Source organism: Mustela putorius, unplaced genomic scaffold (genome assembly GCF_011764305.1).
Source record: "Mustela putorius furo isolate JIRA1106 unplaced genomic scaffold, ASM1176430v1.1 tig00003834_pilon_pilon_pilon, whole genome shotgun sequence".
NCBI lineage: Eukaryota > Metazoa > Chordata > Mammalia > Carnivora > Mustelidae > Mustela > Mustela putorius.
Window position 1 is genome coordinate 54,831,619 of NW_025421987.1, and position 136,859 is coordinate 54,968,477.

General features: G+C 38.4%; 3 protein-coding genes and 1 pseudogene across 8 annotated transcripts; 3 read left to right on the plus strand and 1 right to left on the minus strand.

Annotated features, from left to right (window-relative positions):
- Positions 1 to 2,035: 2,035 nt before the first annotated feature.
- Positions 2,036 to 28,475, plus strand: LOC101675102 (annotated as a pseudogene).
- Positions 28,476 to 38,214: 9,739 nt separating this feature from the next.
- SERP1 (stress associated endoplasmic reticulum protein 1) lies at positions 38,215 to 40,657 on the minus strand. Its single transcript, XM_004755542.3, has 3 exons — positions 40,120 to 40,657; positions 39,746 to 39,821; positions 38,215 to 38,499 (listed from the first exon to the last, which is right to left on the minus strand). Exons 1-3 carry the CDS (start codon positions 40,201 to 40,203, stop codon positions 38,459 to 38,461), a joined length of 201 nt encoding a protein of 66 aa, XP_004755599.1. The 5' UTR covers positions 40,204 to 40,657; the 3' UTR covers positions 38,215 to 38,458.
- Positions 40,658 to 40,753: 96 nt separating this feature from the next.
- On the plus strand, positions 40,754 to 76,682 carry EIF2A (eukaryotic translation initiation factor 2A). Of its 6 annotated transcripts, XM_004755538.3 has the most exons (14): positions 40,754 to 40,903; positions 51,679 to 51,748; positions 53,575 to 53,649; positions 56,684 to 56,802; positions 58,427 to 58,526; positions 58,881 to 58,963; positions 60,330 to 60,403; positions 60,536 to 60,680; positions 60,856 to 60,972; positions 63,600 to 64,171; positions 67,751 to 67,864; positions 73,785 to 73,913; positions 74,912 to 74,977; positions 75,576 to 76,682. In XM_004755538.3, the coding sequence occupies exons 1-14, from the start codon at positions 40,876 to 40,878 to the stop codon at positions 75,639 to 75,641; spliced, it is 1,758 nt and encodes a 585-aa protein (XP_004755595.1). In that variant the 5' UTR covers positions 40,754 to 40,875; the 3' UTR covers positions 75,642 to 76,682. The 6 variants fall into 6 exon arrangements, with proteins under 6 accessions (XP_004755595.1, XP_044944448.1, XP_012913165.1 ...); XM_045088513.1 differs by lacking the exon at positions 67,751 to 67,864; XM_013057711.2 differs by lacking the exon at positions 53,575 to 53,649.
- Positions 76,683 to 90,970: 14,288 nt separating this feature from the next.
- Positions 90,971 to 115,837, plus strand: SELENOT (selenoprotein T). The gene is made up of 6 exons (XM_045088515.1): positions 90,971 to 91,207; positions 110,074 to 110,184; positions 110,800 to 110,926; positions 113,450 to 113,537; positions 114,446 to 114,599; positions 115,107 to 115,837. The coding sequence occupies exons 1-5, from the start codon at positions 91,071 to 91,073 to the stop codon at positions 114,568 to 114,570; spliced, it is 588 nt and encodes a 195-aa protein (XP_044944450.1). The 5' UTR covers positions 90,971 to 91,070; the 3' UTR covers positions 114,571 to 114,599; positions 115,107 to 115,837.
- Positions 115,838 to 136,859: the final 21,022 nt, after the last annotated feature.

The window sequence follows — 136,859 nt, forward strand, 5'->3', positions numbered from 1 at the left end:
TTTATTTTGCTTCTTTATAGGAACCAAGAATGGAGAAGGCTTAATTTTCCAACTTCTGGGATGACTTTCTATCAGAGCCTGATATTCTCCCAAACTACCTATATTCATCTAAAAATGTCCCTGGATGCATTGATAGTTTTTAATGGAGATTCAAAATTTGTGACTGAAAAACACACAGTATTGAAAGTCCTATAGACCATGAAGAAGACATTGTTTAGAGTATGAGAACTGAACCAAGAAGGCAACAGTCACCCTGTTCGACTGCAACTGGGAACGTGATGTGTCGGTAACACAAATTTTGAGATGGTCTACTTATGTCTATTAATGACAAGTATGGATTTGGGGGTTAAGTAGATTTTAGGAAGGAGGCTGTCAAGTTTTCAATTGAGACTTCCCAAAATTGACCTGTTGAAGCCCAAACTCCCAACATGATTGTATTTAGATAGGCCCTTAAGGAGGCAATTCAGATTAAATGAGATCATAAGGGTGGGGTCTTACCCCAAAAGGACAGGTATCCTTATAAAAAGAGAAGGAGACACCCTCTCTCTGTCTTTCAGGTTCGTGGAGAAAATCTCATGTAAAGGCATAATGAGAAATCAGTCATTGGCAAGCAAAGAAGAGAGGCTTTGCCAGAAATTGAATTTTCCAGCACTTTGATTTTGGACTTAAATCCTACAGAACTCTGAGAAAATAAATTCCTATTTAAGACCCCCATCTGTAGTATCTTGTTCTAGACCTAGCAGACCATACATAGGCAAATTTGAAAATACAGAATCCACCAGAACTGACTTTTTCTGAGGTTTGACTGTGTCTCTGAGAATTGACTGTATGTTTTTTTAATGTCAGCCTCCCTGCTTAATTGTAAGCTACATGAGGGCAGGAACTGTGGATCTGCCTGTTCACTACAATTTTTTTTTTAAGATTCTATTTATATATTTGACAGAGAGAGACAGTGAGAGAGGGAACACAAGCAGGGAGAGTGGGAGAGGGAGAAGCAGGCTTCCCACTGGGCAGGGAGCCTGATGCGGGGCTAGATCCCCTGAGCCTAAGGCAGATGCTTAATGGCTGAGCCACCCAGGTGCCCCTGTTCAATGCAATTTCTCAAAGCAGTGCCTTACCTATAATAAATACTTAATAAATAGGGGCACCTGGGTGGCTCAGTGGGTTAAAGCCTCTGCCTTCAGCACAGGTCATGATCCCAGGGTCCTGGGATGGAGTCCTGCATCGGGCGCTCTTCTCAGCAGGGAGCCTGCTTACCCCTCTCTCTGCCTACTGTGATCTCTGTCTCTGTCAAAATAAAATCATTTAAAAAATAAATAAATGAATACTTAATAAATATATCATGAACAAATAGATAAATGCAAGGTATGATATATAGTTTCATTTCCAGTATCTTTCCTTGCCCTCTCATTGTTCCTGTTCTTTTAATATACTATCATTATACTTTTCTTATGTTCTTCTTTTTTCACATATTATTATTGCAGAGAAATCAGAATGAGTCATACAAGTGATGGCCTCCTGTGTTCACTGTATTCCTGGCAGTGGCTGTGATCTAGCTGTCATCGCCTGTGTGTTAATGAACTTGGTTGCGGTTGTCACGTATTATCTTCTGTTAAGCTGTACACATTGTCCTATTGAATGCGTTAAGCTTTGTTGCTTTTTTAAAAGTCTTGAAAATGTTTACACTACAATTCTGTATGGAAAAAGTCATTGGATACAAAGGAAGGCCTGGCGGTGAAGGTGTGGGACCCAAGTTTGACGTCTGTAAAGCCAATATTTATTGTTGGAGGAGTTACTGCAGGCTCTCTCTTGTCTTGCGAAGCAACAAGCAAGTGCTGTCCGAGGCCTAAGAAAGGGATATGTCCATGAGCAGATCAAGAGGAGTTACATTCTGTTAAGGAGGTCCATGTAAAGATCCTTGTCACCTCGCTACCCAAAAATTGGTGGACAACCAGCAGCATCATTTATTTATTTGACAGAGATCACAGGTAGACAGAGACAGAATCTGCATTTTAACATGACTCCCAGGCGATTCATGTGCCCAGTCAAGTCTGAGAAGCATCGACATATTACATGCCAAGATTCGCACCTGAATGAATTTGGAGGTCTTGCCAAGTCCCTCGGACTAGATGAAAGAACTGTCAAAGTAATGAGAGGTTTGTGTGCCCAATTACTGCATAAGGACTCCAGCTGTGCCTCAGCTTAATTGGCAGCATTCTTTTTCTCTGCTAGTGATTCACAAAATAATGGTCCTTCCTACAATCAGTAGCATCTTGGATTTAAGGGAATACAGTAGTATTGGTTTAAGACCTTACTTTTGCTCTAAATTATCATGGTCACAGGTGTGGAGACCTAAGAGGCGCTAATTTGTCACAGTTTACAGTCACTCAAGCAGCAAACTCTCAAATCAATAATGTTTTTCTGTTTCAGCTCCTGGAAAAGCCCAGATTAAAGGATCAGCGGAGCAGAGAGAGAGAAAAAAAGAGACAAACAGCCCTTCTCTGGGAAGAAGCAAAGTAATAAGGCACATCTTCACAAATGATCATACTCCATGCTTGAAATGCTTCCATGCCTAAAGATTGATGGGGTATTTGAAAGAAATGGAGAAGAACCATGCACAAACACTCTTCATTTTGGGAGGTGAATCTTTTTAAAATTTTCAATTAGAAAATTTTATGATATTCCTCTTTCATTCTTCATTCTGGTTCACCGTTGGGGTGGTGGTAAGTAAAATGAACAGAGTTGGGGGAAATGCGATAACCGGCTTAATATATTAACAAGGATTGTTTTTCTTAATCATTTCTGAATGTTTACAGGTTCATACACAAGTAAATACAAAATGTATGTGCAAATATATTCATTTCAAGATACTCTACTTGATATCTTGGAGGTTAATTTAAACCCACGGGCTCTGAAACTGACTAGGAAGTTTCACAGCCCAGCACCAGCTCTTACTGTGTGACTTTGGGAAAGCTAGTTAACCTCTCTTTGATTCAGTCCTGAATCAGTCAATTTGAAAACAGAAAAAACTAAAAGCTGTTGTAAAGACAAATGAGCAAAGCATGTAGAATAGTGTCTTGCATATAATAAGTGGCCAATAAACTAGGAGATGTGGTTCTTTCTGATGTGAATATTTTTAGCCTTGAGCATTTATTCTCGGGGTATGGTCCCTAGACTAGCAGCATTAGCGTCACCCAGGGAATTTGTTAGATATGCAACTTCTCTGAGTCCAGCCCAGACCCACTCGATCAAAAGCTCTGGGAGTGGGGCCTGGCATTCCTTCGCTTCAACATGCCCTTCAGTTTGAGGCAGACTAACATTTGAGACGAGCCGCCATAGGGGACCAGCCCTTGAGGAGTGGTGATCTGATGGTTAGATTCCTCCCTCCTGAGCTTCCTGCTCTTCAGCTATTTGGGGTGATGGAGAGCTGGTGGAGACACCCAGCCCATGTACAGCCTTGTGCAGACCTACTCTGAAAGCTCGATGCAAACACTGCACTTAAATTAGAAGAAGCAAGGGACTGAAAAGCAGAGTATAGTCAAGATCAGGCTGCATGAAGAAGAGGAGCCTTCCAGCAGGAAGCCAAAGTCCCCAAAGGACTTAAAGCACAGCTAGGCAAGTATTAGGGTCCGTGATCAAAGGAGAGAGACTGATACAAAGCGAAGGTCAAGCAAAGCTTTATTTCACACCAGCACGGATAATCAAACCAACCAGTCGGGGCCACATCTCTTACAGAGAGCATGACCCCTCCCTGCCTCACAGACTAACTTTTATAGAGCAAAGGCCATGTGGTTGGGCCTGGCCACATGCAGGTGGCCAATGAGATTGTAACACACAGAGAAAGCTGCACAGTCATGCTAGGTCACACACGGGTGGCCAACTGAATTACGATTCACCCCCTAGTAGCTATTTGAACTAGCCTATCACCTTCGTCAGAATTGGCCCCCAAAAGGCGCATTCTTTAGGGAGATAGTGATCAGATGTCTCCACCTGGCCTGACTCATCCTTGCATTCGGGCTCTGTTATCTGGGACTGGTCAACCATATTTTACCGGTTTCCCGGACTTGCTTCTAAGTAAGTTCCTCGGTGAGGGGCGGGGGAAGGGTCAGTTTAAGTTTTACTGCATAAACAACAAAATCACTGTTTAACCAAGATGGAATCACTCTGGCTAAATAGGCCCTTACAGCGAGAAGAAGGAATGGTAAGATTGTTGTAATAATGTGTAATTACATGGCCGCTACCGCAGTGAATGATCAGGTATGAAGAAAATGAGCCAAGAGAAAAGACAAAATGGCCAGAGATGTCAAAGCAGCTAAATTGTGTAACACAACACTTCCCTAGCTCACGGTGAGACACTGAGCCCTACTGTGAATTCTGTGTAGTTATGCTTTGGGGACAGGTACCTTTAACATCTAGGTAACTGATGATAAAGATACTGACAAGGTCTGTGGCTTACTACTAAGGCTGCTGCACTGGTTACTTTCTGGGGCTGGGGGTGAATTCCTTCCTGGAGATTTGCACTTTGTTTCCCTGGTTATTCGACCGCAGTTGCTTGGGCATCGGCTGCCATTCTGTCGATGCCTGTGATTTTTAGTTGCTCCCCTTGGTGATGATGAAGGAAGGTCACTGGAAGGACTTTAAGGTAGCAAAGTATTGTTTACTGAACTTTAGATATAGCGGAGGAGTTGTTAGAGACTCAAAGGCATGTGTCCCAAAGCTAGTTTTTCGTTTTGGGGGGCCTTAGAGAAAATTTTGCTTTGTTTGTAGCATGTGGATTTCATGAAAGGGCATCAGGAAGGTCCTCTCCATCCCATTCTCTCCTCCCTCCCACCCCCCGGTGCTGCTAGGACAGGAATAATCCGATCTCTTCATCTCCTGTTAGATCTAGAAATTTCACCATCCTCTGCAAGGCATTGAACTGATTAAAATGTAAATCCTCACAGGATTTTTAAGATGCTTGCCTGGCCAAATTGATCCGACAACACTTTGCAAGCATGTGGTATTACATAAAATCTCAACTAGAAAGAAATAGTACCTCTAATAAGTGTCCCTATCTGATGCTGCTGTGTAACGCTCTATTCTGTTCTCCGACAAACGGTCCCAAATTAGCCAAGGGACTCATGTTTCGTTAGACAGTAAGCGCAGAAAAACTGGGGACTGTACAAGGTTGGTAACACAAATGACCAGAGGGTCACAAAGTCTAACCCTAGGTACTGGTGTGGAAAGACTTTCTTCTAACACTGTTTATCTGCTTAGAATAAATACAGAAATAACAGCAGTGGCCTGCCGTCCCTTCCTGCTCACTTTTCCTTCAAAGATATCTTGTCCCCAAACACAAAAATATTCCTTATAGCACAAATAAATCCCAACAGTCAATAGGTGGAAATTACTCAAGGGCCCGGCAATGGATAAAAGGGTGAACAGAATGTGGTTGAGAGCCACCATGGAGTATTATTCAGCCTTTGAAAGGAAGGAGATGGGGACACGCGCTACAGCAGGGAAGATCCTGGAGGACATGCACTAAGCAAAATAAGCCAGTCACAAAAAGATGAGCACCATATGATTCCACTTATATGAGGACTCTAACATGGTCAAGTCCATAGAAACAAAGTAGAATAGTGGTTGCCAAGGTCTGAGAAGGGGGGGGAATGGGGAGTAATTGCTTAATATAGAGTTTCAGTTTTATAAGACGAAAACATTCCAGAGATCTGTTTCACAGCAATGGGAATGTCCTCAACACTACTAAAGCAAAATGGCTCAGATGGTGAATTTATGAATTTATGTGTTCTTTATGTGTTCTTTACTACGATAAAAAGAAAACCAGGCTTCCCTTGGAAAAATGGCTAAAATGGCAAACTCTGTGTATTTTATCACAATGAAAAATAAAAACAAAAGGCAAAATATAATAGAAATAATCCAAAAGTTGTTAGAATAGAAATAATCCAAAGTGTTACATGAGAACTCTGTGCTTTTTCTTGATACCTGGATCCCAAGAGAGTCCTATTTGACAGTCGCTTCTATTTATTTTTTAAGGTTTTATTTATTTATTTGACAGAGAGAGACAGTGATAGAGGGAACACAGCAGGGGGAGTGGGAGAGGGAGAAGCAGGCACCCCACTGAGCAGGGAGCCTTATGTGGGGCTCGATCCCAGGATCCTGGGACCATAACCTGAGCCAAAGGCAGACACTTAACGACTAAGCCACTTAGGCTGCCCTTGACAGTGGCTTTTAATGAAATAATGAGAAAAAAATGGAAGCCAAGAAAGAATGGCTAACCTAAGTCCTCCCAAAATATAACCTAGGTGGTCTGCCTCAGCATGTGCTTTCATAAATGCTGAACTAAACAATGCTCCTGCAACGGAAAAAGACAAGTTTAAAAAGAAAAAACTCCTTTTTAATCTGGGGGACCCACTGTTGCCTGGAAGAGAGGGGACAACTGTGCCTCTGACCTTGAGTACAGCTACCATAGGGACGCATGTGCACGAATGCCCTGGGAGGGATGGTGAACAGCTGCTGCCTGTTTGATCTGAGACGAACTGGAAAGGGTGAGCTTGAATTTCATGGAGAGCTTTGGGGTGAATGTTTGCAAGAGACTTCTGTCTCCAGAATTAACCAGTGAAGGGTTCCAGAGAGAGGTGGTGGAATTCTCTGGAACAAGTTCTTCTGCAGTGTTCGTGCAATCCTGTACCAGGTCAAAAAAGAAAAAGTACTCATTAAGTCTCAAATTTTAACTCCAGAACTCTTTTGCTAACTAAGATGATTCACATCCTCAGGGACTTCAGCTGAGGTCAGCAAGAGTCACTACAGTTACCAATCCACTGGAGACCAGGGAAGAAGAGTTGAAATCAGGGTCATGGAACACAACTGCGGTGTGTGTACCTGTGTGACACACAGGAGTGGAGTCGGGCCCGAGACGAGGCTGGAGTAAAAGTGAGTTCATGTCCCAATTTTTGACTTAGTTTTTAGGTATATCCATGGTTCCAAATTTCCTACAATGAACACGTATTACCACTCTGCTGGGGGAGGGGGAAAAAGACCCCCTTCCCGATCTGCAGCAATTAAGCCAGCACAGATTAACCTGGCCCCTGTCAAAGGTGATGAAAAATCATAGACTGTTGTGGATTCCTTCCACTGTCAGAATTTTGATACCATGTGAAAGAAACGTAAAGCTAAATCTCTACTTCACACTACGCATGAAAATAAATTTCAGTTACATTATAGAACAAAACACATATAAAGAATACTGAGAAAAATATAGTAATATTTGTATAACTGTGGATGGGAAGAGTCTTTTTTAACACGGCATCGATGCCAAAAATCATAAGGAAATGACTGGCACATCTATTCTCATAAAAATGAAAAGCCACCAAGATAGACAGTGATTCTGAAAAAATAGTATTTAAAAATATGAAGACGTTACAGATAATGGGACAATGTCTTTATGAATAAAGAGGGCTGAAAACTAATTTAAAAACCAGATTTTTGTTTGAAAAAAAATTAAAAAGTAGAAGGACCTGAACAGAAAAAATCACACAATACAAATGACAAAACTATGAAAATTTGTCTGAACATCAGTACTAGTAAAAGCCAGAAAATTAAAATAACACTTTCACACCTTGCGTTGGTAGATGTTAAATCCTTTTCTTCCATCCTATGAATTGAATTCCCACCAAAGCCAAAATGGGAGCAGTGAATCAGGGCAATTCCTACATTTGTCACAAGTCTGGTTACCACTGCCCACAGCCATTGCCCACACAGGGAGACCACCTTGATGGCCAAGGTGAGGAAGTGGTTCTCTCAGCCAGTGGTTTAATGCAGCACCGTCCCAGAGAGCAGCTGGAATCCTCATATAATGTTGGTGGAAGTGTTTACTAATAACAGCACTTTCAAAAACTGTTTGACAGTGTCTATGAAAGCTAAACTTAAGCATACCCAATGATTCAGCATTTCCACTTCTTGGTATGTACACAACAGAAGTGCGTGCTTCATGTGTACCCAACACAAGTAATGTACAAGAATGTGCATAATTTCAACAGCCCTTCATAGATAGAAACACTCACACAAGGAAAGGAAGGGAAGTTCCTTGACCTGATTAAGGACATCTACAAAAAATTCACAGCTGTGTCCTTCACGGTGAAAAACTGAATGCTTTTCTCCTAAGACCAGGAAGGAAACAAAGATATCTATTCTCAAGACTTCCACTCAACACTTTATTGACTGGACCATTCTAGGCAGTGCAGATAAGCAAGAGAATGAAATAAAAGGCATAACGGTTGGAAAGAAGTAGAATTATCTCTCTTTGCGAATGACATGATCTTGTATGTGGAAAATCCTAGGAACTCTATTATTCTATTATTATTATTATTATTCTATTATTTTTGAAAGTGCTGTTATTAATAACTATAAGAAGTAATAAATGATTTCAAAGGGTACAGGATACAAAAATCAATATATAAAAGTTAATTATATTTCTATACAGTTGCAGTGAGCCAACAGAAAATGAAATGAACAATTTTATTTATAATAGCACCAAAGAGAATAAAATGTTTATGAATAAATTTAACAAAAATGCAAGACTTGTGCTCTGAAAGCTGCAAAACACTACAGAAAGAAATGAAAGAAAACCTAACTAAACCTACCTAATGACATCATGTTTTCATGGATCAGAAGACTTAATATTGTTAAGGATGTTTGGAGGATGGCAGCATCCTCCAGATTGAGCTACAGATTCAACCCAAAAATTTCAAAATACTAAGTGACTTCTTTGTACATATTAAAAAATTCATATGAATTGCAAGGGACCAACGACAGCCAAAACAGTCTTAAAAAAGAACAAAGTTGAACAACTCAAACTTCTAGATTTCAAACCTTACAATAAAGTGACAGTAATCAAGACAGCGTGGTCCTGATATAAAAGAGGCATGTTAGATCAAAGGAATTGAATTGGAATCTAGAAATAGACCAACACGATTACAGTCAATCGGTGTTGGACGAGAGTGCCAAAAAGACTGAGTAGGAAAAGAATAATTTTCAGTAAATGATGCCTCAGCATGTTGGTATCCACACACAAAAGAGTGAAGTCTGACCCCTACCTCACAACATCGATGTTATATAAATGTAACATAAATGTAAGAGCTGAAGCTGTAAAACTCTTCAAATGAAAGACAGGCATAAACCTTTGTGGCTGGTTTCTTAGCCATGACCCCAAAAGCATAAGTAGCAAAGGGGAAAAATAAACCAAGGGGACACCATTAAAATGAAAAACTTTGGTGCTTCAAAGGGCATTATCAAGAAAGCGAAAAGAAAAACCACAGGGCGGGACAAAACTTCATCAGATCATGTATCTGATAAGAGACTTCTATGAAGAACATACATGAAACTATTACAGCTCTACGATCAAAAGGCAAACCACGAAAAAAAAAAAAAAAAAAAAAAAAAGGCAAACCACGAATTTTTTTCAAGAGGCAAAGGCTCTGCGTGGACATTTGTCCAGGGAAGATACAGTGAGGACAAAGCAGCACACGAAGGGATGCTCTGTATCATCAGAAACCAGAGCATCAGAAACCAGAAGGTCCAACCATCAGCGGTCGGGGAGACATCGGCTGCACCAGGTTACCTCTCTGTGGAGGCCTTCGTACTGACCCACATTTCAAACACGAAGTTCCAGCTCGCAGACCCCAGACACAGACTCTCCGACTGTCACTCAAGGTGGGCCTGAGGGGTTCTCGACCTCCACCCCTCTCAGGGTGTTGGGCAATCTCCTCCAAGGGGCCCCTTCCAGCCCCAGGAAACCCAGAGACCTGTGCCTCTGGCCTCTCTCACCCTCCTTAACCCCCAGCTTCATTGCTTCTCTAGGCTTTTGCAAAAGAACAGAGGAACATCGGACTTGTGGTTGCTTCTGCATAGCCTGCAAGCATCCCTGAAGCCTCGGAGCCCTAAAGAGCGAAACTGAGAGCAAACACAACTTGAAAATTCCATAGGTTATCTTGCCATAGGTATTTCCATCCTCCCTTAAATAACCCACTATATCTTATTCACTAGACTTCAAGGTTATATATATATAACCTTGCATATATATATATGTGTGTGTGTGTGTGTATACATGTGTATATATATAGGCAAAATGTGAAAGATTGCACTCTAAGTCATAATTACAATAACAGTAAGCAAATGCATTTTTTTTTTCCTTGTGCTTTACTTTTGCTTTTTAAAATTATCCAGTTGGGTCCCTGGGTGGCTCAGTTGGTTGAGCGACTGCCTTCGGCTCAGGTCATGATTCTGGAGTCCCCAGATCAAGTCCTACATCAGGCTCCTTGCTCAGTTTAAAAAGTTTTTTAAAAATCCAATTATTATTATGGTCACATAGATCAAAACATAAATAATTTTTTAAAATACACAAGTAGAGACACCTGGGTGGCTCAGTCATTGGGCATCTGCCTTCGGCTCCGGTCGTGGTCCCAGGTCCTGGGATCTAGCCCCGTGTAAGTCTCCCTGCTCAGCGAGAGGCCTGGTTCTCTCTCTCCCACTCACCCTGCTTGTGTTCCCTCTCTCACTGTGTCTCTTTCTGTCAAATGAATAAATAAATCTTTAAAAAAATAAAATAAAATACACAAGTAACCCTATTCTGGTTTTTTAAAAAAAAGGGGGAGCGCCTGGGTGGCTCAGCAGGTGAAGTGTCTGCCTTCACCTCAGGTCATGATCCCAGGGTCCTGGGATCAAACTCCACATCAGGCTCCCTGTTCCTTGGGGAGCTTGCTTCTCCCCTCTGCCCCTCCGCCACTCCTCCCGCTCTCTCTCTCCCTCAAATGAATACATTTTTAAAAAATCTTTAAAAAAAAAGTTAATAATATCCATATTTATTTCCCATTTTAGTATGGATATATCAGTGTACATGTTATTTTACATCCTGCTCTTTGCACTTATTCATGATTTCCATGTTACCCTATAAATGGTATTACATTGATTTATAGGGTCTGCATGAAATGGATTAAAATCTGCACAGCTCTCTCAACCTCCTAATTCTATTCCTCAGAATTCTACTTCACACAAGTGTTTAAAGCAAACTGAACAGTCTTTCCTTCCTTGTAAATTTTCCATCGCTCCCCACATTTAAGAAAACAGGATGCTTCCGCCTCCCCCCACCCCCCTTAATCTCTTCTTGAATCGCCAACTGCCTCTGTCGAGGGCCTCTCTGGTAGGACACTGCAGTTGCCTCACAAAGGCATAAAATCAGTGAAAAGCAGTGCCAGCTGCTTGCCCGCTGCTACAGGAAGAGGTCATCTTTCCCGACTTTTATCCCACTGAACAAGGACTTTTCATCCCTCAAACTTCTTTAGAGTTCCCAGGGGCTGGGCAGGAAGGGCTCCCCCCCAAAAGTGCTCTCAGCCCTCGGGTAATCATACATGAGCCAAATCTGCTTAATCTTCCTTCTTAGAAACCAGAAGGTCCACCCCTGAAATCTAAAGGAAAATCCTGACTGTGATTTCATCTCCCAAACTCCTATTGTGGGTTTCGAAATATGCTCCATAGGAATGGTTCAGAGTAGTAGGTAGCTGGAGAATGGATTGTAATCCTAAAGTATTTGTACTCTGTGCATATTGTATAAATCAACAACTGCCCTCCCACTCTCTATCACCCACTCTTCCATAAATAAAGAACCTGATACATTAAGGTCCCAAGGGTGACTACAATCAAATGCTTATTTATGGCCCCTTCTATTTTTCTGAAACTCCGGGAGAACAGGAGGAAAGATTAAAGTTAATTCCTTTTCTTTCTTTATCCCTGACTCCCACTCCCAAGTCAGGCTCCATCAACTGAGCAAAAGATTGAAGAGAAAATACTCCATTTTTTATTATGAAGATAAGGAAATCATTATGAAGGTAAGGTGTTCTCTGCAAAATTACTTAAAAATCCAAGGCTGTGTTCACAAAATCTATTCATGACACTTGTTAAGAATAGTAAAGCAGACTTCTGGACCATTTCTGTAGGTGTAGGGAGCACTGGGATGAGGTTTTGCAGTGGGGGAGAGAGATCAGGCTCAACTCCAAATACAATAAGGAAAAGTGGGAATGTATAGCCAAGGATGGGGCAGGGGTCAGTGAATGGAAAATTACTCAGAGGAAACATCAGGGGATAGGGAGGACTCCGGCTAAGCTGACTTGACAGGATTCTTGCCGAAGGCAGGCAGAGAAATCAGACATCACCTAGGTGATGGTGGAGGCTGAGGCACCCAACCCCATTCCAAGGATAGGGGATTCTGGTCAAACTAACCTGGCAGGATTCTTGCTAAAATCGAACAAGGGAAAGGCAAACACAGCAGCCCAAAAGTCAGGTCCTACTTTAAAAGAGATGTTTGTTCTGTGGGTGCCCCAGGTTCTTGGTCACACATGCTCGAAGAGTGAAGGTAGACCAGGCAGAGTGGTGGGCAGCAAAGCAAGGTTTTTTGAGGGATACCGTAGTGACAGCACAAAGCTCCCGAAGAAGAAGGGAACTCAGGAGGGCAACAGGAGTTTCTAAATCTAGGAGCTTTTCTGGGCTTGTTGACAGGCTATTTTAATCTGATTAAACACCCCCCACCACTCCGCCTGTCATCCAGTTAGATATTTGTCATCTATCTATCCCATGGGAAAGGGTAGAGGACTCCTTCCAGGGTGGTGTAAAATCCTTTTAAGGGTGGTTTCCTCTTGGGGATGGGGTGGGGGACCTCTTCCCTGCCTACCTGCCTTCTATTACCCTTCATCAATAACACAAAGTAGATGGCTTAAACACCATTTATTTCCCATGGTTCTGGAGTCTGGAAAGTCCAAGATAAAGGTACCCTCATATTTGGTGTCTGAGGGGAGCTCACTTTCTGGTTCATAGATGGCTGTCTTCTCCATGTGTCCCCACGTGGGGGAAGAGGTGAGGGGACTCCCTGGGGCCTGTTTTATAAGGGCACTAATCCCATTCACAAGAGCTCTACCCTCCAGTCCTAATCACCTGCCAAAGGCCCCACTTCCTAATATCATGGGGGTAGGGGGGAATGTCCGGAATTTCAACATATGAATTGCAGAGGACACAACATTCAGTCCACAACCGCTGAGATTTGAAAGGAGACTGATTAAGGTTTGGTCATAGAAAGACCGGCAGTTGTAAGAATATTTGGGAAAGAGCAAAAAAGATTATTGGAATTCTTTGAGGCAAAACAAAGCCTTTTTAGAGCCCACTTTTGGCAGTTACTCAGATTCCAGCCTTGCTCTGCCCGCAGCAATGTTACAATTCTGTAAACTTGGGGATGGATGAGTGATTGCAAGGCAAAGTACGTGTTTTCTATACACATGCAAATATACTCAGGGGTGAGGGGTGTTTGGGATTGACTTCCCTCCCTTCCAGGAAAAAGCCAGCTTTCCTGTTCATTTGTAAATTCATTTCCACACATCTTCATTCCATACAGATTTGTGCTCCTTTGATTTCTCCTTCAAACTAGTTAACATCCTACCAACTCCTTCATTAACAATGAATTGAATAAATCTTTAATACAGCCTTGTTAAAAAATCATCCTGTAACAAGGTCGGGCCTCCCAGTTCCAATAAGAAGACTAGAAAACTCAATCCTTCCATTCAAAGAATTGCCAAATAAAACATAAAAATAATCCCCTCAAGAGAATAAATTCACAGGCTATAAGGCACCCAGTTCCACATGGGTTAAGGAGGTGGAGGTAAGTAAATTGAGACTTTTAAAGGTCTACACCCTCAGTGAAAGAGTGGATCAGAATGAAATGTGTCCACCAAGTCAGGAAGATGTCAAGGAAGTTTGTCTCTATTCTGGACTCAAAAAACACAGTCCCAGCTAAAGATGAGTTTACTGTAAAAAAAATTGTTAAAAAGCCATGAGAAATCATTCCACCACGAGTGACAGTCAGTGAACGCAAGTACCAGAAGTTGAGATAACCAAAAAGACAAACTGAAGCAGAAGAAAATAATCATCTCTGAAATTATTAAAACTATTTTTAAATAGTCAAAACTAAATAAAACAAGACCCTATTTTTAAAAAACAGGCAGACTGAGAAGAAAATTTGAGAAAGAATTAAATAGAAATATTAGAAGTGAAAAAAATTATTGAAATTAAGAAGAAATTCATACAACTGATGAGTGAAAAAACCCACTAAATAAAACTAAAGAGATAATGATCAGGTCAAAAGATAGATGTGAAAAAAATGAGCCAAAATACCACAGAAAGATAAAGAGAGATAATGATAAATACAGAGAGATAAAGAGAAGAGATTATGACCAAAAAATGAAGAGACATAGAAGACAGTGTGAGAAGGCTAAACATAGTTGGAATAGAAATTCTAGGAGAAAAGAATGAAAAGAGAGGAAGTTGACGAGAGAGATGGCAGAAAAATGTCTAGTCTTGGTAAAAGACATAAATCCCCAAACTCAAGGATCACTATGATCTAGAAATCAGGAAAAATAAAAATAGATCCACTGTCACAAACACCTTAGTGAAACGGAAAAACACCAAACACACAAAGTCTCTTGAGACTTGAGATCCCAGAGAGAAAATACCTGTAACTCACAAAGAAAGAGCAATAAACTGATGGCTGACTTTATGACAGCAATACTAGAATGGTTGGGAGATGAGAGAATATTATCCTCTCATTGCAGAAGGAGAGTAAGTGTCACTGTGGACATCAGTACCCAACTCATTCAAGAGAGAAGAAAAAAATTAAAACATTTTCATATAAACAAAAAGAGAATTTATCCCTCACTGTTAGTTACTGAAAGAATTACTGAAGGATGTACTTCAGGAAGAAGGAAAAGGAATTTGAAAGGAATGAGATGCAAGAAAGAATGGTGAGGGGCACCTGGGTGGCTCAGTGGGTTAAGCCTCTGCCTTCAGCTCAGGTCATGATCTCAGGGTCCTGGGATCGAGTCCTGCATCGGGCTCTCTGCTTAGAGGGAGCCTGCTTCCCCCTCTCTCTGCTTGCTTCTTTGCCTACTTGTGTTCTCTCTCTCTCTCTCTCTGTCAAGTAAATAAAGAAAAGGAAAAAAAAAAGGATGGTGAGCAAAGAAATTGATAAACATGGAGCAATGTAAAACATGCTCATAAAACATGCTGATAAACAAGGAGCATGTAAAAACATGCTCATAAAAAACAATAATGGCTAATTTGGGCAAAAAAAAAAAAATACCCCACTATAAAACAGTAGTTGTATAACTATTGTTCCATAAAATATGGAAGAGGGAGATGATTGAAATCAAAGCATTTGAGCTCTTCCTTCCAGAAGGAAGATTAATTACAGATGAATTTTAGACTTCCATCAAATATACCAGGTTTGGTTTTTAAAGGGTTCGCTGAGACAATAGAAAAGGAATGTTTAATTCTGAGAAAGGTGGAGTGGCATAAAAGGGAAATAATAAGGAACCCCTAACCGGATGCTCTCCCACACATTAACGCTCTCCCAAACGAGGCCCCCAGCCTCCCATGGATCTGTTCCTCACGCAGGAGGGACAGAGACAGAGACCCACACCTCCATTGCAGCTGTGCCCAAGAATAGAGGTGGAAAGAGGTGCAGAGATAAGAATGAGAATGAGCCTGAAATAAGAGAACTAATGTTCAAGGACAATGGGCCAGTATGCCCTATGACCTAAAGGTTGACCTATGACCTAAAGGTTGACCTATGACCTAAAGGTTGGGAAATGGGCAATTGGAAGCAATATGTTTGGACAGTCAGAAGAAATCAAGAAAGAAAGGTTAGGATAAGAACTTTGGACATTTTATCTGTGAGTTTACAAGACTCCTTGACAGCAAAGTTACATATTTCACGTTGTCCTGCTGATAAAGCTGGAGAGATGAACTTCCAGGACAAGCTACGGTCAAAGGCAGGTTATGTGTGTTCCCAGAGATGGTATCAAAATCTGTTTGATGATGGGGATGATGGTGAAGACGCTGAGCATATCCAAACTGAACTCAACATTTTACATTCTGATCTTTCTTAGGGTTAGAATTTGGACCATAGCCACGATCCTTGAAGAAGTCTTAAACATTGCTAGCGTGAGTGGTTTGTTCAACAGATGGATGTATTAAAGTATTCTGTTTCTTTAAAAATTGATGATACTAAATTACCTTCAGTCAGATGTGAAACCCACTTTGTTCTTTTATTGTAATGGCATTTATTTGGGACAAAACCCCACAACATCTGTTGCTTAGAAAAAAAAAGAAAAAGCATATTGCTAGTTTCCCTGCTGTGGTCACTTCACCTCGAGTATGTGGATGTTTTGAAGAAATTCTAAGCCACGTAATTATCATGGATTATGTGTAAACCTCTAGTTTTGACTACTCTGTGCACTGCTTGGAGTCCTTCTGAATCCTCTATTTACTTTGATGTCTTCTTGCGACTTTGTTAAGATTTAAAGGAGGTAGAAATCTGCATTTGATATCTCTTTCCTTAATAGTTTAGTAGATTGAGCTTTTTCTTTTTTCTACTAATTTTGATATCACACACATTCTTTGCAAGTCTTATGTTGCCATCATAAAGAAATCGACAAAAGCTCTTTCCAAAACCAGTTTTGAGAAATTGGGTTTAATTTGTTAGTTTTGTAGTTGCAGAAATTGAACACTAGGGAGCACCCAATCATCAAAAACATGTATTAAGGTGTGTGTGTGTGTGTGTGTGTGTGTGTGTGTGTGTGTGTGTGTGTTTTACTTGCCATGAATGAAAAATCTTAAAAAGAAGCTACCTTTCTAACCTTTTATTAAATATGAAGTTTTAAAACTCCTCCTTTGGAAATAATTCCAAAATTATAAAATATTGCAAAAATAAAAATAGTAGGGGTGCCTTGGTGGCTCAGTGGGTTAAAGCCTCTGCCTTGGGCTCAGGTCATGAACTCAGGGTCCTGGGATGGAGCCCCTGCATCCAGCTCTCTGCTCAGAAGGGAGCCTGCTTCCCCCGCCTCTCTCTCTCTCTCTCTCTGCCTGCCTCTCCGCCTACTTGTGATCTGTCAAATAAATAAATAAAATCTTTTTAAAAAAATTTTTTAAACATAGTATCCAAAACATAATTAGATCCTTCACCCTGATTTACCTATTGTTAACATTTTATACCACTCACTTTTGTTTCTTTTTAAAGAGATTTTTAAAAAATTTTAATTCCATTATAGTTAACATACTGTGTTATATTAATTTCAGGTATACTATATGAGTCAACAATCCTATTCATTGCCTGGTACTCTTCCTGATAAGTATACTCTATTTAATCTCCACCCCTATTTCATCCACCCCCCTGCCACTTCCCCTCTGGTAGCCTCTGTACTTGAGTCAGGTTTCTTGGTTTGTCTCTCTTTTTTTCCCCTTTCGCTTGTTTGTTTTGTTTCTTAAATTCTACATATGAGTTACATCAAGTGGTATTTGTCTTTCTCTGACTGACTTGTTTTGCTTAGCATTTTTATACTTTCTAGATCTATCCATGTTGTAAGTGGGAATATTCCATTGTATTCTGTATACCACATCTTCTTTATCCATTCATCTATCAATGGACACTTGAGCTGCTTCCATAATTTGGCTATTGTATATAAGGCTGCTAACAACATCGGGATACAGGTATTCCTTTGAATTAGTATTTTTGTATTCTTTAGAGAAATACTTAGTAGTGCAAATGTTGGACCATAAGGTAGTTCTATTTTTAACTTTTTGAGGAACTTCTGTACTGTTTCCCAGTGCTTTGGCTGCACCAGCTTGCATTCCCATGAACAGTGCAAGAGGGTTCCTTTCTCTCCACAACCTCACCAACATTTATTGTTTCTTGTATACCATTCACTTTTATCATTCCCTCTCTCCCTTTCTTTCTAATAAATCTATGTATGTATATATAGTTATTTTCCTGAACCATTTGCAGATGTTACATACAACATGAATCTTACCCATAAGTGTTTTAGTGTATATTTCCTAATAATGGCATTATTCAAAAGAGTCTCTTTTGATGGAATTTACAGAATATTTGTAGAGTATAAGAGATTAAAATAAAAATGTATTTTTTCCAAAAAGCCTCATACAGTGTAAGATACAGTTTTGTGTGCTTTATGTACACTTAAATTATGACTTAGAGAGGAAGATAATTTCAAACTAACTTCTACAAAATAAGTTTTTCTCAAATTTTTCCTAAGCTGGAAGAGGACGAAGAAACTACAACTTAATGAAAGGATGGTCTCCAATTTCTTTTCTAAGACTTTATTTATCTGTCAGAGAGAGAGGGAGAGAGAGAGAACAAGCAGGGGGGCAGCAGGCAGAGGGAGAAGCAGGCTCCCTGCTGAGCAAGGAGCTCGATGAAATGTAGGGACCCAATCCCAGGACCCTGACCTGAAGGCAGGCACTTAACTGACTGAGCCACCCAGGTATCCCTCCAACTTCTGAAATAAAAGAGCCACAGGTAAAAATTATAATGAAGAAAATGTCGTGCCGCTAAGGTATATTTCACCCTTAAAATGCCCCAGAAAGCTAAAGTCCCAATCAATCCAAAAGAAGGTAGAAATGGAAGTTAAAACTAAGCAAAATAAAATGATGAGGAGGAGGATGATAAGACAAGTTAAAACATAATCAAATCCAAGTATATGCTATTTAAACAAGACACAAAAAATAATGACACAGAAAGATTAAACATAAAGGGATAGAAAAATATACTGTACAAACAATATCCAAAAGAAAGGTGAATATATATATTTACACACAAAATAAAATAGATTAAGTCAAAAAGCATTATTAGGATGGATACTACATAATGACAAAAAAAAAAAAACCTATCCAAAAAGATATCCCTGAACTAAAATACACCTAACAGGGGCACCTGGGTGGCTCAGTCGGTTAAGCATCTGCCTTCGGCTCAGGTCATGATCCCACGGTCCCAGGACTGGGCCCTGCATTGGCCTCCATGATGCTCAGTGGGGAGCCTGCTTTTCTCTCTTAATCTACCTGCCACTTCCCCGGCTTGTGCTCTTTGTCTCTCTGTCAAATAAATGGATGAAATCTTTAAAAAATAAAATAAAAAACATCTGACATATGCTCAAAATATTTAGAGTAAATATGTATGGAAATATTAGAAATTAAACCCATAAACTTTTACCAAGAAGTTAAAAAATTAATAAAAATATATATTTAAACAACATAATTAACATTTTGACCAAAGGAACAACCATGGGACTGGCACCAAAAACTAGAGAAACATGTTGACGTCCTATATAGCACATTATAACAGGTAACCACATAGGGATACTGGCTAAAAATGTAAACTAGAATGGAAGGGAATTTGTTAATGTCTAACTGTATGTATTCTTTCACCCAAAGTTCTCACTTCTAAGAATTTATCTCAAAAACATATTTGCACATCTGAAGGCTGGGAAGATGGCCAAGTAGGAGGACCCTAAGCTCACCTCATCCCACGTATACAACTAGATAACACTTACATCCGCGTAAATAACCCAGAAAATGAGCTGAAGACTGACAGAACAGACTCTGCAACTAAAGGCAGAGAAAAGGCCACATCGAAGAAAGTAAGAAGGGTGAAGATGTGGTTTGGGAGCAAAAGGGACCAGGCCATTCATGGCTGAGAGAGAGCCAGGTCTCAGAGAAGAATGAAAAACAGACTATCACAACAGGGAGCCTGCACAGGGAAGACAAATCCCTATACCATCAGGCTTGGAAAGCAAGAAGGGCTGAAATTCACGAGTTCTTGCAACCAGCAGAACATAATGCCTGGAATTTTAAAAATTAGTGGATGACAGGAGAGCCTGAGAGCATGAGGAAGCCAAAAATTAGAGAAAACTAAGTCCCCCCACCTTAAAGAGATCGCTCCATGGCCAGCAGAAAAACAGCATAGAAGCAGCAATTTGAAAAACATATGTGGCAAATGAGACAGAGAATGATTTACTCATGTCAGAGCATGGCCCTGAGAAGCAGTCGTCACAGGAAGACTCCTCTGGGAACAAAGAAACTGGCAGGTGCCGTTTCCCTCCCTTCCCCTCAACATGAGGACAAGGCCACCTGTGGGAACCAGTGCAGTGTGGACACCTGCTGCCTAACTTGCTTACACCAAGCCCTGCCCCCTGCACTTTGGCAGAGCCACTTTTACCAGTCATGCCTTAGTCCCAGCACTACAGCAACCCCCACTCCCACTCTCAGAAGACAGGCACAAACCTCACCAGCACTGTGTCTTCAGACCTGCCTTTTGCAGGACCTCTGTTCTGGCAGCAATGGTGGCGGGTCTCATTTCACAGGCAGACTAGTGCATACCTTCTTAAAATGTGCCCCACCCAGCAGGGACCAAACACGGCCCACAACAGGCAAAGGCAGCTTCTGCAGATGACTGGACTAAAGGAAAAAGTGTCCAGGCCTGAAGAGCAGAGCTCACACAACAAACATGAGAGATGCTCCCTGAAGTGCCAGGTCCCACTGCACTACAGGACACCAAAGGACTTTTTCTTCATAAGACCATTACCTTAAAGAACAAGAGACATAGCTAACTTTACTAACACAGAGAGTAGAGAAAATGAGGAGACAGGAATATGACCCAAATAAAAGAACAGGACCAAGCCACAGCAAGACACATAAGTGAAACAGGTATAAGTAATATGCCCCATAGAGAATTTTTTTTAAATTTTATTTATTTATTTGACAGACAGAGATCACAAGTAGGCAGAGAGGCAGGCAGTGAGAGAGGAAGGGAAGCAGGCTCCCTGCTGAGCAGAGACCCCCAATGTGGGGCTCGATCCCAGGACCCTGGGATCATGACCTGAGCTGAAGGCAGAGGCTTTAACCCACTGAGCCACCCCCCATAGAGAATTTAAAGTAATGATCATAAAGGTACTCACAGGACTTGAGAAAAGAGTGGAGGACATCAGTGAGACCCTTGAAAAGAACCTTAAAAAGACCCTAAAAAAGAACCAGGGTCCCTGAGTGGTTCAGTGGGTTGGGCCTCTGCCTTCAGCTCAGGTTGTGATCTAACAGTCCTGGGATTAAGCCCCGTGTCGAGGTCTCTGCTCAGGGGGCAGCCTGCTTCCCCCTGTCTCTGCCTGCTTATGATCTCTCTCTTTCTGTGTCAAAAAAAAAAAAAAAAAAAAAAGATAAAAAAGAACCAGTCAATGATGAAGAACACAATAAGTCAAATTTAAAAATACACCTGAGGGAATAAATAGCAGGCTAAAGGAAGCAGAGGAATGAATTAATGACCACCTGGAAGACAGAGTGATGGAAAGTAGCCAAGCTGAGCAAATGAAAGAAAAAATAAATCATGCAAATTGAAAATAGTCTTAGGAAACTCAGTGACTCCATCAAATATAATAACACTCCCATTATGGGGGTCTCAAAAGAAGAGAAAGAGAGAAAAGAGGAAAGAAAATTTATTTGAAAAAATAATAGCTAAAAACTTCCCTAACCTGGGGAAGGAAACAGATATCCAGATCCAGGAGACAACAAAGAATCCCCCTGGAAAAATCAACCCAAGAAGATCCACATCAACACATAGTAATTAAAATGGCAAAAAGTAGCAATAAATTAAAAAATTTTAAAGCAACTAGAGAAAATAAGGTAGTTACATAGAAGGGGGAAACGCCATAACATTATCAGAGAATTATTCAGCAGAAACTTTACAAACTAGAAAAAAGTGCCTTGATCTATTCAAAGCACTGAAAGGGGAAAAAAAATCTATAGCCATCTGGCAAAGCTATCATTCTGAATATAAGGAGAGGTATGGAGTTTCTCAGACAAACAAAAACTAAAAGAGTTAATGACCACTAAACCAGCCCTATGAGAAATATTAAAGGGGACTCTTTGAGTAGAAAAGAGAGACTATAAGTGAAAGCGTGAAAAGAAAAATCAAAACAGCATTAAAAATAAGTATTTCATCAAAGTCAAGGAATTCATAAAATAAAAGAATGTAAAATATGACATCAGATACCTAAAACATGGGAGGGGAGAGGAGTAAAGAATGGATTCAAAGTTAAGTAACCATCTACTTACTATAGACTATTATATGCAGATGTTATATACAAACCTAATGGTAATCTCTGTTCAAAAAAACCAGGAACAGATATGCATAAAGAGAAGGGAATCCAAATATATCACTAAAGAAAGCCAGCAAACAAGAAACGAAAGCAAAAGAAGCAGAGAAAAACTACAAAACAACCACAAAACAAATTACAAAATGGCAATAAATACACATCTATTAACAATTACTTTGAATGAAATGGAACAAATGCTCCAACCAAAAGACATAGGATGAGAGAGTGGATTAATAAAATAAGACTCATCTATCTGCTGCCTCAAGAGACTCGCTTCAAACATCACGACACGTGCAGATTGAATGTGAGAGAATAGAAAAACATCCAGCATGCAAATGGATGTCAAAAGAAAGCCAGAGTAGCAATACTTATATGGTACAAAATAAACTTTAAAACAAAAACTGTAACAGAGACTAGGAAGGACACTATATAATATTATAGAGGACAATCCAAAAGAAGACATATGAATTATAATTACTTACACACCCAACATAGGAGCACCTAAATACATAAAGCAGCTAATAACAAATACAAAGGAACTAATTGATAGTGGCACAATAATAATTGGGGACTTTGACATGCTACGTACATCAGTGGACAGATCATCCAAATAGAAAATCAGCGGGAGTGGCTTTGAATGACACACTGGGTCAGATGGATTTAACAGATATATTCAGAACATTCCACCATAAAATAGCAGAGCATGTATTCTTTTCAACTGCACATGAGACAGTCTCCAGAACAGATTACATATTAGGCCACAAAACAAACCTCAACAAATTAAAAAAGATCAAAGTCATACTGTGCACCTTCTGACCACAACAGTATGGAACTAGAAATCAAGCACAAGAAAAAATCTAGAAAGAGGAAAAATACATGGAGGTTAAGTAACATGCTACTAAACTATGAGTAGATCAGCCAAGAAACCAAAGAAATAAAAAAAAAATACATGGAAACAAATAAAAATGAAAACACGTAATTTCAAAATCTTTGGGATGCAGCAAAAGTGGTTCTAGGAGGGAAGTTTATAACAACACAAGCCTGCCTCAAGAAGCAAGAAAAATCTCAAACAATCTAATTTTACACCTCAAGGAACTAGAGAAAGAGGAGCAACAAAACCCTAAACCAGCAGAAGGAAGGAAATAATAAAGATTAGAACAAAAATAAATGATAGAGAAACTAAGAAAACAAACAGATCAATGAAACAAAAAAAATTAACAAAATCGATAAACCTCTAGTCAGACTCATAAAAAAGGAGGGAGAGAGATAGAGAGACCCAAATAAGCAAAATCACAAATGAAATAAAAAAAAAATTACAGACATACAAACAATTGTAACAGAATATTATGAAAAATTATATGTCAACAAATTGGACAACCTAGTGGAAAATGGATAAATACCTGGACATATAACCTACCAAAAGTGAAGGAAGAAGAAATAGAAAATTTGAACAAACTGGTTACCAGCAATGAAATTGAATCAGTAATATAAAGAAACGCCTAACAAATAGAAGTCCAGGACCAGACAGCTTCACAGGCAAATTCCACAAAATTTAAAAAGAGTTAATACCTATTCTTCTCAAACTATTCCAAAAAATAGAGAAGGAAGGAAAGCTTCCAAATTCATTCTATGAGGCCAGTGTTCCCTGATACAAAAACCAGATAAAGAGACCACACACACACACACACACACACACGCACGCATGCACACACAAACACAAAAGGAGTACCACAGATCAATATCTCTGATGAACATAGAAGCAAAAATCCTCAACAAAACAGTAACAAATTGAATCCAGTAATACATTTTTTTAAAAATCATTCAGCACAATCAAGTGGGATTTTTTCCCCAGGATGCAATTGTGGTTCAATGTTCAGAAATCAATGTAATACATCACATCAATAAGAGAAAGAACAAAAATCAAATGATCTTTTCAATAGATGCAGAAAAAGCTCTTGACCAAGTACAACATCCATTCATGACAAAAGCTCTCAACAAAGCAGGTGTAGAGGGAATATGCCTCAATATAACAAAAAACGCCACAGCAATCATCATACTCAATGGGGAAAAACAGAGCTTTTCCCCTAAAGTCAGGAGCAAGACAAGGATGTCCACTTTCACTGCTTTTTTTCAACATAGCACTGGAAGTCCTAGCCTCAGCAGTCAGACAACAAAAAGAAATAAAGGCATCCAAATTGGAAAGGAAGTCTTAAAATTTAAACTATTTGCCAATGACATGATTACTATATAGAGAAAATCCTAAAGACTCCACAAAAAAAACTACTAAAACCAATAAAAGAATTCATTAAAGTCATAGGATACAAAATCAATGTACAAAAATCTGTTGCATTCCTATATGCTAATAATGAAGCATCAGAGAGTGAAACTAAGAAAGCAATCTCATTTACTATTGCGCCCAAAACAATTAACTATCCGGGAACAAACTTAACCAACATGAAAGACCTGTACTTTGGAAACTATAAAACACAGATGAAAGAAATTGAAGATGACACAAAGAAATGGAAAGACATTCCATGCTCATGGATTGGAAGAATAAACATTGTCATAGTGTCTTTGCTACCCGAAGCAACCTACAGATTTAAGGCAATCCCTACCAAAATACCAACAGCATTTTTCACACAACTAGAACAAACAATCCTGAAGTTTGTATGGAACCACAAATGACCCTGAATAGCCAAAGCATTCTTAAAAAAGAGAAACAAAACAACAGAACTGGTAGTACCACAATTCCAGACTTTGAGTATATTACAAAGCTGTAGTAATCAAAACAGTATGGTACTGGCACAAAAATAGACAGATATATGGGGCTCCTGGGAGGCTTAGTTGGTTAAGCGTCTGCCTTCAGCTCAGGTGATGATCCCAGAGTACTGGGATGGAGCCCCATGTCAGGCTCCTGCCCGGTGGGGAGCCTGCTTCTTCCTCTCCCTTTGCCTGCTTCTCCCCTACTTGTACGCTCTCTCTCTCTTTCTGTCAAATAAATAAATACAATCTTAAAAAAGAAGAAGAAGAAGAAGAAGACAACATAGATCAGTGGAACAGAAAGAAAATCCAGAAATAGGGATGCCTGGGTGGATCAGTCAGTTAAGCATCTGCTTTTGGTTCCAGTCATGATGCCAGGGTCCTGGGATCAAGTCCCACATTGGGCTCCTTGCTCAGTGGTGAGCCTGCTTCCTCCTCTGCCTGACTCTCCCCCTACTTGTTCTCTCTCTCTCTGACAAATAAATGAATAAAACCTTTAAAAAAAAAAGAAAACTCAGAGATTAACCCACAATTATATGGTCAACTGATCTTCAACAAAGGAGGAAAGAATATGTAAGGTGAAAAAGTCGCTTCAACAAATGGTGTTGGGAAACTAGACAGCCACATGCAGAAGAATGAAACTGGACCACTTTCTTACACCACACACAAAAATAAGCTCGAAATAGATTAAAGATGTAAATATCAGGACTGAAACCAAAAAAACTCCAACAGAGAGCACCGGCACTGATTTCTCTGATGGTGGCCAGAGCAACATTTTTCTAGATATGTCTCCTGAGTCAAGGGAAAGAACAGCAAAAATAAACATCAAAATAAAAAGCTTCTGAACAATGAAGGAAACAGTCAACAAAACTTAAAGGCAACCTACTGAATGGGAAAAGATACTTGCAAATAATATACCTAATAAAGGGTTAGTACCCAAAATATATAAAGAACTTATAAAAAATTCAACACCCCAAATATGAATGATCCAATTTAAAAATGGGCAGAAGCCATGAATAGACATTTCTCCAAAGAAGACATGGCCAACCAACACATGAGAAGATGCTTGACATCACTCATCATCAGGGAAATGCAAATCAAAAGTACAATCACCTCACACCTGTCAGAATGGCTGAAATCAAAGATGCAAGAAACAACAAGTTTTGGCGAGGATATGGAGGAAAAGGAATCCTGTTACAGTGCTGGTGGAAATGCAAACGGATACAGCAACTGTAGGAAACACTATGGAGGTTGCTCAAAAAGTTAAAAACTAGAACTACCCTATGATCCAGCATTTGCACTACTTTCCCCAGAGAATACAAAAATACTAATTCAAAGGAATAAATGCACCTTGTTGTTTTTAGTAGCATTATCTACAGTAACCAAATTATGGAAGCAGACCACGTATCCACTGACAGATAAATGGATAAAGAAGTTGTGGCATATAGATACAATGGACTATTACTCAGCCATAAAAAAGAATGAAATCTTCCCATTTGCAATGACATGTATAGAGCTAGTGAGCATGAGCAGGGGGGAGGGCAGAGGAAGAGAGAGAAGCAGACTCCCCACTGAGCAGACAGTCCTATGCTGAGCAGGGAGCCCAATGTGGGACTTGATCCCAGGACCTAGGATCATGACCTGAGCTAAAAGCAGATGTTTAACCCACTGAGCCACCCAGGTGCCCTCTATTAAGTATTCTTTATTTTTTTTTTAAGATTTTATTTATTTATTTGACCCAGAGAGAGATATTACAAGTAGGCAGAGAGGCAGGCAAAGAGAGAGGGGGAAGCAGGCTCTCTGCTGAGCAGAGAGTCTGATGCAGGGCTCGATCCCAGGACCCTGAGATCAAGACCTGAGCCGAAGGCAGAAGCTTAACCCACTGAACCACCCAGGCGCCACTATTAAGTATTCTTAATAAACCAAACTAAGCAAAGGATTTCCAAAAATATTTCACTAAAGAAGATATGTAATGGGCACCTGGGAGGCTCAGTGGCTAAAGCCTCTGCCTTCGGCTCAGGTCATGATCCCAGGGTCCTGGGATCAAGCCTCACATGGGACTCTGCTCAGCAGGGAGCCTGCCTCCTCTTCCTCTCTCTCTCTCTGCCTGCCTCTCTGCCTACTTGTGATCTGTCAAATAAATTTTTAAAAAAATCTTAAAAAAAAAAAAAGAAGATACGTACATAACCAATAAGCATATGAAAGCCATTAGCCATCCTGGAAATGAAAATCAAAGCCACAAATGAGATAACTCTTTATACCCATTAGGACGGCTAGAATAAAAAAGTTAATAACAGAGGATGTTGACATTCTTTAACAAAGGTTGACAAGGATGTAGAGAACTTAGAATCTTTATACACTGCTGGTATGTGAAGTGGTGCATCTACTTTGGAAAACACTCTAGTGGTGCTCAGAAAAGTTAAAACATAGAGTTACCATTTGACAAGCAATTCTACTGTTAGGTATATATCCAAGAGAAATGTAAACATATGTCCATGCAAACGTTTGTACACAAATGTCTATAGCAACATTATTCGTTAGAGTCAAAGGTGCAAAAAACCTAAAATCTCCATTAAATAGTGAGTGGATCCACAAAATTTGGCATATCCTTATACTGGAATATTGTTCAGCCTTAAAAAGGAATGAAGTGCTGATACATGCTACAACATGGGTGAGGCTAGTTACAAAATACCACATAGTCAACGATTCCATTTATATGAGAAGTCCATAAGAGGCAAATACAGAGACAAAAGAAATCAGTGGTTGCATTAGGCTATGGCGTGGGGGATGGCGGGGAATGTTGAGTGGTCAGAGCCCAGAAATACTAGATTTCCTTTTGAGGTTATGAAAATCTGACCGTGGTGATCATTGCACAACTCTGAACACGCTGAAAACGATTTAAGGGCACACTTTAAATGGGTGAATTGAATGATTTGCGAACTACATCTCCAAAAAGCTGCTTTTTAAAAAAACAAATCCTGAAAAGCAAAGTCAAATGGGACAAGTGAGCCTAATTGGATATCAAGGTAGTGGCACAATCCCACAGAGAAGTTTCAGACGATTTAGAAGCTAGTCATCGGCTGCCGTGAGCCGAGGCAGCCCGGGGAGGGCCCTTCTGCCTCGGCTCCGCGCCCAGGCTTCGCGGCCCCAGCAGTCAGCTCCCAGCGAGCGTGGCCCAGAGCGCAGGGAGGCGACCTCCAGCCGGGTCTGCGCTCTCTGCCCTCCAAGAAAATCTTGCCGTGAGTGGGTAAGACCCCCAGTAAACATCCAAGCCTTCGGCCCGTTCACTCTTACTTCCCCGAAGACGAATCACTGTTGGAACAAAAGCCAAGACGATGAGGGCAAGAAACACAAGAATGGCTCCAACAACTTTGGGCAAACCAGAACTCGACATTTCTTAAGGAAAAAGACGAATTTATTCACTCAAGACTAACGGCGAAAGGACCGGAACTGAGAGTTGGATCTGGTCATAAAGCAACACGACACGCAGAAGAAATGGCTGACGTTTACAAGGGATTTCTAAGTAAAAATCTTCTGAAGCACGTGTATTATAACCGAGACTGATACAAGCGTAACTTTGCCATCACCTTCTTCATGGGGAAAGGGGCCCCGGGGAGAGCTTGGGACAAGCTTAGACCACAACCAAAGAGGACCAGCTCCTGGGAGCCCACCCTGCCCTGCCCCACCACCGCGGACAGTTTTCCCGGAGAAGCGGCTACTTTGGGGATCCGTTTTACAAGGGCTCAAAAACCTGCAAGTGAACTGAGTCCCGTGCCTGCTTCATGGGGGCCCCTTGGCTTATGTCAGCACAAGGTAGACTGGCAGAACGGGCGTCCCGGTGGGCCCCAGACCTTGTGACTGTCCTGACTGTGGATTCCAAGCTGGCCTCCGGTCATGGACATGATGTTAAATAAAACCCAAGCACTGTGAAACGTACATACATACATAATACAGACATACCTACAAATAAAGGCTAATAATTTGGCTCTATATCCTTCATGAAATACTGCCTAAGGACAAAAAGGACTTCAAAGATAAATAAATATATTTTTATAAACTGCTTTCAATAGCCATATTGTTAATAAAATTGCTATATTTTGAAATTATAGTGTATTCAGTAGGATAAAGTGACTAAGCAATCACATTATTGTTGTTAGGAACCAAGATTTTCAATTTAAGGAAAAAAAAAGAATGCAAATATAAAATTCAAGAAACTAGTGAAAACCTGTCATCTTAAGTTTGAATTGGAAATACCAATATAAATCAAGATGTACTTTCCCTTAAAAATACCTATTTTTTAATTTTGTTCACTAATAGTCTTAGTAACAATGAGAACACAGTTGCAAAAAACTCCCCTAGGGTTTAGAATGTAATCTCTAATACCATATCCTGGTATCCTGGTAAAAAGAACCATAGATGACAGTTCCAAGTCTAGGGAAGGAAGTATCTCAGGTGAATTTGGGACACCCTGTTATGCCAGTCTCTTTTCTATGTATATTATCTACATTTGCTCATTTAATTCCTTTGTAAATGAAGAAATAGAATTGAAAAGATTTCCCAAGGTCACTAAGGAACAAAGAAAAAATAATAATAAATGCAAATGAGTCTAGAGACACACTTGAAAAGTTGCTCAAGGGCACCTGGGTGGCTCAGTGGGTTTAAGCCTTTGCTTTCAGCTCAGGTCAAGATCTCAGGGTCCTAGGATCAAGCCTCTGGCTGGGCTCTCTGCTCAGCAGGGAGCCTGCTTCCTCCTCTCTCTGTCTGCCTCTCTGCCTCCTTGTGATCTCTGTCTGTCAAATAAATAAATAAAATATTTTTTAAAAAAATTTAAAAAGAGGAAATAAAGTATAATTATCCACATTCATTGCAGCCCAGAGTGTAACAGTGAACACATAAAAACATCTCTCAGGAGTCTGGACACGTAAGTGTGGCTTATTCATAATAGGTAAACTCTATGTGGCAATTAAAATGAATGAATCAGATCCACTGGAGAAACCTCAAAATTATGCTGAGTAAAAAGTAAAATTGCATATAAAATGTACAGTTTGACACTACCTATGTAAATCTTAAAAGTTCACAAGAATATGTATTGTTTATGAATTTATATATGTGTAGTAAGGGTACAAAAATGCATAAGCATGGCCTACAGTGACTTCATAAGGCAAAGGGTATATTTGTTGTATCTTTAACATTTTATTTATACTTGAAAAAGAGATTTAAAGCAAATATGGCAAAATTTTAACAACTGTGGCATATTGATGATGACATGTAGACATCTCATGTTATTTTGTGTATATTGGAAATTTTTTACAATTATAATATTTAAAACTCCAAAGCATAACATTCTATATTAGGTGCAGTTTACTCATTAAAAAAAAAAAAAAGGAATGAGGGCTAAATTGCAGTGTGGTAGCTTGGACTAGATTCTAAAATAGAGAAAGGACATTAGTAGAAAAACTGGTAAAATCCAAACAGAGTCCTAATCTAGTTAATAGTATCGCTCCAGTGTTAATGTCTTAATTTCGACAAGTGTACCATGGTTACATAAGATATTTACATTAGGGGAAGCTGAGTGAAGTGTACAAAGGAACTTTCTGTACTATCTTTGCAACTTCTCTGTAAATCTAAGTTTTTGTTGTTGTTTAAATTCAATTAGCCAACATATAATACATCATTAGTAGTGATCCAAGGGGGCACATGCACCCGAATGTTTATAGCAGTAATGTCTACAATAGTCAAACTATGGAAAGAACCTAGATGTCCACCAACAGATGAATGGATAAAGAAGATATGGTATATATTATATATATACAATGGAATGCTACGCAGCCATTAAAAAACCCGAAATCTTGCTATTTGCAGCTATGTGGTTGGAACTAGAGGGTATTATGCTGAGCGAAATAAGTCAATCAGAGAAAGACAATTATCATATGATCTCTCGGATATGAAGAATTTTAGAGGCAGGGCAGGGGGTCATGGAGGGTAGGGAGGGAAAAATGAAACAAGATGGGACCGGGGAAGGAGACAAACCATAAGAGCCTCTTTTTTTTTTTTTAATTAAGATTTTTATTTATTCACTTGACAGAGAAAAAGAAATCACAAGTAGGCAGAGAGGCAGGCAGAGGGAGAGGGGGATATAGGCTCCCTGCTGAGCAGAGAGCCCCATGCGGGGCTCCATCTCAGGACCCCGAGATCATGACCTGAGCCAAAGGCAGAGGCTTAACCCACTGAGCCACCCAGGTGTCCCACCATAAGAGACTCTTAATCTCAGGAAACAAACTGAGGATTGCGGTGGTGGTGGAGGTGGGGAGGGGGGGCGGAGGGGAGAGGATGGTTGGATTATGGACACTGGGGAGAGTATGTGCTATGGTGAGTGCTGTGGGATGTGTCAGACTGATGATTCACAGACCTGTACCCCTCAGGCAAATAATACATTATATGTTAATTAAAAAATACGTCATTGGTTTCAGACATAGTGTTCAGTAATTCATCAGTTGTGTATAACACCCAGTGTTCGTCACATTATGTGTCCTCCTTAATGCCCATCACCAATGTTTATTTTTAAAATGAGCGAAGGTGGGATGCCTGGTGGCTCAGTCTCATTTGAGACCCATGTATCCCCCGGTTTCTCTTCAGCTTTCCAAATGTAATATGTCTTCTTATTCCAATCCTGATTAGCTGGATAGGATTCACAGTCCCGTAAGTTTTGAAAAGCCATTCAGAAGGCAGAAGATTGGGAAAGGGAGATTTAGTTCAAGATATATGAATAGCAAGTGACCGTAAGAAGTAGGTGACTTCTATCAAGTCCAATACAGAGGCTAATGATACTTTCTGTTTTCAACAAGGAAGGCCCCTCAGCCTATGGGAGATATCTTGTTTTTGCAGTTTGTAAAATTAGTGGATCTTATTATGTAGATCATTTTAGCTTTTCAAAGTGCTTTTACCATCAAGTTTTCACAACAGTTGTATCAAATAGGAGGGTAAGTGCTTTCTTTTCTGTAGCCAAAGAGAACAACACCCAAGGAAGTTAGGTATCCATTTCAGAACCAGAACTCTGAGACTTCTTCAGCACTTCTCAAAGTTTAATTTGTATATGAGTTACCTAAGGGTCCTGTGAAAATGAAAATTCTGGTACAGTGGGCTTTGGGTGAGGCCCAAGATTCTATATTCCTAACAGACTTCCAGGTTACTGTGGGTCTGTTGGCCCCACTCTGAATAATAGATAAGACCATTGACATAGGCTGGTTATTAAACTCCATTGGTCCACTTTCCCTGCGGGTACTTGTCAGTACAGATGGGCTTTAACATAATGTTTAGAAAAGAAAGGGATCTTGGGGCGCCTGGGTGGCTCAGTGGGTTAACGCCTCTGCCTTCAGCTCGGGTCATGATCGCAGGGTTCTGGGATCGAGTCCCGCATGGGGCTCTCTGCTCAGCAGGGAGCCTGCTTCCTCCTCTCTCTCTCTCTGCCTGCTTCTCTGCCTACTTGTGATCTCTCTCTGTCAAATAAATAAAATCTAGAAAAAAAGAAAAGAAAGGGATCGGCTTTGGAAAGCATTCTTTTTTTTTTAAAGATTTTATTTTGTTTGTTTGACAGAGAGAAAGTGCACAAGCAGGGCGAGTGGCAGGCAGAGAGAGAGGGAGAAGCAGTCTCCCCACTTTGCAAGGAGCCCCATGCAGGACTCGATCCCGAGACACTGGGATCATGACCTGACCAAAGGCAGACACTTAACCGACTGAGCCACCCAAGCGTCTCTCAAGGTTTTATTTTTAAGTAATGTCTACACCCAAGTGTGGCTCGAACCCACAACCCTGTGAATAAGTGGCATGCTCTACTGACTGAGCCAGCCAGGTGGCCCTTGAAAAGCATTCTGATGCTGTTCTCAATCAAGCAGAAATGAATGTTAGACCTTCCTTCTTCATGTAATCCATCTGTGGTTAACAGGAAGTTGTGCACCTGTAACCAAGGGTGGAACTAGGTGGAAATATGCTTGGATATTGCCAGTGTTTATCTTTATGATTTGGGCTTTGTTAGCTCTATCTCAATCCCAGACGCATTTGAACCTTGGCATCTACAGTTGTTCATTAATTGGTGGCTCAAGTGTCAGACAGAACACAAACTCATGAATCTTGGTGGTTCATCCTAGTCCCACGGTGCTCCCGGGTGTAGGAATTAAGTGATTTTCCACATGGCTGCATGGATGACGTTTTCCCAGGTGGGCCCTGAGAGTTTCCTTTGTCCAATGTCGGAGATCTAGTTTGGTAACCACATGACATGATAAAAGCTCACCAGTGTGGTGTGGTGTGGCCTTGCTGTAGGGAATTTCTTTGTGAAGAGAATAAGCTGTCCCTTTCAGGGACTGGATCTGGTTTGGGAAGAACAGAGCCATCTGGGTTTGTGGGCTGGTTTGGAGAAAGGTGCCCACTGTGACATCCTTGTCCCTTTCTGTGCTATAGGATGGGGCCTGGGACAGAGGGCGGCTAACAGCCCACAGGCACCTGCTCTGAACAGTGTTGTCACACTCTTTCCTTATAACTGGGCAGACTGGTGTGGTGAGGTGTCAGCTTTCTTTATAAAGCACATATTATAGTTTTCTCAATGACACTTATAATGAACGGTTCTCAAATATGCCTGAAGGACAAATACAACTGTTGATATATTTCCAAACATCAAGCCTATCCTAAGAGAGTTCATTTGAAGGGTAAACTTGGATTATGGTGCTGAGCCCAGCCATCAAGCAGAGGATGCCAAGATTGGAAGTAGTTTGGATGGCTTTTGTATCGGGGTGGATTATTTTACATGTTCTTAAAGATTATTCTAATATGATAGGGCATTTGGTGCTCTCTTTATCACTCATCTAAAATGTTGAGCTCCCCTCATGTGTGTAAAGTTCCATGCTAGCCTAAGGGCCCCTGGGTGGCTCAGTTGGTTACGCGCTGCCTTCAGCTCAGGTCATGATCTCAACGTCCTGGGATTGAGCCCCCTTATTAGGCTCCCTGCTCAGTGGGGAGACTGCTTCTCCCTCTCCTGCTCCTCCTTGCTTGTGCTAATACATAAATAAAATCTTAAAAAAAAAAGTTTCATACTAGCCTCAAGGGTGGTGGAAGTAGATGAAAAAATTACAAAAAATGTGGCATTCGTTCTTAAGGATTTCATGTTCTAGCTGGGAAACTGAGAACGCTAATAAACATGGCAACATAATAAATGCTAACTAGTCCAGAGTCATCAATCCCAAAGAGAGCGTTTCTAATTCCCATGACATAGGAAAACTTCACAGAGGTGATACTTAAGCTAGATATTGAAGGGAAAGTAGTATTGTAATGTAGGGAAAATAAGCAACAACACTTAGAGCACAGGTATTTGAAAAGTGAACTTTTGGGGCTAACTTGACTAAGGAGAGAAGCAGTGGAGACAAAGCTGAAAAGGTAGGTTGGGCCATGCTGTGAAGTTTCCTGAAAAAATCAGAGCTAAAGAGACATTTCATTCCAATGGCAGCAGGAAGCCACTGAAATTTAGTAGGTATTCAGATTTTACCTTCACAGAACTCTTAAGGGTTTCATGAGATTTTAACATGTTATCTTAAAAAAAAAAAAAAAAAGACATTCTAGAAGAATCAGAATTCTTTAGCACTCAACGGATTAAAAGAGCCAATTAGGTCACCACAAGACTATTTATCTAATCCTTGTTCTGTCAATGGTTCATTGGTAATGGGAAAGATCACTTCTCTAGGCCATAATTTCCCCAAGTGTAAAATAAAAGGGCTATTCAAGATAATTTCCAAAGTTCCTTCTCGGTCTAAAATCAGTTATTTTCATTTCCCTGGTTCAGACTTCCTCATAACGATGAAAAAAGAAAAACCTGTTACTAGTGCTTTTAATGACATTGAAATCATAGTTTTATTTAAATTTGCAAATTTGTTCTATCTGCATCCCAAAGTAGAAGTTCACACTGTGAAAAAAAGTCACACATGATTTATTCACTAAAATTTTGTAATAAGAAGAATCTATGTAGGATATATGACTCCATTTTCCTTCTTTCTTTTTTTTGGGGGGTGGGCTACCAGACTGATTTTTCAACATCACAGATGAAAACTTTTAAAACAAAATACAGTAAGATTATATAACCAAATACCCTTTAAAAATGTACTCTTGGATATGTTACAGTGAATAACATTACTGATTTGACCTATTTTTTGTGCTGTACAGGAAATATCAAATTTGTCACTTAAATTCATTTTCAAAAGACATTGCATCTATAAAAGGACAAGTTGTTTTTTTTTTTAAGTTTGCAACATGCAAAAATTTTTTTAAATTACTGGTTTTCCTAAAAGCAGAAGTAAAGAGCTCATGAAAACAGAAGTGTTGTGTGTGGACGTTCTGCAGTCATTCCTATGGTTTCTCTGGGATACAGCTGAGTCCGGAAATCTTGATTCTAGTTTCTGCTCTACCTCAACGAGCTCTGAGAGAGTGGACACCATTTATACCATTTATCTGATTTTACTTTTCTTTTGAAACACTAACCACAAATATAGTCTTCATTTTACGGTCTTTTCCCCCCTACTACAGGACTGAAAGATACTTGTGTGCTGGGACTCTGTATTCACAGCTCTAACTCTGTATCTGGCACATAGCTCAATTATTTACAGAATAAATGAATTTTTTCCCCCTGTAAACTGGGGCAGTTGGACTAAACTACCCATGTCCTTTCTATCTTTAGGATTCTGTACTACAGATGATTTTACTTTGAATTAACTGAGTCCAGACGGCTGAACATTCCCCTTCAGCTTGGCTTCGAGCCTTTACTGCTCATTATTGGTCTTTTCAAATTAGGAAATTTCTGTTCTAATCCAACCTGAAGCTAACACAGAACAAGTAGCTAGAGTGGGATGAAGTTTTGACAGGAAATGATTCTCTAAGGGAAGGGACAGAGAATTTGCTGTTGAACCCAACTCCTGCTTCTTCAAGTTCTGGTTTGCACCTCAAACAGTATGTTAAAAAACTAAAAAGGTATGTAAAGACAAATCAAACGTCAAAACAATTTCTAAGTGGAAAATCTGAGGCTCTAAAGTTTTAGATACTCTAAGAGCAATAAAATTTTGTTGATGATGAACCTCCCAAGAACACAATCCAGATCTCCATGATATTCCTCTGTGCCAGCAAAACCCCAGTAATCTCAGTGAGAAGAGCAATGGCCCAGCTGTTGAATTCAGATACACACTTTTTTGATGTTAAGTCAAAGCCCATTACAATACATCCTGTTACAATGAAAAGCTTTCCTTATTTTGGAAGCCCACTCAATTATTTTGAGTAACATTATATACAACCCAATGGATACAATGAAATCACTGACAACTCCTAGAAATGTTAAAGGTAAATGACAAAGAGTAATTGGATAATGTAGACAATCCCCCAATATTATCACACTGTGTTCAACACTGCGTGACATAAAATTCAACTGGGAAAGGGAGACCGAAGGAACTATGATTTTTCCTCGAATGAGACTTAGCTAATGAGATGAGGATAAACCCTAGGAAAGGAAGTATTTAATTCACTGTGCTTTTAATGTATTTCTTGCTACTTATTCCCAGTTATAAACTTTTAATCTGTGTCTCTGGGTACTTACTTAACTCAAATACAACATAATAGTAGGCATTCTTTAAAATCATTTTCTACTAACCATAACCATAAAAAGTACACTCCAATAAGAAATCTGTAAAATCATTTCCTTTTAGAAGGCATCAAATATTCAGGGAACTTTATTTTTAAAGGACAAATCAAATAAGACATAGCTTTCATTGACCCAAACATGCATAATCCATCCTTAATATAAAATGTACTCAATTAGGAAATTACACATGAAATACAAAGGGAATGCAACTTTACATATGTAAAATGATTGCTAGCTATAGCAAATTTAACAAATTAATAAAGACACGTACAATTTAAAAAAAAAAAAAAAACCACCCTAACATCTTAAAGCCAATTATCTATAGTAAACTAGGGGATATGGAATGGTTTCACTCAAAGCAAAGAATAAGGCACCTGCTATAAATTTAGAACAAAAACTTTAATTTTTAAAGTTATAATAAAATAGAATTAGTCAACCAAGACACTTGCTTCAAAGAGGGTAACAAGTCTAGGGTTGATTTCCTGGGTGAGAAAGGCAGGTTAATAATGCAGAAAAAAACCCTGCCGATCCAAGGTCAGCTGACTCCTTCCCTGTTCTTGAGTAAAGTTCCTAAACATTCTTACCTGCTCCTCTCCCTCATTCTCCCCCTGTATTTAGGGGTATCAGAAGCTCTCTCTGAGGTTCATACTGTGCATGACTAGGTAGATTTCCCTTCTGTTCCTCTTAAGAGTTTATTTTAAAAGAGATATCCTGAGACAATAACAAAGCAGATGAGCAGCTTTCTTTCCAATTCACTGATACATGCCTTTTTTTTTTTAAATCAAGTTATGACTACATATTTAAATTAGCCTAAACTTTAAATTTTCTGGTACCAGAAAACCCAAAACCTGCCTTCTCACCCTTACCATTAGTAAAAAGAAACTTTGATCATAACCTATAGAATTACAAAACAAAGGGAAGACTAAACACTGATCCTTATCAGTAAATCCATTTAATTCCAGATGGCACTTTAGTCTGATGTATCTAGTACCCTAACAAAATTTTAATCATAGATCTAGAAAATTATTTCCAAACTAAGTTTTTAGTTGATGTGCCTTTTTTGGTATTAAAAGTGCTATTCATGTGCTAAGATGTTTTATGGCACATTGGACTCATCAGTATGTCCCGATGAGACACCCAGTTTTAGTAGTATTTTTCCCTAAAATGTTGTCTAGCATAGTAGACCCTTTTGATATATTAAAATAATTTTGGTGAATTTAATGGTGACATACTTTCCCGACTTTACTCCACCACGGTAGCTTTTGGTGAAAATAAATTGACTAATTAAGTTACAAAATGCTCAATCAAGTTGTTTTCTTATGGCATTTCAGGTTAGTATAATTACTCATGCAAAATCCAAGGTAGTGTAACAGAAATAATATTGTTAAAATAGATGTTGTAGCTATAAGCATCTCCTTTTATATTAAGCATTTAGAAGCTTTTAAAAAATTTAGGTGCTAAAGGTTATGGGAAACTAGGCTAACTGTGTAGTTGTTCCATTATAAGCACTTTATTAGAGGACTGTTACATGACCCTATACGGGAGTGTGCTTTCAATTCAAGATACAGTAATAAAGTGCCTAGCTATATAAAAATTGTAACTCCAAATTTTAAATTAAGCTAATTGCATTTACACATTAGGGTTAACAAAATCTAGACCCTATCTACATAAATTTAATCTAATTATCTAAATTGGATACTGTTTTAATAACCACATTAAAAAAATTTACTCTTTACTGACTGAATAAGTAGGGTCCACTACTGTAGCTTAACAATCAAATTTTATTGCTTTATTCATGTGGTGCTTTTGCAAGGCACTGTGGTATGGACTAGAAAACTTGGAATGACCTGTGAAGAAACCTTGGAATGACAAATGAAGGATGATATGAAAAGTCATTCTGAGGCAGGATGCTTTACTGAATTGTTTTTAACCAGGGTATCAAACATCAGGAATGAGTTCAAGTTAAAATTCACAGGAGAATGGAAACATCTTAAGGTGAGTCACTTCACATGCCCATCCTGATACTTTGAATAATCTGGAAAATTGCTGTAAAGAGAAAGAGCAAATGTTTTAGTAAGCATGCTTTGAATAAAATAGGTCTGGCACGATAAATACTTATTAAGGTAGTTCACAAGAACCCAAGAGCACCTTTTCAATTACTTGTAAATGCTATGCAACTTCACTGAAATAAAAGAAATAAAGACAAGCCTATTCTAAACAACTGAATGTCAAATTATATTTTTAAATTTCAGCCTCTCTGAATTTTATGTCTTAATGTCCAAGAGATTTTGCAATACGCAATCATTTCAGAAAGAACTTCAAGCACCAAAGCAAACAGGTTTTCTAGCATAGAATTATTCTGATTTATCCCCAAAATATTAAGTGTCCTTCTAAGGCCTGGCCTGTAATATAATCATGTTTCCTCATTCTCACAAAGCTGAAATTTGATAATCCTTAGGTTATGTAAATTGCTTGGCTCTTAGCCATTTATCAAGAAAGCTTCTAACTAGTAAGTTTAGGAAGGAGGCAAAGCGAAATGTTTAAGAGAAACCTCAGTAACTTTAGAATATCAGAATGTAAAAAACAAAAATGTGTACTTCAATATCAACAACTTAATATGCAACAATTTGCATATTAATAAATGAAGATAAATGAAGAGAGGAAAAGATATTCTGTAATTTGTAGAGACAAGAATCTATTACTTTAACAGCAGGTTAACCTGATAATTTATTTTTCCTACCATATGTCAAACGTTTCTTTAATCTAAAAACATTTATTTCATATATTAAGTTGCCAGTCAGATCCGTTTTCTTTATACAGAATCAATTCTTTTCAAGAGCTTTCTTTACTTTATAAAAGATACCCAATTCTGACATTAGGACATTAGACTCTGGGACACATTAAACTAAGTTCAACGTCCATAACATACATCATGTTCCTAAGCTTTTTTGCAAATGTATCGATAATGAGGCTGCGAACATTCTGAATTCTCATTCCGTGAGGCTTTTTTGTTTTGGTCTAAATTTCTTCCAACTTGATCATTACTAACTAAGGACCTGACCTCTTTTTCTGATCTCCTGTGAGCACAAATCAACCTGTGAGAAGTTTCTGGAGCACCACCCTCTGTGCATATGTGGGGCAAGTAATTCGGTTCAGATGAAGGGAGACTTATGTGGGGCTCCCGGCAGGTAAATTGAGAACTACGCTGGTAGGAGTCACTACTTATGGGTCACCACGTCATCCCAAACCGTACATCCAAAGCCCTACCCAATGGTAGCCCCCAAACACTTACCAGAACCACAAACAACAAAAATGAAGAGAGCCAATAACCAGGGTCCTACAGACGCCTTCTCTTCGGGAGCATTTCTCTGTAAAAATGAAGATTCCCTTTTCAAATGCAAAACCCCGCTCCGACCCCGGGCTCCTGCAGCCTACACCTCGGTCCAGGTGGCCGGGTCCTCTCAATTCACAGGTTTCCCCTGCGTTCCCGAACCACCAAGCTCCGGCACCCACTTTCCCGAACCTCCCCCACCGCGCTCCAGCCTGCCCCCGCCAGCTCGCGGCCCCGGTCCCCTAGCCTCGGGTCTCGGGGAGAACTCGACGCGGCCCTACGACCCGGGCCTGAGCCTGGGCTGGCGGACCGAGGGGCGCCTGCCCGTTCCTTACCGAGGTCTTGGCTACGTTGCCGCGCTGGGTGATGTTCTTGCTGTGCTTCTCGTTGGCCATACGGATTCGCTGCTTGGCGACCATCTTCGCGGCCCCACCACCTGCCCCCGGCACCCCCTGGACGCGCACGCTCGCCTCCCCTTGGGCCGCCGCGACGCTCTGCTCCCGGTGCCTGCGCCGCCGGAGCTAGGAGGCTCTCAGGCGGGGCACTAGCTCCGGCCGCTGGGCCTGGGCTAAGAGAGCACGAGTGCCGAGCGCTAGCGGGGCGCGGGCCGCCGACTGACTGACGACGCCGGACTGGCCGGCCGAAGGCGGGCGCGCGAGACGACAGCGGGCCGCCGGAATATTCTTGCGCCGCCGCTCTGACCGCCGCCGGGAGCGTGGAGTGAAAGAGGAAGGAAATGCAACGCAACAACCGGGCAGTGCCGTCCGTAACCTCGAACTACTTCGGGTTCGGCTGCCAACGTCAGCACTGAAGGGGCTCCGCCCCGCGGAAGCGCGGGCTCCGCCTGCTGAAACAGAAAAGGGAATACGAAGCCTAGCCACCCGACGCTCTTAAAAGTGTTGCCCCGGAGCTGCGCGTGCGCTTTCGGGCTCCTTTCCGCTACTCTCTCCAACCGGAAGTGAATTGGCCCCGAGGCTTGTGATACCGGAAACAACTCTGCGCGGTTTCCACGCTTGAAGAGACGTGGTGGGGCCGGGTTTGGCCCTCGTGAACTCTGACCCAAGCGGGTGGATTTCTCTTTCCGGGACAAGATGGCGCCGTCCACGCCGCTTCTGACAGGTGAGTCCTGAACAAGTGAGGGACTGTTTTTCAGAGCACTTTATTTTTGTGTCTTTGCTCTTGGGGATAACCCGAGAAGCATTGGTGTCTGATGCACTTTTCCTTGTGGGTTGTGGAAGATCTCGAAGGCCTTTTGGGTTTCTTGGTGTAGCGTGGCAATCGGAAGTGAGGCCCCCACCTCTGGGCCCCAGCATTCCCCACCCGTTTGGCCCATCCATCATTCCTCCCTGTCGCTTCAAGTTTCACTGGAATTGGGGAAGGAAGATAAGATCAGAAAGTGCTGGTTGAATTTGTTACCCCGGGTCTGCCGCACTGATTTTATACGAACCCTCATCTGGTGACAGACCTTGTTGACAGTGAGAAATCATTCATCCCTTTAATAAGGAACAAACAAAAACATATGATTAAGGCCCTAGAATGAGCACACATATTAAATACATCTGAACTTAAGTAATACCAAATTCTGTGCTCCTTGCTTTAATTAGATTAGAATAGAGAATAGAATAGAGAGAATAGAGCCGTATTAGTGTAGATTTAAAGTGATGAAAGTGTGCTCTGGGATTGTAGCAGTGAGTATTATAGAAATGATCTGGTAACGTTTGATGTTGAAATGGTTATGAGCATTTTCGAATTTGAACATGAGAGGATTCCTGAAATTTTGAAGTGGAGTTAGAGTTTATAATTTTGGAAAAGATAATTAACTTAGTCTTGGACTGTGTCCGAGAAGACTGGACTACAGTAACGATTGGGATTCTCATATGACTATCAAATAAAGAGAAGGGTGTTGGGAAAGAAAAGAATAGAGGCTTTCTAAAAGTCGTGGACAGGTTATGTAGAAGGGAGAAAGTCATTTTAACAGAAAGGTTGTCTACTTTTTTTTTTTTTAAGATTTTATTTATTTATTTATTTGACAGAGCGATCATAAGTAGGCAGAGAGGCGGGCAAGAGAGAAGGGGAAAGCAGGCTTTCTGCTGAGCAGAGAGCCTGATGCAGGGCTCAATCCCAGGACCCTGAGATCATGACCTGAGCTGAAGGCAGAAGCTTAACCCACTGAGCCACCCAGGCGCCCCAAGGTTGTCTACTTTTGAGGAAGGGGATTATGTCCCCTTGTGCCTTGAAAGGAACCTTTAAAAACTTGACCTTTTTCCCATTCTTCATTTTAAGATCTTTATTATTAAGCACCACGTCCACTCATATCAGTCTGGTTACCGCAGTTCCTTCATCAGATATTTATCAAATGCTGACTATAATTTATTAGATGATTATGCCAGGCAGATACTGTTTTAAAAGGCATAATTACATAATTAAATGAATTTTTTCCTCTGGCTTCATAAAGATAATTTGTATGTTCAGATTTTTGGAATACTAAATGCTTATTTGAACTCTAATAGAAAAATAGTACATTAAAATTATCTATAAATTTTTCTCCTTTAAAAATCCTTACAGGGTCTTCTTGATGCTTACAAGGTAAATTCCAGTTTAGCATAGAATGTGGAACCCTTCATAATCCTTGAAAAGCTCTTTACATCTGGCTTGTGCTCCATCAGTATTGAACTGCTTATAAAACCCTTGAGAAATAACTTCTTCAGTCTAGGATTATCCTGTTCCTCTTGATTTGACTTACTTTTCATCTTTAAAACACATTTCAAACATCATTGCCTTTTGAAGTTTTTTTCCACTCTTCCCAGATGATCAGTCAGTCCTAGGCTATTTTTGTACTTCATATATACTTGAATTTTTTTTTTCCACATAGGTTAATTATCTGGTTGTTTAGATGCTTTTCTGCCCTGCTAGACTGTGAACTCCTTGGTAGTGGGGGCAGAGTTTTACTCCTCCCTGACTTCTCGTGCCAGGTACAGTGCATGGTAAACAATAGACACTCTAAATGTTTGATGGAGGAATAAGTTAATGAAGGATCATCACTTCATTTACAGTCAAATTAACTAAGAATGACAATTTTCTTATAATGCTTAAAATCAAGGACTTTGTAAGAGTTTAAAGGTCAACTAGTCTTTCTGTTTCTCATATTCTCATATTCATGGAGGCCCAGAGAGATTGTTATTCCAAGTTGGCAGAATCAGGATTATATTTAGTCATTCAATTCCATGGTCCATTTTTCTTCTACTTAAACACACATATTAATTTTGTAAACATTGTTAGCATAGATATTTCAGCCAATAATAGATTCTTTTACTTCTAACATCTTTTTTTAAATTTAGACTCATGGAATTTTAGAGTTTAAAATAATTTGGACATTGTTAAGTAAATTTTGGTAGATATAACTTTTAATTGGAAATGATAAAAAGCCAAAGCACACCTGTGTGGCTCAATCCATTGGGCGTCGGACTGGATTAATCCATGAGATTAAGCCTCTCTTGAGTTGGGCTCTGCGCTCTGTGGGTGATCTGCTTACAATGTTTTCCATTTCTCTCTCCCTTTGCCCCTCCTCCTGCTTGCATGTGTGCACTCTAAATAAATAAATAAATGTTTAAAACAAAATTCATTCTCAGGCTAATGCTCTCCATGTTTACATTCAACCAGCTCAGCAGCCCCAAAGGAAAGCATGTTTTTTGCCAATCTCAATGCTGTCTGTTAGGCTTGACTTGGCCTGGATCTTGCTTATCTTTGAATCATTCAGTTGTTAATCGAATCACCAGGACCAAATTATATTCTCATGCTTGGACAGTTTTCCCTGGAAAATTAGAGTCTTCTAGAAGGTGGATTCTGGATGCCAGGCATGTAAAACAGTGGTCCTTATGTGAAACCCATATTTCTAATCAGCTTACCTGGTTGAGGCCACTGAGTTAATTTATTCAAAATGGAGTCATTGGGGCGCCTGCTTGGCTCAGTGGGTTAAAGCATCTGCCTTCGGCTCGGGCCATGATCCCGGGGTCCTGGGACCAAGCCCCATATCGGGCTCTCTGCTCAGCAGGGAGTCTGCTTCCCTTCCTCTCTCTCTGCCTACCTCTCTGCCTACTTATGATTTCTGTCTGTCAAATAAATAAATAAAATTAAATTTAAAAAACAAAAACAGAAGGGATGCCTGGGTGGCTCAATGGATTAAGCCGCTGCTTTCGGCTCAGGTCATGATCTCAGGGTCCTGGGATCGAGTTCCCGCATCAGGCTCTCTGCTCAGCAGGGAGTCTGCTTCCTCCTCTCTCTCTCTCTCTGCCTGCCTCTCTGCCTACTTGTGATCTCTCTCTGTCAAATAAATAAATAAAATCTTAAAAACAAAAACAAAAACAAAAAAACAGAAAAAACCAAAATGAAGTCATTGTCCTACATTGATAGGTACTGCAGTAGATACAAGGATTGGAAAAAGTATCCCATTATAATGATCACCATATCCCTGGCATAGAACCCTTGTTTGTTGAAACCTAGTAGTTTTCTCATATTAATTGAGGCCTAGAGTAATAAGTGGTACATGAGTATCCAGAAAGGCTACTAATTTTTAAAAAGATTATTTAAATACAATATTTAATATTCTTGATTTTAAACAGTTTTTCTGTGTGAAACTCTGGCATTTATTTTTTGCTTTACTGAAAAGAGCTGTTCACGTTCTAGGTTTTTCTTTCTAATAGAGCATGTTTCCAGATCCCCTTTGATTGCAGGGGGAGATCATTAAAAACAGATCATAGCAACTCTCAGTACACTATATTAAACTATCTCTACAGTCTATTCAATGTTTTGCATTTAGTCATTTCTAATTAAAATGAATTCCTCGGGGTGCCTGGGTGGCTCAGTGGGTTAAGCCTCTTTCTTCGGCTCAGGGCATGATCTCAGGGTCCTGGGATCGAGTCCAGCGTCAGTCTCTCTGCTCGGTGGGGAGCCTGCTTCTCCTCGCTCTCTGCCTACTTGTGATCTCTCTCTGTCAAATAAATAAATAAAAATCTTTAAAAAATAAAAAATAAGAATAAATAAAATGAATTCCTCATTAAAAGTAATGTAGAAAAATTGTTTTCATTACTGAAAAGAACTTTATATTCATATTTATATTTTTGCTTTTGTTAACTTGTAATACAATTTATGTTCTGTTATGAATATGATTTTGTGTCTTCTAATACACTGCATATCCTTTTATTCTTGTATAAGTTACTAAAACTGATTAAATCCAGTAAAGTGGTTCTAAAATGTCTTACAGCACTTTATGTTATTTTATTTAAGCATTTTAGTTATGCTTCTGTGTAGGGAGGTGTTAAATAAAATATTTGCTTTAATAGTGATTGTAGGGGTGTCTGGGTGGTTCAGTGTGTTAAAGCCTCTGCCTTTGGCTCAGGTCATGATCTCGGGGTCCTGGGATCGAGCCCCGCATCGGGCTCTCTGCTTGGCAGGGAGCCTGCTTCCCTCCTCTCTCTCTGCCTGACTCTCTGCCTACTTGTGATCTCTGACTGTCAAATAAATAAAATCTTTAAAAAAAAAAAAAAAAAGAAAAAAGATAGTGATTGTATGTATGAACAAGACTGTAGTGACCCAATATGATTTTTATGATGAATTCAATTGATAATTAATCCCCCTAAAATAGACATATCTGTTATAAGATATAACCACTAGTATCACCAGTTTTTTAAAGTAGCTCTGGTTTGTACTTTTGTCTCATGGACTTTATCTTAGTACAAAAATCTTGATCTATTCAATTTTTAATTTTATTTATTATTTTCTTTTTTTTTTTTAAGAGTTTATTTATTTATTTGACAGAGATCACAAGTAGGCAGAGAGAGGTGGGGGAAGCAGGCTCCCCACTGAGCAGAGAGCCCGACACTGGACTCCATCCTAGGACCCTGAGATCATGACCAAAGGCAGAGGCTTTAACCCACTGAGCCACCCAGGTGCCCCCAATTTTTATTTTAATGAAACACTTTTATTTGGTATTCCCAAGCAAATCCATTCTTGAGAAATGTTGAATAACTTTTTTCCAGGGGTATCTGGATGGCTCATTCGGTTAAGCATCTGCCTTCCGCTCAGGTCATGATTTCAAGGTCCTGTGATGAAGCCTCACCTTGGGCTCCCTGCTCATCGGGCGGTCTCCTTTTCCCTTTCACTCTCCCTCTGTGTGTCTCTCGAACAAACAAAATCTTAAAAAAAAAAAAAAAAGGAAGAAAAACTTTTTTCCAGACTTTTGATTGGCTTAATTTCTTGCCATATTTTGAAAAAGCATTATAAAAAATGGTGGTCTTTTACAAAGCCTTATATTTTGGTATAATTTAAGACTTATAAAAAGTCACAAAAACAATAAAGGGAGTTCTTAGTGTACCTTTCACCTAGCTTTCTCCAGTGATAATGTATAACCATAGTACATTATTAAAACTAGGAAATTGGTGCTTGTACAGGAGTATTTACTAAACTATAATCCTTATTTGGATTTCACCAGTTTGTGTGTATATATGGTACTAAGAAATTTTATCACATATGTAGATTCATGTAACCACTACTGTCATAATATAGAACTGCTCCATCATTGCAAAGAAGATGCTACCCTGGGGATCCTGGATGTCTCATCCATTTGAGCATCCAACTCTTGATTTTGGCTTAGATGATGATCTCAGGGTGGTGAGGTCAAGTCCCATGTCAGGCTCTGCCCTGGGTGTGGAGCCTACATAAGATTGTCTTTCTGTGCAACCCCTACTCCTTACCCCTCACTGTATGTGCGCTCTCTCTAAAAAAAGAAGAAAAAGATGCTACCCTTTTATAGTCATACTCTTCTTTCCACTCTGACCATGGGCAGCCACTGATCTATCCTCAGTGATTTTGTCATTCCAAGAATGTTATATAAATGGAATCAGAACATACAACTTTTTGGATTTTTGTTTTAAAACTATTTATTTAGAATGTGAACATGTGCATGTTGAAAAGAAGTTGATCAATTTCACTCAAGATTTTGCTTCTCCAGAAGCATACTAAAACCAGGAACTGAAAACCACATGAGACTGAATGCTTCTTGAGTGACACTCAAGAGTGACACTTTCTTACACGGACTTCTCTGTCCAGTGTTGCCTTTTAAGATTTTGAGTTAACAATCTGTATGAAAGAGGGTGGGTTAAGTAGTTTTTGTTTCTCACTGCTACTCTGTCTCAGTCCATTCAGGCTCCAGTAACAAAAATACCATAGAGTGGGTGGCTTAAACAACATTTATTTCCCATACTTCTATTAGTCTGGGAAAGTCTACTTCAAGGTACTGGAAGATTTGATTGTTTGGTGAGAATCTGTTTACTGATTCAAAGAGAGCCATTGTCTGCTGTGTCCTCATAGGGCTAGGAGGGGCGGTGGATCCGGGAATCTCTTTTATATGGGTGCTAATCCTATTCCTGGGGGCTCTGCTGTGGGACTCTAATCACCTCCCAGAGGCCTATCTCCAGATACTACCACCTCGGAGATTAAGTTTCAACATTTGAATGATTGGGTGGTAAACGGTCTGTAGTAGATCCTTTGGAGTTTTCCACCTGTCTTAGTTTGGTATGAAGATATGAAATATACAAAATATGTGTTAATCATTTATATCAGCAGAAAGGCTTCTGGTCAGCTCTAGGCTATTAGTAGTTAAATATTTGGGGGAGTCAGGTTATTGACGCATTTTGAGTTACACCAGATCCAGCATTCCTAACCCCTCTGTTGTTCAGGGGTCAACTGCATAATGTACAAAAACTTTGAATTTCACCCCAACTATAACATTGTGGTTGCTGATAACAGAAAAATGAACAAATATGGAGGACCAAGTCACTAGTTCCAAGTTCATGAGAACACAAGAGGCTGAGATGAGATCGATAAAGCTTGTTTTTTCTGTTTTACCAGCCACTTCAGGCATTATGTTCTCAGGGTCAGCAGAACATAAAACAGAACATGGTTTGATTGCATCATCTTGTGGCACATTTTCTCATTACACTGCAACTTCAATGGGACTTCACTGACCATATGCTGTTTTATTTTCCTAGGCCTATATGTAAATTCTGTAAGAAAGCCCTTAGTGTGTTAAACCACAATAGCAGCTTGTGGGAGGGACCTCATTAGGCCCACAGTTATATGTAGCCTAGTATTAAAGTGTAATCTGGAAACTAAACTCTCTAGTTTGGTAAATTAACTTTTTATTAAACCCTGAGATAAGTGTTAAAGCTGTTATTATAGTATTAAGAAAAGAATGGCCTGGGGCGCCTGGGTGGCTCAGTTGGTTAAAGAAAAGAATGGCCTCTTCTAAATGCTGATGAGTTGTACCTGGTTACAACAAATGATTCCGTGATGAGAAATAGCACTGTTTTGCCTGTTTAGTAAAAGAATTTTGATGCTGGAGAATTATAGTTCATAGTTTTAAAATCTCAGTGTTTCATTCAAGGCATAGCAATAGACTGAGCTCCTTTGAAATTATTGCCTTGAATGCAGTTATGGATTCATTTTTTTAAATCCCTCATGCCTAGCACACAGAGCTGTGAAGGGACCAGATCATATAGAGCCCTGTCTTGTAAGCTGTGTAGTGTTACAAGTTTAGATCTTGATACACGCAGAACACTTCGCTAGGCTTCACTCTATTCAAGGCCAAATGACCTGTAACAGTTTGACCTTTCAGTCTAGTGCTTGCATGTGAGGAAACATGGTATGGACTTGTGTACTTGTAGATATCTAACAAGCAACTCATCGTTTAGTTGTGTGTTTATTTATCTTGGTCCCTCCACTAGAGTGGAAGCTCCATGAGGGCATAGTTTTTTTTTGTCTTATTCATCAGTGGTTCTTTTCCTTAATAACTTCCTGACTTTGAATTACTTACTTTGGGACTATAAGTTATATTACTTTCAATATCTGAAAATTGAACTAGTTAATTCTCAGGTAGAAAATCAGTGTAATGATGGGGCTCCTGGGTGGCTCAGTTGGTTACGTCTCTATCTTTGGATCAGGTCATGGTCCCAGGGTCCTGGAATCAAGCCCTGAATCATCAGGCTTCCTGCTCCATGGGGAGCTTGGTTCTCCCTCTCTTCTCCCCAGTGCTCTCTCTCGCCCTCTCTGTCTCTGTCAAATAAATAAATCTTTAAAGAAAAAAAAAAAAAGAAAATCAGTGTTATGAGAACTGTACCTTGAGAAGGAAAATGGAGCCAAGAGTGGCCCTGTTTACCAACTGTGCTGCTTTCTCACTAAAAGGAAGAGTGGAAGATTTGTGAACAGCTGGCAGAAAAAGAAGCAGATAGAATTACAACCATGAACCTTAGTATAAGTGTTTCTTCTATTCAGTGCTTAACTGTTGCTGCTAGCAAGAATTTTAGCTGACAAAATAGTTAACTCATCACCAGGTTCTGCCAGTCTTATCTCTTAAGTATTGAACACACACTCACCATTTCCACTGTACCCCACCAGTCCAATATCCATACTCTCCTATGGGACCACTGCAGAACTGTCTTGAATAGTCTTATCCAGTCTTTCTTCCAGTTTTATTCTCTATGCCGGACCAGATTGACCTTTTCAAAATGCAAAACTGGTTCTTGAAATTCACCTAGGGGCGCCTGGGTGGCTCATTGGGTTAAGCCTCTGCCTTTGGCTTGGGTCATGATCTCAGGGTCTGGGGCTTGAGCCCCGCATTGGGCTCTCTGCACAGCGGGGAGCCTGCTTCCCCCCCACTCTCTCTGCCTGCCTCTCTGCCTACTTGTGATCTCTTTCTCTCTCTCTCTCTCCCTCTCTCTGTTGAATAAATAAATAAAATCTTTTAAAAAAATGTTTACCTAAAACCCTTTAGAAGTTTCCCACCTTAGGCCACAGACCAATGTTGCCTAACTTAGGTCACAAGAGATCGTGCTTGGTCTGAGCCCTGTTTTCTTCTCCAGCTCAGTTACTTCCATAAAGGCCTTTAGTTGCTTCTGATGCTCTATCATCTCTTTTTTTTTTTTTTTAAAGATTTTATTTATTTATTTGACAGAGAGATACCACAAGCAGATGGAGAGGCAGGCAGAGAGAGAGAGAGAGAGGGAAGCAGGCTCCCTGCTGAGCAGAGAGCCGATATAGGACTCCATCCCAGGACCCTGAGATCATGAGCTGAGCCGAAGGCAGCGGCTTAACCCACTGAGCCACCCAGGCGCCCTCTATCATCTCTTTTGCCATGGATTTTTTGCACTTGTTGCTGTTCTCTTTGCTTGTTAACTACTATCCATCCTCCAGAACTCAGCACACAAATCCTGTACTCCATGACACTTTCCCCAACCTTTCATTTTTAGATCAAAACTCCCTGTTATTCACTGGATTAGCTCCATAAATCTTTACTTTATAGCACTAAGCACACTTACAGAATTCCATGTATTTGACTGATTATGTGATTAATGAGGTTAGGGACAAGGCTGATTTTTCCTCCCTGTTGTATCATCAGTACTCTACATAAGGTTTGGGAGGTAGTTTTTATTTTTGCTCAGGAAGCATTTTTCAAATGAACAAATCAATTTCTTTGATTCATCTTTAGAAGCTTCTAAGTCAGCCATTTAAAAATACATAATTAATCTGCGACACCTGGGTGTTTCAGTCGTTAAGCGTCTGCCTTCAGCTCAAGCCATGATTCCAGGGTTCTGGGTCCCTGCATTGGGCCCCCTGCTCAGGGAAGAGCCTGCTTCTCCCTCTCCCTCTGCCTGCTGCTCCCTCTGCTTATGCTCACTGTCTCTCTCTGTCAAATAAGTAAATAATCTTTAAAAATATATATATATATATAATTCTGTCGATGTTTTTGCTTAATCTTGAATTCTGTTCTGACTTTAGTTTTTAGGATTTTACCATTATTGGAAACAAAGTAAATGTGTTTCATCCCACTTGTTCTCTTAGTTTGAGAAATTGTAAATATATTAATAATACCTTACTTTTTAAAGAACTTTGAATATATTCTGTATCTTTATGGTTTTGTTTTTGTTTTGTTTTTAAATAACGCACACAGCTACCCTGCTTTCTCTTCTATATCCTCTTCTTCCAGGTTGCAGACTGCCAACTTTTTATTATATCCTTACATCGCAGAAAGAGAGCTAGCTAGCTCTCTGGAGCTCTTCTTAGAAGGGCACTAATCTGATTTATGAGGTCTCTACCCTCATGAATTGGATTACTTCCAAAAGGCCCCAGTTCCAAATGCTATCACATTGGGATAAGTGTTTCAACATGAGAATTTGTGGGGGGACATAAACATTCATTCCATTGCAGTACCTATTGATTTCCCAGCAGTTGCAGGATTTCATGCAATAGGGTTAAGAAAAATGTACCTATTTATTTATTTATTGAAAAAGGTACCATTGGGTGCCTGGGGGGCTCATTGGGTTAAGCCGCTGCCTTCGGCTCAGGTCATGATCTCGGGGTCCTGGGATCGAGTCCCGCATCGGGCTCTCTGCTCAACAGGGAGCCTGCTTCCCTCTTTTTCTCTCTGCCTGCCTCTCTGTCTACTTGTGATCTCTGTCTGTCAAATAAACAAATAAAATCTTTAAAGAAAAGAAAAAGGTACCCTTTTAATGCTAACATTCTATAGTTCTAGGAAATGTTTAATAATTTCATTGATACTTTGATAGCTTTTTTTTTTTTTTTTTTTTTAAGATTTTATTTAAGAGAGTGAGAGAGCACATGAGCAGGGTTTAGGGGAAAGGGAGGGAGAAGTAGGCTCTCCACAGAGCAGCGAGCCTAACTCAGACTCTATCCCAGGACCCCAGTACCTGAACTGAAGGCAGATGCTTCAGTTGACTGAGCCACCCAGGTGCCCCTGAAAGCTTTTTGTTTTTTAAAATATTTGTGATTACTGGGTATTTATTAACAAACTGATGATGGTTTTTTCCATTTTGTTTCTTTAGTCCGAGGATCAGAAGGACTGTACATGTTAAATGGACCACCACATTTTACAGAAAGCACTGTGTTTCCAAGGTATGGTTTATATTGTTGACTAAGGTTGTAGGGAACTATATGATACATGCTAAATTATTTTTTTGCTGTTTCATTCTGAACAAGAAAGAAAGAACAGATAGGCTGGTTTCTTGGGGTATGTTATGTAATATCAACAGAAGATGGAAAGAATGCATAATCTTTATCGAGAAAAATTATCAATCTTTAGATGTGAAAATAATAATTCAGCATGTTTAAAAGAAAAAGTGTAGACATTAGTATATTTGAGTTCAAGCCTTTAGTTTCGAAGAATCTTATCTTGGGGGATGAAGAAAAACTTGCAAATGTGATGACCAAACCACTGGCTATAGTCTTCATGAAGTCAGAGAATGGAAAAGGTATAGGAAAGGAAGGAAATAGAAAATACATATATATATAACTAGGTAGATACAGATATATTTTTTCCTAGAAAAAAACAATGAATGGGTAAACAGAAAATTATAATGAAAATACTAAGTTTAAGTTGGTGGCATAACCATATGATGACATGCAAAATTCTGAAATGCATTCAGTTGTTTTCTTGGTAACAGAAAATTGATACGCCATTCTAAATCCATTGTATGATATAAATAAATAAATATATAACATATTAAAAATCATTAGAAACCAAGTTTTTTTTTTTCAGCATGAGAATGAGAGGATAGACTTGCATATATCAATATGGACTCGTGATTTTTTTTCTTTCCATTGCTCAAAGTGTCCCATCTTAAGGTTAGTGTGACCCCCCCGCCAAAGTTGATTCCTGTGACCTTAGTCGAGATTGTAGATGAGTGGCTCTCAAATTTGGCTGCACACTAGAATGGCATGGGGAGCTTTTAAAAACCTGTATATCCAAGGACTGGGTAATAAATGAAATAAGTTGCAGCACAGGTGGAAGATGGAGGGACTTCTTGTTCATAGTTGTTTATGTGAGAAGAGGGACAAAAAATAATGTTTTAGTAACCACAAACCGAGATAAGCTACCATTATTATGTGATTACAGATACCATCTTCAGATGAATTAGTAATGTAAAGATAGTATCCAGTTTAAGGGGGATGTCCTGGTCAGTTCTCAATGCTTGTTATTTAATAATTCAAATGCTTGTTAGCTGATGAAATTCTGGTTTTATGTGACTACACATATGGACATTCTGCATGTGCCCACATACACATTTCTGTTTGTATGTTCCTTATTGCTGGGAGATGTACTCCTAGTAGCCATCTCCAGTTGAGAGATACAGTATGTAGAGTTTTGATCATTGGATAGAATATTGCCAAGAAGTCTGGTTTCCTAGGTCTGTTCTTATAGAGAATCTTGCATCCACAGTTTAACGTGAAGATCCTCTTATTGTTGTTACACTTCTTGTCTCTGTACATCAGAAATTGATGGAAGATCTTTGTCCTTCAAATCCAGGGGCACTCATTGGTTTCTTGAGGGTATTCTATCCATAGTTAGGTTGTTGTGCAGGCGATCTGGGCATTCTTTACAAAGTCTCCATTTTGAAATCCTTCAGCCCTCACAAGCTGACAGCTGGTGACTTCTATGTTCACTTACATTTTTGAGTTTTCACACAAATTAGTTATTCACCCAAAAGGGCTTTCTTTTCTTCTTAAGATTGATCTGTTGATGTAACATCAGTTTCCACCTTACTTTACAGTGGTTGTTGGCACTGCATTTTAAGAGATAAGGCATTTGGTAGACTAAGGCATTTTGGAATTACTTCTTAAATTTGTGTAAGTTCATTATCATTAAATTAGTAAGATTGTAAATTTTTAATCATTTTTTTGAAAAATAATGCTTATTAAACTTTTTTTCTTGTCATTTTCAGGGAATCTGGGAAAAATTGCAAAGTCTATACTTTTAGTAAGGATGGCACCTTGTTTGCCTGGGGCAACGGAGAAAAGTTAGTGTTCCTTTATATATTTTTATCAGTATAAAACATAAGTGGCAAAAAAAAAAAACCATAAGTGGCATTATTTGAATAACAGTGTTTTGATGTCATTAGTAAATTCCTTCTTTTAATGTCATGATGTAGTTAGATATTATCTCCAGTGTAGCTCCCCTAGAACTCTAAAGTTATTAACTTCTATTTATATGCTATCACTTGACTTACCATAGTTTCTTAGGATTAAAAAGTAATATATTAAAAGAGGCAATTAATTTAATGCTGGAGAAGCTGAGTTGTTTTAAATAGTGCTCTATGTTATTGGTAAGGGTTTCTTCAGTTCTGCATTAACACTTAGAGAATAACTTGTTTGTTTACCTTAGACTTAGATACTTATATCTTTGCTTTTAAATTAGTAACAACAGTTATTTCTTTGAGTTTTATTATATATAAAAGTATGTCATTTAAGAATTTTATAAATTATTCAAAAGTACATTAGTGTAGTTTCTGTTTCATAAAATAATCAGATTACAAAATCGGTTTTGCAAAAAAAAGTATTCTGATTAAATACTCATAATTTCACGAAGAAAATCACACACAATTTTTCCATAGTCACTATAGCATTTCAGTTCAAAGAACCAGGAAAATGCCTAAGTATTTGTTGCTTGATTTAAAGTTATTCTTGTTGTTGTTTTTAACCAGATGTAATACCTTAGGTTTTTTACAAGGTAGAAAATGTATTCATTAAAATGAAAAGTACATTTTAAATGTTGTTTGTTACACAGTGATGATGGATTCTAAAGTCAGATTGGATTAAACACCTGATTTTTAAAAATTAATGCTAAAAAGATTGTGTTGAATTAGATGATTCACTTTGGATGACTATGAGTAGCTGGCAGAATTAGTTTTTGTAATTAAAAATGTTAATCACCTTATTTTTTTAAGTTATTGAAGCCAACCAGTAAACTACTACTCATAAATTAGTAAGAATATAATAATATTGGGGGTGCCTGGGTGGGTCAGTCAGTTGAGTGTTTTCCTCTTGATTTTGGCTCAGGTCATGATCTCAGAGTTCTGGAATTGAGCCCCATGTTGGGGTCCGCATGTTAAACAGAGTCTGCTTGGTCCTCTCCCTCTGCTCCTCCCCCCACACCCCAACTCATTCTTTGTCTCTCTTAAATGAATGAATACAATCGTAAAAAAAAAAAAAAGAATATGATCATATTGGGTCTTATCCACAATGTTAATAGAGTCTTAATCTCAGTCTCAAAGAATGTACTCTCAAATTTTCTTATTTTTGGTGTGACCTTTTGTCAGTATTTGAGTTTTATTTTATTTTGTTTCATTCTTAAGATTTTCTTATTTATTTGTCAGAGAGAGAGAGAACACAAGCAGGGAGAGCAGCACGTGGAGGGAGAATCAGACTCCCGGCTGAGCAGGGAGCCAGATGCCGAACTCGATTCCAGGACCCTGGGATCATGACCTGAGCTGAAGGCAGATGTTTAACCGACTGAGCCACCAGGCATCCCTTATTTTTTAAGATGTATATTTTAAGGGTAATTTTGAAAAACAATTAAAATCTATATTTTAGTTTATACTGTAATAAGCTAATAGAAATTTACTAATGAGACATAATATACTTCCTTTCATTGTCTATTATCTTTTTGAGGTATCCCTTACTCTACTAGCTTAGGGTTGTTTGAGTAAGTCTGTTTTCACCTTCACAGTTCTTTATTTTATGTATTTCATATCCCCAATTGGCTTTCTATTGTATTCAGCTCTCAGACCTTTTAATAATGTGCCCATTTGTTGTGTCCATCTTTTTAATAGATACTTTCTATCCCTGGTTCTAGCATTTATTTCCTTCAATTTCTGCAACCACAACAACATATAATGTTTCTGGGCACAAGAGAAACAGATGTAGTGTATTGATTGTGGTCTTTGCTGAGGTCATAGTTAATTAATCAGAAACTATAACTGATTTTTCCTTAAATATGTGGGGTTTTTAGTGTAAATAAATACTCTGTTAAACTAAGAATAACTATTAAAGGCTATCAACAACAACAAAAAAACAAAAGTTTCATGTAATTCTAAAATATATAATTTATAGTAACTTGTAAAAAATCCTGTGTATTTGTGTGTGTGTGTGTTTAAACAATATGCAGTAATTATTCATTCTTAACAACTTCGCTTATCCTAAACCAGTGGCTCAAACTCGAGTAGAACAAAGTAACTTTAAGCAATTTTCTAAAGTAAGATGGAGTATCTTTTTTTTTTTTTACCTATAAGAATACATAAGATAAGTCGAGCCAAACTGGTTTTAAAACTCGACTTTGGCATTTATCAATAGTATGATCTTGGACAAATCATCAAATCATTTATTTTTCTAAGCCTCGCTTTTACCATTTGTAAAATAGAGACAATGATACCTATTTTTTAAGTCTCTTGTGAGGATTAAATGAGAAAATGTATATAAAGTGGTTAGACCAAAACATGGTTCATAGAAAGCATCCAAAAAGTGGAACGGCTTTTATTATATAATTATTATAATTTTTATCATTATCATATCACCATAATTCTTAGTCTTATTTTTTGGAGATTACTTCTGAGATTTTAATAGACATCAAAAGTCTCCTTGATGATTTCACAGCCGCTACAACTTCCATTTAGTCAAATTAAAAAATATACTCTCAGTTTAGCACTTCTGTTTTCCCTTGTTTTGATACACGTCAGCTTATCTGTATCTCTGTGTCCACTTAAAGGCCTATTTTCTTTTCAGCTAAAAATGGAATCATCTGTTATATCCTTCTGCTAAGTCTGTGTTTCCCAATACCAACCTTATATAGGGGCATTTTGGTAAAATATACACTTGGTTTTTGTTGTTGTTTTTAAGGTGTTCTTTAGATATTTTCTAGAATTAACTGAAAATTGATTTTTATGAAAATGACCACTTTATAGCAATTTGTATTTGAAAAGAGGCATGAATGTTTTGGATCTTGCTGGCTATTTTAAAACAGTATTTCATTGCTGAAGTACTTTCTTTTGAAACCAGAATAAATGTTATCAATGTCACTAACAAGGGACTCCTGCACTCCTTCAACCTCCCAAAGGCAGTTTGCCTTGAGTTCTCACCAAAAAACACTGTCCTGGCAACGTGGCAACCTTACACTAGTAAGTATTTTCCAATTGTAAAAATATTGACAGGACCAGTTCAGTTCAGTGGGGGGAATAAAAGAGAGAAAGTTTAAAACCTTATATGAAAGTAATTAATCGTTAGATAGTAAATCGTGTTTGTGAGTGTCTTCACTGAACAATGAATCTTGTATGGCCGCAATATGATGTACTTTAAGTAATTTGAAGGTATAGTAAGTAAGTGAAAAGATCCGTCATAAGATAGAGAAAAAGAAAAAGCTCAAGTGAATACCACTGGTTGGAGAAGGTCTCAAAAATTAAGGATAATAATGGCCCTTAAATGAAAAATATTTTAAATAATCATTGCCAGGTGGTGCCTGGGTGGCTCAGTGGGTTAAAACCTCTGCCTTCAGCTCAGGTCATGATCCCAGGGTCCTGGGATCGAGCCCCTCATTGGGCTCTCTGCTCAGCAGGGAGCCTGCTTCCCTTCCTCTCTCTCTGTCTGCCTCTCTGCCTACTTGTGATCTCTGTCAAATAAATAAATAAATAAAATCTTTAAAAAAAAAAAATCATTGCCAGTCAAGGGTGCCTGGATGGCTCAGTGGTATTAATCCTTCCTCTGCCTTCGTCTTGGGTCATGGTCTCAGGGTCCTGGGATGGAGCCCTACATCGGGCTCTCTGCTCAGCGGGGAGCCCCCCCCCCCGCGTACCTGTGATCTCTCAAATAAATAAATAAAATCTTTAAAAGACAAATAAGTAAATAATTATTGTCACTCAAAGAGGAAGTAAATAGACACAATAGGTAAGAAATGCATATGGTGTGACAAAGAGTAGGAAATGTGCCATTTTTTAACACATTTAAAGATAATATGTTATATGAACATTTTATATGAATGTGCTTCATAGGTGAATAATAATTTAGAACTGGTGTAGGGGCTTTTTAAACATGTTTTAATAACGTGGGCATATGTTAAGTTAAATATATTAACCCCTTGTTGGGTTATAAACCCTCTAGGTTTGTTCTTCCAAGAGGCATAGACTTGAATGAGTGTTCATTTTCAAGTAAATAAAAAGGAAATTGAGGATCATGAGTAGTTAATATAATTTTGTGTGTTTATGTGTGTGACTTACAGACATAAGATTTCATAATAACAGGGGTGTCTGGGTGGCTCAGTGGGTTAAGCCGCTGCCTTCGGCTCAGGTCATGATCTCAGGGTCCTGGGATCGAGTCCCGCATCGGGCTCTCTGCTTGGCAGGGAGCCTGCTTTCTCCTCTCTCTCTCTCTGCCTGCCTCTCTCCCTACTTGTGATCTCTCTCTGTCAAATAAATAAATAAAATCTTAAAAAAAAAAAAAAGATTTCATAATAACAGAATTTAATCCATTTAACTGCAAACCATGTCAAACTTAATACAAGTTTCTTAAGTATTCTTAAAATCTATAGTAATTAACTCATTTCACAAATGCTAAACTTTTGCTCAAACAGCTGTCAAATTGTGGCTTTAGGAAGGGATGATTAAATCCATAATTAAAGTTAAAAGAAAAAGTTGATTCAAAGCAACTCTTTCACTTGATCTTTATAATCTTGTTCAGAGTTGTTCTTTGAAAGAATTCTTTTTACTACCGTTAGGAGACAATTACTGCAAAAAAATGTTTTTATTTTAGCTTCTAAAGATGGCACAGCTGGGATACCCAACCTACAACTTTATGATGTGAAAACTGGTACATGTTTGAAGTCTTTCATCCAGAAAAAAATGCAAAATTGGTAAATAAATGCTTTAAAATACTAATTATTTACAAAATATTTTAAATGTATTATATAATATTTTTTCTCAGGTACTAAAATAGAAAATAACTTATCCGACCAAAATCTAGATCTTGAGGGATTTTGTGTGTGGGAAAGTAACAGAGGAAAACTTGATCTTTCTTTTGTTTAGTATTTGAATGAAAGAGAATGGTGTCTTTCTAGTGCAAATGCTAATAACTAAAGCTATTGGGATCTGACTTGACATATTTATCAGTAATTTTCCTTAAATAGTAAGCAATATCAAACTTCAGCATGTTAACACTAAGGTTATACCTCTCTAAATTTTGTTCATACTCTTTCTTTTCAACATAGGTGTCCATCTTGGTCAGAAGATGAAACTGTCTGCGCCCGAAATGTTAACAACGAAGTTCACTTCTTTGAGAACAACAATTTTAGTATGGATATATGAACTAAGTTTATTATTTACTCTAAGTGTATATAGTTTTATTGCCTTATATAGCATCATAGGGTTCCCCTAAATACTGTTAATATTTTAATAATCACTGTTAAATTAATTCATTTGGATAGCTTTTGTAAGTCTAAGTGCCAACTAAAATTCCACAACAAAGATTTTTTTATAATAAGCTTTTATTATCTAATAATTACTATTAAATTAAAACACTTGCATACTCTTTCTGTGTTTAGTTGCTATCAAAGTTCTGTGATATGGATTTTTTAAATGTTTTGTTATGTAGAATTTGAAACATAAAAGTCGACACCTAGTCCCAATAACTTTCAGTGCATTGCCAGTCCTGCCTCATCCATATATCTCTCTACCTAACATCTATCTCTCTTACTCTGCTAAAGTAAATCCTAGACATAGCATCATTTTACCTATAAGCATCTCAGTATGTATCTTTGAGGATTAGGGCTCTTTAATTTTTTAAAACTTAGGCACAATACCATTCACAGATTATAAAATATCTGGTCAGTATCCAAATTCTAATAATTGCAAATGTTACAATTTTTTTTTAAACTTGGACTCCAAATAAGGCTCCTCACATTGTAAATTGGTATATATATCTTTAAGTTTCTTTTAAGCTATTAATTCCCACTCCCATCTCCTCTGTCCCCCATTGAGATTTATTAGTAAAGAAACAAGGTTACTTGTCATATATTGTTCTCATAGTTGAATTTTGCTACTGTATCCTATCCTGTAGTTTACCATGTTCATCTGTCCCCTAAATAGCTACTTGGATCTAGAGCTGGTCAGCTTCAGATTCTTCTTTTTTGGGGTAACGAGGGTAAATCTACCTCATAAGCGGTGCTCAATTCTTTTATCAAGAAGCACATAACATCCTATGGTCTTTAATTTTGTAGGATTAGCTGACATTAATGTTCAGTGCTTGGATCCATTATTTTATGAGTGGTTGCAAATTGATGTTCAAAGTCTCCCCAGCTCCCCTGTCACTTATAAGCTACATTACTTTTATAAAGAGAAATTCCTCCATCTACTACTTGGTTACCTAGTGGGACCAATTTTAAAAGAAAGAACACTGTTTTCTTAAAATCATCAGTGGGAGTTAGATGTGCAGTCCCATTACTCACCAAGGTCACCCAGCTAGTAAGTGACTGGGTAGGAATTCAAATCTAGGTCTGTGTTGTTCCCACTCCACATTTTTCCACCGTACGCCTTACCTACATGAAACTGTAATGAATAGTATCAATGTGTAGTTAAGTTAATCTTTTATAATGCATTCAGAATTGATCATGTTCCTATTAGCTTCTCTCGTCCATCTAGCACTGTTTGCTTTTTTTCAGACACAATTGCAAATAAATTGCATTTGCAAAAAATTAATGATTTTGTGTTATCGCCTGGACCCCAACCATATAAGGTAATTTCTTTGTTTTTGTTCATGTGGAATGTGATTAAACTTTTTCCTGGTTCTTAGTGACTGTAAAAACATGTCCATCTTAGTTTACATGCCTGAAAAAACTAAGTAATGATTTATATGTGTGTATTTCAGGTGGCTGTCTATGTTCCGGGAAGTAAGGGTGCACCTTCATTTGTTAGATTGTATCAGTACCCCAATTTTGATGGACCTCATGCAGCTTTAGCTAATAAAAGTTTCTTTAAAGCTGATAAGGTTACAATGCTATGGAATAAAAAAGGTATGATAATTATATTTCATTTATGAAATATTGACATATTCCTGTATATTTAGAAAAAAAGAATAGCGATGCTTATTTAATGAAAATGTGCTCTGTTACATTTTTTGGAATTTTTTTCTTATCAATATTAGGTTAATTTGTGTTTTAAATCTAACTAAAGTTTTTACTATTATAGCTACTGCTGTGTTAGTAATAGCTAGTACAGATGTTGACAAAACAGGAGCGTCCTACTATGGGGAACAAACACTGCACTACATTGCAGCAAATGGAGAAAGTGCTGTTGTGCAATTGCGTGAGTATTCATTTGTCTTCTTATGATAAAACAATAGAGCACTATGCCATAAAAAGGATCTAATGCAAATTCTTGATCACATGACAAAACTCAAATATTTTAATAACCTTTAAAGTAAAATTTCTCTTAATTAACAAACCTAAAATCATCCCCAAACATAGATTATTTTGACAAAATCCAGTTTATTTGGTTCTGGGGAACTTGTCGAGTGAGGTAATTTCATTGTAGTACTCTCTAGGGACTTGCTTATTATGACAGTAAGTTGGTCTAGTGAGTTTAGCACTGTCTTCAGAACTAAGGAATGTTACCATTTCATCTTTTGTTTTGATGAGCTAAATTACTGAGATTATTACAGTTCTAAAATTCTGGCAACTCCTTGACTTTTCTTTGCTTTTTTTTTTTTTTTTTTTAAGATTTTATTTATTTATTTGACAGAGAGAGATCACAAGTAGGCAGGGAGTTAGGCAGAGAGAGAAGGGGAAGCAGGCTTCCCGCTGAGCAGAGAGCCCGGTGCGGGGCTCAATCCCAGGACACTGAGATCATGACCTGAGCCAAAGGCAGCGGCTCAATCCACTGAGCCACCCAGGCGCCCCTGACTTTTCATTTTGAACATGTAAAAGTAAGGTACTTCCTTATAAAAAACTTCCTTATAAAAGAAAAACTTTGTATTCCCTCTGAAGTCATCAAGGATTCTACTATAATTTAATATTGTGGAAGACCTAGTCAGTGTAACTGATCAAAAGAATAAATATACAGTTCTGAAAGGAGAAAACAGAATCATATCTGTGCATGTACATGAAGTCACAGTATAAATAGCCACTTGAAAAACATAATGAAAGGAAAGATCCCATAGAAACTAACAAAAGGCAAGAAATACATAGGACTAATGGGAAGAAAACTTCAAAACTTCTAAGAGGCAAAATGTGACCTTTATTAAGAAGAGTTTCATAGGGGCACCTGGGCGGCTCGTAGCATCAAGCTCCCTACTCAGCCAGGAGCCTGCCCTCTCCTGCTCCCCCTGCTTGTGCTTGCTCTCCCTGTCAAATAAATAAATAAAATCTTAAAAAAAAATATAAGTGTTTATGAAGATGTCATTTCTCTCCAAATTAACCTAAAAATTAAAAAGCCAGGGTTTGTTGTCTTTTTTTTTTTTTTAACTAGATAAACTGGTCCTAAAGTTGATTTTTTTCTCTTTTTTTCTAATCTTTTTTCTTTAATTTATTTGAGAGAGAGAATGAATGAGCATGAGCAGGTGGAGAGGCAGAGGGAGAAGGACAAGCAAACACCCAGCTAAGCAGGGAACCCAAGACAGGGCTCATTCACAGGACCTTGAGATCATGATCTGAACTCAAGTCTGATGTTTAATTGATCTGCCACTCAGGCACCCTAACCTTCTCTTCTAATCTTGAAAGTGAAAAAAGATTTTCAAACATGGCAGAAGAATAAAGGAAAGCAAATATATAAAATACAGATTTCTACATAGGAGGAAGAAAAGCCCATAAATTAAGCAAAACAAAAAAAAAAAATTGGGGAAAAATTTTTAGACAGACAAGAGATAAATGTGAGAAAGGTGAATTTTGTTACTCTATGAAGTAAATCAGTAAAAGAACAATAACTGGAGAGAAAAATAAGCATGGGACAGTAAAAAACAGTCCACAGAAACAAACGAAATTATGTATAAATATATTAAAAGGTACTTAGTTTATAATAAAAGAAATAGAAAGGTTTTTCTCTTAGTAGCTTGGCAAAGATAAAAGTATGAAACTACACAGCGTGAGGGAGACTGAGGGGAAAATATGTACACTCAAGAACTGCTCAAAAAAAAAAAAAAGAACTGCTCATGGGGCACCTGGGTGGCTCAGTCAGAAAAGCATGTGATTCTTGATCTTGGGTTGAAAGTTCAAACCCCACACTGGGATTAAAGATTGCAAAAAAAAAAGTTAATAATCTTTAAAAAAAAATGCTTTCGATAGTGTAAAGTGGTACAGCTTCTCTGAGGGGCATTTTGGCTTTATCAAGTAAATGTACATAACCTTTGAGCAGCCAGGTTCACTCCTGCAGATGTATTTGTATACACTCATAGTTGAGAGTATACAGGAATATATTACCACTGGAAGAGTGAGGCAGATCTTAATGTGCTCATGTGGGAAAATCTCCAAGATAGAGTACTAAATGAAACAGCAAAGAATTTCAGTGTGAGTGTATATGTGTATTCAAGAGAGATGCTTAATTTCAACAAAAATATTTTGAAAGAATATACAAAGAATATAACAGAAGGTTGCCTTTGTGTGGAGGGACTTATTTTGTGGCATATCATTTTATATAATTTGTATTTTTATTACTATGTCCCTATATTACCTCTTCTAATGAAAACTAGCTTATTAGTAGGACTAATAATATATGTTTCTATGAGCCTACATTGCCAAAATATTTAAAAGAAATTAAGATAAAGCATTAATTGCCATAGTATATCATATAATACTTTAATTGTAACATATCTTGAAATTTTTGGATTTTTTTTTACTGTTTGACATGTTTATAAGTATTATACAGTTATAACTTGGCTAATAAATATTGTATTCATGTAATGATTTATTGCTAATTTGGGTCTTTTATTTTTTTTCTAGCAAAAAATGGCCCCATTTATGATGTTGTTTGGAATTCTAGTTCTACTGAGTTTTGTGCTGTTTATGGTTTTATGCCTGCCAAAGCAACAATTTTCAACTTGAAATGTGATCCTGTGTTTGACTTTGGAACTGGTCCCCGTAATGCTGCCTACTATAGCCCACATGGACATATACTAGTACTGGCTGGATTTGGAAATCTGAGGGGACAAATGGAAGTATGGGATGTTAAAAACTACAAACTTATTTCTAAACCAGTAGCCTCTGATTCTACCTATTTTGCTTGGTGCCCTGATGGTGAGCATATCTTAACAGCCACGTGTGCTCCCAGGTTACGTGTTAATAATGGGTACAAGATTTGGCATTATACTGGCTCTGTCTTGCACAAGTATGATGTCCCGTCAAATGGAGAATTATGGCAGGTTTCTTGGCAGCCATTTTTAGATGGAATATTTCCAGTAAAAGCAATAACTTACCAAGCAGTTCCAAGTGATGTACCCAGTGAAGAACCTAAAGCTGCAACAGCTTACAGACCCCCAGCTTTAAGAAATAAGCCAATCACCAATTCCAAACTGGTAAGCAGTTTTACTACTTTGGTGGGAAAAGATTTTTCAGTGCGTGGAGTTCTGGAGACCTTTTTCTCATGCATTTTCTTGCGTTACTTAGTACCTGATTAGAATATAAACCCTAGAGTAGAAATCATGGAGGACCTACTGCTGAAGATCATGAACAGCTAGCATTGTCAAGTTGACAAAGTAGCAATTGAAAGCAGTTCACGTTTTACGTATGTGGGAAAGAGAACGGAGTATAACATACTGGCTTTATTGAGATCATGGGCTCAAATTCAGATGCTTGTCAGGCGAGGCTGGTAATGTAAGGCTTTGGTGACTGGGGAAGAATGCAGGGGAGAGACCATGCCCTCTTTAAAGGCCACCGCAACTACACAGCAGCAGCTGATTGTTTCCATAGGAGATTTGGGCACAGTTTGCCAAAATGTGATTTTTCAAGACAGAACAAGTCTGGATGCTTACATAAAATTTCTCAATTTTTAAAACACTGTTGGTCAGACAAAACGTATTTGTTTTCCTTAGGCTGTTGGTTCCCATCTATATCATAAATTTAGGACCAGAGCATTGGTCAGATTCTGATATGCTTTAAAATGTTAGCATCTCAGAGCTCAGAGAAGCATTTACTAATGACCTGAGTCTCTGGGATGAGGTTAAGGAATGAAGCTGTTCTGCAAGAATGAACAATAATATTATTAGTATTATAGTGGTGACCATACAATCAGTGTAAGTTGGAACCAAGTAAACAGGGCTATATAGTCACTTAACTATTAGGCAGTCAGGGAAGTAGATACTTTTTCAGAGGATAAATATTCCTATGCCTCCCTCATGCCACTCCTAACCCTCTCAAAAAACAAAAGAATAGCCATCCTCCACAAAACCTAGCAGTAGTCTGTAACTTCTTGACTTCATTGAAGTGTCCTGTTTAAACATCCTTTTGTATTATTTACTAAAAACATAAAAATACATGAACAAATTAAGCCCCATTTATGATACTTGGCATTTAGAATAAAAAAAGAGAGCTACAGTAGTCTTTGGATTTGTCTTATTCTCTATATTAAAATGTTCCTTGCCTAAGATAAAAACAGAAACAGCCTCAACATATCCTGGCTTCTAAATATCTGTAAGGTTGCACAAGAGTAATAAATTTTAAGTCAATATGTATTTTTATTCTCTGATTCATAAAACTAATTTGTTTTGATAGGGAGAGGAAGAGAAAGATAAACTTTGAAAATAGTGATAAAACTTGGTAAGAACTTCTAAAAAACCAGCATTGTTGTAACATTTAAGATTTCCACTAAATTTTTGTTTTTGTATGTGACATGGTGATTATGTGATCCTATCAAATCATTTTAGTTGAAGGAATTATATGTCCAGTGAGAAAGTTTTGTTTGTATCAAATTCTAGAAATGAGCTAAGTGGCAAAAAAAATAGTCAAGAAATTAATAGAAACAAAGACATTCTTGTAAATAACTTCACAAGGGAGGAGGGTTAGATAGCAAAAGGGACAAAAAAGAGATGGGATTTTCTCTCAAGAAAAAACTTCCTAGCTTTTTTTATAAATAAAAATTCACAAATGAATTCTACTTAAGTATTTCTTGGCTTTCCAAAAAACCTTCACTTTTATAGTGTACTCATTAAAACAGTCTGGTAATAATTGACATAAATGAAAAAACAAATTTTATTAACAGAGATGAAATTGTGGTGGGCACAGTACTATGGCCAGAAAAGCTCATGATCCGTAGTAGCCATGTGGATTTTTTGTGTGTCTGAAATGAAAGTCTGTCAGTGACTACATAGTGTTCATGGTATAGAAGAGCCTTATTACTCATCCTTCCTTACATCATTTTTAATTGCTTTGTCATTTTTTTTTTTGACATTCTCATGACTAGAAGCTTCTCACCCAAAGCAAGGTACTGTAGGAAAGCCCACTATGGAAAGAATTTTGATGTATAAAACACATGTTCAGCAAATACTGCTATGTCTTAACTAATATTGTATGCAGTGTGGATAACAAAGAATTGAAAGAGAATTGCCATCAAATTGTCTGTTCTACAAATACTCAGTTACTTCAGGTAGAGCATGTACACACCGAGAACTTTGATGACCTGAAATAGTTGATGCAGCTAAGATAAAGTCACAGTATGGTTTCTTATTTCTTCCTCCTGTACCTTCAGTGTTTGAGCCCTGCCCATCTCCTTAGAGCACTTACAAGTACCACAGGGGTCTGATATCTAGTACTTAGGAAACTTCATAGAGAACTGGTTCTTTAGATGTGCCGAGTATGATAGAGTGTAAGAGACAGTTAACACTGAGATAACAGCAGTTTGGAGGGAAATCAATAAGTAAACATGAGCCTGATAAGAAGCTGTGGTGCAACCACGCATGCTTCATGTGGCCTCCAGCAACTGTGGAGATGACTTAAACCTGTGTATATATATTTTTTATTGAAATATAACTGACATGTAGAATGATAAGATATTTAAGTATACATCATGGTGATTTGATACATGTATATATTGTGAGATATAGTTAATTAATCTAGTTAATTAATGAATCTACCACCTCATTATAGTTTATTTATTGTGGTGAGAACATTTGAGTTCTTAGCAAATTTCAGCAATTTCAGTTATATGATACAGTGTTGTTAACCATAGTCACCATGTTCTATGCTAGCTTCTCCTTGATCCTATCCTTAAGTGATCCTTTCTGTTGTGGAATATAGTTGATGGATGGTTATATAAATATCTCCTGATGGAAATGATTTTCTCTTTTTATTATTATAGTCTGACCAGTTATTTAGTTTTTTGTGAGCTTCTTCATTATGTTAATCCTGGATTTCCAAATATACAGTTACCACTTGCTGTTTGTTTGGATGTTTTTTCCTTCTGATCTGTTTTAGTTTTTAATTTGCTTTTATTTTTAATCTTCTAATCTCTGATTTTGCATGTAAAGACCTAGCAAGTAATTCTTTGTGTAAAGAAAGCAAATGAGGGGCGCCTGGGTGGCTCAGTGGGTTAAGCCGCTGCCTTCGGCTCGGGTCATGATCTCAGGGTCCTGGGATCGAGTCCCGCATCGGGCTCTCTGCTCAGCAGGGAGCCTGCTTCCCTCTCTCTCTCTCTGCCTGCCTCTCCATCTACTTGTGATTTCTCTCTGTCAAATAAATAAATAAAATCTTTAAAAAAAAAAAAAAAGAAAGAAAGCAAATGAGGTAACTGGGTTTCAGTTGGCAGTAGTCAGGTCCAAAAAGAGCCTGGAAGAAGCTGTTGTTAGTATCTGATTTCCTATGAAGCATGTGTCAGTAGTAATACTAAGAAAAGTTCCATTGTTTTAACGAAACTATACTGTGTTTTGCCAGCACTGTATAACTGAAAGACATCATATATCCACTAATAATAAGATCCTCATTAAATCCATCCTGATAGTTAGAATGTGCCTACTACTGAGTTTTAAAATATCCTTTGCCAGTGATCTTAAAATAAATTTAATAAAATACATTTATCCCACAGTAACAAAATTGTATAATTTCTGATACATGTTTTTAAAAACATGGATTCCATTTCACAGTTGTTTCTACATTTTCCACAGCATGAGGAGGAACCACCTCAGAATATGAAACCACAAGCAGGAAGTGATAAGCCATTATCAAAAACAGCCCTTAAAAATCAAAGGAAGCATGAGGCTAAGAAAGCTGCGAAACAGGTATTTGGGGCACTAATCTTTTTGAAACAAAATAAAACCAGTTAAATTAGCTTAATTTAAGCCTCAAAGTTTAAAGATTGTAGTCCTAAAGACTTGACTATTGTGGGTTTTTTTGGTGTGTGTGTGTGTGTGTTTTTCTTTTAAGATTTATTTATTTGAAAGCAAGTGTATGTACATGCACATGAGCAGGGGCAAGGGCCAAGGAGAAGGGAGAGAGAGAATCCTCAAGCAGACTCCCCTGCTGAGCATGGAGCTGGACAACATGGAGCTTGATCCCAGGACCCTGAGATCATGATCAGAGCCCAGTTCAGAAGCTGGCCACTTAGCCATCTGAACCACCCAGGCACCCTAAGATTTGACTACTGTGTTGTAAAATGTAATTGAAGTTAGACTTAAATAGTGAGAATGTCTTTCTTTTGTATTTGCCCATGATTTTCTGGGTAGTTCTGTTTATATAATGAGGCAGTGAGGGAACTGGATCTTAAAACCCGAAACCTTAATGGGATTATGTGGTATGTTACTTGTTATAGACCCTTCTGTTGGAGTGTGAAGTGGTATGGTTTGCTCTCTGAAAGCATGTTTGTTAAGAGAGATCAGAAATTATATGACCATAAAGCCATTTTGTTACTCAGTATTATATTACTGTAGGAAATTGTTCAACTGGGAGTCAAACAACAGAAGTACCCAAAACAATGGAATTGTTCTAAAATAATTTTTATGTGGTTTTATTTTATTTTATTTTTTAAGATTTTTATTTATTCGACAGAGACACAGTGAGAAAGGGAACACAAGCGGAGGAGGGGGAGTGGGAGAAGCAGGCTCCCTACCAGCAGGGAGCCCGTTGCGGGGCTCCATCCCAAAACCCTGGGATCATGACCTGAGCTGAAGGCAGATGCTTAATGACTGAGCCACCCAGGCACCCCTTTTCTAAGTGACTTTATAGTTAAATTACACCAGTGTAATAATTGATAAATGACGATTGTATATGGCTTACGGTGATATTGCAGTCAGCCAAGCTAGGAGTATCTGGTTAGTGAAGTCATCATGATCATATTTTAAGATTCAGATAATGCAGTCTTGCTGGTAATGCTGGAATTTTGACATATCTAGGTTGCTTATGTTTTGGTAGGGAGTTCCTATTTTAAGTCATAGAATTGTATTATGCAACCAGTCTGCTAAAATCTGAGCTTAAAAAAAAAATCAGTGTGCTCTTTTGTACTTGATATATTTCATCTCCAGAGATAATCTTTAAATAGGTCAGGTTTAGGTCATTCTAAGTATAATGATCTATTCCATGTATTTGACTTGTATAAAAGCAGGAATTGTCCTTTCATCAGTGTGAGTAGAAATCCCTTACTGGCCCTGAATATTACAAGTTAGTAGTATCCTTTTAAGTGCTGGTAGATTAGAGTTCTTTTTTTTTTTTTTCCTAGCTAATATTTTCAGGCATAACTGACAAAAATTTTTAAGTGTACAATGTGATAAGCTGTTATAGGCAAACATTGTGAAAAGATGCCCACAATTGAGTTTATTAACACATCCATCACTTTACATATTTGCTTTTTGAGAGGTGAGGACACTGAAATTCTACTCTTTGGCAAACTTCAGTTATCCAATACAGTATTATCAGCTGTGGTCACGTTATATATTAGATCCTCAGACTTTATTCATCTTGTAATTGGAAGTTTGTATCCTTTTACCAGTCTGTCCCCATTCCCCCCACTCCATAGCCTCTGGCAACCACCATTCTACTCTTTGTTTCTAAGAGTTTTACTTTATTTTTAATAGATTCCACATATGGGACGCCTGGGTGGCTCAGTTGGTTGAGCAGCTGCCTTCGGCTCAGGTCATGATCCCAGCGTCCTGGGATCGAGTCCCACATCCGGCTCCTTGCTCCATGGGGAGTCTGCTTCTCCCTCTGACTCTGCCTTCCACTCTGTCTGCCTGTGCTCGCTCTCCCTCTGAAAAATAAATAAATAAAATCTTTAAAAAAAAAAAAATACATTCCACATATAAGTGATACCATGCAGTATTTTCTTTCACAGTCTGGTTTATTTCACTTAGCATAATCCCACCATGTTCATTCATATTATTGCAAATGGGAGGATTTCCTTTTTTTTCCTTCAAATATTTATTTGTTTATTTGAGAGAGATTGGGAGTATGCACTTAAGAGAACACAAGCAGGGGGAGCGGCAGAGGGAGAGAGAGAAGCAGACTCCCCACTGAGCAAGGAGCCCGAAGTGAGGCTCAATCCCAGGACCTCAGGATTGTAACCTGAACTGAAGGCAGACGCTTAACCAACTGAGCTACCCAGGTGCCCCTGAATAATAGTCCATTTTATATGTATATTCCACATTTTCTTTATCATTCATCCATTGATGGACACTTTAGGTTATTTCCACCTTGGCTATTGTGAATAATGCTGCAATGAACACAATATAGGTATCTCTTTGAGATAATGATTTTGTTTCCTTTGGTATATCTCCAGAAATGGGATTACAGAGTCATATAGTAGCTCTGTTTTTAGTTTTCTGAGGAACCTCCAATCTGCCCATAGTGGCAGTATAGGATTCCTTCTCGTTGAGATGGAAGGGCTTTCTGAAGCCCACTCAACTTAAGAATCTTATTTTTGTAAATGGTGTTTCTTCCTCTTTATTATAAGATTATTTATTTATGGGGGCACCTGGTTGGCTCAGTGGGTTAAGCCTCTGCCTTCACCTCAGGTCATGATCCCAGGGTCCTGGGATCGAGCCTCACATCAGGCTCTTTGCTCAGCAGGGAGCCTGCGTCCTCCTCTCTCTGCCTACTCGTGATCTCTGCCTGTCAAATAAATAAATAAATAAGAAAAAAGAAAAAAAAGATTATTTTAAAAGATTTTCTTTAAATTTTTATTTAAGTTCCCATTAGTTAACACACAGTATAATGTTTCAGGTGTACAATACAGTGATTCAGCACTTCCATATATCACCCAGTGCTCATCACAACAAGTGCCCTCCTTAACCCGCATCACCTATTTAACCTATCTACCCCACCTCCCCTCTGGTAACCAGCAGTTTGTTCTCTATAGTTCAGAGTCTGTTTCTTGGTTTGCCACTTTCTCTGTCTCTTTTCCCTTTGCTTGTTTGTTTGGTTTCTTAAATTCCACATCTGAGTGAAATTATATAGTGTTTGACTCTGACTTACCTCACTTAGTGTGATACTCTCTAGCTCCATCTGTGTCATTGCAAATGGCAAGATTCATTCTTTTTTATGGCTCATAAGTCCATTGTATATATATACCACATCATCTTTATCCATTCATCAGTTGACGGACACTTGGGTGGGCTATTTGCATAATTGGCTCTTGTAGGTAATGCTGCTATAAGCATCGGGGTGTATGTATCCCGTTGAATTAGTATTTTTGTATTCTTTGGGTAAATACCTAGTAGTGTGTTTGCTGTATCTTAGGGTAGCTCTATTTTTAACTTTTGGAGGAAACTCCATACTGTTTTCCAGAGTGGCTGCACTAGTTTGCATTCCCACCATCAGCGCGAGTATTCCCCCTTCTCCACATCCTCGCCAACACCTATTCTTTCTTGTGTTGTTGATTTTAGCCATTCTGACAGGTGTGGGGCGATATCTCATTGTGGTTTTGATTTGTGTTTCCCTGATGATGAGTGATGTTGAGCATCTTTTCATGTTTCTGTTGGCCATCTGTATGTCATCTTTGGGAAAATGTCTATTGAAATGGATGGTTGGAGTTAGTTAACGTGGGTGATAGAACAAAGGTAAATGGTCCGTGACAATAGCTACTTTCTCAGCCCTGACTCTTGAGTTAAGTAATCAAAGATAAAGGAGTTAGAGACATATAATCTAACCAAGTGCTTTTATAAACTAGTGATGACTTTATAAGCTTATGAACTCTACCAAAAGGAATTGAACCTAAGAATTTAATCTTACCATATATATATTGTTTTTAGAGAATGACCAGAATTTAAGTATAATAATGCAGACATTTTAACTTATTCTTGGTTTTCAAAAATATGGTAGAAAGTCAAATTTCATATTTCGCTTAGTAGTTTTTCACATGTATTGACATTAGTCTTCTTTCCTAGAAGAAAATTTTTCTCAGCTCTTTGCAAACTAAATTTTAAAAATACTTACTTGATATCAGAAATGATTTTTTTTTCAAGATTTTATTTATTTATTCATGAGGTACAGAGAGAGAAACAGAGGGAGAAGCAGGCTCTCACTGAGCAGAGAGTCTGATGCAGGACTCAATCCCAGGACCCCGGAATCATGACCTGAGCCGAAGGCAGGTGCTTAACCATCTGAGCCATCCAGGTGCCCCAGAAGTGAATTTTGATAGGCGCAGTACCTCTCTTCCCCTTTTACTCACTCTTCTTTAGTTTTCTATTATGAAAGTACCAAACTACATATTATTAGAATAAATAGGCTTCTTAGGAGAAGAATCTAAACAGTTTCTTTCTATTTATTAAAGTGCTTGCTCAGTAATGCATTTTCACATGGAAGGTTAGAAGTTAATATTTGTTGAACTGGAATATACAAAAAGTACAACTAACATGCTTTAAAAAGAAAAAGTGACTCCAGTTCTATGCTCTCCAAAAACTCTCAGGCAAATATTTCTAGATACGAGTGATACCATGTTTCATGTCCCCCTAGGATGCTTTGGTATTCAGAGCATTTTACCCAGAACTCTGAGTAAGAGTTGTGGCCTTGGGGCTTTATGTATTCTACTGGGAACTCTATAAGGAAGAAATAGAAGTTCTGTCTTGGGGCTAATAAAGCCTTAAGTAACCTTTTACCCCCCCCCTTGTAAAAATGTATGTCTTGTCATAATTACAAAAGCAGAGTAGTTCTTTGACTACTTCATTTATTTAGCATGTGCCATAAAGCAGGTCTTGTGCTGGGGGCACAAACAGAATAGTGAACAAAGAAACCTCTGGTACAATCTAATGGGAGATAGTGTAATATACTGTTACAGTAGGAATACATAGCACGTGTTGTGCAACTAATCCAGTCTTCTGGGTTGGGAGAGAATTTTTCAAAAGGCCTAAACAATAAGTAGGGTCAGCCAGGCAACCTGAAGTTGTTCTAGCACACACGAAGGCCAGAAAACAAGAATATGGCACCTGAGGGGAAAGAGAAGTGGTTCAGAATCAGAGGTCTGATTACATGGAGAGCAATATCCCTTTGAGTTTTCCTTAGGAATTTGTCACAAATTTAAATTTGTTCAGATCAGCTGAACTGATCTGATTATAAATAAATCTCTGCAGGGCTTATCTAGTAACATTATCCATTACATGTACTTGATCATACATACTTACTAGAGTTTTTGGAGGACATCATCAAAGTAAAACTTCAAACACTTTAAATTAGAAGGGCCCTCTCATATTTCTAAACCATTCATATAGTGGCATATCCTAAAATACCCAAAAGTTTGGAATGCTTATAGGCTGATACAGAAACCTCCTGTGTTTTTCTGCTAAAATCATTTCATTTCTTTTCATATATAGGATTATTCTCTATTTTATTATTTTATTTTTTATTTTTATTATTTTATTATTTTTATTATTTATTAATTTATCATTTATTAGTATTTTATTATTCTACTTCAACTCCAAATTTTAGACCTAACAAAGTGTTCCCTATGACGATTGCATGGTAAAATCCTTTTGGGTGTCTCCTTATCTGTGTTTTTCTTTCTTTTTTTTTTTCTTTAAAGCTGTATTGTATATTTCTGTTATGGGACAATGTGGCTACTTCATGAGACTTTCAATTCAGATCATTTATATAAAATGTAGTATAAAAGATAAAATCACATTTTGGTTTCTGCATTTTATATACCAAGACTGTGTTGGTTGAAGTACTTTAATGTTTCATTTTAGAAAATTGAATTTTTGAAAATGTTTCCTGCAGGAAGCAAGAAATGAGAAGAGTCCAGATTTGGCACCTACTCCTGCCCCACAGAGCACACCACGAAATACTGTCTCACAATCAACCTCTGGAGACCCTGAAATAGACAAAAAAATTAAGAACCTAAAGAAGGTGAGACACTTAAGTAAAAATCAGATGTATTTATCGAAAGAAATCCATGAGAAATATATAAAGAGAGGCATCTAAGAAGTTTGTAGCAGTTCTGATTATTGCTTTCTCTCTATGAAATTCTATAATTTGGGAACTGATTTTAGTTCTAGTCACAAATGTCTGATAGCTATTATTAGTTTTTATTATTGATTCTTGGAGTAATAAGAAATGTACATTTGTACAGAAATACACTGAACACTTATACTTAGTATTTCATCAGACATTTGTGAGATAGGTAGGAACAGATGTTTATCCCAGTTTTGAAGATGAAGAAACAGAGACAAAAAGAAGTTTATTAATTTGTCTTATTGCAGCCAGTTTGTGATGATGGCCCTGGGGTAAAACCAGGTTTCTAGAGCCTTCCCAGGCTGCATTACAAAATACCTCTTTTTTTTTTTTTTTTTTTAAGATTTTATTTATTTATTTGATAGGCAGAGATCACAAGTAGGCAGAGAGGCAGGCAGAGAGAGAGAGAGAGGAGGAAGCAGGCTCCCTGCTGAGCAGAGAGCCCGATGCGGGACTCGATCCCGGGACTCGAGATCATGACCTGAGCCGAAGGCAGCGGCTCAACCCACTGAGCCACCCAGGTGCCCCTACAAAATACCTCTTAAAGCCAAACACATTGTCTGGGTATAGTGAAGTGCTGGAAGAAGTAGTAAAGTTGGTGATATATTTACATATTTAAAGATGTACATATATTATATAATAATTACTTGAGAGCTTGAAAATTTTTTTGCCAAATCCCATGTTCTTAACATATTCAATTTTACATATAAGTTAAAAAACAAAAAATTTTGCCTTAGCATTTTAACAGACTATCCTTGATCCAAAGGTAAGGTAATTGTTTTTTCTTACTCATTTTTCCAATCCATGTGATTGCGTTATTACTAAGAAAATTTGCATTCTGAAATTACTTGTTCTTCCTTCCTCTTGACTTGTAATATATTTGATATTCACAGAAACTGAAAGCAATCGAACAACTGAAAGAACAAGCAGCAGCTGGGAAACAGCTAGAAAAAAATCAGGTCATTTTTACATGTTTCATTTATGCTTGTAATTACTACCACTCTTCTTTTTATTATAAACAATTATTTAATCAAGTGGGAGAGCTTATAATTGAAAAACTTAATTTGAAAACATATGCCATATATTTGGTAAAATGTTTTCACATTTAAAAGAGGATAGGGGAAGATAGGATGTAGATCATGGCGAAGGAGAGAATCACTATTCCCAAGAGGTATACTAAGGCCATTGCTATTAAAAATAAAGGCAAATTATTAAAATAGATAAACATAGGATTCTCTTCCTTTCTGTATCTCGGGTTATACTGCCCTGTTTGCTCTTTTCTCTCCTTCTGAGGGAAGCCCAAGTGTAGAATGGAAAATTTCTTGGACCTTCAATGTTGCAATAAGACAGCATCTGTCCTTTGCCCCCTTGATTCATACCAGGAAAAAATTAGAGCTTGTTTCCCTGTATTTTTAAATCTGTATTTTCCAGTAGATCTGTTAAAGTATCAGAAATACTTTTTATAAACTTTTTCTCCTTTGCTGTTCTGGCTGTATATCCAGTAATTATTTTATTTCATTTCCTATTTAATAACTTTGTTGTTTTGAACTTTTCTAGTTGGAGAAAATTCAGAAAGAGAAAGCCCTTATCCAGGAGCTGGAAGATTTGGAATTGGGCGTTTAAAGAGTCACAGAAAGCAAGTTCTTACCAGAAATCAGCAAACACGTTTTCTGTTAAACCCATTGGTGGACATGAAATATTCATGTGCCCACATTTAATGTTCATCTATAATTTTAACCATTTATCCAAGATTCTGCATATGTTTGAAATTATTTAATAATGTCTGTTAAATTGATTTTTACAACCTGCATCCTTTATCATGTCAACACATGATACAGAAAAGAAACACATGAATTTTTTAATAAGTTTGAAAGATTGAAAGACAGTGTCATTGCTTTTTTATTAGGGGACAGTATTTACCATCCATGTGAATAAAAACATTTAAATTTAATCATCGTTGGCTTTGTTATAACTTCCTAAGTTAACAAGTCCTTTATTAACTAATAACACGAGTTTGGAAATTTTTCCTTTGAATGTATAATAAAATGGCTTTTTTTAATCCTAAAGAATTATTATATTGTCCAAATTTTAAATTAAAGCCTTAAAAATCTGATAGTGCTAAACATTAAATTGATTATATTATTTGTAGTATTTGAAATAGTTTTTGTGCTTAGTTCTAAAGTAAATACAGACTTTAAAAATAGAAAATAGTAAAACATTTTATTTTGATATTTCAGATAATAGATCTAGTGATTCAAGGATGAAGTAAATATTTTTGAAACATGAACTATGATTATTTTGCTGTAGTCGAGTCTTATTTTGATTGTTTATTCATATGGTGAGAAAAAGATGTAATGATAATTGGACACTTACCTATGAAAATGAATTTATATATAGTTTTAATGTCTATTACAATTAATTTTTTTATCAGGTTTACATTTGAAGTCACTTTTTTAAAAGTTTGATTAATTTAACTAATCTGTACACCCACCTTGGGGCTTGAAATTGGACCTTGAGATCAAGAGACACACTCTCCTGACTGAGTCAACCAGGCACCCTAACATTTGAAACTGCTTTTATTTCATTTGCCTTAATACAGGTTTTCATTTTCCAGAGGTAATCTTTAAACTGATAGGTAAAAAAATACAGAAACAGCTTGAGAGACAAGAATAAACGACTGAGTTTACTGATATCCCAGAGTTTCTACTAAGATTTATCAGTGATTCATTACAATTCATCGCAAGGATGAATTCATTATTCATCCTTTCCCCAAAGGGCAAGGATGTAAATGTAATTCATTACAATTTTGAGTGGTATTGACAGGGAGGGATAGTCCAAGATGGCGGAGGAATAGGAGACTTAGTTTTCGTTTGGTCCCAGGAATTCAGCTACATAGCTATCAAATCGTTCTGAATACCTGTGAACACAACCAAAGAGCTAAGAAAATAGCTGCAACTGTGCAAATGGAAAAGTGACTACATTCTGCAAGTAAGAAGGTGCAGACAAGTGAATCTGAGGCAATAAATGGGAAGATAAACCGTGGGGAGAAGGAGCTTCTGTCAGCAGCCTGGGCAAGTGATAATAGCAGCGGAGCACAAAATCAGAACTTTTAAAAGTCTGCTCCAGGGTATCTGTCACAGTGGTTTAAGCATCTGTCTTCAGCTCAGGTCATGATCCCGGGGTCCTGGGATCAAGCCCCACGTTGGGCTCTTTGTTTAGCAGGGAGTCTGGTTCTCCCTCTCCCCATTGTGTCCCCCTACCCTAGCCTCTGCTCATGCTCTCTCTTTCTCTGTCAAATAAATAAATAAAACAAAGTCTGCTCCAGTGAGGAACGTCTGTCTGAAAGGTGCTCAGGTGGTAGAGTGGGGCAGAATCTTAGGTGGGACAGCATGGTCTCAGGATCCTTGGGGTCACAGGAAGGGGGAGGTGCCCACGTGGCAGAGTTCCTAGGCATTGGAGCAGGGAAGCTGGCTGCAATCAGCAAGCCCAGGAATAGGTTCTCAGCTCAGGGTTGCTGTAAACCAGGAACTGTGGCACAGTTGGGTGACCACTCTCCAAGCAGGGGCCCAGCAAGTAGCAGAACTGTGGCAAAACTATCTCCTTACCTCCCCTGGGAGGAGCTGCATGGGTGGGCACTGTAGGAGTCTATAGGGTTTGAAGACTAGAAACCGATCATGTGCCTGAGATAGAAACGCTTGGTCACAGGCTGGGTGAGCACACTGGATGGAGACCAGGGAGACAGGAGTGATCGCAGTTTTCATTTTTACACTTATATTCTATGCTTTCATTGTATTTTATTTTATTTTATTTTACTACATATATAAGTTTTTCTTACTTTACAATTTTGGGATCTAGCTTTCCAACAAACAGACCAAAATACACACAAGATCCAGTCTGGTCTGTTCATCTGATTATATTCCTTTTTTTTTTTTTTTTTTCCCTTTCAGGTCCCTTCTGATTTGTTTAGTGTATATTTCTCTGGGGTCATTGTTGCCATTTTAGTATTTTTGTTCTCTTGTTCATCTCTTCTCTGGACAGAATGACAAAAAAGAGAAGAAGCAGTACTGACTGCCAGGGACCTAATCATTATGGATATAAGTAAGATGTCAGAACTAGAGTTCAGAATAATGATTTTAAAGATATTAGCTGGGCTTGAAGAAAACATAGAAGACACAAGAATCCCTTTCTGGAGAAATGAACTAAAATCTAATCAAGTCAAAACAAGGGCTATTGATGAGATCCAATAAAAAATGGAGGCTCTAGATGTTAGGATAAATGAGACAGAAGAGAGGACTAGTAGATATAGATTAGTATATAGAAGACAAAAGTGATGGAGAATAAAGCCGAGAGAGATCAACAACTATTATACACAAGAGGAGAATTCGAGGGATAAATGATCCATAAAGCAAAACAATATTAGAATAATTGGGATCCCAGAAGAAGAGGGGAGGTGGGCAGAAGGTATACTGGAGCAAATTATAGCAGAGAACTTACCTAATCTGGGAAAGGAAACAGGTATCCAAGTTCAGAGAACCCCTCTCAAAATCAAAAATTGGTCACACCCTGACATATAGTAGTGAAACTTCGAAATCAAAGAGAGAAAATCCAGTGAAACTGGAACTCAATCACAAGAAGAAATTTGGAAAGAACTCAAATATATGGAGGCTAAAGAGCATCCTGCTAAATGAATATGTCAACCAGAAAACTAAAGAATTTTTAAAATTTATGGTAACAAATGAAAATGAAAACACAACTGTTCAAATCTTTGAGATGCAGCAAAAGTGCTCCTAAGAGGGAAGTATATAGCAATACAAGCCTTTTTCAAGAAATAAGAAAGGTCTTAAATACACAACCTAACCCTACACCTAAAGGAGCTGCAGAAAAAAAAACAGCAAATAAAGCCAAAACCCAGCAGGAGAAGGGAATTAATAAAGATTAGAACAGAAATCAATAAAATAAAAACCAAAAGAACTAGAACAGATCAACAGAACTAGGACCTGGTTCTTTGAAAGAATAAGACTGATAAGCCCCTTGCCAGACTTATCCAAAAAAAAAAAAAAAAAAGGACAAAGGACCCAAATAAATAAAATCATGAATGACAGAGGAGAGATCACAACCAACACAGGAAATATAAGAACATATGAGCACCTATATGCCAACAGATTAGGCAATCTGGAAGAAATGGATGCAGTTCTAGAGACAGATAAACTACCAAACCTGAATCAGGAAGGAATACAAAACCTGAACAGAACTAATAGCAAGCAAGGAAATTGAATCAGTAATCAAAAATCCCCTAAAAAATAAGAGTCCAGGGCTGGATGGCTTCCCAGGGGGAATTCTACCAAGTATTTTAAAAAGAATATCTATTCTTGTGAAACTGTTTCAAAAAAATAGAAGTGGAAGGAAAACTTATGAACTCTATGTGGCCAGCGTTATCTCGATCCTCAAACCAGACAAAGACCCAACAGAAAGAATTACAGACCAATATCTCTGATGAACATGGATACCAAGATACTGGCCAATAGGATCCAACAGTACATTAAAAGGATTATTCACCATGACCAAGTGGGATTTATTCCTGGGCTGCAAGGGTGGTTCAACATCTGCACATCAATCAGTGTGATACAATACATTAACAAAAGAAAGGACAGGGGCACCTGGGTGGCTCAGGTCATGATCCCAAGGTCCTGGGATCAAGCCCAGCATCAGGCTCCCTGCTCAGTGGGGAGCCTGCTTCCCCCACACTCTCTCTGCCTGCCTCTCTGCCTACTTGTGATCTCCGTCTGTCAAATAAATAAAATCTTATTTTTTTTGAAGATTTTATTTGTTTCTTTGACAGAGACAGATCAGAAGTAGGCAGAGAGGCAGGCAGAGAGAGGAGGACGCAGGCTCCCCGCTGAACAGAGAGCCCGATGTGGGACTCGATCCCAGGACCCTGAGATCATGACCTGAGCTGAAGGCAGAGGCTTTAACCCACTGAGCCAACCAGGCGCCCCTAAATAAAATCTTTCTAAATTTTTTTTTTAATTAAAAAAAAAAAAAAGAGGACAAGAACTGGATGAGCCTCTCAATAGATGCAGGAAAAGCATTTGACAAAGCACGGCACCCTCTCTTGATTAAAACTTCCAGTGTAGAGATAGAACATACCTCAATATCATAAAAGTTATATACAAAAAACCCACAGTGAATATCATTCTCAGTGGGGGAAAATTTCCCCTAAGGTCAGAAGCATAGCAGGGATGTTCACCATCACAACTTGTTCAACATAGTACTGGAAGTCCTAGTCTCAGCAATCAGACAACCAAAAGAAAGAAAGTCATCCAAATTGGCAAAGAAGTCAAATTCTCACTCTGCAGATGATGTGATGCTCTATGTGAAAAATCAAGAAGACTCCACTCCCAAAATTGCTAGAACTCATACAGGAATTCAAAGTGGCATGTTATAAAAAATCAATGCACAGAATTTAGTTGCATTTCTATACACTAACAATGAGACAGAAGAAAGAGAAAATAAGGAACCGATCCTATTTACAGTAGCACCCAAAACCATAAGATAGCTAGGAATAAACCTAACCAAAGAGGCAAAGGATCTGAACTTAGAAAACTGTAGAACACTCATGAAAGAAATTGAGGAAGACACAAAGAAATGGAAAAATGTTCCATGCTCATTAATTGGAAGAGCAAATATTGTTAAAATGTCTATGCTACCTAGAGCAATCTATATATTCAGTGCAGTCGCTATCAAAATACTTCTTTCACAGAGCTGGAACAAATAATCCTACAATTTGTATGGAACCAAAAAAGACTGCAAATAGCCAAAGGAATGCTGAAAAAGAAAACCAAAACTGGTGGCATCATGATCCCAGACTTCAAGCCTGTTGCAAAGCTGTAATCATCAAGACAGTATGGTATGGTATGGTATTTTTATGCTATTTTTATACCAATAAAAATAGACACATAGATCAGCAGGACAGAATAGAGGGCCCAGAAATGGACGCTCAACCCTAATCTTCGACAAAGTAGGAAAGAATGTCCAGTGGTAAAAAGTCTCTTCCAACAGATTCTGTCAGGAAAATTGGACAGCCACATGCAGAAGAATGAAATTTCCTTACACCACATACAAAAATAGACTCAAAATGGGTGAAAGACTTCAGTGTGAGATAGGAATCCACTGAATCCTAGAGAACACAGGCAGCCTCCTCCGTGACCTCGACTGCAGCAACTTCTTGCTAGACACGACTCCAAAAGCAAGGGAAACAAAGGCAAAAATGAGCTATTCATCAAGATAAAAAGCTTTTGCACAGCTAAGGAAACAGTTGACTAAACCAAAATACAACCAACAGAATGGGAAAAGATATATGCAAATGTCTAAGGAGATAAAGGGTTAGTATCCAAAATCTATAAAGAAACCCAATACCTGAAGAACAAATAATACAATCAAGAAATGGGCAGAAGATATGCAAATGGTCAGCAGACACACTAAAATGTGCTCCACATCACTCAGCATCAGGGAAGTACAATCAAAACCACAATGAGGTACCACATCACACTGGTCAGAATGGCTAAAATTAACAAGTCAGGAAACAATATGTTGGCAAGGATGCAAAGAGAGGGGAACCCTCTTACACTGTTGGTAGGAATGGGAAGCTGGTACAGTATAGAGGTTCCTCAAAAAGTTGAAAATAGAGCTGCCCTACCACCCAGCAATTGCACTATTAGGGATTTATCCCAGATATACAAATGTAGTGATCTGAAGGGGCGCCTGCACCCCAATGTTTGTAGCAGCAATGTCCACAATAGCCAAACTATGGAAGGAGCCCAGATGTCCACTTGACAGATGAATGGATAAAGAAGATGTGGTATATATATATAGACACACACAATGGAATACTACCAAGACATAAAAAATGAAATCTTGCCACTTGTAACCTACATGGATGAAACTAAAGGGTATTATGCTAAGCAGAATAAGTCAATCAGAGAAAGACAATTATTGTATGACCTCACTGATATGTGGAATTTAAGAAACAAAACAGAGGCTCATAGGGGAAAAAAAAAAGAAAATAAGGCAAAATCAGAGAGGGATGCAACCATAAGAGACTCTTAATCATAGTAAACATACTGATGGTTGCTGGAGGGGAGAAGGGTGCACGGATGGGGTAACTGGATGATGGACATTAAAGAGGACATGTGATCTAAGAAGCACTGGGTATTATATAGGAAATTAATAATACATTATATGTCCATTGAATTTAAATTAAAAAAGAATGAAAAAAACAAAATAGAAAAAAGTTGTGGTATTTTAAATGTTTTAAAAATTTTTAAAAATTAATTACATATTTATAGCAAGAATTTACAGTAAACATTATCTTTAAAATGTTTATCTCAAAGATAGTACCGTTGACTTTTTTTTTAGTCAAATGCGTTTAAATTTTTCCAGGCTAACTCCTCCTACCAAAATTCTTCAGCTTATATTTTTAGAATTGTCTGTATTTCTGTAATCATTTAATCTATTCAACTCTTTCAAAAAAAAAAATGTTTCCTTTCTGAGCATATGTCAAGATAAAAATCACTGATTTCTTTGACTACATATTTTTTTATTTTAAACATATTATCCTCTCGGAGTAAGAGTATGGTGATAGAAAAAAGAGGATAAAGTGATGAAAGTCTGCTTGAGAATGAAATTTTAAATACATTGCTATATTCATTATAAAAGAAAATCTATAAATCCCAGATTCTCATAAAAATCTCCCTTGCTTACTTATCTCAAAAACGTTTTTGGTATTTACCAGAATCACCTCTAAGGACATTATAGTCTTGAGGAGAGGCACTTAAGTAGACACAAAGGCTCTCCTTATCTTTTATGAGTTAAGCAAGTTTCCCAGTGAGGGAAGAGAAAAAAACCAAAACCCAACTCTACTGTTTAAAAAAAAAAGGAATTCTTTTCTTAGGAAAGAAAAAAGAGATGATCATTTGTGTCAAAAATGATATTTGTGGGGCACCTGAGTGGCTCAGTGGGGTAAAGCCTCTGCCTTCGTCCCAGGTTCAGGGTCCGAGATCAAGCCCTGTACCACCACTTTCCTGGCATTTCTCTGAGATCCTGAGACAGGACAGAGCCAAATACATGTCCTATTTTTGCTGTCTTAAATCAGGAGTCATAAAAGTGCACTTCTAAAAGTGTTTATAACATATAGAATCATATTTTAAGTGAATTTGAAAATTCAAAGCCTTTGGTTTTACCTAAACAATTCCTGATATAGCCACTAGAGGGCTCCAAAATCAGAGCGTTGTATAAGGAAATTAAAGAATTAGAAATCTTACAACATATACTGAAAAATATGCTCACTCACTTAAAAGTTACCAGTCTAATAGGCTGGTTTGCTGTTTTTTCTTTTTTTTATTGCCGAGTTCCTTGAATTAACCTTCTTTACCCTTGCCATCAGACTTATTTCTACCTTTCTCCTGATTCTGTCAGTTATCTATTGGCTGCCAATGAATCATGTCCCAGGAGGTTACTTATAGGTCAAATATTTACAAAATGGAATGTGTTTTCCTAGAGAGGTAATAATGGAACTAGTTATTGGTGCTGAGGTGAGCCCATGAAGTATTAAATGGAAAAACTATGTATACATTTTTTTTATTTGAGAGAGAGAAAGAGAGAGAGAGCGGGCGCAAGCTGGGGGGAGGGGCAGAGGGAGAGGGAGAAGCAGACTCTCCTGCTGAGCAAAGAGTCTGATGTGGGACTTGATCCCAGGACCCTGAGATCATGACTTGAGCTGCAGGCAAATGCTTAACTGAGCCACCCAGGCACCCTACTTTTTTTTTTTTAAGGCAACTTAAAAATTAATTTTAAAAAACTAGCACCAGAATAAGAAATATATACAAAGAGAATGAGAATTCCTTTAGAAATTTTGTATGCTACTTTAAAAAAAAAAAAGATTTAAATGAAGAAAAATATTTTTTAGGCTATTACTAAGGACGATTTTGGTCATTTTTGTGTGCTTTAGATACTCGTTCTTTACCGAATACATGCAAACATATCTTCTCTTTTCTTTGATACAAATTTTCACTATACTTTAATTACAACTGAGGTAATTTGGTGTTTACAAATGAAGGAAAGAAAGGAGATTCCTTTTCCTAAGATCACTAAGCAAAAAATGGAAGCAGTAAGAAAAGAAAAAGGAATTACAGAGAAAAAGATATACAGGAGATACACAGAGGAAGACGGAAAGCAAGGGAGAAGTGAAGGAAAGACATTGGAATTGGGTCAGAGTCATCACACCCAGGCAACTTCTCAGTTGCTTATTTGAGCCGGGGAGGAATGGAGGGTTGGTGAGCACACCTGGAAGAGAAAATAGGTACTATGTAACCCCGAGATAGTTGCAGATCAAGCCTGATGTGACTTGGGAATACCTTCAGAAATCTCTTAGGAATTTAGTTCTTTTTCGAAGAAAATGGAGGTGTATTTTTAGAGTCCTAAAAGACTAGCAAAGCACAGTTGCTTACATTTCCACTAAGGCAAAATTACTCCTAGGCACAGTTTTGTTTTCCATGTTCATTTGAAGCTAAACAAGTCAAGTCCTAGAATTGTGATATCACCAGAGAGAATCTTTTATTGTGCCCAGCCTGTTTTTTGTTTCTGTTTTTGCCTCCTTCCCCACATCCTTTGACATCTGGTACCCACTTAAGGAACCTGAAGTCCCTGGCTTGTGCTTCCTCCCCCAAGCCCCTGACTGAAATCATATGTTTGGACCATAAAACCTAGGCAGACATCGCATTTGAACACTGACAGTGAAAGACTTTCTCAAGGAATTTAAATAGTTTGGTAATGATGAAAGTAGGGATGCGATACACCTTGGGCATAGAAGGAATGGCCCCAGTGCAAAATAAAAATGTGGAGTTCCTTGTTCAAAAAGAATTTCAAGATGGTGATGGCGGTTAATAAGCTGAGTACAGACCCCCTCCCCCCCTTTTTAAAAGTGAATTCTATCCCCAAGATGGGACAAACTCATGACCCCAAGATCAAGAGTCACATGCTCTACTGGCTGAGCCAGCCAGTCAGCTGGCCCTTCTAAGCACTGAGTCCTCTGAAATGGACTCACAGCCATGAAGCTAGCCTTGTGTAGAAGCTACTGGAATTTCATCTGATGTAAAGTCTACTTAGTTTATAGACATCCTCCCGCTCCCTGGAGGAGGAAGTGATAGTGCCTGACCATAACAAGACTGTTATGGTATTGGGTTGGCAGCTGCTGAGGAAAGGAGGAATTTTTTTTAACTTTTTTTAGAGTAGTTTTAGGTTCACAGCAAAACTGAACTGTAGGTACAGAGATTTCTCATATATCTCCTGCCCCCACACATGCATAGCCTCCTCCATTGTCAACATCCCCACCAGAGTTGTACATTTGTTACAATTGATGAGTACAATGACACATCACCCCCAACCCAAAGTCCATAGGTCGCATGAGGCTTCATGATATACAACACTCTTGACATATGTTCTATGGGTTTGGACAAATTTTTTTTTTTTAAAGATTTTATTTATTTATTTGACAGAGAGAAATCACAAGTAGTCGGAGAGGCAGGCAGAGAGAGAGAGAGGGAAGCAGGCTCCCTGCTGAGCAGAGAGCCCGATGCGGGACTCGATCCCAGGACCCTGAGATCATGACCTGAGCCGAAGGCAGTGGCTTAACCCACTGAGCCACCCAGGCGCCCCTGGACAAATGTTTAATGACAGGTATCCATCATAGTATCCTACAGAACAAATTCACTGTCCTAAAAGTCCTCTGCTCTGCCTATTCATCTCCCCACTCCCACCACTGACAACTGCTGGTCTTACTGTCTTACTTTTGCCTTTTCCATAATGTCATTTAGTTGGAATCATACAGTACGCAGTCTCTTCAGATCGGCTTCATTCCCTCAGTAATATGCATTTAACATTCTCTCATGTCTTTTATGGCTTGATAGTGCTGAATAATATTCCACTGTCTGGATGTACCACAGTTTATTTATCCGTTCACCTACTGAAGGACAGCTTGGCTGTCTCCAAGATTTGGCAATTGTGAATAAAGTTGCTATAAACATTAGTGTGGTTTTTGTATGGACATGAGTTTGATCCTAGGCCTTTTATCCTAGGCCTCTTGATGCCACCCCTTCAGGAAGTCTGAGGTCTGGCCTTGATTCTTAGCTTGGTGACCAGGGTTTTCCCATCTTTCTAATGGAAAGACCTTCCTGAGAAACCTATAGTACTTTTCTTCTATGCTCAAGATACCGGTGCCTGGGTGGCTCAGTGGGTTAAGCCTCTGCCTTCAGCTCAGGTCATGACCTCAGGGTCCTGGGATTGAGTCCCGCATTGGACTCTCTCCTAACGGGGAGCCTGCTTCCTCCTCCCTCCCTCTCTCTCTCTCTATGCTTGCCTCTCTGCCTACTTGTGATCTTTCTCTGTCAAATAAATAAAATCTTTAAAAAAAAAAAATCTGTAGTACCTGTGACCATCTGCTGAATTTGTTGTTTTCCAGTGCTGCTTTCAAAGCCATCAATCGTCAGACCCTTCCTCACACTGCTAATTGTATTAATTGTACTTGTCAAAGAAACTTCCTCAGGCCAGCTCTGCTGACCTTATTATGGATGTCGAAGATTTCTTTGAATTAGAAGATTAAGAAAATTCATAACTTGAATTTCGGATCAAACTACCAGCCTCTGAGAATAAATGGAGTACATTATTAATACCAACTTATATGTTACTGGCTCGTTGGTTCTACATACAGATCCATTTAATGCCTGCCTCCCTTTTCAGGTGTGGCCTGGTTGGCTCTAAATGATGTCTGACTTACGTTTGGTAAATGAATTCACTCTTACCAGGTGTCACAATTACCCCACTCACACCACAGGTTTTCTGAATAATGCTACCTCTGCTCTGCCAGGCACTACGCCCTCTGCTGGCACACTTCAGCTACTTCACTGAACCCTGGGGTCTCTGTCAGTATCTGGGCACATCCAGCCCATCACAACCCTAATATGCTAGACCCCTTAAGGTGCCATACTTTGTGTCTCTGGATAGGATGGAGAATGTCTCTCTTCTCTTTGCATTATATTCTTTTCTTGGAGAACTGTTGTTGAAAGCTGCACTTCTGGCGTTCCAATGTTGTGCCTCATTCTTAAACATTTAGATATGTCAATTTTTGGAATTTAGTTGGGATGAGGAGAAATTTGAGTGCAGATCACTGTGCTGGGGTTGTAATCATCTTTTCTCCAGAGACCAGTGCTCTTTTGCTGACTGGGCTCCTGTTCTTCGACCTCTTCTCTTAAAATGCAATATTTCCCAGAAGCATTAATTCCATGTTCCCCTAAAACCCACCTAAATATACATCTGTCTGTTTGCCAGTCACACCCCCACACAACCTGAGTACCGGCTGTGGAAATCTAGGCTTAATGAGATTCTCCACTTACCAACTTTTATACATTCTTTTAAAGATTGATTGATTGATTTAGAGTGAGAGAGTGATCGAGAGCTAGCGAGAGCTAGCGAGCATGGGGGGAGGGGCAGAGGGAGAGGGAGAGAGAGTCTCAAGCAGATCCACACTCAGCACAGAGCCCAATATATGGGGTCAATCTCACGACCCTGAGAGCACTACCTGAGTGGAAACCAAGAGTTGGACATTCAATTAACTGCACTACCCAGGTGCCCTAAGATTTTAAGTAATCTCTACACCCAGCGTAGGCCTCAAACTTTTAACTCCAAGATCAAGAGTCACATGTTCTACTCACTGAGCCAGCCAGGGGTCCAAACTTTTGCACATTTTATGGGTCCCACTTGAAATATTTTCTTCCCCAATCATGACCTTCTTTAAGACCAAGAACCCACCAAGTCTTATTATTAGACTAGTTTTTTGCCCTAGTTTTGCACTATGCCTGGTGGTTTACAATAAGTGTTCTGTGTTAACTTTCTCCATGTTGTATACGACTCCTTCCCTTTAGATATCTGTTACTTCAATCTTTACCCATACTGTTACCACATTTGTCTTCCAAAGATAGTGCTTTGATAATGCCACCAATCTCTAATGGCTCCCATTTTTTTATGGGAAAAAAATTCAAACTGCTTAGCCTGGCATTTAAGACTTTCCATCATCTACCCTACCTACATTCCCATTCTGGCTTCCCATTAATTTCTTATAGGATATAAATAAAAATAATATAGGTAAAGCCCTTAACATCACCTTGTATATGGTAGACACTTAGTAAACAGTACCTTGATAGTGTTTGTTTTCATTTTATCCTCATTGTTACCGTTACAAAAATTCCATGGTCACCTGGACTACAAGGATAAATGACATTTCCTGCCCTTACCAAACTCCACTAAGAGCAGAAAAGACTAATATAGTAATAACTGATTACTATGAAATATGATGACTAAGTAGGGAGGTCAGTTCTCAGTGTTAAAGGGCCACAGTGCAAGGAAGGCTCAGTGAATTTGCCTTGAAGCATTAGTAGAAAGGTTTAGAATTTTTTTTTTTTTGGAGGGGTTTACACATTTCATGTAGACTTATTCTAGAAAATGTTGTTAAGAAATACCTTTTTAAAAAAAAAAAAAACCCTGCATTTTCTAACTACTGATGAAAGATAACTATTGGTATTTGTAAATTGAACTTTTATCTAGCAACCTTTCTGGACATTGAGTTTGTAGGTTCTTTTTGGTTTTCTATGTATATAATTACATTATTTATAAACAGTGAAAGTTTTGTTTCTTTCTTCGCAGTCCTTACATGTTCTACTTTTTCTTATTATTAAATTTTCAAGGTACAATGCACAGTTGTACAATTAAGAACAACGCTGAACAGGAGCTGTGAATGTGGGTATATTTGACCTGTTTCTGACTGAACTGGGAATTTCTTGGGATTCTAATGTTTCAAGTTAAGTATGATATCTGCATTTTTTGTTAGACAACTTTTATTAGGTTAAGAAAATTTCCTTCTAAGTCATTGAGAATTTTATAATAAAGGAGTTTATCAAATTCCATGGAAATGATCACATGATATATCTCCTCTAATCCATTATTGCAAAGGATTCCCACAGACTTCTTCTTCTTTTTTTTTAAAGATTTTATTTATTTATTTGACAGAGAGAGAGATTACAAGCAGGCAGAGAGGCAGGCAGGGGGCGGGGGAGTAGGCTTCCTGCTGAGCAGAAAGCCCCATGTAGGGCTTGATCCCAGGACCCTGGGATCATGACCCCAGCCGAAGGCAGAGGCTTTAACCCACTGAACCACCCAGATGCCCCTTGTGATGTATTTCTTAACACAATAATTTAAATCTATTTCCTTTCTCCTACTGCAAGGTCCCATTGCCACTGACACCAATATAACCACTCACTTGCTTTATCCCACATTACATGCAGCAGTCTTAGAATAATAATACAAACAAAATAGTATCACCATCAGTGGGGTTACTGAAAAAAAAGTTTTGATTTTGGTTTTGCAATTCCTTTTGTCCTAAGATATATATAATGTTTATATTAGTCACTTAAAGTCTAAGTGAACTGAAATTAACAGCTGTGGAATGTTTTCAGACTCTCACTGCATCCATCCTTAAATAAGAAAAAAATTTTGACCACATGTTACAATTGAGCTATTAGATATAAGCAACTTTGGGCACACACTTACTGAGACTTTCCTATTCCACTGTTTATCAAACTCCTATCTGATGTATTTCATAATTGAAATAACTGGCATAAACGATCCAGAATGACCTATATTAATACTGATACTTTAAAAATTATGATCAAATTTTCCATTGCTACCAATAAGACTCTTCCCCAAATCACCAAACTGAAGCCCATATACTGTAAGGGTCTTTCTAATACCATCTTTCTGAGACTCCCCTTGGTTCCCAAAGGTGTGTGTTTGCCTTTACTGCAATAAATGATAAAAACTCCCAATTCCTGGTATATTCTTCGTTTTAATTGCTCTATCATAAATTAAAAGACCTATCAACCAATGGCACCGGATTTTATTTTGGTCCTGATTTTAGAAAAATATTTATCAAAACAAAACATTTCAAACTGGATATGTGGTATCAGAGAATGACTGTTTTTTTTTTTTTTTTAAAGTTGGGATGATGGTCTCGTTAGATTTTTCTTTTCTTCCCCAAAGACTAGTTATTTTCTAGAGATACATATTTAAATACCTACAAGTGACATAATAGGATGTCTGATATTTGCATTCCTGGAGGAAGAACAGGTTAGAGCTATGCATAGACAATGAAGACTGTCAAATGCCAGTCACTGTTGAAGGTTGTTAATGAGTAATTATTCTTTTTTTTTTTTTTAAGATTTTATTTATTTATTTGACAGAGATCACAAGTAGGCAGAGAGGCAGGCAGAGAGAGAGAAGGAAGCAGGCTCCCCACCGAGCAGAAAGCCTGATGCGGGGCTGGATCCGGACCATGACCTGAGCTGAAGGCAGAGGCTTTAACCAACTGAGCCACCCAGGCGCCCCATGAGTAATTATTCTATTCCTCTACATGATCAAAATTTTCCAAAAGTCTCTTTAAAATAATTCATTGTTTTAAGAGAGAGCAATACTGTAAGATCAAAGAAAAAGCCACCGTACGGCACTCAGAGAGCGACGCTTCAACCGTTGGGAAGGCTTGGGCTCTTTCTTTTTATCTCCCACACCTGCATCAAGGCTGCTAAATGGGCTCTCCTCAGTGTCTCAGGCAGATCAATGTCTGAATTAAGTGACACTGTATTTAGAACCCGCATGTCCAATGACTAAGGCTTCTCCGACACCCCACCAGCTACCTCATTCCCTCCCCACGCAACTCACTCCATCCCAGTCTCCGCACACATCCAAGATGGTGGGTCAGGGCAGCGAAACAGGTCAGCTCTACCTCCCAGAGCGTGCGTTGGCGCCGGCCTGCGCAGGCGCATTTCCGCTTCCCTCCCGACCTTGCCGGATCGCGCCTGCGCGGTGGGGAGCTGCTCGCAGCTCCCGCTCGGCCTTGGGCTGGCTGGCTGCAGTCTCCGTTTGAGCGCGGCGGAAGCGGCTGGCTCGCTTAAGATGAGGTTTCTGCTAGTTCTCCTGGTGGCGGCGGCGGCGGTGATCCGGAGCGATGCCTCGGCCAACCTGGGCGGCGTGCCTAGCAAAAGATTAAAGATGCAGTACGCCACGGGGCCGCTGCTGAAGTTCCAGATTTGGTGAGTATGTGTGCCGGGCCCCGCAGCGCCGTCGCGCCTCTGCGAGGCCCCTGTCGCTACGCGAGGCCCCGGCTTCGCGGCCTAGCGGGCTGAACCTCCCTCGGCCCGGAAGAACGGCGCCGGGAGCCTTTCGTAGCTTGCCTCCCCCGGGGTCCTTGCCGGGACTGCCAGGCCGCCCTTCTCTCCTCCAGGCATAACCGTTCTCTTGGCTCAGTTCTTTTTTGCCTCCTAGAATGGTGGGAGTGGGGGAGGAGGGCACGGGAAGGTTAAGTACTGAAAGGCGAAGACGTGGGGCCGCTTGTCAGGACGGAGGGCCGGTCGGCGGCGTCACGCCATGGCCACCCGGCTGCCTGCGGAGGTGGGCATGAGTTGGCGTAGCGTCGGCGGACGAGCGCGTGCGTTTGCCGCCCAGGGCCCCTTTCCTCTCCCCTTTCCCAGGGTTATGCCCGGCGCCCTCGCTGCCCTCCCTGGGCGAAGGTTAATTCGGGTCGTTGGAGGAGACCCGCGAGTGACAGACGCCTGTTCTCCAGGACCTCCCGGGGTGACTGTTGAGTGAGGAGTGGGGATTCTGACAGCTGGAGGGCGCCGAGAGGTCCAGGGAGACTGATTTCTCACTTTGCAGTTTCCAAAATGTCTTTAAAAAGGAGCACGTTGCTCTTCCGACAGTGTGGTTCACTCCCAGACAACTCTTACCTGTTCCCCCCAACTCCCCTGACACTCGCCTCCCAGGAGTTGCCGATACCCGCATGTCTTTATACCCTTCAAATCTCTTGTGCATTCAGAGAAACAGAAAAAAAGAAAAGAAAAAAAAAAAAAACCCAAAACCCTAAACCAGGGAAAAAAAAAAAATCCCAGCAGCTTTCTACTTGTACTGTAAGTTATTTTGTCGTTAACCTGGTTAAGTGTTAGAACCCGAGCAGTGATGCATGTAATACGGTAGGTAGGGTTGGGGGAAGATTTGAAAGGCAAACTAGAATTGTAAAATTGTAGAAATTAGAATCCTGTATAGCAAAAGATGACGTGTTTTCAAGATCATAGCCTTTTTAAAACTTTTATTAATTTAAGTGTACTAAAGGTTAGATTTCCTGTGTACTCAATTATTTTTTTGCTTATCCTTTATTTTTTTATTTTTTTATTTGACAGAGAGAGAAATCACAAGTAGTCGGAGAGGCAGGCAGAGAGAGAGAGAGGGAAGCAGGCTCCCTGCTGAGCAGAGAGCCCGATGTGGGACTCGATCCCAGGACCCTGAGATCATGACCTGAGCCGAAGGCAGCGGCTTAACCCACTGAGCCACCCAGGCACCCTTTTTGCTTATCCTTTAAAGAGTAAGCAAATATTTAAATTTAAAAAATCAATTTAAGTTACCCTTACAGTCAGAAAGTAAGATGGTGAGATGAGACTTTATTTTTGGAGTGAAAACTATAAAACCTTTGCACTTTCCTCCTGATTTAAAACAAAACAAAACAAAACCAGAACAACTCCCTGTATTGTTTACTGTGTGGCCAGCATATATCATTTTCATATAATACTGTAAATGGGAGTTATGACTTGACCATTGCAACTATTCCCATAATTTTTTTTTTTAATTAGAAAGTGGCTGTCATTTTTTTCAACCTATAATTATTGTTAAGGATTGTGATACTTTGGATTAAGTAATTTTAAAAGACTGCATTTCCAGGGTATGTAATTTTTCTGTTTCCTACTTTTGCACCTCCTGTTTTGTGCTTTTCCAAAGTACTCTTCTTTTAAGTTGCTTCTATTGGAATACTCCTCAGATAATTTAACAAGTGTACCTTCCACTGAGGATGTTCATAACAACTATAGGGAAGGGCATTTAGTTCTTCAGTTAAACTTTTTATAAAGTCTTAAGTACTTCACTTGAGTTTCTGATACATAGTTTCTCTGTCATTTTTTCTTTCCTTCTTTTTTTTTTCCTTTAAGTACAAACTGGTCCCAAAAGTCTAATAAGAGTTTTCTTTTGCAGTAACCCAGAGCATATTACATACAAAAGTTCTTCAGTTTTGTTTTGTTTTGTTTTTTAATCGTAGATGAGAAAGAATTTTACTAGTATGCCCTCCGTATACAGGTATATTAAGCTTGTTTTTGGTACTTTTTTCCCCAGAGATTGATCTGTATATAGTAAATTGAATATTGTGTTTCTGGTTTTGGTAGACTCTCTTGGATGTTCATTTGCGAGTTTGGGAAAGAAGGGGAAGCTAAAACAATTGAGGATAAATATGTGAAAATTCTTTTAATTCTGTTTGAAATCTGAGTGCTATAAAATGAAGTTTTTCATTAATTATCACTGTGAACAAAGGAGAGAGCTATTTTTACCTTTTCAATCGCTTTTGTCCTTTATTTTATGAGTGCTCTTTCTTTAACTGTAGCTCAGTATATCATCTATTAATTGTGTCATTTTTATAATTGCTAATAGAATAAGACAGCGGCACAACACACAAATGGAATTAAAGGGAGAGAGTGTGCAAAACAGCTTCCAACAAACGTTCCTATTCTATATTCATGTATTTTTTTCAATAAATATTCATTCAGTACCTGCTTGTGCCAGGGATTAAAGATAACCCTGGTGAATAATATAGATATGGTCCTCCATGAAGCTTCCAGAAGTGCACAGTATTGCATTACACATCTAAGTCTTTGGTTTATGTCAATCGATGGAGCAATATAATTAGATGAGTTTAATAACATTGATTTCATATTTGGGAGAAAAACTTACCCTGCTTACTTGGATGTTTAAACATTGAACATTAACAAAAAGAAAGTTCTCTATTCAGAGCTTAAAATGAAGGCCCCCTGTAACATTTTTCCTTTCTTGTGATTTTTATGTATAAATGCATTTTATGTGTAAATGTATACTGACAGATAATTGGTTGACAGATGTTTGTATGCATGTTTTATTTTCCCCATATATGAGATTTAACATGTAGTCATACCTACAGCATTCAATCAGTTGTAGTTTATTTATTTTTTATTTTTTAAAGATTTAACTTATTTGACAGAGATCACAAGTAGGCAGCAGGTGGAGAAAGAAGGGGAAGCAGGCTCCCTGCTGAGCAGAGAGCCTGATGGGGGGCTTGATCCCAGGACCCTGAGATCATGGCAAAAAAAAAAAACTAAAAATAAAAAATAAAAATAGGGGTTCCTTGGTGGCTCAATGGGTTAAAGCCTCTGCCTTCGGCTTACGTCATGATCCCAGGATCCTGGGATCAAGTCCCGTATTAGGCTCTCTGCTCAGGTAGGGAGCCTGCTTCCTCTCTCTCTCTCTCTCTCTGCCTGCCTCTCTGCCTACTCGTGATCTCTCTCTCTCTCTCTCTCTCTGTCAAATAAATAAATAAATAAATCTTAAAAAAAATAAAGAGCTTACTGGGTACAGCTCTTTGCAGTTAATCCTTATTTGGATTTTTAGTGACTGATTCACTAAGAATAATAAATTAAAGATTGCAAAATAAGCAAATACAGAATTTTCCAATTTTTGTTAATTTAAGAATCCACTGCTATAATTTTAGGGCAACCAACTTCTAAAAGTATTTTTAAAAGGTTAATGAAACAACTATTCCAAGAACAGAGTTTTATTTAAATTATGCACACTCACACTTTGCTTTCATGATATGGAGGCAAGAAAATAAAGACCTAAGGCTGATTTGGATGTTGATATTTGCTGAGATTAGTAAAAGGATGAGTTGAAGAAATCTGAGAAATTGGAGCCCTAAAGATCATGTTAGTTACCATAGACTTATATTAGCATATTCAAATATTTGACTTACTCCGTGCAGGTACTTTGGTTCTTGGAATTCAGTTTTATCGTAGACATCATAGATAAGAGTAGAAAGAACTCTTTAATCCATGGACAACATATAAAATTAGAGTTGTGTTCAGTGCTGTAAAGGAAAGGTTATATATTGTATGAGACGGACCTAGGCAGGAGATTAGGGAGAGTTTCCATGAGGAAATCAACTTTGAGCTGAGATTTAAAGGATAAAATTTATTGCTAGAGAGCTTTCAAGCTGTAGGAATAACATGGTCAGTGGCCTTGTAGTAAAGAGAACGTAATTGCTTAGGAGGCAAGGCTACTGACCTCAAAGTCCAAAGAGAAGGTGGCACAGATCCTGGAAGGTCTGGTAGACCATAAGTTTATGAAAAATCAGTTAGCCTCACTGTGGAAAAGACATTAGAGGGGACAAAGAATATAGATAATGGAGAAACCATTTAGGGGGATCATTGGGAGGTGCCCAGGTGAGAGATGATGGAACTTGGAATACAGTGGTGGTAGTAGAACTAGAATGTAAAGGGACAGGTTTAACAGATCTTTAGGAGATAAATTTTGGGGTTTTGGTGATGGGTTACATATCTGGGGGAAGGGAGAGGAGATATGAAGTGAGAGGTGTCAGAGACAGCTCTTGAGTTCTGGAGTTGTGCTGTGCCATTCACTAGAATGATAAACAAAGGAGACAAATTTTATGACTTTTTTTTTTCTTTTTGGTGGGAAGGAATGGGAGGAATCCTGAGTTTTTAAAACGATAACAGGGGAATATCCTACAAAGAAATTTTTGTCTCCCCAAAATAGCCATAGTAACTAAAACTAAAAACTTATTTTTAATTTGTATTTATTTATTTATTTTAAAGATTTCGTGTATCTATTTGTCAGGGAAAGGAAGAGAGAGGGGCACAGGCAGGGGGAGTGATAGGCAGAGGGAGAAGCAGGCTCTGGATGAGGATTCTATCCTAGGACCCCGGGATCATGACCTGAGCCAAAGGCAGACTTTAACCCACTAAGCCACCCAGGGGTCCCTAAAACTTAAATACCAGTAACTAAATAATTTTTAAATAACTAAAAAATTTAAATACCAGTTACTGCATTTCACCAAACCTAAGATATGATGGATTTTAAGGTACACCATTATTTTATATGTCCCTCAGAGGGAGAAAAATACTGCCGTTTAAATTGTGACACAGATGATTTTAAGATAAATACTGATTTTTCACAACGATAGGAGAAATGTACTTCTTAGAATCATTGAAATAAAGGAGTAGTAAGTTGATTCAGATAGAAGAGTACTAATGGAGTGTTGCTGGAGAACAAATAAAATGCTGGCTGCTACACCTACTGCTATGTTAGATTTTTTTAGTTTTCTGTAATTACTTAGAACTTAGTCACCATTTTGTTTTGTTTTTTACTATTTAAACAAAAAAAACTGCAGTATCTAACTGAATAATGTACATTTAATAGTGGTTTGTACTTAATAATGTACAAAGTACTTTAGTCCAAAGCTTTTAGAGGTAGGTAAAATATGAATGGTTTTAAAGGTTTTATCTCCTCTTACAGAAAAATTGAAACATTCTTTCCTTACCATTTGCCATTAAGGTAAATGGTGGAAATCAAATTGAATGTATCATTTGGAAATACCAAGATAACCTCATAAATTTTGAATAGTATAGTTACTGGAAAACTGTATTTACTGCTCTAACAGTTCAGAGTTCCAGGTTCTTATTTGATCTGACTCTTACCTTCTGAATGACTCCCGGAAATTATTGAATCTCTTTAGTTGCTCTCAACTTGTTTGTCTGTAACATGACAATGTGGGTTGCATTCCAATTACTAATATTCTGTTACTGTTTTATACTGTTAGGAAGCTTCAAGGCAAAAAATGAAAGTATGCATATGTGTTTCATTTCTGTCACCTTTTCTGCTCTCCGTAAAGGGAAATCAAGTCATGTTTTCACATATCTTACCTTGATTGGGATGCAGCCCAAGATTGGTGAGGAAGAAATCTTGCCATGGGTTTTATCAAGAACTTGGTTCTTGAAAAACTTGAGGTTTTATCAAGAACTACTGATGAAATCAAATCCTCATTTTTTTTATGACCTTTTTTTACATGCTACTTGTTTTCCCCTTTTGTCCAGGGAAGATGAATATTTATTTTTTACTATTTAGGAAGATGATTTATTGTTTTTTACTAATTGTTTGAAAGCCCATTGTCTGATGGGGGAAACAGAGACATGTTAAACAATATTACAGTAAAGTGTCCTGTTCAGAGTGTTCTAAAAAAGAGGTCATAATGGAGGGTTTTAAAACCCTAGGGGAAAGAAAGGTTATTCAGGGAGAGTTGAAAGGCTTTGACAGGAGGAAATGAAGTCTTGAAGGGTATGGGGAAAGCACCAGGAGATGTAGAGAAAGAGCTTTATAAAAGTTAAGGGAAGATCATATGTAAATGAAGCTGACTCAGCACAGAGAAGGGGGAGGGGACATGAAATAAATCTGGAGGCATATAATCTATTAAAAACTAGCGCAGCATAAATGCAATCATTTATCAAGTTTTGTTGTAATGTGTTATTTTTATTGTCTTTAATATTGTGATGAGAACTTTGGTAAATTTTACTCTGAGACTTCCATCTTTTAAAAAAATGAAATTAGTTTTCTGGCTATAAAAATAATACAGGTTTTTTGTAACAATAATAAAAAAGTGTAGGTGACATTTTTATTTTACCCTTCTAGGTTCTTTTGACTGGTCTATTAAAATGCCATAAGACAGATGAATAGCAGGAAAACATTTAATTACATACTTAGGAAAGCCCTATAAAAAACATGAAAGGCAAGAACAAGTTGGGCAATTGAGATTTATATAGTATCCTAAGTGAAGGAATAGGATGGGGGCCTGGGGCTCCAAAGGGGAGGAGGGTAATTCACAGGACAATAAGAAGAGCAGATTTTTTTTTTTATAAAAGATTTTATTTATTTATTTATTTGTTTATTTGACAGAGATCACAAGTAGGCAGAGAGGCAGGCAGAGAGAGAGAGAGAGAGAGGGAAGCAGGTTCCCCACTGAGTAGAGAACCCCTCCCAGGACCTTGGGTTCATGACCCGAGCTGAAGGCAGAGGCTTAACCCACTTAGCCACCCAGGTGCCCCAGAAGAGCAGATGTTTGATTAAATAGATGTTTGTCCTGCCACACAAGTCTTGCAGATAAAAAGTTACCCCTGTTAAAGCTTTCTGTTTGGGCCTATCCAGATTCTTTAACATAGTTTAAGGAAGCAGTGAGTTTTTTTTTCTTTGGAGTCCATTTGGTCTAAATTGCCTTCAGCTCAAAATAAGCCACATGCCAAAGTGCATATTTTGGGGTCGCATATTTTGCTCTCCCCTTAGTATACACAAGAAAGTGAAAAAATCCTTGTAGCTCTCTATTAACATTTAGAAGAACAGCCTTCAGGACAACTCTACAGACATACTGTATTATGTAATTTTACAGAAGTGATTGTGTTCATAGTTGTATGCTTTTTTTTTTTTTAATTTCCTTCCCCTCTATCACTTACTGTTCAGTAATTACAGATATGCATTAGCAAGCATAGTATTACATAAGATGAGTGTTCCTTAATTTATCTAACTAGTGCTTTTTGGTTAACTTTTAGGTTGATCCTGATTTTATACAGAATTACTTAGTGATTATCCTCATATATTGTATACTTGTCCAATAATTTCTGTAAATTAAATCCACAGAATTACAGTATTATGATTAGGTCAAAAGGTATTACATTTAAAATTTTGATATTGTTATATTAGTTAAACTCCTACTGGAAGATCTTAGAGTAGTAGGTTGAGTTTTTAAAATTTCTAGTTTATCGCACTATAATAAGAATCAACATTGAATATGTAATGAGAATATGACATTGGCTATTTTACTTACTGGACTTTCTTTGTGGTATAAAATGGTCACTTGTTGCAAATGGTCTTTGTGCTGTCGGGTTTTTATTGATAACAAAACCTGATGGATGCATGAAATCTGCTAATGATAGTATTCAGATCTTCTGCAATTTTATTATTCATCTTCTATCAGTTTTCTAACCCATCAATTTTTTTAGGGCCTCAAAATATAAACATATAAATATAAATTAAAAAAAAAATATATATATATGATTCATTGCCTCAAAATATTTTTTGATTCTGCTTTTTGGTTTTGAAATTTCTGGTAGTGTTTCCTTACCTCTTACTACTGCTTCTTATAGAATATTTTTGAATATAGACTCTTATTTTGACTTCTATTTGCTGTTCCTCCATTTTTGTTTTATGATGTAGTTTCCATAGTCCCTCAGGTTTTGTCTTCTTTTTTCTGTTTCTCCTCCCTGTTTCTCAAAACAAGAGAAATAGCTTCAGATATTACCAGTATTATCAATACTGTTTAACTCACTTAGCCACCCAGGCACCCCAGAAGACCAGATGTTTGATTAAATAGATGTTTGTCCTGCCACACAAGTGGCAGCTTGAGATATTATCAGATATTCAGATAAACAGCTTCAGATATTATCAATATCCTCATGATGAACTGTATCCTCTTCAGTAGACTATTACCAGTTTACTGTCTTCTTCATTAGAATTTTGCCAGCACTAAAAAGGCATGGACTTTTTTTTTTTTTTTTGCTTTCTCTTGTTCTAGGTTCTTTCACTTTTGACTGTCTTCAGTCAGTATTTATTGGAAGAGTACAGCCTGTTGCCGTCCACTGTGGCTTGCCCTGAAATAACCTAAATGTCCCCTCTCTCCCCTCCTGCCTCCCTCCCCTCCTCCATCCATATTCCTTTCTGGACTAGTGATAGCTCTCACTTAATACTGTTCATTTCTGGTAGGTTTTTACCTGGTTGGCTTCTGTTCCAGTTTGGAAACTGTTAGGCATAGAATGTAATACATGTAAAACTTCAGTTTTGAACATAACTCTTACCAGTAACACTCTTGGCTCGGTCTTCATGCCTCTACTGCTGGGGCTAAGCTTCCAGAATTCATTGTGCTACTGCCAGTCATCTTTCTGCTGCTCTGATATCTGACACACCCTTACTTATTAGTATAGCTGCATTATCCTGTTGGTGGCTTTCTTTCCAAGATTCCTGGTTTTTTTTTTACTGAGCTTATTCTAATGTCATGTGAAATCAGTCTGCAACCAACCAGTTAATAAATATACAGGTTAAATAGGAAAGCGGTATAAAGCAGCCCAGAGATTTCTTCAGTTTGACCATTGACTCAACATAGAACACAATATATTTTTTTATCAGACTCTTTAACAGCTTATAGAAATACACTGAGGGTGAGTTCTGTGGCATGTGAATCCTACCTTCAATTAAAAAATGTATTGAAAAGAATAAAAGCTAGGCATCATATATGGAGCATTTTAAGATGAAACAAAGAATTCTACAAAATGTGGTTGTCACTATTTATTGAATGCTTTAATCCAGTCATCTTTATTGAGTGACTGAATACCTTATAAATCTATTAATAAGTGTTTTCCAGAGTAAACAGATAAAATTCCTTCCCTAGGAAGGAGCTAAGCAATTTATAAATTCTTGGTGGAATAGTCTTTAGCAAAAGAATTCCTGAAATGTTATATGTCAGAGATACAGCACTAGAAGCTACTGACCTCCAGAATAGACAGAAGAATGGAGAGAATAAAAACAGATCACTCATAAAATTTCAGGTTTGGGGGCACCTGGGTGGCTCAGTGGGTTAAAGCCTCTGCCTTCGGCTCAGGTCATGATCCCAGGGTCCTGGGATCGAGCCCCACTCAGGCTCTCTGCTCAGTGAGGCGCATGCTTCCCTTCCTCTCTCTCTCTGCCTGCCTCTCTGCCTGCTTATGATCTCTATCTGTCAAATAAATAAAATCTTTAAAAAAAATTTTTTTTTAGGTTTGTCACATCTTTGGAATACATTTAGTAAAGAAGCCAGGAATCTTCGAAGCTCCTTTAGGCATGAAATATGACTGTATGTGTTTTCACTGTGGTGGCCACTGTAATGTTTCAAGATTGCTAAAAGGTTGCTAAAAGGAAATCACTTGATTTCATATAACTACTGTTCCTTAATCTGACAAGCTGATACCTTTTTGGTGCTGTTTTTGCAGCTTCTTAAAAAACTGAGCAAATTCTGGGCCACATTTTAATCTTCAAAGTGTGTAGGCACTCCTGTTTGCAACTTTTAAAAACATTAATCAGTGTAGTCTATTTTTCACTCCCTAAATCCCTTGTGTGATTTGTAGAACCTTTGGAGATTTCATTCCTTAAAGCACTTAGAGCAGGTGATGCACCAGACAAATGTTTATTATTACAGTATTTCATCTACTAAACAGAACAAGGAAAAGTAAAGGTTAAATCTAAAAGCACAACTTTCAGTGATCCGTGAGCTGTTGAACTGAGCGATGCTGTAGACGTTTAGAAAGCACAGTATTTACAAAATATCTTCCTGATTTTCTAGGTACAGTGTGGGAGAAATATTAGTTGAAATTCTTAGAATGCAAGTAGTAGAAACCTTTTTTACTGGTTTGAATAATACGTTTGGAAATGCATTTTAAAATTACTGAGAGAATAATCTTAGGCAGGGATTCATCAAGGCCTTAAGACGAGCTAAAATAGAAAACTAGAAAGTGTAGAAGATGTCATTCACTCTTCCCGGGTTCACATCTGTACTTTTTTCTCAGTAAGTCGTACTTTGTCCTTTGTTTTCTCTGAAGATTCACTTATCTTCTCAGTCCTTTGAAAGATTAAACGTGTTAAATGTTCACCTTTGTGGAGATAGTCACTTTAAAATCCCATTCCTTCACTTTTAGGGAAGGATCCCAAGCCTTCCTTTGACAGGTTTGCATTTTTCTGGACTGTCAGTGATGGCAAGGGGTTGGTTTCATTATGTAAACAGGATCCAGTTCTGTGTGTGGGTAAAAGGACAGTTAGAAAGAAGGTTATTGTAAATTAAAAGGGAAGGTGAATTCAAGAGATGCAAAAAATAGAAATCTTAAATATTTATTTCACAAATATCTGAGCTTTTGCCCTTTTTTCTTTTTTGAAATTATTATAAACATATAATGTATTATTTGTTTCAGGGGTACAGGTCTATCATTCATCAGACTTACACAACTCATAGCGCTTACCACAACACATACCCTCCCCAGTGTCCATCACCCAGCACTCCATCCTCCCACCCCACATCCCCTCCAGCAACCCTCAGTTTGTTTCCTAAGATTTAAGAGTCTCACGGTTTGTCTCCCTCTCTGGTTTCATCTTGTTTCATTTTTTTCCTCCCTTCCCCTATGATCCTCTACCTTATTTCTTAAATTCTGCATATCAGCGAGGTGCTGTGATAACTGTTTTTCTCTGATTGACTTATTTCACTTAGCATGAGGAACTCTGGTTCCATCCACGTAGTTGCAAATGGCAAAATTTCTTTTCTTTTCTTTTTTTTTTTTTTTTTTTTTTTTGATAGCTGTAATTTCCAGTGTGTTTGTGCACACATACACGACATCTTTTTTATCCATTCATCTGTTGGTGGACATCTGGGCTCTTTCCATATTTGGGCTGTTGTGAACATCGCTGCTTAAATATTGGTGTGCAGGTATCCCTTTGGATCACTACATTTGTGTCTTTGGGGTAAATAATCAGTAGTGTAATTGCTGGGTATAGGGCAATTTTCAGCTCTATTTTCAACTTTTTGAGGAATCTCCATACTGTTTTCTAGAATGGCTGCATCAGCTTGCATTCCCAACAGTGTGGGAGGGCTCCCTTCTCTCTCTCTGCATCCTTGCCAACATCTGTTATTTCCTGACTTGTTAATTTTAGCCATTCTGACCAGTGTAGGGTGGTATCTCATTGTGGTTTTGATTTGTATTTCCCTGATGCCAAGTGATGTTGAGCACTTTTTCATGTGCTTTGTTGGCCATTTGGATGTCTTCTTTGCAGAAATGTCTGTTCATGTCTTCTGCCCATTTCTTGATTGGGTTATTCTTTGGGTGTTGGGTTTAATAAGTTCTTTATAGATTTTGGATACTAGCCCTTTATCTGATATGTCGTTTGTGAATATCTTCTTCCATTCTGTTGGTTTTGTTGATTATTAACTTTGCTGTGCAAAAGCTTTTGATCTTGATGAAGTCCCAACAGTTCATTTTTGCCTTTGTTTCCCTTGCCTTTGAGATGTGTCCAGCAAGAAGTTGCTGCAACTGAGGTCAAAGAGGTTGCTGCCTGTGTTCTTCTCAAGGATTTTGATGGGTTCCTATCTCACATTTAGGTCTGTCATCCATTTTGAGTCTATTTTTGTGTATGTTGTAAGGAAATGGTCCAGTTTCATTCTTCTGCATGTGGTTGTCCAATTTTTCTGACAGCATTTGTTGAAGAGACTTGTCTTTTCTTTTTTTTTTTTTCCATTGGATGTTCTTTACTGCTTGGTCAAAGATTAGTTGACCATAGAGTTGAGAGTCCATTTCTGGGTTCTCTATTCTGTTCCATTGATCTATGTGTCTGTTTTTGTACCAGTACCATACTGTCTTAATGATTACAGCTTTGTATTAGAGCTTGAAGTCTGGAATTGTGATGCCACCAGCTTTGGTTTTCATTTTCAACATTCCTTTGGGAATTTGGGATCTTTTCTTGTTCCATACAAATTCTAGGATAATTTGTTCCAGTTCTGTGAAAAAAGTTGATAGTATTTTGATAGGGATTACACTGAATGTGTAGATTGCTCTAGGTAGCTAATTCCATACACATTTTAACAATATTTCTTCGGCACATCCATGAGCATGGAACGTTTTTCCATTTCTTTGTGTGTTCCTCAATTTCTTTCATGCCCTGTTTTCCTTTAATAAGAAGATGTGAGAGATTGGGGTTTGTGATAGGTTCAAGTTTGATACAAGTATTTGACTACAGTTAGGGGCAAACATAATGTAGAAAGGGGAAAAGAGGGGTGGTTGGCTTAATGAATCAGGACGCTGAATACATGATGTACTCAAAAAAGCACAGAATCTATTTGAAATAGTATAGACAGGGCATTTTCTTTATTTCTTAAATTTCCTTACACATAGATCATCTAATTTGTATACAGGTCTTTTCTTTTAGAGAAGTACTGTGAAAAATATTTTAAAGTGAGCAATTGCAAAAGTAGACTCCATATAGTAAGACATTTCTGTATTACTAGGCATTTGCAAAGTGATTAGGACTTAATGTTAAGATTTCAGAGTTTAAATCTTCTTCTTAAGGACCTTTGTTCCCATGGCAGGAGGAAGAGGCAGGTGCTGCAGCATATTTTTAGCATGTTTCCATATTTATATGTTGGGGGTATAGTCGAATCCAGAGTTTTCCTCACAGACCCAAAAAGAATGAAGTAAGTTGAACAGAGCTGGGTGTGTAAAAAAGTGAAAATGACTGGGTCCTCACCATGTGTGCCTTGAATTTTACATTTTGTCCACCTCAGTAAACACCAGGGTATGTTTTGTTTTGGAAAACATCTGTCAGCAGTAGAGATTGGTATTTTAAAACAGGAAAATTGATTTTGGGAAACAGTTATATAGGGAAAAGTTCCTTAGGTTTTCTTCACAATTCTGAAGGCAATGATAGGGAGGAAAATTTCTTATATGTAAGTAAACTTGTCTAAAAATATGTTGTATCAGTTTTGTAAACTGTTTCATCTTTCAGAAGTAAATAGGTAAAGTTTTGTGGGGTTTTTTTGTTTGTTTTTTGTTGAAGTATGATTTGCATGTTAGTTTCGATCTCCTGTTGGATTTGTAGGTGTTCAGAATGGTTTGATAACTATCTAACTGAACTCCTGCGACCTGATGTCATCTCAGTCTGCTTCTCCTCCGCCATCTTGACTCAAATCCTAGCATGTTAGTTTCAGGTGTACACATAAACAGTCAATATTTTATGTAGTGTAAAATGATTGCCACCGTAAGTCCAGATAATAGAAATCACCATATAGTCACAGTTTTTTTTCTTGTGATGAGAACTTTTAAGATCCATTCTCCTACCTACTTTTAAATATGCCATATACTATTATTAACTATAGTCACTATGCTGTACATTCCATCCTCATGACTTACATGTTTTATAACTGGAAATTTGAAAAAAAAATACAGTTTTAAAGTCCTTTTTGGATTTCAAGATTATGGGTTAATTCCATTTGGAGTTCGATCCAAAGGTCTGAGACCATACCGAAGACTTGGGACTGGGAGGATGGAGGATAGAGCTAGGATTCTGCGCACAGCAGCCAGAAAAGTAGGTGAGTAGGAGGAATCCGACCAGAAGTGTTGCCTGCACATAGGTACACCTCTCTAGCTGGGCTTCTTTGGGCTTCCCTTGGCAACAGATTGGCACTTGGAGAGCAAATATGAGGGACTTCTGGAGCCCCACAGGTTTTAGTTCTTCCAGAGGGAGAATCTCTAGATGTTCATCATGGAAAAACCTCAGAGATCTCTGCCATCAAGAGGTCAACTATTTGGGTACTTGCTGGTGGCATTTTGACCAAAGGGAACTTGGTTCCTGGACAGAGGGGAGAAGAACTCTTACATCATCAACTCTCTTATTTGGGTCTAGTGGAAAGGGCTAGGATCTCAAATCACAAAGTCCATGTCTCTCAGCCCTGACTGAAGACAGCATCTGTGTCACCCATCACTACATACCCAGTGTCTAACATAGTGCTTGACATGTAGTAGGCACTCAGTAAGTATTTGAGTGAGTGAATTAATAAATAGTACATATGGATGTATAACCATGGAAAGTCACTTCATCTCTTTGGGCTTCATATTTTCCCCTTCATCTATTAAAAAAAAGTTTCAACTCAATTTTGTCTCCAGCTCTCACAATGTTTCATTAAAAGTTAGAGATTATCCCTAGGGCACATAGTACATTATATGTGAGTAAAAATAATTAAAAATTGAAAAAAAAATAAAAGAGAATGTCATTTTAGATAATTAATTCCGTGTAAATACTGATACAGACTTGAGGATATTGAAATCAGTTGCCATTTCTTGGTTTCATGGTAGTTAGGCATATAGGTATTTTTTGTAATATCCTCAAAACAAAAGCAACGTTAAAATTTCTCTTTTTTAAAGATTTTATTTATTTATTTGACAGAGATCACAAGTAGGCAGAGAGGCAGGCAGAGAGAGAGAGAGAGGAGGAAGCAGGCTCCCTGTGGAGCAGAGACCCGATGTGGGGTTCTGTCCCAGAACCCTGGGATCATGACCTGAGCCGAAGGCAGAGGTTTTAACTCACTGAGCCACCCAGGTGCCCCCAAAATTTTCTTATAGAGAAAGCAGCTGTGACAAAATAGTACGATTTGGTCACTCTAACAACAGTCATAATAAAATACTAAATAAGGTGAATGTTTACTAAACATAAAGTATGTAGAGCGTAAGTTATTTTAAGTATTTAGCTGTAGAGATTTGTTGCCCTTTGCAAAAATTTCATACTTTTTAGGGACTTAATCTCTTGTGAAATTTTTATTCTAAATGTGGAGGAAGTATTAATGTAAAGGAAACAGGTGACTTACTTTCTCTCTTTTTTTTCCCCCTGAAAAGTGAGTTTTTTCTTTTTTTAAATTTTCTTTTATTTATTTATTTATTTTAGATTTTTATTTATTTATTTATTTATTTATTTATTTGATAGAGATCACAAGTAGGCAGAGAGGCAGGCAAAGAGAGAGAGAGAGGAGGAAGCAGGCTCCCTGCAGAGCAGAGATCCTGATGTTGGGCTCGATCCCAGGATCATGACTTGAGCAGAAGGCAGAGGCTTTAACCCATTGAGCCACCCAGGAGCCTCAAGTGAGTTTTTTCTTAAACTGAGATCTACGGGGACACCTGGGTGGCTCAGTTGTTTAAGCAACTGCCTTCGGCTCAGGTCATGATTCTGGAGTCCCCAGATCGGATTGAGTCCCACATCCAGTTCCCTGCTTGGCAGGGAGTCTGCTTGTCCCACTGACCTTTCTCCACTCGTGCTCTCTCTTTCTCTCTCTCTCATTTTTCTCTCGCTCTCAAATAAATAAATAAAATCTTAAAAAAAAATTGAGATCTACTAATATTTGGACTGTTATACCCTTCCAGATATAAACCTGATCCTGGTAGTTGGTATGTTTCTCCTTGATGACAGTGATTGACAAAGTTGGCATCTTAGGTTTTACATTACTGTTACTTAATTACTGATTCTGCTTCCTCTGTACTTTCCTTTCTTTATGTGTTCCTTGACTTAGACTATAATGCAGGTAAGTGCTTAATGCTCTTACCTGAATTTGTAAGCTCTTCTCCTGATTTGGTGGTACCATCTCTTTTTTTTTCTCTCAGCATTATTGAACTATGATTGACAAAAGAAATTATGTGTAGATAAGGTGATGATTTCATATACATGTATATTGTGAAATGATTACCACAGTAAGATTAGTTAAGACGTTCATATGTGCCCACTCACAAAGTCATATAATTAGCTTTTTTAATTGGGTGAGAACATTTAATATTTATTCTCTAAGCAACTTCCAAGTATACAAAACAGTTTGTTAGCTACAGTCACCTTGCTGTAAAGTAGATCCCTAGAATTTGTTTTATAACTGAAGGTTTGTATCCTTCCACCAGTATCTCCCCATTTTGCCTCTTCCACAGCACCTGACAACCACCAGTCTACTTTCCATGTCTCTGAGCTTGGCTTTCTTATGATTCTATGTAAAATGAGATACAATTTGTGTTTCTCTGTCTTATTTCACTTAGCATAATGCCTTCAAGTTTTATCCATATTGTTGCAAATGGTAGGATTTTTTTTTTTTCTGAATAATACCCTTATGTGTATTTTATACCACATTTTCTTTACCCATTCATCTGTCAATGGACATTTGTTTAAGTTGTTTCCATGTCTTGGCTATTTTAAGTAATGCTAAAATGAACATGGCGGTACAGATACCTCTTGAAGAGAGTGATTTCATTTTCTTCCGGGTATATCTAGAAGTGGAATTTCTAGATCATATGGTAGTTCTATGTTTAATTTTTTGAGGAACTTCTAAAATGTTTTCCTAGTGGTTGCTCCATTTACATCCCCACCAACAGTGCACAAGGATTACCATCCTTGCCAACACATACTATTTCTTTTGTCTTTTTGATGACAGGCATCCTAACAGGTATGGGGGTGTACTCTTTGTGATTTTGGTTTGCATTTCCCTGTTGATTAGTGATGTGGAGCACCTTCTCATGTATCTGTTGGCTGTTTTTATGTCATCTTTGGAAAAGTATCTGTTCTGGTCCTTTTGCCCATGTTTAGTCAGATTATTGACTTTTGGCTATTTGAGTTCTGTGAATTCCTTATGTTTTGGATATTAACCCTTTTATCAGATATCTGATGTGCAAATATTTTCTTCCATTCTGTAGGTTTCCTGTTCATTTTGTTGATGGCTTCCTTTGCTGTGCAGAAGCTTTTTAGTTTGATGTAGTCCCACTTGTTTATTTTGTTTTTGATACCTTTTATGGTCTAATCCACAAAATCATTGCCAAGACTAATGTCAAGGAGCTTATTACCCAGTGTTTTCTTCTAGAAGGCCTATGGTTTCAGGTGTTAGGTTCAAGTCTTTAATCCATTTTGAGTTCATTTTTATGTATGGTGGGAGATAGTTGGTCCATTTTCATTCGTCTTTAATCCATTTTGAGTTCATTTTTATGTATGGTGGGAGATAGTTGGTCCATTTTCATTCTTTTCAGGTTGTTGACAGTTTTCCCAACACCATTTGTTAAAGAGACTGGCCTTTCTTCAGTTTTGGTTCCTTTGTTTTAAATTAACTGGCTATATTTCTGTGGGTTTATTTCTGCCCTCTTGATTCTGCCCCACACTGATCTATGTGTCTGTTTTTGGGCTACTATACAATTTTGATCACTATAGCTTTGTAATGTAGTTTGACATAGGCAGCATGGTGCCTCCAGCTTTGTTCTTCCTTCTCAAGATTGTTTGGACTATTCCGGGTTTTTTATGGTTCCATACAAATTGTAGGATTGTTTGTTCTACTTCTGTGAGTAGAAGTTTTGATTGAGATTGCACTGAATCTGTAAATTTTGTTTGGCAGTGTGGACATTTTAACAATATCAGTTCTGATCTGTGAACACAAGATACCTTTCATTTATTTGTGTCTTCAATTTTTTTTAAAGTTTTCAGTGTATCCTCCCCCTACAGGTGCACTCTGGTGGCCTTTTCCCCTTTTGCTGGGGAAACATATATCCACAGCATAGTTTTTTAGAAATTTTAATGGAGATATTTGATGCTGTTGACTTAATTTCTTCGGTACTGTTATGGATTGCTGTCATACTGCTGAAAATTATCTTTCCAATGTTTGTTTTCCTTTGCAAAGTAGAAGCAAATTTTAAGTCAGAACTTAAAAAGAGTTTTTTAAGTTCCTTTTATTGTGATTGAGCAGGCATGTTTGCCCACTTAGGGGCAGAGTAGGAACAAGAACCAGTTTCATGTCTCATGCCTTCATCTTTTTTTTTTTTTTTTAAGATTTTATTTGTTGATTTGACAGACAGAGATCACAAGTAGACAGAGAGGCAGGCAGAGAGAAGAGAGAGGGAAGCAGGCTCCTTGCTGAGCAGAGAGCCTGATGCGGGACTCAATCCCAGGACCCTGAGATCATGACCTGAGCCGAAGGCAGTGGCTTAACCCACTGAACCACCCAGGCACCCGCCTTCATCTTTTTTAAGCTTCCTGGGCCCCAGTTTTGAAAGTCCCTATTTCAGATGTGTAAGAGTTGTTTTCGTTTCAGTATTTATACTCATTGATACCCCGCAAAAAGCAGGTTGATTTGAAAGCTCAAAATATGCTGCCATATATGAATAGTTATTTGCTGCTGCCCAACAATGACCCGAATCTATTAAGTTTAATGTTCTAATAGATGGATATACATGGTAGGGAGGTAAATATGTGAAATTTATGAATAAACCTCCGTGTTGCCATCATCCAGCATCAGTTGTTATTACTTTGTCACTGTTCTTGGGAAACAGTTTTTTATACATGGCAATATTCAGGCTTTGTCTAAATGCAAAGTAAGTTTAAGGCATATTCTAAATTGATTAACAGAAGCACTTTTATTTTTCTGCAGTGTTTCCTGAGGTTATAGGCGGGTGTTTGAGGAGTACATGCGGGTTATAAGCCAGCGGTACCCAGACATCCGCATTGAAGGAGAAAATTACCTCCCTCAACCCATATATAGGTAAGTAAATTTCAGTAACTTAAAAGGAATTTTTAAAGTGAATTTTTTTCACTTTTGAGTAAACCTTTGTGAATTGGTTCAGTTAACTTCTCGGTTATTATAATTTCTTGGTTACAATAAACAGAACACTGTTTTATAAGTATCAAGTTTATTTGATCCAAATATGGAAGAATTTTTTTGTTAAGAAGGAAGAAAGAAGGATTATTTCAGAGATGGTAACCTTCTAAGGATATGTTTTCTTACATAATTTTTTTTGCAGAAATAGACCAAGAACTCCTGAATTTTTGTATAGAGTCAGTGGTATAAAATTCTGTACTGTTAAATATTTTTAAAGCCTAATGCTATATAATTTTGCTAGTTATAATAACATTTTGTTTTAAGTCTCCGCATTAAACTTTAGTTACTATCTTTTTCACTACTTATAATTTAGTAACCTTTAGATTTGGTGTCTAGAAAATGTCTATGCACATATACTTGAGTTTTGAGTTCCATTTATTTGTGTCTTCAGTTTTTTTCAACAGTGTCTTAAAGTTTTGTTGTGTCTTAAACAGTGTCTTAAAGTTGAATTAGGTGAAAAATTATGGCTTCTGATGAATTTCTTTTTTCTTTCAATAGACACATAGCATCTTTCCTGTCAGTCTTCAAACTAGTATTAATAGGCTTAATAATTGTTGGCAAGGATCCTTTTGCTTTCTTTGGCATGCAAGCTCCTAGCATCTGGCAGTGGGGCCAAGAAAATAAGGTATGTAACCTAATAGTTTTGATAGTTGCAAGTTTTTTAGGTTGTCAGTGAAAATATTTCAATGACTTGTTTGTTTGGTTTTCTAAGTACTTGTTGCTGATTCACCTGTTCACTTGTATTATTTCAGCTTCAATCACTTTTTAATCTTGGGGCATGGTGCTTAGCCTTTCTTGACCTTAGTTTTTTGTTTGTGATTTTTTTTCTTGGCCTTAGATTTTATAATTATATATTAGGAATGATTAGGTCTTATTTTTTTCTTTTAAATATTTGAAGGATAAGGAGGTATAACTTTAGTAGAAACTGGACACAAAATAATTTAATACCTGATATTAATTATATAGATTAGGTCAAATCATATCCAACAGAATATAATACACATATAATGTAGGCCTTTTAATTAATGGCTTTATTCATTAAAAATGACATTTTCATGGATTTGTTTTTATTAAAATTTTCTGTTTTTATTATTCGTCCTTTGACTCTTCTGTTAATCTCTCTCTATATATGTATATATATATAAATCGTGCTTTTTCTTTTTTCTTTTGTAGGGTCTTGCTGTGGCATGCATTCTTTTTAGATTTCTTTAATTTGTTTTACTTAAAATCATCTTTTTTAGAGGGTCTTTCTGCTTTGAGGAATGGTACTAATTGTATTTCTCCCTTGGATAGGTTGCTTAGGTTTCCTTCTAAGGAGTATTCTGTTTTGGAGTCCTCTGTCTGGTCCTGTTCTTTAGTTCTAGGCTCAAACCACCTTTAGTGGACTCCTGCATATCTCTGCTTCTTTTTCTTAGGGAACCACTTAATTCCAGTAACAGGCAGGACTTCTTAACATAAACATAAAACCCTCAGGTGTTACCTCTTACTGAACTGGGTCTCTAGCCATTATTAGTAAGATTGATATGCACAAGATTAAGAATTGGAAGTTAAGTACTCATGATGTTTTGTGTTATATTTATTCATTCTGTTGATTCCAGCTTTAATACATTTTACTTGTGAAGACATGTAACATTATCAATCTACTGTGGAAAAGGAATGTACTTGAAAGCTAGAGCTTTGATGACACTTCTTATATATTGTTTCTATGAAAATATACTTAATGTTCCCAAATGCAAGGGTAATGTCTATGAAATCAAGCCCATCTAGCTTAAGTGAGACTGGGGGGAAAGCTTTTTCTCACTTGCTCTGGGCATTTTTATTTACTTTTTTTGAAATAACTTGCTGTGAATTGACATCCTCATTACTTCCTGTTTTTTAGTCCGGTGATTTTGTTAAAACCTTTCTGTCCACCAAGGAACTTCTGGTCTCTTTGAAAGAGTATAGATTTGCCTTCAAAAGGGGAGCAAGTATAATTTAATATGCTAGTGCTTTCTAATCTACTTTTTTCTTATTTGACTTAATTTGTTTGGAACTTGGACAGGTTGTATTCAATACATGGAGTTGCTGATTATTGCATCACTTAGTCTCTTGTGAATTCATGCCTTATATTAGAAAAATAGTGAAATGAACTCTTCTTATGCTGGTATTCTTTCGTTTAGCTTATTAAGGCTATTATGAAATTTCTAGAAATTCTGTCTCTGCATTATGAATATATATTCTTCAGTGTGCATAAAGTTATGAATTAATGTTGCATTTTCCTTGTTCTGTTTTGTTCTTTGAACATACAGAATGGCAATAAGAGCCTGTATAGAAACTTTTTTTTAAAAGATTTTATTGGGCGCCTGGGTGGCTCAGTGGGTTAAGCCGCTGCCTTCGGCTCAGGTCATGATCTCAGAGTCCTGGGATCGAGTCCCGCATCGGGCTCTCTGCTCAGCGGAGAGCCTGCTTCCCTCTCTCTCTCTCTGCCTGCCTCTCCATCTACTTGTGATTTCTCTCTGTCAAATAAATAAATAAAATCTTTAAAAAAAAAATAAAAAATTAAGAAGATTTTATTTATGTATTTATTTGTTTGTTTGTTTATTCATTAGAGAGAGAGTGAAAGTACGGTGAGGAGTGGGAGAGGTGGGGGGAGAAGAGGGAGGAGAATCTCAGACAGGTTCTGTGCTGAGCACAGAGCCAGACATGAGGCTTGATACCGTGACCCTTAGATCATGAGCTGAGGTGAAACTAAGAGTCAGATGCCTAACTGGCTGAGCCACCCAGGCGCCCTGTCCCCTGTATAGAAACTTTTTAAAGTAGATTTTAAAATAGCTATTACCGGAGGCATCTGGGTGGCTTAGTCAGTTAAGTGTTTCCCTTTGACTCAGGTCATGATCCCAGAGTCCTGGGATTGAGTTCTGCATCAGGCTCCCTGCTTAGTGGGAAGCCTGCTTCTTCCTCTCCCTCTTGCCTGCTGCTCTGACTACTTCTGATCTCACTCTTTCTCTCTCAAAAATAAATGAGTAAAATATTTTAAAAAATAAAAATAAAAACAGCTATTACCAAATAAAAATGAGATTCTATATTTTAAAAATTACTGTGTCTTCAGTTGTCATGTTTTGCCTTTAAAATAACTTTGTGTGCTGTACTTAATTATATTTTCTTTTAGGTCTATGCATGTATGATGGTTTTCTTCTTGAGCAACATGATTGAGAACCAGTGTATGTCAACAGGTGCATTTGAGATAACTTTGAATGGTGGGTTCTGAATAGTTTGCATTCTGTAACATATTTAAATGATTTATAATGACCATTTGGCTTTTCTGTTTTTCATAATATGCAAAACTATCACCTTATATGGTCCTCACCTCCTGTAGCTTGAGAATTATATCCATATGATGACCTCTAGAGAGCTCTAGATCTCTCCTAGGTGCTATATCCAAGAATCTTATGCTACTTCCAGACTGTTGATTACCTCTGCTTCCTGTACTCCAGTTTGCTTTTGCCCTGGCATTGCTCATTTATTTATAATGGCACCATTATCATTCTACCCAGTTGCCCATGTCAGAAAGCTAGGATAACCTCAGTTTCTCCCTTACTCTCCATATCTAGTGGTTCACCAAGTCTGATTCTTAATTCTACCTTCTTCATTTCTCAGAGTTCTACTCCTGTTTGTATTTATCACGATTACCCTAGTTCAAGTCACAATTATTTTGTTACCCTCTAATACATTCTCTAAACCAGAGGTTGTCCAATATGCTTACTGTCTGGCACTTTATAGTTTGTTGACCCTGATCTACTCCCTGCTCACCTCTCCAGCTTCCATTCTACCCCTCTTCTGTATTTCAGCTCTCACTTTTAATGACAGTATTTCTTAATTTTAGTGATATCTCTCACTTTCAATAATAATAGGGCTCTTTTCTAGCCTCTTATATCCCTCAGCATCTTCTAGTTTTACTTCTTAGTGCACAGTTGTGATTTCTAGCTATATGTGTAGTGCTTTTTGTGCCTCCCCTATTAGAAACACCATAGCAGCAAGAAGGGTAACTCTTTGGTTCACTACTGTATCCCCAACTGTAATGACAATAATTTGTGGAATGAATGTTTATTATAGAATCATCTTTAATTTTAAGGGGTGGTACTATTTATTTTTATTTCTATTATAGATGTGCCTGTGTGGTCTAAGCTGGAATCTGGTCACCTCCCATCCATGCAACAGCTTGTTCAAATTCTTGACAATGAAATGAAGCTTAATGTGCATATGGATTCAATCCCACATCATAGATCATAGCCCCACCTATCAGCACTGAAAACTCTTTTGTAAGTAGTTTAAAAATACAGTAACCAGTTATAGGTATCATTCTCATCACAAATCAGTAAGATACTAGATATTCCATATATTACCATTTGAGTTCCCAATTTAAGATGTAATATATGGGTGTTTTCTTTATTAAAATTTATGAAGTGATAAGAGCATTTGGACCTGCCAAAATAAGGTAAGGTTATGCTACTAATTTTATCTTCAAGGCTTAATAACCTGGGCCCATCACATCATTTTTTTGACTGGAACTCTCAATAGTCAGAGTCGGTATATTATTCTAGAATATTTATATACATATCTTCTCTTTACTTGCAAATAACTAGTTTCTAAGAGTATGCAGAATCTTTTAACATGCTCGAGATAGAAAATTATAAGCAAGTGTGTGTGAACACAGAGAGGTGGATGTTAGTTAACTTTTGCATACCGGAGATGTTCTCAGTTATTATCAATGAGTTGATTTTATAAGAGTGAATTTTGAAATAATATAATCTTCTTTTCTCTTTCAGACATTAAGGAATTTTTTGCAAGAGCAGCGTGACTGACATTATGAAGGCCTGTACTGAAGACAGCAAGCTGTTAGTACAGACCAGATGCTTTTTGGCAGGCTCGTTGTACCTCTTGAAAAACCTCAATGCAAGACAGTTTTTCAGTGCTGGCACATTTTGGAATTCTGCACATTCGTGGAGTGCAATAATACTGTATAGCTTTTTTTTCTTCCCCAAATCTACTCAGTTAACAGTTTTTAAAAAATGTAGACATTACCACTTGTACCGTTTTTTTCCTTAGTCATATTTGGAAAAGTAGAAAATGGAGTTACAATTTGACTTTCTTTTCAAAGATGTCTGTTAAATCTGTTGTGATTTTATATGAATTTTCCTTTTTTATAGTTTAAAATTGATCTTTTTGGGAATACAGCTGAAGTTCCCAAATACTTTATAAGAGTATATCAGGCATCTTTAATTTGGTCATTTCCAATTTATAGTTTTCAAAATACTGCAGATTGTGAACAGTGCATTATATGAGATTATGGGGGGAAATCCTATATCCAGAGTACTCTACCAGTTTGTGTGTATGTGCGTGTGTGCGTGTGTGATTACCAGAGAATTACTAAAAGACCAACTGCTTTTTAAATACTGTTAATGTAGTTCAAGTGTCTTGCCTTGACCAATCTAATGAGTTGATTAACTGGGCCTTTATACTTAACTCAATAAAAAACTAAGCAGATGTAAGTTAAAAAGTTTGAATTTATTGCCCAGCGTACCTATTAACATTATATTTAAAAGTTTCTTCCTCAATTTTTGTTTTTGACTTACAGATAATTTCATAAGGAACATACTTCACTTTTATACACAAATAGTAAGTCACTTACCATTTTTAGGGTAGTTGAAACTCAGTTCCCTTGAAAGATCAGTTAAATCTCTTTACAACATTAATTTTAGGTGAGTAGAGAGTACTTGTTTAGTAATTTAACTTGTTTAACATCATATATCAGAATTTTATTATATTTAAGGAACAAAGTTAGAAAGTTTTTTATTCAGTGAATTTAATATCTTTTCAGAGTTCTAAAAAGAGGTTTTTTTTGAGCAGGAAACTTAAACTGCTGTACTATAAAGGCAATTAGCAAAAATAGGATCATAATATAGAAAAATAGTCATATATCAGCAATCTTAACATATTTTAGCTTCCATATGGGAATAGAAAAGGTAGATCTAGATTTGTTGCTAGAAATAAAGGGATTTGAGGAAAAATTATGAAACAATTCAACATTTGGTCTACCAAACACTTAGCATAATGGTATACTTCATTTGTCACTGAATATTTGTTGAATTAATGTCTGGTATTCATGATTTTACAGCCTCAAGGTGGAACATACTATAATCTCTAGTTAACAAGAAGGTAGTCTGATAATTCACTGCAGAAAATTGATTTTACGACTTCTCTTTTTAATTAGGACTGCAGAACTATTAACCTAAGTTGATATAGTGGCAAGAGTCAGTAGAGGTTAAGCTGGAAGTTACTTAGAGGTTATTATTCAGGTTTACTATTTTATAAGCCTGGTCAGGCTTAAAGCCTCATTACTTTCATTTGTAGAAGCCCAAAACAAATTATCTGTCTTCTGCACATTGAACACAGTGCTCAGCATGCGTAGGGCCCTTCTTCAGCAGATGGCCATTCCACTAGTGACAAATTGACATTTTGGCGTTTAGACCTTCCATGCTTGAGCCTCGGATGTTCCCATATATCTGACAGGTCAGCCCCAAAAAACTTAAGATTAAATTCTAACATGTTTCATGTTTGTCTTGGCTGAATAACTTGTCTTTTGGAGAATAGCTTTAAGTGGCTTAGACACTGATAAAACTCAGTGTGTTATGTTTTTGACATTCATCTCAATATTGTTTTATCCTTGACCCTATTTAAATCTAGGATTCAGTAGAGTCTAGTGAAAAAGTTAGTGGGAAGCATGAATATAAACAAGGAAAAGGGGGAAGTTAAAAAGACACTATTTAGTATTAGTTTTATTATATTTCTAACATTCAGAATTTATTAGTTGCTTACAAATTGGTGTGGCTATGTAGTTTATAAATATTTATGTACTATATTAAGTAGAAGACCATTGAACATTACAGTAGGTTGGCTACTATTATTGGAGTTCTTACCACAGTCGCTGTTGTGGAAGAAATTACTTGTTAGATTAATAAAAAAAATGTTGGCAAAACATGGCTTTATACCTCAGTGTCAAGTTGTGCAAGACAGATAAACGTTTTCAGAATATAAATACATTTTTTATGGCATTAACATTAATGACAGCAGTTGGTCAGCCTTTACTGTTGTCAAAAATATAACAGGATTCCAATAATAATTCTATCTTGTTTTGAATGTTATTAGTTTGGGACCTCGATTGGTTGGCATTTTATCATTGTCATAATTTTAATTCAGTATTTAAAACCAGCCTGCAGAATTTTAAAGCATGGTTTGATGATATTCAACACTGAGGCTTTAAAAAATATCTCTTGAGAGAAACGTGAGGGATTATAAAGTTTAGGGGCTTACTACCATAGCATTGTGACAATAAATCTTACTAAGCTGGTGTAAAAGGAACCCCTCTTTTGTGGAATTAAATCTATGCTAGAGCATTTCACATGATAACTGTATTTAGAGAATTTTGTTTTGTAAAAATTGTTGGTATCAAATAGTATGTTCACTTTCTTTTTTTTTTTTTAAAGATTTTATTTATTTATCAGAGAGAGGGTGGGGGGGAGGGAGCACAGGCAGACAGAGTGGCAGGCAGAGGCAGAGGGAGAAGCAGGCTCCCTGCCGAGCAAGGAGCCCGATGTGGGACTCGATCCCAGGACGCTGGGATCATGACCTGAGCCGAAGGCAGCTGCTTAACCAACTGAGCCACCCAGGCGTCCCAGTATGTTCACTTTCTAATGACTTCTTAACCCAAGTAGTGCTAACCCTTCACCCCTCCCTCTCAGTCTGGCACTCAAGTGTTATTGCTCTTGGACCTTAGAGTACTTCTCAAGGATTATGGTCGGTCCACTTGTGTTTGGGTGTTGCCGAACTAACAACAGCTCTCTAGTGTAATTCTGTGCGGGGTTGGAGCAGAGAGCAGCAGTTCACGTCGTTGTCCGTCATTACCCCCAATCTCCATAATTCCTGAGAAAGTAATACTCACATTCCCAAATTTGGAAGGAAAATAGTATGAGGACTGTCCCTCTTGACTAATGGAGACAACTTAATCTCAGAAGAGAAAACGAAGTTCAGACATTATTTAATAACCCAGGTGAGCCTTTCCCTGAACCGTCCTTGGCTCTTTTTAGCTAGGCTTCAGAAAAGCAAATTCAGCTCCGAATTGTATCTTGAAGAAAAATACAAACTGGTCTCAGAGTGGGAGGAGTGTTAAGTCACCTACCCTATCAAAGCTTATGGAATGTCTTCTGTTGCCTATGTTCAGCTTGAGCAAAATAAAAAGAAACATGATAACTATGTAAACATATAGCAGCATTAGTTTTAAAACTTCTGTGTGCCTAAGAATCATTAGGATAAAATCTGGGATTCCATCCCTGGAGATTTTGATTCGAATCGGTTGGTCTGAGATGGGACCAGGAAATTTGCATTTCAGACAAGCTTCTGGGTAACACTGGCAGCTGTCAGTACCTGTGGTCCTAACTGAGGAGCCCTGTACATAGAGCATAAGGCAAAAGAATTAATGACTCATCTGGGAAGAGAATGTAATTCATGTAGCAGAAGAAAATTTTTTCTATTTGCTTCCTGTTAATAGAATGATTTAATAAGAGGGGTGCATGGGTGTCTCAGTTGGTCAAGCATCTGCCTTTGGCTCAGGTCGTATCTCAGGGTCCTGGGATCAAGCCCCACATGGGCTCTCTGCTCAGCAGGGAGCCTGCTTCTCCCTCTCCCTCTGCCTTTCTGCCTGCTTGTGCCTGCTCTCTCATTTTCAAATAAATAAAATATATTTTTTAAAAAGGATGATTTAATAAGAATTCTGCAAAATGGGAACTCAAAGAGGAGAGACACAATGAGAAGATTATATTTCTAGAAAACATTGAGGACTTCATTGTCCCAAGTGATCTGTTTTATCAGTGCAGCCTGTTAGTTAAACTCTGTTGAGTTTGCATTTTGAAACCTTTTAGATGGATGTTTTAAAAGGAAATGTTAAATCTTTGGATATAAAATTGATTTTAATTGCTAGATTTTCCTGGACGCTACGTGATACTTAGATTTCAAAGTCACAACCAATCTTGATTTTTTTTTTTTTTGAAGATTTTATTTATTTATTTGAGAGAGAGAATGAGCAGGGAAAGGGGCAGAAGGAGAGGGAGAATCAGACTCCCCGCTGAGTGGGGAGCTTTTTCTAGGGCTCGACCCGGGCTCCTGTCCCAAGCTGAGGGCAGATGCCCAACCCACTGACCCACCCAGGTGGTCCACCAATCTTGATTTTTACATAAAACAAATTACTCATTTTTATTTTTTAAATATTTTACTTATTTATTTAACAGAAAGAGAGCACAAGCAAGGGGAGTGGCAGGCAGAGGGAAATGGAGAAGCAGGCTCCCCACTGAGCAGAGAGCCCCTTGTGGGCCTCCTTGTGGGGCTGTATCCCTGGGACCTAGGATTATGACCTGAGCCAAAGGTGGACACTTAACTGACTGAGCCACCCACACGTCCCAAAACAAATCTGTTTAAATGCTTATAGTTCTGAGCAGAGAAATGTATATACTTTTAGTTTCATTGTAGTAACCATAACAGAACCCATAAAATCAGGGGATACCCAATCTGAACTTAATTCAACCCTCCCACCAAAGCAAAGGACTTACTAGTTCATGTAACTGAAAAATCCATTGTAGAGTTGTCCTCGGGATTCAAATGTGATTGAACTCTCCATCTAAGTTGGTCTCACTTCTCCATGAGCCTTCACCCAAGTGGAAGAAGACTGGGGGGGGGGGGCTGGCTGGGATGAATGGGAGAGGAATGAGCATGGATAAAGTCTCAGAAAACTACTCTGGTGCAACTTCAGCCACATTCTTATCTTTGAATCCTATTTCTCACTTGATAGCCACTTGAAAAATACCGGGCTCTGTTAACCCTTCCTTTCCTCTAATTACTCCCTCCACCCAACCTCCTGTTATTCAGGATTATAATTCTTTAAGATAAGTTTATGGTTTTGTGGTTATAAACTGCTCAGATTAAGTGTTTAGCTATTTAGGAATTAATCTGGAATGGATAGAGCCAGCATTGGGTTGCTTGGCCTGGTTAATACAGGTATTAGAACCTGGGCAGCCAGTTCTCAAATTCCCTCAGGCGGCCACTGGCTGTGCTCATTGACTTTGTGTACTAGCAACACTTACAAAGAAAAAAACAATTACTACTCCTTTGTTTATTGTTACTGTTGAGTTGCTAGGAGCACATCTCTTTGCAGGTAAGTGTGCTGATGACATTTACTAGAGATGGAATCTAGAGTCACTTTTTTTTAAGATATTAAAATATATGCTTAAACAATAGGTTACGGGTAAATGTGATTGTCCCAGTAAAATTCTATAATATATAGAAATCTGGTGTTGTAAAATATTTTGAGATGTACTTCAGTACTTGAAGGAAAAGACAGGAGAGGCTAAGTATCTTGCTGTGATTCTATAGTTTATGCAGTTAAAAAGAAAAACAACTACATCCTTGGTGCAGCTTGGGGAGGAAGGAATGACAGCGAAGAGGGCTTCGTTAGAAATTACTTTGGGTGGGAAGAGACAGTAACAAAGCAGACTTAAAATTTTAATCTCAGCTTCACTTCACAACTGTTTATTTTACTTTTACTTTAGCTGAGATGGACTGGAATTTTCCAAATCAATCAAACTAAAAAAGGCGAGGGAGTACAGGAAACACCAGGAGAGAAGGCAAGTTGACATGGCAAATTCTTACCTAACACAAGCAAATGCAAGTTACAGATTAACTCAGCCTGTTTCCCCACCTGGAAAGACCCTTTCCTAAAATCGGATTTACGAACTGCGGTTTTCCTGACCATTTATGCTCTTTACTGCTTGTGTGATAATTGCAAAAGCCTATGAAGAGATTTCCATTTACTTGTCCTAGGCAGGGAAGTTACCTCATCCATAAATAAGTTGAGTTTAAAAACACCGTGCCTGCCTCGGAGCTCGAGTTTGGATCATATGTTATCTTTAGGCTCTTGGATTTTTAATTCAGTGAAGATTTATCATGTCACCAAATTAGGGTTTCTCAGTGTTTCTCTTGAAGCACAGGTCTGCCTGGGACCGTGGCTCGATGTGACCCAAGTGCAAAAAAACTTTGTTGATCTCTTTTAGTTTAAAATCCATGCAGGGCGCCTGGGTGGCTCAGTGGGTTAAGCCGCTGCCTCCGGCTCAGGTCATGATCTCAGGGTCCTGGGATCGAGTCCCACATCGGGCTCTCTGCTCAGCAGGGAGCCTGCTTCCTCCTCTCTCTTTCTGCCTGCCTCTCTGCCTACTTGTGATCTCTCTCTGTCAAATAAATAAATAAAAATCTTTAAAATCCATGCAAAAAAACCACCTCATTTCACTCCAAATCGTTCATACTAGTTTTAACATAAAAATTTTGTTTTATTCTTAATAACGTTCTAAAGCTTCAAGCAAAATTCATACTCTTAAAAACTGTGTTTCTCCTCAGGCTATGTGTAACTTCGGTTCCATTGCATCTATTTCTCTTGGGGTTTGGGGGAGTGTGCTTGTGTGTACACATCCTAGGAAACAACGTGATCTATGTTATAGACTCACTTTCTTTAAGTTTATATGAACTTTCTGTATAATCTGCAGTAAAGCACTATGCTCAAGAATTACTATAGTAACTGAAGGAGTATGTTCCAGGAAATTTGTTTCCAGAAGATGCATGTAGAAAGATCATATGAGAAGCACAACTGTGAGTTATAAAATGTTATGTAGAGTCACAATACTGAAAAGCTATTTATTTATTTATTTTTAAGATTTTTTTTTTTTTAAAGATTTTATTTATTTGACAGACAGAGATCACAATTAGGCAGAGAGAGAGGAGGAAGCAGGCTCCCTGCAGAGCAGAGAGCCCGATGCGGGGCTCGATCCCAGGACGCTGGGATCATGACCTGAGCCGAAGGCAGAGGCTTTAACCCACTGAGCCACCCAGGCGCCCCTAAGATTTTTATTTATTTATTGGAGAGAGAGGGAGAGAGAGAACGAGCATGAGAGGGGAGAAGGTCAGAGGGACAAGCAGACTCCCCATTGGAGCTGGGAGCCCAATGTGGGACTCAATCCCAGGACTCCGGGATCATGACCTGAGCCGAAGGCAGTTGCTTAACCAACTGAGCCACCCAGGCGCCCTGAAAAGCTATTTAAATACTGTACAGCGTAAAGTAATGACAAACAAACACGCTGAGAACTTAAGCCTCTGAAAGTCTTAAGGAGTGCAAAAATGGTGGTCCAATAAATGCTCCTACAAGTGAATGGGTAGATGAAGGAATGGGTTTTGTTACACCATTGGTTCTCAACTGGGAGTTTTACTCTGTAGGAGACATTGGTGATGGGATACTTTTGATTGTCGTGACTGGGAGGCAGGGGTTCATTGTTTCTGTCAGCCGTGTGTAGAGCCAGAGATGCAGCAAAATAACCTATAATGTCGGAGATAGCTTCTCACCGCAGTGAGTAATCTGGTCTAAAATGCCAGTAGGGCTAGTGTTGAGAACTCTGGGTTAAGGTTAGGAGAGTTGGAGGAGAGTGCTGGGAAAGGGGAAAAAAAAAAAACCCTAAGACTAGTCAGGGGGCACATGCTCAGAGAAATGCTTGTGCAGAGTGGCCTCTTGGGGTCCTGGAATGGAGCCTAACAACCACAGCCTCTAGTTACAACTTAGGCAGGCAGATAACAGCTGAATCTGCCCGATGGGGTGAGAGAAGTCAGCCCTTCTTTTCTACTCAAGCCTGAAAGGGATTTGCTATCAGGCCTAGTGTGCCTTCAAAGCATCTCCTTTGCCTCTTTGAGAAGTTTTTCTGTGTTAATATTTTAAATTACCTTAACAGAGCAAGTCTTTCATTCCAATAATGAAATAAAGGCTAAATTGAAGGTGACTAACATTTTAGTGGGAAAGACTCAGATGTGACATGCCAACAAAGAGAATTTGCTCTGATTAAATCCTTTTTCTTTTTGAATAGGGGAAGATGTGGGGGAACTTTGAGGACTTAAAGTTGATAGTGGGCCACCTCAGGGGGCAGAAGGGGATACAGAAAGAAGAGGTTTCATAGTGCTTTCTAGGGAAGTTCCAATTCCTTGGAATGTGTGGGAAAGTAAAGCTGTGATCAGAAGCAGCTTTGAAATGTTTATAACTTAAGGGGGAAAAAAAGACTTTTGGTGTAGAGTCCCTCGCTACCCCTCTCCCCACAAAACTTTTGTATTAATGAGTTGGATGGTAAGAAGTGGTAACATTCTAAACCACTGGAGTCCAGAAATGCTTTCCAACAAACAAAATAACCTGTATTTTTTTTTTTAAAGATTTTATTTATTTATCAGAGAGAGAGAGGGAAGAGAGCAATCACAGGCAGACAGAACAGCAGGCAGAGGCAGAGGGAGAAGCAGGCTCCCTGCTGAGCAAGGAGCCTGATGTGGGACTCGATCCCAGGACGCTGGGATCATGGCCTGAGCCGAAGGCAGCTGCTCAACCAGCTGAGCTACCCAGGCGTCCCAAAATAACCTGTATTTTAATCCTCTGGGCTTCTACCTTAGGCTGACTGAACAGGGAAAACTAGCTTTAGAATCTGCACTGAGAGCCAAGCAAATCCACACTTGTAAGTCAACCCTATTCTTGGAATTTTCCATCTTCAGAATAACGTTTTCATTTAGTTTCTTAAAAGCTTTTTTTGGAGGGTTTCCTATGTGTTTGGTAACGAGGAAGATAAAAGTTGTGAAGATGTGTAACACAGTTTCTCCATTCAGGGAGCTTATAGCAGAAGAGACAACCACTCCAAAATAACAAACAGCAAAACATGTTAAATCCTGGTAAAAGAAGCCTCACAAAAGGGCTGAGGGAACAGAGGGATGAGGCATTGGATTTAAATCCTTGAAGACAGAATTTTCAATAAACTGGTGTGAAGGGGGAAGGCACAGAAGGATCAGCATCTCAGCACAGAGGCACAGGGTCTTTGTGGTAGTGCCTGTAGGGGAAGGGGGCTGGAGCATAGGAATTGGAGGGTGGGGGCAGAGGAGGAGGGATGGATGATATGGTAGGAAATAGGCTAGAAAGGGAAGCTGGGGAAAGATGATTGAGGGCATTAAGAGCTGAGGAACTGGGGGGCATTCTGTGGATGATAGCAACGGAAAGTTTTTGTGCAGATGAGCAATACGATCAGATCTGGATTTTAAATGATTCTGCCTATAGTGAGGATATGCGGGTGGGAATGGAGGGGCAGCAGCAGAGGGAAAAGAAATATCCAGAGTCTCAACAAAAACATTATTCTGGCATTCTCTTTTTATTTCTTTAGACATCTTTGACCTTGGAAATATATAAAATAATTTATTCAATTAAAAAATCACTGTCAGCTTTTGTGTTCTTTTAGTCCCTTTGTATTCCAGGGTTTTCTTTTATCTTAGGGTTCAGTGTCATGCCGAAACTGGACTCCCTCAGAATTTTCCTTAAATCTAAAGTTTCATGTTTATGATCTAGCTTTTAACCCTTAGATATCATTTACATTCCTCTTGGTATCTGTTTTCTGCTGCTTGGCTAAGGAGTGTCCCTTCTTGCCCTGAGAGCATGAAATTCACTGTAATTAAAGTGCCTGTGGTTTAGTGTGATTGTTCTTTCAAGGTGAGATCAGGGTTGGTTCCTGGTGAGGCCTCCCTTCTGGCTTGTGAGTGACTGTTCACTCACTGTGTCCTCACATGATTTTTCTTCTGCACCCACATGGAGAGAGAGAGAGAGAGAAAGGTGTCTCTGGTGTCTTGTCTTATAAGGACACCAGTCCTACAGGATTAGGTCCTCATTCTTATGCGCGCGCTTACTTTCTTGTTTTTCTGAGAAGTTATCCTTGCCCTTTGTGGCCCATCCCAGAATATAATCTTGGCTTTGATCTCCAGGGACAATACATGTCCCCTGAGTACTGATTTCAGGAAGGGCACTGACCCTAGACATTCACTGGAGGGATTAATTTTTCTTAATTAATTCTAAAGAAAATTATATGATAGAAAGTAAATTGATTACCCTTTTGGACTAAATGAGAATTCCATGTCAGTACAAGTATGAATAGGACTGGAGGTGCTATCATGCTGAAATCTGAAATCTTGCTAGGGCTATGCTGGGGTGCCTGATATATATAGGTTCCTCACTCCCACCCCAATCAAGAGGTTATAACATACTTGTTTTTTTTCTTAGAAAATAGTGGGTGAAGATTTCTCAAGTGTCCCTCATGGTGGGGTTGTGACTCTCCATCTTCTCCGTAATTTCTGAAAATCATTTAGTTAAGAGATACAAAATGTGTTGCAAAGAGACTCATGCTTCTGGCCATGATGGATTAACTGGAACTGAACTAGCCTTCCTGAATAAAGTAGAAGTAGATGAAATATGTGAAACAGCTGTTTTCAGAAATGGGACAGCAGGCAGTGCAGGACCTTGATCCCTAAGAGGAAAATAGCAAGGAACCATATTCAGTGGTCCAGGCTTTCCCTTGGAGGCTGTATTGGCCCAGGGTGCTCTAACAAAATACCACAGAATGGTTGGCTTAAACAGTAGGAATTTATGTTCTCATAGTTCTGAAAATTAGAAGGCCATAGTCAAGGTGAGATCAGGGTTGGTTCCTGGTGAGGCCTCCCTTCTGGCTTGTGGGTGACAGTTCACTCACTGTGTCCTCACATGATTTTTCTTCTGCACCCACATGGAGAGAGAGAGAGAGAAAGGTGTCTCTGGTGTCTTGTCTTGTTCAGATCTTTGCCCATTTTTAAGTGGGTTATTTGTCTTATTTCTGAGTTGTAAGAGTTCTTTATATATTCTGCAAACTAGATTTTTGTTAGATATGTGATTTGCAAATTTTTTCTCCCATTCTGCAGGATGTTATTTTCCTTTATGTCTTTTTTTTTTTTTTTTAAAGATTTTATTTATTTATTTGACAGAGAGAGAAATCACAAGTAGGCGGAGAGTCAGGCAGAGAGAGAGAGAGAAGCAGGCTCCCGCTGAGCAAAGAGCCCGATGCGGGGCTCGATCCCAGGACACTGAGATCATGACCTGAGCCGAAGGCAGCGGCTTAATCCACTGAGCCACCCAGGCGCCCCATCCTTTATGTCTTTTGAAGCACAAAAAGTTCTAATATTGATGAATTGATGTCTTTTCCTTTTGGTGTCATGTCTGAGAAACCATTGCCTAATTCAAGGTCATTTAAGATTTATGCTTATGTTTTCTTCTAATGGTTTTATAGTTTTAGTTCCTTTTTTTATTTTTATTTTTATTTTTTTTAAAGATTTTATTTATTTATTTGACAGAGAGAGATCACAAGTAGATGGAGAGGCAGGCAGAGAGAGAGAGAGAGGGAAGCAAGCTCCCCGCTGAGCAGAGAGCCTGATGCGGGACTCGATCCCAGGACCCTGAGATCATGACCTGAGCCGAAGGCAGCGGTCCAACCCACTGAGCCACCCAGGTGCCCCCCCCACTTTTTAAAATATTTTGCTTATTTATTTGAGAGAGAGAGAGATCACAAGTAGGCAGAGAGGCGCAGAGAGAGTGGGTAGCAGGCTTCCTGCCAAGCAGAGAGCCCAATATGGGGCTTGATCCCAGGACCCAGAGATAGTGACCTGAGCTGAAGGCAGAGGCTTTGACCCACTGAGCCACCCAGGCGCCCCTATAGTTTTAGTTCTTAAAGTTAGGTCTGGGATCATTTTGCATTAATCTTTGTATTTGGGTTGGGGGGGGCTTTTGGGGAGGGGTACATGAATATACAGTTATCCCAGACCATTTGTTGAAAAGACGATTTTTCCTTGTTGAATTGTGCTCTCACCTTGTCAAAAATCAATTGACTATAAACACAAGAGTTTATAATGGATTCTCAATTCTGTTCCATTGATCTATATGTCTAGTCATATGCCAGGATGACACTGTCTTGATCACTGTAGTTTTGTAGTAAGGTTTTTTGGCTTTTTTCTTAAGATTTTTTTTGGCTTCTTTCTTAAGATTTTTCTTAAGAGAGAGAGAGAAATAGAATCTCCAGCAGACTCCCTGCTGAGCACGAGCCCGCCTGACGCAGGGCTCAATGCAGGGCTTAATCTCACAAACCTGAGATGGTAACATGAGCTAAAGTCAGGAGTTGGATTCTTCACCAACTGAGCCACCCAAGTGCCCCTGTAGCGAGTTTTAAAATAGGGGTGTTTGAGTCCTTCAACTTTCTTCTACCTTTTCAAAACTGTTTGGGGTATTCTGGGTCCCTTGTATTTCCACATGAATTTTAGGATTAGCTTGTCAATTTCTACAAAAAAAAAAAAACCAGGATTTGGGTAGAAATTATGTCAATCTGTAGATTGGTTTGGAGTATATTGCATCCTAACAATATTAAGTCTTCTGATCCACGAACATGTGTGTTACTCTAATTACTTAGGTTTTAATTTCTTTAAACATTGTTTTGTAAATTTCAGTGTATAAGTCTTGGCTTCTTTTGTTACAATATGACTAGGTATTTTACCTTTTGATGGTATCCTAAATGGAACTGTTTTCTTAATTCCATTTCAGAATGTTCATTGCTGGTGTGTAGAAATACCATTTATTTTTGTATATTAATCCTGTGCCTGTGTTCTGTAACTTGACTGAAGTTGTTTATTCGTTCTAATACTTGTTTGTATGTGTGGATTACTTTGGGTTTTCTGTATATAAGATCATTCCATCTGCAAATATAGTTTTACTTTTTTCTTTATTGATCTGGATGCTTTTTATTTCTTTTTCTTGCTGTGTCAGAACCTCCAGTACAATGATAATTAGAAGTAACTAGAGCAGACATCCTTCTCCTTTCTAATCATTGTGGAAAGCATCCAGTCTTTCACCGTTAAACCTGATTCTAGCTGTTAAGTTTCCAAAGATGTCCTCTGTCAGGGTGAGGAAGTTCCCTGCTTTTTCTGCATTAATTGAAATGATCATATTTTCTCCCTTTTATACGGTATTATGGTCTGTTACATTAATTTTCAGATGGTAAACCAATCTTATATTTCTGGGATAAATTTGACTTGGTCATGTGTATAATCTTTTTTATATGTTGCTGGATTTGGTTTGCTAGCATTTGTGAAAATTTTTACATCTCTATTCACAAGCAATATAGATCTTTACTTTCCTATGCAATTTTTGTCTGATTTGCTATCAGAATAATGCTGGCCTCAAAAAATGGGTTTGGGGGGTGCCTGGGTGGCTCAGTGGGTTAAAGCCTCTGCCTTCAGCTTAGGTCATGATCCCAGAGTTCTGGGATCGAGTCCCACATCAGGCTCTCTGCTCAGCGGGGAGCCTGCTTCCTCCTCTCTCACTCTCTCTCTCTGCCTGGCTCTCTGCCTACTTGTGGTCTCTGCCCATCAAATAAATAAAATCTTTTTAAAAAATGGGTTTGGAAGTGTCTATTCCTACTCTTTTCTAGAACTTGTGAAGAATTCATATTAATTCATCTCTGACTATTTGGTAAAATTTATCAGAGACACTGTCTTTTCTTTGGGCCTGATAAGCCTTTCTTTGTGGAAATCTAAAAATTACTAATTTGATCTCTTATAGACCAAATCACATTTCCCATTTCATTTTATGTCAGTTTCAGTATTTTGTGTAACCTGGCAATTTCTCCATTTCATTTAAATTATCTGTTATGTTAGCATCCAGCCACTCCTAGTTTTCCCTCATAATCCTTTTTATTTCTGTAAGTTTGGTAAATGTCCCCTCTTTTATTCCTGTTTGAAGTAATTTGAGTCTTCTCTCTTCCTTTGGCTGGTCTAGCTTAAGGATTGTCAATTCTGTTGATCTTTTCAAAGAACCAAATTTTGGTTCCATTGATATTTTTTTTCTATTGCTTTCTACCTTCTTGAAACCAATAATAATGAGAAAAATCTTTAAAGCAGCCAGTGGAACACCAGACACGTTGCTCGTAGAGGCAGATGAAGCCCTGCAATACAGATGATGGAATAGCCTTACACTTGAAACAGTTGCATTGATTCTTTAGAGAAGTTGATTAAACAAAAAAAGCACATTTCCTTTGAGTGTGAGGATGTCAGCTTGATCTTTGCATGAGGCAGGCAGTGTGCTTTACGAGAAAACCCTTTGCTGTGCCTAATTCCTGACAACCACTTTGTCCCAGAGTTCTTCAGAGTAGAGATGGTGATTTGTCTTTCTAGCACAAAGGGAGAGAACACTAGGAGTAGTCCCTGCTGCCCCTCACTGCAGCGCTGGTCCCAGTGTCAGCAGGAGTTTGTTCTCATTATGATGCTTTTAGGGAAATGGTTTTTCTCCCTGATGTTAGTCCTAATCCAGTCGTTATCAATCTTGGCTGCCCTGGAGAATCAGCCAGGAAGCTTTAAAAAAAAGTACTGAGGCCCATCTACATACCAGACCAATTTAAATTTAGAATCCAGGCCATTTGATTTTTTGCCTCTGTATATGTATATGTGCATTAACTATAAAAAATATAAATACAACTATAAAAATACAAATACAAAATGTATATATATTTGTATGTTGTGTGTGGTGTTTTTTGTTTGTTTGTTTAGTTATGTGGAATTTTTAAAATATATCCCAAAGTGGAAAGAATAGTGATCGTCATACTGGTGGTGTGTTGAGGAAGAGCTAGTTCATATATTTTTTAAATACATTAAGGGTGGGGCGCCTGGGTGGCTCAGTGGGTTAAAGCCTCTGCCTTCAGCTCAGGTCATGATCCCAGGGTCCTGGGATCAAGCCCCGCATCAGGCTCTCTGCTCAGCAGGGAGCCTGCTTCTCCCTCTCTCTCTGCCTGCTTCTCTGCCTACTTGTGATCTCTGTCTGTCAAATTAATAAATGAAATCTTTAAAAAAAAAAATAAATACATTAAGGGTGGGTGTCACATTAAGGTTGGTGGCATTTAGATTCCACTGACTTCATCTTAGAAAGTAATGTTTTATTTCAAATCGTCAAGATTCACAGTACATTAGAAATTACATTCCTCACAACCTCTTAAACTTATTATGGACCCTTATACACATCAATAAAGGATATGCAAGGGAGAACATGAATTAAAAAAATTTTTTTAAGGGCACGAGAAGGGAAAAGTCTGACCATCACTCATCTGGATAGATTGCTTTTTTCTTTTTGGAGGCCCTATGGCCGTTCACTAGGATATAATTTTAAACCTTGTCTTTGTAGTTCAGTGAAGCAGAAACAGATCCATACTTTACATACAATTTCATCTGTTTTAAGATTGATAAACAATAAATGCGGTAGAAACTTAAATGTGCCCTTACAAAATTGTGTGCGTATGTTTGATCTAGCACCTTTTCTTGTTTTTTTTTTTAAAGGTTTTATTTATTCATTTGACAGAGTGAGCAACAGGCAGAGTGAGAGGGAGAAGCAGGTTCTCCGCAGAGAAGGAAGCTGGATGTGGGACTTGATCCCAGGGCTCTGAGATCAAGACTCGAGCTGAAGGCAGCGGCCCAAGGAACTGAGCCACTCAGGCCATCCTGATCTAGCACTTTATCTAATCTGTGGGTAACAGAGAAGCCAATGTGTTTGTATGATACAAAGTTACTATATCACTGTTTTTAATATTTATTAATATAATTTAGTAGTAATAATGAAATCATTCTCTTCTGAAATCAGCTTTCCATTCCTATTACTTTTAAATTATTCTGTGATCTATTTCTAATTCTCTTGGTCCTCAGAAGAGATGTGAGGTCATTTCCTGGTTTAGGAAGGACTGTGTGAAGAGGTTGCTTGTATCCTTGCACGGGCTTTGCTGGGTCTCCGTAGCAGTCACAGTGGCTCCCTTCACTGAGCCCTGCTTACTGCAGGCTGAGCACTGTACCTGTATTCTCTCTAATGACCATGATAGCTGTGGGGAGTTGATTTTCTCTTTTTCAGTTTACAGCTGAGAGTACTGAGGCTCACAGAGATTAAGTAACTAGCCCAAGGACACAAAGCTAGTTGGTGGAGAGGCAGGACTTGCCCCTGGATGGTCTAACCAACGATTTCCACTTCAGCACATGGCTCTCGGAGCTCTGGCTCTGGGCAAAGAGCATCCAGGTGAGGAACAGAAGGAAGAACATTGGTTCAGATCAGAAGACCAAGGCTCTCTTTCTAGTTCACTGCCTGGTCAGTTGTGAGACCTAAGTAAGACACTTAGCATCTTTCAGTCTGTGTTGTTGGAAATTTGCAGGATTATGTGAGATTTAAACTGTAATCAATATAGGAGTGTGAGAGAGGATTAGTTTACTCTGTCTCCAGCTCTTGCTTTGTTGTAGAATTAGTCAGATACCATCATATCTATCTTTTTACCACAGAGGAGTTCATAATACATCATTTGATTTTACGGAATTAGGAATGAGATTTTTTTTCCCTCATCTCCATTGAATGCTACAATGAATGGAATGTCAAGAGCTTGGAAGTGTATGGAAGTGTGTAGTATCCCTGCCTAATTCTGGCGTTGGGGAAAGGAGTCAGGTAATGTGGACACAGGGAAATGTAGCACATCTTCTTAAATAGAAGAATATCACATGTGAGCATTCTAGATACATGAATTGAATGAACCCAGGTAAAGAATTTCTAAATTGTTCATGTTAAGCTCTGAATCTGGTCTCTGTCTCTGGTGAATTACGTAAGGATAGAGTTAAAAAACAAGAATGTCGGGGGTGCCTGGGTGGCTCAGTGGGTTAAAGCCTCTGCCTTCAGCTCAGGTCACTAGCCCAGGGTCCTGGGATAGAGCCCCACATCGGGCTCTCTGCTCAGCAGGGAGCCCGCTTTCCTTCCTCTCTCTCTGCCTGCCTCTCTGCCTACTTGTGATCTCTGTCTGTCAAGTAAATTAAAAAAAAAAAAAAATTAAAAAAAAACCACAAGAATGTCATGTATTAAAGGAACATCACTTATTCTTTGGATGAGAAGAAATTTCTAAGTTCTGGCTTATATGATCTGATTCCCGACTCTAATTTTAAGAATCCAGTTAAAGCTTCTGCTGACTCAAAGGATTGTTGCTTCTCCTAAAAAATTCTTCAAGTGTCCTCTATGTTTGCTTGCCTGCTTCTGGCTAGCCTTTTAAAAGAGAAAAGAAGAGCATTTGGGATATTCAAAATTCTTTATATATAAAGAATTAGTGGAGGCCCATGAACTTACCACCTTGCTTGAGAGATAGTCAAAGCCCCTGCGTCCCTCTCCCCATCACGCGTCCCTCCAATGGGAAGCACCAGCCTGAAACCTGATGTCTATCACTGTCATGCCTCTCTTCGTAAGAGGTGTATCTACTTCAATGATACGTGGGATTGCTTGACATGTTTCAAGACTTTATATAAATAGAATAATACTGAAGGTATTCCTCTTCCCTTTTATGATTTTGTCCTTCAAAATGAGAATGTTTTTGAGGGTTGTTTATATTAATTCAGATAGTTCTAGTTTATTCATTTTCATTGTTGTATGGAATTCCACTGTATGGACACATCATGTCTAGTTTGGGCTGCTGTAACAAAGCACCACAGGCTTGATAACTTATAAACATGAATTTATTTCTTACAGTTCTGGAAGCTGAAAGTCTGAGATCATGATGCCAGTATAGTTGGGTTCTGGTGAAAGCCCTTCTCTGGGTTGCAGACTGATTTCTCCTTTTATTCTTCTGTGGAGGAAAGAGCGTGAGCTAACTGTGGGTTCTTCTGAATAAGGTCTAGCTCCATTCTAAAGGGCTTTGTCTTTAAGACCTAATAATCTCCCAAAGGCCCACACCTCCAGAGACCACTGCATTAGGGATTAGATTTCAACATAGGAGTTTGGGAGGAACACCAGCATTCAGTCCATAACACTCCACAATTTACCCATTCTTCTGCTGATGGATAGTTTGTTTTGCTGTTACAAACTGTGGCAGTGCACAAGCTTGTTTTTGTCTCCTTATGTCGGGTATACACGTCCTCGGCCTTACTAGATTGATTGCTGGCCAAAATGATAGCTGCCAGTTTATATTTTCTCCAGAGGTACTTGAGTGTTCCCATGGCTTTTCATCCTTGCTCCCAGCTGTTGTTACTGGATAGGACAGAAAAAAAGTGCAGGGTGATGAGCAGTCGGATGCCCTTAAAGAAAAGGTGTCTATAGAATAAAATCCAAACTCCTTACCATGGTACACACACCTCTGCCTTACCTGGCTTCCTCTTACCTGGCCAGCCTCTCCAGCCTCACCTCATTCCAGGTGTCCTTCAGTGGTGGGGACATGCAGGCAAACTCTTTTCCACCTCTGAACTCGCTGTTCTGTGTGCCTGGAACACTCTCCTTCCAGCTCCATGCGTGACTGGTTTCAACCTTTGTATAACAACCCCTCGGAGAGGCCTTCTCTGATCACATAATACAAGTGTAGTCCTTCTATTTATATTCCTACTTACCCCATAGCTCTCATTCACATTACTGGTTTGTTTGTGGATTTTTGGGGTTTTTTTCATTGTATTTATCAGAATTTGAAATTAGTTTGTTTTTGCTCACTGGACTATAAACTCTGTGAAGGCCACATACAACGCCTGACATGTGCCAAATTTTTATTGAGTGAATGAATGTATATATGGATGCCTTCTCTACTTGGTGACTTGTTACCCTACCCCTTCCTGTCATTTCTCCCACATTCACTGTCCCAGCATTTTGCTGACCACTGGTGTGTAGATTAGGGTGAATGTAGAGGACTCTGATGGTATCCATACAGATACCCTGTCTAGTGCTATCTGTTTCCTTCTGATATGTCCCAGGATCTCATGCATTGACTCTATCCACAGTTGAACCTTTCTCTTTGGACTGAAGTTAGGTCATCCCCTATACCTGCAATGCCCAGAACCAGTGACTCCTACCATCTTCCTAGAGGTCATTGTGGCTTCCATAAGTGCTTAGTAAAGGATGAGGTTTGCCTGATTCACCTCTGGCCCTTTCTTGCTGACTGATAGGTGTGGAAGACTCCTCAAGGCACTGAGGATAGATTCAATTACTAATGTCCAGGTGGTGGTAACTTTGTGGGCATCATTTCAATCAGTTATGATTCCTGCATCCAATTGACATAAAGGGATTACTTGTTGCTTATGGAGAAAATACTGTGATTATTCTGAGATCAGTCAGTTGATTTACTCACCTTCCTGGGCTGGGACAGGTGGTCTCTTTTGGGTGCTCCGTGTACTACTCCCAATCATTGCACTTACCTCATTGTTCTGTTTATGCTCTCTTTTTCCCTGAGAAGAGGAAACTGTGAATTTAAGCATTGTATCACCAATGCTTGGCACAAAGAGGTCATTTAATAAATGTTTATTAAGCAGATGAACAAATAAATGGATGGGGTGAATTCTGGACCTAGAATGAAAACCGGTTTATTAATATATCTGATTTATACAGAGAGAGTTGCCAGCTGTATGTCTTACTGAAATTTGTAAGCAGTCATAGCTTAGCTCTAGAGAAAACCAGGTTCTCCACACACTGTTGAGGCAAGAACTAGCTTTTGAATGGGACAGTGTTAGTTTGTCCTAAACCCACGATGCCAAGCACGGCTGGAGCAGCAATGAGACACCCAGAACTCTGCTCCAGGCCGTTTATGTCCCTGGTAAAGATTTCACTTTGTTTCTTCATTCAGCATTTGTCAGGTCTGGGTATGTTTCCACTTGAACAAGGGAGCAAGAGGCTGATTGTTTTCCCACTGTATTATCACTTTGCTTAATTTTCACAGAGGATGTGCCTGGGTATTCAGAAAATGACTCATTTGAGCATCACCACTGAAGAATCTGGATGGATGTTGCATTGTTTTCATTTCCCAGTGCCAGTCCTGTAGAGCAGTGTGTAAAAAGTGGGTGCGAATAGCAGTGTTGCTTTGCACCTAGACTCTTCTGTGCATCGTCTACTGCTGGGCCACCCGAGGTGTGACAGAGAGAGTTCAGCGGTTCTCTTTCTGGCTGTGGACACACATACAGTCTCTTTATCACCCTCTTTTGATTTGCCAGTTTGGCTCCAATCAGCGCATCCTAATTCTTAGATTTCACTTTGAATCATAGGGGAAGAAAATGGTTAAGACACTCCCCATTGCTTCGCAACCTGAAGGTCAAGTTAGCATCTGATAAGATATCCCTCCAAGGAAGCACGTAATTTGAGGAGAGTTAACCTTTTCATTATAAGAGGACTAGAGGATGTGTTTTTGGAAGTTTAACTCATTTCATACTGCCTCAGTTATATTTACATGCTTTAAAATTATTTTATTTTCCTATATTGAATATATTCCTAAAAGATTCCTTACATTGTTTCTGGAATAAGGTAGAACAGAAAATATACATACATAATATTTTTTGTAGGACAGTGAAACAATAGAATGATAATAAATTATTTAGTTTGAAGTAAAATACATTTTTAAATCACCTTTTGTGTATTATCTAACATAGTTGGAGAAAAGCACAGTTCATTTCTGTGTTTTACAAATTACTATTATTATTATTTTAATATTTATTTGAGAGAGAGAGAACAAAGAGGGAGTAAGAGGGAGAAGTAGGCTCCTTGCTGAGCAGGGAGCCCAGTGCCAGGCCTAATCCCAGGACCCTGAGATCATGACCTGAGCCCAAGGCAGATGCTCAACTGACTGAGCCCCACAGGCACCCCTAAAAACTATTATTAAAATATAAAATTTGCTTCTGAATGTTCACTGAAGGCAGGGGGAGCCTCGGGGCTCAGTCGGTTAAGCATCTGCCTCTGGCTCAGGTCATGATCCTGGGGCTTCTTCTTCTCCATCTGTCACTCCCCTTTTTTGTGCTCTCTCTCTCTCTCTCTCTGTCAAGTAAATAAAAAAAACTTTGAAAAACATATCCATACATAAATCCAGATAAGGGACTAGAAATTAGCAATAGAGCACCATATTAAAGATGGCTATTTCCCTGTGGTGGGATTATGAGTATTTTTAACATCTTTATACTTCTGTAATCTCCCAGATTCTCTACGAGTTCATATTACTTTTGTTAGCAGAAAAGACCACCAATGAAACGGACTTTAAAATATTTAGTTCATATATTGTAAAATGTTTGCACAGGCTGATACACTGGATGTGGTTTTACATTCTGATCCCAGCAGGGCTTTGCTGAACACACTGCTGCCAATTTTACCTGGAGCAAAGAATTATAATTTCTTTGCTTATCAGTTACATTGAAGTGCATATATGTCTTCTTAAAATGTGATCACTTTATCTGTCAAAAATGTATACATAAAATCTAAAATATGCATAAACAAAAATAAAAGTCATAATCCTGAGATCAGAAATAAAAAGAGACAAATCTTTATGCTTTAAGTACATCAGTGATTTCTTTAATGTTTACATCTGAAAAAAACTACACATGTAAAGTGTTTTCTTCTCCCTCAGTTTATTAAAATAATACTAAAGTATTAGTATATGACAACTTTATGGCCATAAGAGTAATTTTTTTGAAGAGCTTATTATATTAAAAAAAAAACACCAACAACCCATGAATTAACAGACTGGATTATTCAAAAATGAGATTGCCTAAAACAGCCATATGGAAAAGCAGACATTGATATATAAAATGTATGGCATACCCCAATCCACTTTTTGTAC

Coding starts and splice junctions, on each gene's coding strand:
- EIF2A (XM_004755538.3), top strand. CDS start 40,876: ATGGCGCCGTCCACGCCGCTTCTGACAG. Junction 58,964..60,329: donor CTTTGAGAACAACAATTTTA/GTATGGATATAT, acceptor GCTTTTTTTCAG/ACACAATTGCAAATAAATTG. Junction 60,973..63,599: donor AAGTGCTGTTGTGCAATTGC/GTGAGTATTCAT, acceptor TTTTTTTTCTAG/CAAAAAATGGCCCCATTTAT.
- SERP1 (XM_004755542.3), bottom strand. CDS start 40,203: ATGGTCGCCAAGCAGCGAATCCGTATGGCCAACGAGAAGCACAGCAAG. Junction 39,822..40,119: donor GCAACGTAGCCAAGACCTCG/GTAAGGAACGGG, acceptor TCATTTTTACAG/AGAAATGCTCCCGAAGAGAA. Junction 38,500..39,745: donor TTTTGTTGTTTGTGGTTCTG/GTAAGTGTTTGG, acceptor TTCTCTTTACAG/CAATTTTCCAGATTATTCAA.